The sequence below is a fragment of the Topomyia yanbarensis genome, chromosome 3 (assembly GCF_030247195.1).
Source record: "Topomyia yanbarensis strain Yona2022 chromosome 3, ASM3024719v1, whole genome shotgun sequence".
Lineage (NCBI taxonomy): Eukaryota > Metazoa > Arthropoda > Insecta > Diptera > Culicidae > Topomyia > Topomyia yanbarensis.
The window spans coordinates 354,057,418-354,201,596 of NC_080672.1; the positions used below are offsets into that span (position 1 = coordinate 354,057,418).

The 144,179-nt window shown below is 38.1% G+C and overlaps 2 protein-coding genes and 1 long non-coding RNA gene across 8 annotated transcripts; 1 reads left to right on the forward strand and 2 right to left on the reverse strand.

The window, feature by feature from the left end:
- Positions 1-41,882: 41,882 nt before the first annotated feature.
- Positions 41,883-114,986, reverse strand: LOC131688715 (ADP-ribosylation factor 6). Of its 6 annotated transcripts, none has more exons than XM_058973171.1 (5): positions 114,421-114,986; positions 53,733-53,855; positions 53,405-53,560; positions 53,155-53,301; positions 41,883-44,003 (listed from the first exon to the last, which is right to left on the reverse strand). In XM_058973171.1, exons 2-5 carry the CDS (start codon positions 53,812-53,814, stop codon positions 43,861-43,863), a joined length of 528 nt encoding a protein of 175 aa, XP_058829154.1. In that variant the 5' UTR covers positions 53,815-53,855; positions 114,421-114,986; the 3' UTR covers positions 41,883-43,860. The 6 variants fall into 6 exon arrangements, with proteins under 6 accessions (XP_058829154.1, XP_058829152.1, XP_058829151.1 ...); XM_058973169.1 differs by having other exon boundaries at positions 53,733-53,852; positions 114,406-114,986; XM_058973168.1 differs by having other exon boundaries at positions 114,406-114,986.
- Positions 114,987-121,695: 6,709 nt separating this feature from the next.
- On the forward strand, positions 121,696-124,515 carry LOC131691995 (elongator complex protein 2-like). The gene is made up of 5 exons (XM_058978813.1): positions 121,696-121,914; positions 121,986-123,315; positions 123,461-123,767; positions 123,826-124,299; positions 124,359-124,515. The coding sequence occupies exons 1-5, from the start codon at positions 121,792-121,794 to the stop codon at positions 124,471-124,473; spliced, it is 2,349 nt and encodes a 782-aa protein (XP_058834796.1). The 5' UTR covers positions 121,696-121,791; the 3' UTR covers positions 124,474-124,515.
- A 13,048-nt stretch (positions 124,516-137,563) lies between these two features.
- Positions 137,564-139,157, reverse strand: LOC131692122 (uncharacterized). The gene is made up of 3 exons (XR_009305920.1): positions 138,853-139,157; positions 138,616-138,795; positions 137,564-138,558 (listed from the first exon to the last, which is right to left on the reverse strand). It is a non-coding gene; the product is annotated as an uncharacterized LOC131692122 (long non-coding RNA).
- Between the last annotated feature and the right edge of the window lie 5,022 nt (positions 139,158-144,179).

Here is a 144,179-nt window from a genome sequence, read left to right on the forward strand (position 1 = left end):
TTATTTGAGACCAAGTTTGTAAAAATCGGCTCTGCCATGACCGAGAAAAAATTGAATTTAATTTTAAATGCGATCATTACCTTCAACACTTCCAGAAGCTTTGATGGTGACCAATGCACAGTGATGCCGCGATGGCAAAAACCCCCAAAAAGTTTTTATTTAATTCATATGCCATATTATTTTTTCCCAATTCTACGGCACTTCAGGCATCATACTTCCAATTTTCTTGATTATCGTATGACAAATAAGCTCTCCAGAGCATTTTGAACTAGGGGTGTTGAAAGATGTTTTTCATTCCTTTCATGGAAAACATATGGCGCTATAATGCAATAATACAACTAGGTTTTTAAATAGGAAGGAAAAGGCAGAAACGGATCACTCCAACTTTAATTTGTCGCAATTTTTGTGTACTTTAAGGAAATCTTAGTGCGATCTTGCGCAAATCTGCGACAAAAGAGTTATGATTAATTTGTTCACCGTTGACTGTAGAAACTACGCAAGGGCTAGGTATCAAGTGGTATGAAGTTGATAATAGCAAAAAAATTTTTTTTTTTGATTTCCAGAAAATAATCCAAGCTGATCTCAAATTTTGATGTCTTATTTTGATTATTAAGAACTATTGTGAAATAAACCGTCCAATGTTAAAAGTGATATTTTGATCATTTCGCACTTGGCCCATAACAGTACTTCTCACATTAACCAGGCCAACTAACGAATAAAATGGGTTTTTTGTATCGACAATGTTCAATTTATATTAAACCTTATTAATATGTTGGTTTCCACCCTAGAATCTTTTTTTTCGTTCAAATGTTTTTTTTCAGACATAGTTTTTAAAATGGCGTATCAAAACAATTTAAGAACATTGTGAATTATAAAAGAAAGTTTGATCGAAATGACGAATGAGTAAATATCATTGCATAGTAAGTGGTAATTATTGACAAAATACACCGAAAAAAACACCATTTATTGCACCTAGCAGTGAGAATGAATGAAGTGAATAAAATGAACAATAAAATGTAATGAATTACATGAATATAATGAACGAAATAAAAGAATAGAATAAAATAAATAAATTGTATTAAATGAATAAAATGAACAAATTCTGGTTGGGCGATCTCAAATTTTTTTTTGTTTTACATATTTGTAATCTATACCTATATAATATCTATAAATGTATGGAATATCTATCACCCTGGCAAAACCGAATAAATCGTAAGTTTCAATAATAATATTCTATTTAAGCTTTTATTTTATTATGCGTTTTCTATAAAGTCGTGTTTTCGTTTGTGTAGGCATGTTCCGTTCTAAAATTTTTAGTATATCGTGTGTTTACGAGTTTTGATTTAAAAAGTGTTACTATGGCCAGACACGAGCTATTTGGGATTCTAGGTAAAAGAAACAGTTAATTTTTTTGATCAGCGAAATAAAAAAAAACCGCAAAAAATACATCCTAGAAAACGATGCTCGAAATTCGACCTCACGGCTAGAAGACAGGGAAATGAATAGCATATAAATATAAGGAGTAGAACCAACCAAATGAATTTAGGGACGATCCATAAATGACGTAGCATTTTTTGAGTGATTTTAAAAACCCTCCTCCCCCATCGTAGCATTTCGTCACAAACCTCTAAATACCCCCCTTGGTAATTACGTAGCTTGACGGTAATTCTCCCCCCCCCCTTGTCACAGTAAAATTTAAAAAAAATAGAAAACGATGTTAGTTATTCCCCTTTAAAAAAGCTACGTAGCATGACATGACCCCCTACCCCCCTGTCGTCACACATCATCACAAAATACAATACTCCCCCTTCCCCCATATAATGCTACGTCATTTATGGATGATCCCTTATGAATAAAATTTATATAACAAATAAAATGAATTAATCGAATAAAATAATTAAAGTAAAAAGAACTAATGATATGAATTAAGCAAATAAAATTAGCAATATGAACAAAATGAATAATATGAGGAAATTTAATAAAATTTATTAAATAAAACAAGGAAATTACATCAAAATAAATTAAAAAGAATAACACAAATAAATAAAATGATGGAAAAAATTAAAGAACAATTTAAATAAACAATGAAAAAAATAAACAAAATGATTAAAATGAATTCATAAGTGATAGGAATAAAAATGATTACATGAATAAATTTCATAAAAACCAATAAATTTAAACATCATATAAAATTTCTGTTCTTGATCAAACGATTCAAATTAATAAAATAATAAAAAAATAACTTTTTCCTGGATTCGAGAACGTTTTTAGTAAAAAACGCTGTTTTAAGCTCTAAAAATTGTATTAAAAAATTCTTATCCATGAAACAAAAATTTATGAATGAAAAAAGAATCGTTAAGGTACGCGAAAAATTTATTACGATCAACTGAAAAAATAAGAAAATTCATTCAGTAGTTTTTCGACAATCGTGATCGCGAAAAAACCATTTTTAGTAAAACTACATTTCGAGATAATCGAGTTTAAAATTTCAAATTACCACTGCTCTTGGCAGACGAAGCGCGCTTGGAAGCACTGTAACTTTCGATCTATGTCTCGGATCTCTATAAAAATATGGGAAAACATTCTCAAGGAGTTGTACTTTCAGATAAAGTAATAAAAAAAATTCGATCTTATGAAAAATGAAAAAGTACTTAACCCCTGAATAAAAATATGCTTTGTTGCTAAATTAAACAACATCTTCTCACAAACCAAGTTTTATTGGAGTCTGAGATGATTATGGCTTTCATTGATTTAGTTTTAGATAAAAATATACTGAAGAAAAAAATCAGTTTGGTCAAGGAAAAGTTTTTTTATTAACTTTTTTCCTTAAAAGTGACAAACTTGAATTTTTGACGGTAAGTAGGGAATATAATTACCTATCTTGGAACAAAATTTCATCCAAATCAAAAATGGGTTTTTATTTGCAAACCGACTTTAAATTTTTAAAATCGATTTTTTCAGTGTAGGAGCCAATGAAGAATTTTTTCAATCTTTTTATTTCTTATTTGACTAATTTGGTGAAAATCACTTGTTTAACATTTTTTTGTAGGACTTGTCATTTTTAGACTATAGCCATTTGAAAAAAATGGTAAAAAAAGTTTTTTCAAAATACAGTCTAGATCATTTTTGGAAAAACAAAGTATGCAAAGTGGCTTTTTGTGACAAAGTCTTTATGTACAGAAAATTTAATTAAAATCTGAGAGGGTGCTGCCAACTCTGAATACGATTTAGCGCAAAATTCGTCTTTTTGAAAGTTTGTTTACAAGTTTTTGGAAAAGTGGTTACATAAAGTACCAAAAAGCCTGCCGGTACTTCCATTCCATTCTTTTCCACATTCTTATTTTTATTTTACTTTATAATTTCATAGTTTGTTTATAATTTAATCATTTAAACTTGTCATTTACAAAAATAGCTCAATTATGTGTTTAATCCTAAACTAGCATATTTCTATTTGTTATTCCTATACAATAATTGAATCCAGAGGGAAATATCAATCGCATGAATGGCAGTCACATTGTCCTTTCATTAAGTACATTTCGGCACTTTTTGGGTAACACTATTAGGAGTCTGTACAGAAATGGGATTAATACGAAATAATTTATCAAATTCATTATTTTTCTATTATTCAAAAGTGCTTGAAATGCTTGTGTGTACACGAATTTATCACAAAGAAAACGGTTAGTGATATAGGGATACTTTATTCAGAAACATTATGTTGTATTAAAATATTGTGCAAACTTATTTTTGGAGACTTTAATAAATATTGCGATAAATTTGGAAGTCTATTCAAGGTAGAGAATTAATGTCTTCAAAAAAGATTGTTTAGATTGTAACTTTGCTGAGAATGAAAATTTTCTATTAACATTTTTACAGTCGGTAGTTTTGTTGAGTTTTTTTATGATTACTGACCGCTGAGAATTACGATTAATGCAATCAAAATTCGACATTTATATGAGCCAAAACGCAGACTGTTGCATTACAGTCAGATGATCATTTCATCAAAAATTGCTCGATAAATACATACTTTTACTATTTTACCTTAAGGATTTATATATGTTGTGCTTGGCCAAAAACCGAAAATAAATTTCATATATTTGTGAGTATCATATCCTCAATAGCGTTTGGTGAACTTTTCATGGCGAACTGAGCACTCTGAAGTTCATGGGGTATACATGGGTGCAAGCTATATCACAGTGTATTTCCGGAGACCTGTTTCAAACTTTAAGTATTGTTGTGCCGTGTTTCAAATCAACGGGATCAAACAAATAATAGTCTTCTGTGCTCTACGTTCGGGTACGTTTTCATTGAAATGTGAATAAATTACACAACGTGATTATCTCGAGGCGACTTTTCGAAAAGTGACCGCGTGATGACTAGAATATTCTAAATACCGCTGAACCAATCGATCTGAAATTTTCAGAGACTGTTTATAATTACACAATTTCAATTTTAACCATTTACACTTGTCCAAATATGAAAGCTCCCAAAAACAGTTTTTTAAGAAAAGTCGTCATCATTCTCGAAAAAAAAAATATCTTCGCCAAATCCGTTTTTCGCCAAATCCCCATTTTTATGGTTGGTAACTGTGTGATAAGGTGTAGGTATCAAGAATATTACTATAATCTTTTATTAATTTTTAAAGCTTAGCCTAAGCTGATCTCGAATTTCAATAGTTTTTTTATTGCTTGGAACAGTTTTGAAATATGGCAAATGTTAAAAGTGATGGTTTCGATAATTTTGAATATGGTACACAATTATTCTTATTTCGCGTTTTAACTAGGGCAAATAGCCAAATAAAACTAATTTTTGTGACAATAATGTTCAATATATAATGAATTTCTTGAATATCTTGAATATCTTGATTTATACCCTGTAATATCTTTTCGTCAAAATATATTAATAGTTTAATTGCTTTGAAGTCTGTACGAGGTAAAGTACTTTCAAAAAAGTTTCTTATGAAAAAATATTTTTTGTGGGACAACAAGTTATCGCAGGGTTCTGCAAAATTAAAATATCTGCATTTATTGAAAATTGGGGTTCCTATTTTCTGCAACCAACCAGTTTGAAGTTATTCACTGATTGTTTGAAAAAAAAATCATATATATTTCGATTTTATTAATTTTTCCATTAGATTTACAAAGAAGTTACGGTTAGTTAATAATATCGGGTTTTACTGTACTGCATTAATATTTATGAAAGATTGATTCCTAATTATTCAAAAAAATTCCACAGCTATTTGTTTTGGTGAGTTTCGTGTCGTTATCGACTACCGGAATTAAAATTTCTGATTGCCACAGATAGCGATTATTGCATCGAAAATGCAACATCCATTTTCATAAAGAGACCATGCGTTTAATTGTTTGCTCATTCTCGAATAAGATTATGTTGGAAATCGATTCAGAGACCTGAAATCATGGAAAAAAGTTATCAAATAAATGTTTTTGTGCACCTTTTGGGTTATTGCCAACTTCTGTATGGAGTGGAATCACTGTGCAATGTGGCCAAATAGTATTTATTGCCAACCTAGGTCACCTACGCCTACAAACGCAAATTGGCTTTCCATTTGGTTATTACGCTGGTACGTTGAACTTTGATGTGACCGTACTCATCAACTCCAGAGGATTGAATCCGAAACAAATTCCATAGCAGCGGATTATACCGTTCATTTGTAACTAGTCTTCTCCTAGAAAATTATGTGCTATTACTGCATACATACCCGAATATTTTTGATTTAAACTGAATCGAAAATTTGAACGAAAGGCGAACGACAAAACAGTTTGCGGAACTTTCAAGTTTCCGGAAACCAATTTTCCGTGGTTAGGGCGTCGAACGTCAGCGTGATTACATAACCTTTCGATATTAGATTGGGCAAAAAGGTAAAATAGTTTTCATTCTTTGCTTTTATCACATTGGATTTGAAATTCTCTTCGGCGGAAAAACAAAACAAAATAAACCCACTAATACTCAAGCACAACGAAAGCTTAAGTTTCAAAATAAATAAGAAACCATTAAAATGTTCAACAGGAATGCCGGCTGATGTAACAACACATTCATAGAAATTTTAAATCCGCCACCATAGTTTCGTCGGAGTTTATTTATTCATGTACCTTGCGCCCGCGTTCTAGTTACAGTAACATCAGCTGGTATCTAGATGTGATGAGTGTACTTACTTCGTTGTTGGTCCTGAGGCGAGACACCATCCGGGGACGGAAATGGAATTCAAATACTCGCTTCCATCGGAAAATTTTTATTTCCAAGCGACCAGAAAAAAAAGGTAAATACATGGGGGTATATGCACCAGATGAGTCGAAGGGGTATTTTGTTCAGAGACGATATGATTGGAGTTGGAAATTTTTTAATATAAAATTAACTACTTCAGTGGGGTGGTAAGTCCTGTGGAACGAGATTAAACAGGATTAAAATGTGTGGCAAGACCATTTAACTGAGTCATATGAAGCTGGATGAACCAAAATCGACTGTCCAAATAGCCGGTGAGGCATTTCATATAACGTTAAATGAATTGAAGCAGAGTGATGCACGAAGGTGCGATACGAAAATCTGTGATGTGCATAGGAACAGAACTATCATCATGAGATCTCACACGCTTCTTGGCTTCGTGGACGACATCGACATTATTGGCGTTGATCGCAGAGCAGTGGAATACGCATTTGTGCCTTTTAAAATAGCTAGTATAAAGTGAGTTAAGTTAACAGGAAGAAATCGATCAGGTACAATCAGGGCCGTCGGGAGCCGCGCCGGGCCCTGGGGTTTGAAGTACTGACGGGCCCTACCATATATCGTCGCTGTTGTGCTATCTTATGACAAACGCCATTTTGGGGTAAACTGACTTAGATATGCCACATTACTTGTTTGAAAATTCTCTACAAAGTGGCGTTTTCAGAATTTTGAAATTCTACTTGGTTACTTAGATATAGCGAGAAACGTAAGAAATTGTAAGTTTTTTGCTTCAAATTACTGTATCTAGGGATTTGCTCAAGTTATATTGAAGTTTTATATGTTTTTATGTGTGAAAATGTCTGAGGAACGCAATAGCATAAACATTTTCAAAAGGAAATTACACGAGTTGTGAGAAAAACACAGTTTTAGTTTTAAACTGGAAATAAAGCATATTTGGCAACATTGCAATCAAAAATAACAATTTTTTCTAAATTCCCTGACTCATTTCCTTCAAAATACATTTCACCGATTGTTTATAGACCATATGAACGCAAAGCTATGAATAAAAGTTAAAAATTGATGATTTTTTTCTATGGAAAATTTTCCATGCACGATTATGACACGTCATACAAATTTTGTCATCAATACACGCTTACGACACGTGTGGGTGCGACTTTTGTTTACATTCATTGTGAAAACTCGCAACATAGTCAACTGATCTTCGTAATATTTTAGAGATTAATGCAGAATAGATAGAAGCATCAATTGTCTTCTTTGGATTGTTTATACCATTTATAAGTTTCAAGATATTCAATCTCAAACTTTAAAAATCGTTTTTCTCGAAATGTGCTAGATGGCGCTTGTCATAAGATAGCACAACAGCGACGATATGACTTCTTATTTCAATATTGATTAGAGAAACTATACGGACGCAACAGTTTCAGTTAAACTATTTTTTATGAAAATTGTTAATTTGACACGATTCAATGCGTTAGCTTAACAGAGTCGTCAGTATTTTAAACATGTAATAGACGGAAAAAATAAAAATTAATAAAGGAATATTTGTGGCTGGCCATTAGAATGATTTGCGTCCGACTTTCCATTGCAATTGAAAACCTTTTTTTGCGGCGGTGCCATACAGTCGCCATCGTTCATGCTCCCTTGACGCACGTTAATGCTACCATCGTTAATGCTGCCCAGAATCAGAGCTTAGAAAAATTGACATCCCTTCGTGAGCTTGAAAAAGAAACAAAATTCAATTCATGCCCGCCGCGATGAATCGAATGTTTGGTTTGTTTCCCCCGTCCTTCGCTTTTTAGGTACAACGCATTCATGTTCGCATATGTTCGGTTTCAGGAGTAAACTAAATCTTGTTTCTATGCTAGCTCTAAGAGGGATTATCAAGCAAAAGTGCACCAGATATAGATTAAGCAGTTCAGTTATGCTTGAAAATGTAAAAGAACTTCAAACTGTTCACATAGTAACAAATGAATGCTTTGGTTGGTGAATGAATTTATATTTCCTCTGCACTCAACCTTTCAATTCTGCATAAAAATTCCAGTCAGTTTGGAAGTGAATGAATGAGGGAATCGTTGAAACTGAATTTTGGTTTCATCAAATTAATCAGAAATAGACAACTGAATGTGAAATTTCGCACCACTGATGCTGCCTTGTTTCTTGTTGTTGGTACATGTTGTTGATTTTGAGGTACTGGATGCAGCTATTGCAGTTGTCATTATGACCTGAACGAATTTTCTTAATCGGTTTCTGAACATGGTAAAATCGGTTTTGGAATCAGTTGTTACATTTGCGTTGACATTCAGAGAGAAAACATTCCGAATGCGACGACTGGGATCCAACAGCGAAGTCTGCTGTTAAAAAGACTGAGACAGAAAGTTGTGAGAGAAAGAGTTTCAACTTTTGGTGGAAACTAATGGGTAGAATAAGTATCTAGTTAGTTATCTATTATCGATAACCCAAACAATATGGGTATTTCCGTAACGGGCTTGACAAGTACATGATGAAAATGGATATTTGGTACCTTTTTGAAATTGTAAGTAGGGGTTTGCCCACTACTCGGGTTCTTATTTGCCCGGCGTACCCTTCTTTTCAGGGCGGCCTAGGTGCTCCTACCGGAATTTCGGATTTTCGTATAATAACAAACAAAAAGAGAAAAAAACAAATAAATTCTAAATTTACCGACTTTTATTCTCCTCTCCTCTGTGCTGCACTCTGCCGGTGAAACTAATCAGCTTTCGGCGATGGCGGAAGGCGAAGGTTTATCCGACCGGCCGGGACTCCGACGGCCGTGTTCTCCCGCAGGTACCGTTGGCTGCTATTGCAGCGGTCCTTTACAATTAGCCAGGGAGGTGAGCAAGGCTCTTTTGTTAGAACCTCCCTAGCGACGGGGCGATTAATCGCCGGGTCCACTCACTCCCCGTGAATGGCCCAGGTAGATACCGCAGTAAACTACCTCAGGTGGATCCGTTGTCCTACCTGCTTCGCCCTCCTTTGCGATTAACTGTGGAGGAGAGCTATGCTCGTTCGGCTGATCCTCCACAGTGAGGGCGGCGTGGTGTCACTGGGTCCTTTGTAATTAGCCGGGGGAAGCGAGTGGCTCCTTTGCGATTAGCTTCCCGTTCCCGGCGACCCAACACCGCACTATACACTGTGCCCGAACCACGGGCCGACACTTTCCGACGGTCTTAGTTTGCCGTCGCACGCGCGCACTGAAACTTTTCTCTAGTGGCGGAAACTGTCCCACAAAAACTTATTACGGACGTCTGTTATTCGCCGTGGTTCGTCACTTTCTGGTTTTTTCACGATGGCCGCCTTTTCCACTCCACCAAAACAAACACCATCACCACAAAACCGCACCGCCGCATAACTGTCATCTCCTTTGCAGCATAAACAGCAACCAATATAACAGCAAGAGGAGCGCGGTAACCTACCTAAGCCCTATGTTAGTTATTGACAAATGTTTAACAAAATTTTCTACACCTATCTGTACGCACAAAACCGTTCACAAACGCGAAACTATACAAAAATTTACAAGAAAAAGTGAACGGTATCGAAACAGCGGTGAGCATAAATTTTCGTAAACAATACACTCTACGGAGAGAGTACGCACGAAAGGGTATATTTCCACCCAGTGCTAAATTGTTACCTTGACGGGTTACAATCTCGCCCACACCGGATGGAAAAAAAATTGACAACAATTTTTTTTCTAAACTAACACCTAACACCGATACAATAATTATGAACGAAATTAATAAATAAACAAAGAAAAACTAACTACACCTAATTATTTCTTCCGCAATTTATCAATAATTCATGTCAAAAAAAACTAATCGACCGGCGGTCCTCATTGGTGAAAAGTTTGCCTGTGTTTGGCCTGATAATACTGACAGCATACGCGAAGCGAGAGGCTATCAGCCATCGTCATTACTCGGCTATGGGTTGAACCCTAAATCCAACCTGAAAACAAGACTGGTAACAACTCGAAATTCCCAAAATTCTGCAAGTGGCATTGACAATTTTCAATGTTCCAACTTGCAGGGGAACGGTTGTCGGCATTACATTGTTCGTTTTATCATCGACTGTCCAGAAATGCCTCGTGTTCTTACGGTACCAGTACTACACGCTTGTGTTGGGGTTTCTATCCAAATACATTCATACAATTATCCCATTCATTCATCCTCAATCACTGGCCTACTCGATCATTCACATTCCGATGAGCACTTCGAATTAACCCCAAAACAATTTTATCTTATCATTCACACATGCATTCATTCCTTCAATATGATTCTGCACTCAAACATTCACACATACCATACCGCTTAACACGTCATCGTTTCTCCCACTCACAGACATTCCGGACAAAATGTTTGTATATTCGTCCCTTTTCGCCTCAAAACGCTTCGTACATGGCAAAAGAAACGTTTGAGAGGGACCAAAGAATGTCTTTCGCATAATTTAAACAGATCAAAATGATTCCCGCTGGAATCAAACGAACCACCCCAGGTTTAACCACAAACCCAAAATTATGCGAAATAAAATTTTATTATTTGATTCGAAATCGAAGACGCAAGGCGCTTTTTAACCCACATCTCCCCCTAACACCCATACCATCCTGATCCGAATCGGGCTACACCTGTATGATGCAGAGCATTGGTGCGAACATCAAGGAAAGTGTCAAAAATGATGATATCATCCACCTGAATGGATGAATGAATCATCATCAAAACAATACGCGAAATTGGCGTCGCAAATTGTTTTTATTCGCGATTTTTTTTTGTTTCCGCGCGATTTCGAGTATTATTTCGGTCGGGAATTAGCCGTGCTAATGTTTGTGTCCCTATTGGAAAAGGGAATAGTGATTTTGTGCTCCCAACAAGGAGATTTTTTTTACATTTTCTGCACCCGTAGGTGCTGGTGTCCCCCTAGTGAAAGGGGTTTTGAATAAATTTGTTTTGCCGGACACGGCGGAAAGTGATGTATTTGATGCGGCCGGATGCCACGGTGTGTTTATTGAAGTGGATAATTCTATCCTTCCGTGGCCAAGACGGGTCCCCGACCATACATTAAGTGAGATAATTTGATTACCTCACTGCGTGAGTGGGGCGCAAAAGAATTTTGCTTCTCTTTGCCGAACACGGCAGGTAGTGTATTTAGATGCGTCCGGTGCCCGGGAGAACGGCACGGTATAAGATCAGTGGTTTTAGTAGAGTATTCCACCATACCGTAGTCGTCACCGGGGCCGGAGCATATATTTCGTGCGATAATTTGATTACGCCGCTGCTCGAGCGGCGCGCCGAAAAAGGTATAGAAAGTGTGTTTTAAAAACCTTTCATACGGCAGTTTCGGTCTTCTAGAATGAAGATAGAGAAGACGGAGAAACTTATTTTGGTTTTATTCGGACCAAAGTCCGTGGTGTTGCCGTCGGGAACTGACGGCAGCTTTTGAAAAACTCCCAAGTGAGTAATCCATATAAAAGCATACCGTCAATCCACAGACGGCACGGAAAAGATTGTTTTTATTCTGGTTTAAGGAGATTTGCTGGCCAAACTCCGAGATTTTTACCTGCTAAATCTTCCAGCTCGTAGGAGGATACACCTTTTTTTGAGACAATTTTTGCCGGTAAGTATTGTGGTCCAATTTTTGCATTGTAAGACTCGAGTGCATTCGATAACTTCATGTTTCGACGGTATACCATTTGTCCCGTTTCAAAAGGTTTGGAGAACTTTCGATGACGCAAGTTGTACTGATGTCGAATGCCCTCGCTTGCCTTTGCCAAATTTTTGACCACAATCTCCCGGATTTTGTCTATCTGTTGGTGTCTTGTTTCTAGGTCACCCTCACCGGAAATCCTGCTGAAGTCATCGGCAGATGCCATTTCACACCCGTGTATAATGAAATGAGGACTAAACCCAGTGGAGGAATGAACGGTAGTATTTAGGATGCGCTCCACATCGGTGATGTGGACATCCCAGTTGCGCTGCTCGGTTCGAGCATATGCCCGGATTGCGGTGTTTATCGAGCGATTTGTTCGCTCCACTGGGTTAGCCTGCGAATGATAGCGGGAATTTAGCCAATGTTTGACGTTGGTTTCTTTTATGAATTGACTGAACTCCTTCGAGGTGAAAGTGGAGGCATTGTCGCTTAGCAGAATTTCCGGGCTACCATGGCGATTGAACCACTGTTCGCGTAGTATCGTACAGAGTGATGTACTAGCGATTTTTCGAACGGGGTTTAACATGACGTACTTGCTGAAGACGTCGAGGACGACAAGCAAGTGTTGATTGCCACGTTTGCTTTTTGGAAGAGGACCAATATAGTCCACAGAAACCATTCGCCATGGTGCATTAGTCGCACGCGACTGACCCATTTCGGGCTGGACTGGGACGAAAGGAGCTTTGATTTCCTTGCACGTCCCGCATTCTCGAATAAACTTTCGTACTTCCGATCCCATACGAGGCCAGTAATATCGCAACTGCACTTCGTGGATCGTTTTATCGTATCCCACGTGAAGCAAATTTTCGTGGGTACGTTGGATCAAATCTTGACGGAACTCGGGTGCTGGGACGAGTTTCCAACTGAACCGCGAGTCGCACGGAACAACTTTTGAGTTGACATACTTGAAAAGTTGATCATTTTCTACTTTGAAGTCGGCATAGTCGTCAGGATTTTGGATAACTTTTGACTTCATGGAACAGTACCAGTCTGAGGTGGACAAAGCTGAAACGGCTGCTACGGCCCGGGATAGCGCATCAGGAACGACATTGTCCTTGCCTTTCCGGTGCTCAATAGACATGTCGTAGAGTTGTAATTCTAAACTCCAACGACTCAAACGTGAACTGGTTTTCCATTTAGTCTTCAGTATCCATGTAATCGCTGACGAATCAGTGACCAGTCGAAAATGATAACCTTCCAAGTAACCTCGAAAGTGTTCAACCGCCATTATCACCGCCAGACCTTCCTTCTCAGTTGCATGGTAGTTCCTTTGGGGAGTGGTCAGTTTGTGCGAAAAGTAAGCAACTACTTTCTCGCCCTCGGGATACTCCTGCACCAGAACAGCAGCGACTGCTACGTCACTAGCGTCTGTCTGAAGGATGAACTCTTTGGAGAAGTCTGGTGGGACTAAAACTGGAGGAGTGACTAGAAGTTCCTTAATTTTAAGGAACGCGAGTTCTGCCTCGGAGTTCCAAACTAAGCTCTTGGTTTTTGTTTTGAGCAGATCGCTCAAGGGAGCAGTGACCTCACTGAACCGATCAATGAAGCGGCGGTAATAACCGCACATACCGAGGAAACGACGAAGTTTCGTCACGGTAACCGGTCTCTCGTAGTCGAGAATCGGCTGAATTTTGTCGGGATTGACCTTGAGTCCGTCCCGATTCAACAAATAACCAAGAAACTTTAGTTCGGGTACTCCAAAACGGGATTTTTCCAAATTGATGGTTAGGTTGGCTCTTGCTAGACAATCGGCCACTGCTTTGAGCAACTGTATGTGATGCTCAAACGTTTCGCTTACGACGATGATGTCATCTAGGTAGACGAAAACGTAAGGTTCCCATTTACCGCGTCCTAGAACCTGGTCCATCAGTCGCGCCAGAGTAGCGGGGCTGTTGACGAGACCAAATGGTAGACGAGTAAATTGGAACATACCCCTGCCGGGAACACTGAAAGCGGTATATTTGCGACTATCCTTAGCCAGGGGTACCTGGAGAAAGGCCTCCTTCAAGTCTATGGTAGACAGGTACTTCGCCTTGGGTAAGCCGCCCAATATTCGCCCAGGGTGGGGCAGAGGGTATGCATCCCGTACAGTACGCTCATTGAGAGGCCTAGCGTCTAGACAAAGGCGGATTGAGTCGTCTGGTTTCGTGACCGCCACAATATTAAGCGACCAATCCGAATCAGACTCCTCGATAATTCCCATAGACCGCCATCGGTCAACCTCTTCCCAGACCTTTGACAGTTTCTTTGGGCTCATGTGATAAGGATATCGGCAAACGGGTGCCGCACCTTGGAATTCATCTTTGATGACAATCCTGTGCTCTGTGAATGAGGTTGGGCTTAGCTTTCCGGGCTTTACTGCCTGGAAACACTTCTTTACTTCTTCTACGCGCGCTAACTGTTCCGAAGTGAGTATCGACTCACGCGGTACTTCATCTTCTTCATCGTCTTCTGATTCCTGACCTGAGTTCAACAGAGCACAGTTTTGTATCTCAGGAGAAATCCCAAAGGCGCGCCAAAAGTCCATACCTAGAATGGAGTTGACGGTCAGATGCTCTACTACAAGAGTGCATAGGACCTTTGTCAAATTTTGAAAAGTATACGGGAGATACGCTTGTCCAATGATTGGTAAGGATTGACCATTTGCAGAACGTAGTTCGAATGGTCGTTCCAACCTTTTCAAGGGACTTTTCGAAAACTTTCGGTATAGCTTTTTAGTTATAATTGTGGCGTTACTACCACTGTCGAGCAAGGCTTTGAAGGATTTGCCGTACACAGCGACTATTGCAAATGGACGGTTATCGAACGGGTCGTCAAGGACGATGGTTTCGACAGACAACGAATTATCATAGTCCTCATCACGAGCCGGTCGAAAACTGTCGTAAATCTGGGGATGGATTGTTAGTTGTTCTTTGGAGCGCTGCTTTACTGCCAACTGCGACTTCAGTTGGTTCTGATCCCGTTGTTTAGGCAGTAAGGGCAACGAGAAACATCAAATCCTTTAAAACCACACACGATGCAGAAGACCCGATTTGGTTTCCGGCATTCCTCAAATTCATGTCCTTTGTCTCCACAATTGTAGCAGACGCCGAGCACGGGAGGACGATGCTTTTCCACCAAATACTCCAGACACATTATAGGTTTCTGCGGTGGTTCGATCGGTTTTTGATTGTTTCCTTCGAGATTCTTGCCGTCCTGATTCCCTTGCTGTTTCTTTTTCTGGTTGTCAGGAGGCTTGCTTGAATCAAGACCTGCCGGTTTGGCATTCTTGTTCCAAAACGTTTTGGATTTTGCGTTGCCGTTATTCTGTCCACCTCCCTTTTGGTTTTGATTATTTTGTTTTTGTTTGTTTTGTGGTGGATTATCAGAATAAGCAGCAACTTCCCGAGAAGAACCGAAAACTTTCTGATAAATCGGCGTCTTGGAGGCGTCGATCGATTTACCAAGACTCATCAATTCTGAAAGCGTGTTCACTGGCCTGAGAATCAGCATTTGTTTATAATCGGCTTTCAGGTTCCGCTTGAGCACGTCGAGTTTTTCGCTCGGTGCCATTGGAACCGTCATAGCACGAAATATTTTTTCCATTTCCAGGAAGTATTCCTGGAAAGATTCGTTACGCATCTGCCGGCGCTGGAGAGCCTTCATCTTGAGCGTAGCATCAAGTTCAGGATGTACAAAATTTACCTTGAGCTCGCATACAAGATGGTTCCAGTTAAACAACCGGTTTTGCGCACGCATAGCCTGATACCAGGTCAAAGCATTGCCAGTGAACAAATGCATCGCAGAATTGAAAAGTTCGTCTTCGCACATTTGCTCACACGCAGCGTAACTCGCTACGGTGTCCAAGAATTCATTTAGTCCCGTTCCTTCATCAGTTCCAGCATACTTCCGAATTTTCCAATCAGCGACGCGCTGCGGGTTACGCGAGTAATTCCTGGGGGCCACCATCGATCCGTTTCCCGCATTGGTGGATATCGAAAAGTTCGGATATGATGGTCCCGCCAGCTGTTCGGTCAATTCAGGAACGTAAGGCTGGTTCTGAGTTTGGTACGGGGCTGTGAATCCAGTATTCTGTTTCGGTTTCTCGATAGGAAGTGATGGACATAGATTTTGTTGACCCGAGAATCCTCGCTTCAACACAAATTGATCGGGACTGGGCGCCAGTGTTGGGCGAGGAATCTCTGGTGTATCAATTGAATCGGGTACGTCCATCAAACGCAAATCTTCCAGATCGGTCTGCAGATCCTTCTCGGAAGCACTTTCCTTCTGATGTACTAGTGCCCGAAGTTCATTGACGGATTCACGAAGTGAGACAACTTCTTGAACCGTCTTTCTCAAAACTGACGAAATTGTTGTCAGTGAAGCAATCCCGCCCATTAGCGTTTCGGTAGCTTTTGAAAAAGCGTCAGACCCCTGAGACGCTAGGGCTCTATTATCGTCGGATTGCTGTCGCAATTGTCGAATCTCGTCCCTCATCTCGCACAAGACACGCAACAGATCGTCTCCTACGAGCTGTTTGGAAAGAGATCCTTCGTTATCGGAAGGATTGGATCCCTGTGGAATTGCAGGTACGTCTGTACTCAGCAAATCTCCCAAAATTTCTCCATCCTCCCCTTCTTGGTTGTCGGGAGGAAGTGCTGCCTGTTCGTCGCTGAAATGACTGGCATAAACTGCTAGAACTTCCTCCAGCAACCCCGAAATTTCCTGGTTGACCTCCCCTGCCGCATAATTTCGGATAACCTGGAGCCTAGACCCCAAATGAAGCAACCGTGTTCGGTAAATCTCCTTGTTTGGGCACCGGTACTGGAGATCTTCCTTGATTGTTAGTAATTTACCAAGGCAGATCTCCTTTTCTTCACCCACGTCACCCCGGAAATTGCGTACTAATTCCCTCCGAGACGACCGCTCATGCGACAAAATTCCCCGAAGACGCCGCTGCCGCTGGACACCCGAAAGATCCGAATCAGGAGAGATAAAAATGCTTCGAGATAGCAACTCAAAATCCAGCTCATCGAAATGTAAATGATCGACGCGCATGAACACACACGCTTGGTTGAATTTCTCCAACGCCATCATAACTTGCGCTATATTGGAAGAAATCACCAAGACACAAAGCATGTAAGTACTGACACGGTATTATTTCTGATTTTTCGCCCACTAACGATTCCCTTAAAATTTCAGGAAATCAAGCTGCTCCAAAAATGTCTCAAACCGGATTGAGAATACAAGGCGATTGGCCACCGCAACCGAATAAATGACAACAACCTTCAAACTACTCGTCCGGCAGACCAAACACAAACAACGCAATCCACAAATTCGGACAAAAAAAGAAAATGCAAAAATCAAAAAACAATACCAAAAATGTAAATAAATAAATAATACGACCGCGGAACAATATTGCGGAAGAAACCTCACCACTGTTCTACGAAAATCCTCTATTTAGTAGAAGCACCCCACACTCCGGAAGAAAAAAATATTTTCCAAAATTGGAAAATATTTTTTTCAGTGTGTTTTGCGCTGTGCGCCAAATGTAAGTAGGGGTTTGCCCACTACTCGGGTTCTTATTTGCCCGGCGTACCCTTCTTTTCAGGGCGGCCTAGGTGCTCCTACCGGAATTTCGGATTTTCGTATAATAACAAACAAAAAGAGAAAAAAACAAATAAATTCTAAATTTACCGACTTTTATTCTCCTCTCCTCTGTGCTGCACTCTGCCGGTGAAACTAATCAGCTTTCGGCGATGGCGGAAGGCGAAGGTTTATCCGACCGGCCGGGACTCCGACGGCCGTGTTCTCCCGCAGGTACCGTTGGCTGCTATTGCAGCGGTCCTTTACAATTAGCCAGGGAGGTGAGCAAGGCTCTTTTGTTAGAACCTCCCTAGCGACGGGGCGATTAATCGCCGGGTCCACTCACTCCCCGTGAATGGCCCAGGTAGATACCGCAGTAAACTACCTCAGGTGGATCCGTTGTCCTACCTGCTTCGCCCTCCTTTGCGATTAACTGTGGAGGAGAGCTATGCTCGTTCGGCTGATCCTCCACAGTGAGGGCGGCGTGGTGTCACTGGGTCCTTTGTAATTAGCCGGGGGAAGCGAGTGGCTCCTTTGCGATTAGCTTCCCGTTCCCGGCGACCCAACACCGCACTATACACTGTGCCCGAACCACGGGCCGACACTTTCCGACGGTCTTAGTTTGCCGTCGCACGCGCGCACTGAAACTTTTCTCTAGTGGCGGAAACTGTCCCACAAAAACTTATTACGGACGTCTGTTATTCGCCGTGGTTCGTCACTTTCTGGTTTTTTCACGATGGCCGCCTTTTCCACTCCACCAAAACAAACACCATCACCACAAAACCGCACCGCCGCATAACTGTCATCTCCTTTGCAGCATAAACAGCAACCAATATAACAGCAAGAGGAGCGCGGTAACCTACCTAAGCCCTATGTTAGTTATTGACAAATGTTTAACAAAATTTTCTACACCTATCTGTACGCACAAAACCGTTCACAAACGCGAAACTATACAAAAATTTACAAGAAAAAGTGACCGGTATCGAAACAGCGGTGAGCATAAATTTTCGTAAACAATACACTCTACGGAGAGAGTACGCACGAAAGGGTATATTTCCACCCAGTGCTAAATTGTTACCTTGACGGGTTACAAAATCCAGGATGGAGACTTCCGATTGAACAATAATCAGGGTAACCCCAACAATTTGGGAATGAAAGAAATGCCCTAATAAACATCTTATGATCCAAGAGCCTAACGACCTGTTCAGGATATCATCCAAACAATATGTGGAATCGTTGGACTGTATGGCTTAAAGTTCGTGTATAATTTTTTTCTATTAGGGCGGTAGCTTGGAGCTATTTCGAACAATATCTGTATAAACTATGAGGATATTTTTAAAAGGGGCTTGACGAGTAGATAAGCGATGCCCTTTTGAAAGCCAATATAGCGTCTTCAGGCTGCGAAAAGTTTTCTATAATGAAATCATTCGTATCACAAATCACTATACCTATATCTATTATATGATTATCTTATTTCTAAAACGTCAATATTTTAGGTTATAATGATGTCTTAACTGGAATTCACCATCTTGGTTTTCAAAATGGCTTCATACATTGATTTTCGTCATCTATTCGTCAACCCCATTCCGAAAATATCCAACTTTTATTAGTAACAGTTAGCTAAGAATATGATAAATTGTATACCACTTCATACTGCACACTTTGAAAAACACTTGCGATAAATGAAACCAGAATGGTTCAATTGCACTGTTAAATGAATCTAATTGGGTTACGTTCACGTACTTCAGGAAACCATTGGAACGATTGGAACTTAGTTGATTGTAATATATTTGCAGTGTCAACAGAAACAATAAACTTCAACAATTAAATTAAAATAAATTTAATGCAGTTAAAAATGCGGGCCCCCATAACAGACCCGGGCCCCAGGGTAGTTGCCCCCCCCCCCTGACCCCCCCCTCTCGTCGGGCCTGGGTACAATACGAGGTTGACGACGATTTCATATGAAATTACTTAAAGTGTCGACGAATTCATATATTTTGGACTAATTGGAATATTACAGCTGTAAATCGATCTTGCTATTGTTTGCGTAATCAGCTAAAGTCCCGTAGCCTGCAGATACTTGCTTTATACAAATCATTGAAATCCAAAGTGACTTTCCGGAAGTTTTAGGTGCTGTCAAAACTAATAAATATTTTAAATGACAACTGTTTATTGTATCTCCACTGAATACCCACCTGAACACCTGTCCGTGATACATTCTTGCACTAAAACAAATATGTAGAAAACGGATGAAACTTTGAATGGAAATATTTCATTCAAACCTGAATGTGAATGGCAAGAGAAGGCGACATAAAATACCGGCTGCTCGCTTCGTTCAGAATCCTTGGCCTAGGATAACGCCACCACGTTTCGCCCCCAACCAACCAACCAGCCACCTTCGCTTTCATTTATCGCCAAGAGTCCTGCAACAGACTACCAACGGAATCGGTACGCTTTCCTCAGTGAGTGGAAAATGTCAATTCGATGCATAAATGCACAGACGGCCGGATGGATCCAGACCAACGGGAAGAGATCGGAACCTACCGCACCGGGAGTGGCAGGTTTGCAAGTCTAGCTTAGAATACTGTTGGACTCTCCCACATCCGCCACCGTTCATCATAGTCGGCGCCATTTGTAACCAGAGGGGTATGTTTTGTTCTACCACCCGTTTGTCGCCGATAGCGTTTATCCTTTCACTCCGTCATCCGACTAGGCAGGAAGGGCTGGAAACGCGGGGAAGGAAGGAAAAGTATTTTTTAATTGGAATGCATTGTTGTCACATGGGCATGGGCAGCCCCTCTTGCTATGGAAGCTGCGATACTGGCTGTGGTCGTACGTTGTACGGTTGATGACTGACGAAACGAAATTTTGGTCAAAGACAGTTATTCGTAATTAGAGTTATGCCGCTATGAGCCCGGTACTGTTAGACGGAGGTCGGGCATTCTTCTGCTTTGACGGAACAACAGCTGTTGGTGTGGGGGGTTTGGGCATTTGAAGGATTTATTTTAGGTTGACTTTTCATTTGTAATAAAATTCCAGAGGACATAGAAAAATTTAATTGCGCGATGGACGAAACAAAGAGAAAAAAATAAAAAGAATGAAGGAGATACGAAGAAAGTGGGGAGCAAGAAAAAGAAAGAAGTACGACAGAAGAACAAAAAACAAGAAGAATATCAAATTAGCTCTTTTAGGCTTTAATAATTGCCGGCAGAGAGCAGAGAGGTGGAATTGAAGGTTCTACTACCCTATCATGCATGGTCTGAGTCGTTGGCTCTTCAGTAGGGTAAATACTCACAGTGAAGTGACTACAATTTGCACTTTAGCCTAGTAGCTTATGAGTTTTGCTGATGCGTGCATAACCATCCTTTTGATCTTCTAGGCTTAGGGCTTTCCTTTCTGCTCCTTATTGTGTGACTGCCGCCGCAGCGCGGATTCCGTTTTGCGGGCAGATTCAAATGTTGTTTTGGCGCGCAAAAGCTCTCTGGAATGTTGTGCATGGAATAAGGTAAATTGCTCGTTTTCCATGCTTAACCTTGGAATGTTTATGCAACTGCACATCGTGAGGATGCACTCGTCCTGCTAGCAACCGCGTTATTTTTCTGATTTGATTGTGGTGAGCTGTAATGTTGTTTAATTGGATGGTTGGAGCTTGTTGTGCTTCTAGCAAAAAATCACTAGAATTTACCTGACGGAACAAGCAAAGAACGTCAAAACCATACATGTATTAGAAATGAGCGATCGTGCTCTTGTCTATTATCATGATGGCTTTGGTTTAAGTTTGGAGGAACTTCATCGTGTATCATCCTTCCAGAAACCCACATTGCCTTTCGCCGACAAAGGATTTAGAGATTGTATTTCATAGGAGGTACTGAGAATCGTTATGCCTCCATAATTATTTCACTCTAGTTTTGGAACTTCTTATGAGATCGAGTATAAGGCTGTCCAATCAATCCTAAAGCACTTTTTCTTTCACTTAGATCATTCGGATCACGTAGTGGATAGCTTCTTACTGACTTTAAAAAGTTCTGTCAGAATTCAGTTCTTGTTAAGAAACTTTGGTGAACCCTCTAGTGCCTAATTTTTTTTGGCTTGCAAAAACTTTTGTAGGTGGGCTTCGTGGTGAGAAATACGAAAATAATGTTGATAATTCTTGTAAGTAATAGATTTTTCATTAAAGCCTTAAAATAAGTAGGCCGCCCAGAGGCGGTGTTGGGCACCTGAGCGAAAAAAAAATAAAAACTTTTATTCTTCAAGTTACTTCAACATAAGCGAATACAAATGGTTGCTAATATTTTGGACACCATCATACTGCAATTTACCTAAACTGTAAAGGCCCAAACGCAATGGCGACGGAAGCGGAACGGCAACGGTACGCGGAATTGTTGCGGTTTGTACTAAAAAAAACCGCGACCATTGCCGCGTATTCAAAACGCAATGAACATCAGCGGTTAGCGCTTGACATTTCTTTGTTGACAAATTTGGACCAAACCAAAGCGACTTTCTTTTTACAAAGCTCATCGCAGTGAATGTCTGCTTTATGAACCGTGGTCGGTCCACTCGATTCCTTGATTAACACAGCAATGATGTAGTAAATAATGGCACAGGAATACCGATACTATCCAGTCGAACTACAATGCGACAACCTTGTTCACGGATTCTAATACAAAAATTGGTTTAATCATTGCATGCTCGAATAATATAAACCTGGTTTAATCATGTGAAATATTTTTGTTAGACTGTCCTTGATGCTTTCACTGAAGGGGGAATAGATTAGATATCTGGTGATTGATTGCAATCGCTTCATCTGCTGCGGGGTCGCAATGTAGATTTGGATAAAAATATAAATTATGGATAGCGTAACGCCAAATATTCAGGTTATGACTAGAAATTAGTATAGCCATGTCGGAATTCGGTAGAAAAATTTGCATGACATCTATATTTTTTAAAGAAAAACGGTTGTCAATTCTACCAAGTGGGTGCTATCGAAGGACATAGACATTCACATCGCATTTTTCAAAATAGCTGGTCATACAACTTTTTTGTTGTGTTTAGGGAATTCGAACCTAAACTGATTAAAATAATGAAGAACGCCAATAAACAAACGAACAACCCAACAAACAATTTGGCTGGATAATGGCTTAAACAGCTCTTGTTCAGCTTATTCTTGCTGGTGAAAGGCTTGTTCAGCTTTCGTTGTTTGTTGGGAATGAAGAATGCCATCGATTCGAAAGCATCCAACGCACCGACTTCAGATCTTTTGACCAAACCTGTAACCGAATCTCGAGAACATTAGAATCGCAGGTTTGATTATATTCAAAACTTTCTACCAAAGACCCAACCATCAACCGGTATCTTTGATATGGGTCATTCCATGCGAAGTGATCAAGGTACGTGTAATCGACCTCCACGGATTTGAACAAAATTTAGAGGAATTGTTCATGTAGGGCCAATATATAAAAACCCAAATTTTTGTGACAATTGAACCACCCCTCGGGTCATGGGAGTACCCCCCGTTTTGGCATATTGCCAAAACCCTTGATTTTCTTTTGATCATATCTCCGGTTCTATTTACTCTAGAATCAAACCACAAGATGGCTTTTGAAGAAAATTGTTCAAGGAGTCTATAAAAATATTGTTTTTTTGCCGACAGTGTTGCCAACAGAGAATTATCGGAAATGGAAGCTATTGGGTTCAATTCCCGATTCTATCAAGTATCTTCCCGGAATGGAAATTTTCTTGATGGACCCTGGTTGTCGGCGGAATATTCGAAATGTATCTGGTTACGTTCTTTTGAAGAAAAGGCTATGTCTGCAAATTGAACCAGTCCGTTTCTTTTTGTTAACTGGTTTTGTTATGGATCAAAATATTAATTATCTTTTAGATAAATCGTTCAGCTCACACCTTTGTGGGGGTATGAGGTGGGACCATCATCATCATCATCAACAATGCAATTTTTTCAGTTAAATATTAAAAGTTAATTTTTCTCTCAATACGTATATTTTAATTTTGAAAATTTTAATGCCATCGCGTTTCTCAGACATTTTTACATAAAAAACACTTATCATCCCAATATAATATGAGCGCATCCTGAGATACACCGTTTTGAAGAGAGAAAAAACTGCAATTTCCCATCGCAAGCGCACAACACTAAAAAACCAACTTGAGTATTCTGAGTTCAAACATAATTTTCGTGAAGTAGACGAGAAATGATGAAAAACTACGTATTTGGTTTGCTTCTAGCAGATCAGGGTCGATTTTTATGACAGTTTGAAGATTTTCTCAATTTTGGCCTATAAAAATGGATTTTATATGAGAAAATCGGAGTTTTTCTCTTCAAAACGGTATATCTATGCGCTCATATTATATTGGGACGATAAGTGTTTTTTTTTGTAAAAATGTCTAAGGAACCCCAAAAAAGACGAATGACCCTAAGGTTAAAACCTCTAAAATCGAACGAAACAAAAAAGCAGCTATTAAGTTCACTCTCTGCCTAACCTAAATCTCCGCAATACAATACGTTAGATTCCACTGAATATGGAATCCGGTGAATTTGAATTAAAACAATCTGTTTACCGCGTTTTCGACTGCCGCTCTTTTTGAATTTTTTCAAAAAAACGCGGTTTTGTTCTTTTAGTACAACGCCGCGTTTACCGTTCCGCCATCATTGCGGACAACCGCATTAACTTGCATGTATTCAAAATTATAATTGACAGCCGCTTTCCGTTGCCGTTCCGCTTCCGTCGCCATTGCGTTTAGGCCTTAAAGTGTGCTTTGGTTGTTTAATTCTTAAGGCTCAAGTTACCTCAAGGCTTGGTAGTATGCGTAAGAAAAATTGTGTTCAGCTTTGCCACCAGATTATCCATTTAAACCTTTTCAAAACTCTAAAAGAAGAATATCAGTCGATTTATTAGATCATCACGATTCAATTCATGCAAAATACCTGCTGGAAAAACCATCGACTTAGCTGGATGGTGCTTTTGAAAAAGTGGCTGTGATTTTTTATCACACTACCACACCGAGCTGGGGTACGCAACACAACTGCGCAATGAAAAAACCACAGCCACTTTTTCAAAAGCACCATTTAGCTAAGCCGATGGTTTTTCCAGCAGGTATTTTGCATGAATTGAATCATGATGATCTAATAAATCGACTGATATTCTTATTTTAGAGTTTTAAAAAGGTTTAAATGGATAATCCGGTGGCAAAGCTGAACACAAATTTTCCTACGCACACTACCAAGCGTTCAATTCTAACACATGCTTAAAAAAGGTAACTTGAACCTTAACTTCTAATTTATAGTAGGGGAGTCTAGGGTCTGCTGGCGATGGTTTCACTTATCATGTTTTATCTTTTTAATTTAAGAACATCATGTAAAAGAGAATGCATTTTATAAAAAACAGAGTGTTGGCTGCATCTCACAATTTTAAATATGTGACGCGGAAATCTCGCCAACTTACGAGTATTCGCACAATGATGCCACCTGGCCACTTTTGATGAAAAAGTGTGGATCGCGTGAGATATCTTTTCAATAAAACTGCAAATCAAACGATACTTGTTATTTTTCAGCATTTTAAATCGGCGCACACTTCGTATTCAAAAGCAAATTTTCGAAATTCTTCAGGTGAAATTCCGAACAAAAAAAAATTTATTTGTGGTTACGTATATTCAGCCCATGGACAACTTGATAGGTAGTGCTTGTTTCGTATATGTACCACCGACTTGATGGTGGCGCTAGTATGCCTTCTCTGTACCTAGGATAGGATCCGCCAGCTGGCTTCTTCTTATATTTTACTAATCCCTGTTGAAAACGACATACCCCCACTCGACCAATGTTGCCAAAATGTTTGTTTTGTTTCGGTAGTATATTTGTTCTGATTAAAATATTCTATATTATGTACCAATTTCATGCTTCTGGAAAAATCAAAAATTTAGTCTTTATATCCACATTTAAACGATCATAACGTTTTTTTCCATCGGAATACAGCAAAACAAAATAATATATATTCGTTGTTGGACATTACGAAAAATATCTTCATGCCTCTTCATTTTTGGAAGTTGCTTTGGGACCGTTCATAAGCCACGTATACCGAAATTTGAGAATTTTTAACCCCCCTCCCCCCTAGTAGACCTTAGTAGACTTTTACCAACCCCCCTCCCCCCCGCCAAAAGTCTACGTAGACTTTTTTTTTATTCGCGGGAAATGTGTATTTAGCAAGAAGCACATTATAATGTTCAATTAAAAATAAGCGTTCAGATTTATTTCAAGCTTTTTAAATATTAGAAAGATTTTTCACATTGGTTTTTTGTCTATGATTGATCAAATCAATTAAAACCGATTCAAGGTGCTTTCCAACGTTTGTGTAGCGAAATACTTCTTTTCAAGGTTATTCTCTAAAATATAAAATGTAAAAAGATACATTGCTATAACTAGCTTAAAATTTGGTCGAAGTGCGACCTACACCAACAATGCAGAATTGCTAAAAACTTTTTGAGCCTTACTGGTGCATTCAAAATTGTTAAATTATAAGAAACAATTACAAATTAATACTGTCGATGTGTACTATCATCTAGACTAAAATAATAAACCAAACATGCACACAAATTTAACTTTTCGTGAACAAATTTCAATATTCCTAAGATAATAAGATAATCTAAATTGCCTTATTTGATCAAGGGAACGAAGCTATTTAAATCTCCCCAAAAATATTTATATTTCTTATGTAACTAATAGCCGTATCACCTTAGAGTATTATCGCAAAGTATCAAAGTTTAACTCCGAATATTTTCGAAGATAAATATAGTAGAGCCGGTATGCACGGAGTTGCATAGTGTCAAGACGTAAAATTTAACGGGTGTTTAAAGATTTTGAAATCAGTGCAAATGATTGCAAGAGAAACTGATTAACTCGAGTAAACACTTTGTTGTAGAAGTTTAACTACACTACTGCTTTAACCACCAAAATTATTAAATAAAAATAAAATTAATCTACTTATTGTTAAAAATCGGGTGTTTTGTTGTTACAATGCTTAACTTTGAACATTTTTTAACTTTTTATAGCTCATGCATTTAATGGTCCATGCATGTCTGCTAGCTAGTGGTGCTTCAGATGATTTCACAGTCAAAATCTTCCGACGAGAGGAATTTTTGGCGATCGTCTTTGGAACTGTCATTTTGTATTATTCCCAGATCAAAACTATATCAAAATATACGCAAGAAACAAAAACGTGTGAGGTTGTCCAAAAAAAAATCGTGGGTTCTGGATTGAGTGGTCGCTTAACGAGTAATTACCTCAATAGTGTACTAGTTCTGAAGTTTCTGCATAAATACTGAATAGACCGATATTTTGAATACAACTCTCTTTAAATCCCATTCATAATTAGTAATACGAGAATAACAAAAAATAAAAGTCTACGTAGACTTTTTCAAAGACCCCGCCTCCCCTCGTAGACAAACGTAGACTTTTGTCAGACCCCGCCGCCCCCCCTATGAGTCTACGTGGTTTATGAACGGCCCCTTTCTGAGTCAAGGAATAACTTTCTCCCTGTTTGCTCAGTACTTCCAATTTACTCGGTACTGGAACAAAGACAATTTTTACATGAAGTTCAAAATATTTTCATACTTACGCTACACAGCCTGTTGATTTCGAAAAGAGGCATTTCCCCATTATTCCTCACACAGAATCCACGATAACCGCGCTACCGGATCTCTCGGGAACTTCAGTTCTAGATAATATGTTTGATTTCGTCTGCCAAATAATGCCTGCACTTCATAATTACAGACGGATGTTATAGAAAGAAAGCGGTATCTCGAGAAAACAAAAAAATCAACACAGTTAACAATCGTCGTTTGATATCACAATATGACAACACTTCCAAGCAGCCCTTTAGTACTTTTAGTTTCCAAGTCGAAGGTTTGCCTATGTCACTTTCGTCCAATCACGAGCTGGTTCAGAATTGGTTCAAAAACAGGGGACAGAGCTGGCGGATCCTATCCTAGCTCTGTACGAGTATCACGAACAAGGAAACGAAAAAAAAAAATCAAGAGAAAAGCGTGTTTCGTTACGTGTGTTATGAACGCCGTCAATGTCGCTAGAACAACATTTAGAAAAAGCGTATTCTAAAATGTAGATAAAGAAAACTATTATTAGATAATAAATTTATCCCTAACTGGAAACCGTCAGCAAAGTTACATAAATCTTATTATAAATTTTGCTGGAAGTCGTTGTTTTTAGCAACCGGCTCTCTTCCTTCCTAAAACTGTTTTGGTTTTCTTGTTGTGTGAAGTTTGTAATCGGTTGATCGTTGGTGATTTTTTTCTCAAGAAATATAAATGAAAAACATTTTGGCCAAACCTACGACCTTGTTTCAAGTTCATTATGAACGTCAAGAATTCTAGTATTTTGATTGGAAAAATAAACAGTATATGTAGGATTTTCGACACATTTAGCAAAATTGGATTTGCATAGAATTTGTGTGCTTTTATCAGAATTCTGGCCAGCAAACCGGTAGTGCTAAGTTTCAGCAAGAATGCTGCCAGAAATGTACAATTTTGTTCGACTACTGACAGAGGGTTTTTTTTCGACTTTTACAATAATTCTGTCCGGAAGATATTGCGATTGTTTTGGTACGGATCGCTTCAGAATTATTCTGGCATTTTACTCGACCCAAGTTGGATAGAAACTTAACGGAACGGCAGCTACCGGACGAGTTAATGCCTGGGGAGATGTTGATTCGATCCAGAAGATTTTCGGAAATCTTAATATAAGTGGAAGTGCCATGATTTTGAAAGTCATCTTCTTGTATTTCCGAAAATCGAATTATTTTTTATTTTGGATTTTGAAGCAGAATACTTCTAACGTTTCAATATGGGGTCCCGTTTCAAAAATTTCAGTTGAGAAATTTTCCCAGGTTTGAAATGCGAATATCTTCCGTTCTACTGGACGAAATCGCAATATTTTTGCACTATCTGATCGGAAATTTGTGCCCGTATTTCGTATTAAATTTCGGAATTACTGCGACTACTATAAATAAACCAAAACAAGGATTTTCAGAAAATCCTTCGGAAACAGCGAGGAAAATGCGCAATTTGCCAGCATATCCCACGCAGAGCCGTCAAAAAGGAGCATGTAAGCGTTTCATTACATACGGGAATGTTATATATACAGGACACGCGAGCTTGTTTTGTATCAGTGGGTGCTCGCTTACCACACGAGCAACATGCTCGTCCGGACGGTACAATGAGCGGTATCATATTTGCGTTCCCGTACCAAGCGTCATCGCAAGGTTCTTCGTGATAAAATCCAGGGCATCACCAAATTCGGCGTCTGGCTCGTCGTGGTGGTGTAAAATGCATCTCCAATTTAATCTACGAATGCTGATGGTGTGCAGAAAAATGTCATCCGAGATGCCTTGACCTACACTGAACACGCCAAGCGCAAAACCGCAATGAATGTCGTCTATACTCTGAAGCGGCAGGGACGCACTTTGTATGGATTTGGAAGTTGAAAAGGTAAAACTCACTTGTATCATTTAAAAAAGGCCCTTTTCATGGCCACCAAAACCATTTCAAAGAATAAGTTTGTATTTTCTGTTTCATGGACTGTTTCTCCCTGGAGAGCAATTTGGGTTAAACCCTAAATTATGATTTATTTCAGTACGTAAATTGCAAATATGGTCAGAAACAAACTGGAGTGAAGTGGAAAACATTTTTACTAGGCGCATTCAAAAAAGGTTCCAATTCTCAAACATTTTACCAAGGTGCCGTATTACATTACTCTCTTTACCCTGAGTGTTCGATAATCTCCGTAGTGGAAACACAATTTCAATTTTGTTCTTTATCAAAAATATGTCGTCGACCAACAAAGGGGTGGAGCTACGACGAACACATATTGAGGACAACACAAAAAAGGACGAGCTTACATTGTGCTGTAGTCAGGTATAAAAACTCAGCATGCTGTTGCTCACGATCAGTTCGTTTCCAGCATCAGCATACAGCAGTTCGTTTGCAGCATCTCCCGCAAAATTCAAACCGCAGTCCGCGTGCTGCTGTCAGAAGAGTTGGCCAAGCACGCCGTCTTCGATGGCACCAAAACTGTTACCATATACACCAGCACCAAGTAAATTTCGAACACTGCCCAAAGAAAAGGCCCTTTTCAGGGCCATCAATTTATCGACAAAGAATGAAATTGAAGTTTTGTTATTACAAGCATCAGCTTGTCAAGAGCGTTGGATGGTAAGTGAGCCATTTGTGAACAATACCGTCGCTTTCACGAGAATGGCACAAAATCAAAAGTTATTTGTGATTTATAGACATTTTAGTGTAATGATTCAATTTACAAAAATCGAATGTTTTCTAACGTTTCGATATAGGTGCTCCGTTTCAAAATTTTCGGCCAGAATGCTGCCTGTTTTTTCAAACGTGAAAATCTGCTGTTGTATTGAATGAAAACCTTCGATTTTTGCGCTGATTGGAAATAGTTGTGACTAATTCTGTAGAATGTAGAATTACTGAAATAACGGATTTTGTGAAAGCAGTGGTTGGTCCGTACAATTCGATTCCAAGCGAGCCAGACTAGTTTTCGTTGGAAGGTCCACCTCTGACAATAGAAGTAAACTATTTTATATTGAATTCGACTACAACTTCCTTGAAAACAGCACAGCTAAAAAACTTTTGAGAAAAACGCGCAAACCTAAATTTTCTACTATAATGGAAACTGCCTGTGCCCAGCCGCACTGCATCATCAAGATTGATAGTAATTCAAGCCGGGAGGAAAGAGGTTGTAAGGCAATGGAAAACGAAAATTTCATTTATATCTTTCTGGAATATAATTGGCTGGTCCTGACAAGAACTTGTTGGTTTGTGGTGTATATTGGGTCACAATTTAGGCCTGCTCGATTGCTGATAGCTGTGAATTTCTCGCAGGGCGACAGTTTCTGTTCAGTAGTGATGAGGCTTCCTAACGCCAACCGTGACTGGGGCACTTTTACGCGGCCTTCGTTGCTTACTGCTTGCGGGGAGGCTTTCCTCCGGTGGACTTACGAGCGGTATGTTTGGTACGGGCCATTTATCAACAAAGAATCGAATTGAAATTTTGTTATTACAAGCATCCGAAAGTAGCTTGCCAAGAGCGTTCGATGGCAAGTGAGCTACTTGTGAACAATATCGTAGATTTCACGTAGAATGACACAAAATAAAAAGTTATCATTTGTTTGTTTGTTTACAGTTTCGTGTTTACTAGGCGCATTCAAAAACGGTTTCAATTCTCAAACATTTTACCAAAGTGCCGTATTACATTACTCTTTTTACCCTGAGTGTTCGATAACCTCCGTATTGGAAACACAATTTCAATTTTGTTCTTTATCAAAAATATGTGGTCGACCAACAAAGGGGTGGAGCTACGAAGAACACATATTGAGGACAACACAAAAAAGGACGAGCTTACATTGTGCTGTAGTCAGGTATAAAAACTCAGCATGCTGTTGTTCACGATCAGTTCGTTTGCAGCATCTCCCGCAAAATTCAAAGTCCGTTTGCTGCTGTCAGAAGAGTTGGCCAAGCACGCCGTCTTCGATGGCACCAAAACTGTTACCATATACACCAGCACCAAGTAAATTTCGAACACTGCCCAAAGAAAAGGCCCTTTTCAGGGCCATCAATTTATCGACAAAGAATCGAATTGAAATTTTATTACAAGCATCAGAAAGTGGCTTGCCAAGAGCGTTGGATGGTAAGTGAGCCACTTGTGAACAATATCGTCGCTTTCAAGTAGAATGGCACAAAATAAAAAAGTTATTTGTGTGATTTGTAGACAGGTTAGTGTAATGATTCAATTTACAAAAATGTAGAAAGTTCAATTACTGAAAATAACAGATTTTGTGAAAGCAGTGGTTGGTCCATACAATTCGATTCCAAGCGAGCCAGACTAGTTTTCGTTGGAAGGTCCATCTCTGACAATAGAAATAAACTATTTTATTTTGAATTCAACTACAACTTCTTTGAAAACAGCACAGCTAAAAAACTTTTGGGAAAAACGAGCAAACCTAAATTTTCCACCATAATAAAAACTAGTGCCCCCGCCGCACAGCATCATCAAGATTGATAGTTATTCAAACCGGGAGGAAAGGGAGAGGGACGTTGTAAGGCAATGGAAAATTTCATTTATAATAATAATACTTTATAATTGGCTGGTTCTGAAAACAACTTGTTGGTTTGTGGTTTATTTTGGGTCACAATTTAGGCCCGCTCGATTTCTGATAGCTGTGAATTTTTCGCAGGGCGACTGTTTCTGTTCGGTAGCGATGAGGCTCTTAACGCCAACGGTGACTGGGGCACTTTTACACGGCCTTCGTTGCCAACCAGCCCCCTGTCAAGGACGACGTCTCTGTACAGCCAGCATCACTGCCATGAAAGGCAAAACATTGATTTTGAACCGAATGATTAGAAGCTGTATTTAGTTACAAAATGTCGATTAAATTAAATTATTAAATCATCCCACAAGATGCAAAACGTCGTGTGGAATGCTTGAATATCGAGCATAGTGCCGAACATAATTCTTTGTTTGGGGCTTTATAGCTATAACGCCCCATATATGTCGGTCGCTGTCAAACTCCATATGATGGTATAGGGTTGCCAGGGGGTTGTTGCCAACTGCTTGCGAGGAGCCTTTCCTCTGGTGGACTTACGATAATTGATAATTCCAAAAATGCTCCAAATAAACTATGAATGTGCTAAAGTCGACAAAATCGCATAGAAATTGCTTATTCCAGAGCAGAATTTACCGGTCTAAAGTGTATTCTACTTCACTCCGGTTATGTCTCTGACATTACCCACCCATCTTTTTTTTAAATTCAAAAATGGAATTTATGTTTCTGTTTAGGTATGGTGGAATGAGGAGAGTTTCTAATTTGAACAGCGAAATAAATTTGATGATAGAAATGCTTGTTTATTTTTTGCAAATATGGAAAATAATAAATGGGATGCGTCTTTTTCAAATTTTGATCCATTTGAGCCGCCATGGTATCACCAAATCACCACAAAATTCAAATTGGTTCAAATGGCAAGGTGATTCTTGTTAGCATAATGGTTCATGAGAAGAAATCAATGATATTGGTGCCAATTCATACGCATTGCATTGTTCGAGTGATTAATGTAATGTTGAGGAACTTATATTATACTTGTTTTCAGCTAAATTTGCACATAATGCTAGTTTCGGTACGATAAGTAATCACTAGACTGAAAATTTTTTTTCGCTCAGGTGACCAACACAGCCCTTAGGCGGGCAAAGTATTTTACTAATGTGGTTTTCGTTTGAAGCGAAACTGAGTCAGTTCCTAACCCCAACTGCTGTCAAAATGCATGAACTGACAGCAGTTGGGGTTAGAACCTGACTCAGTTTCAGGTTCAAGCGAAATCGCCATAAAAAAGCTAAACTTCCGAATTATTCCACTGAACCAATTCACATCTACAGTGAAATGCTGGTAACAGGCTACTCAAAAATATTTTTTTAGTTGATGAAATTTACAAAAATAGTTAAAATTTGTTTAATGAAGATTACCACTAAACACAAAATAGTTTTTTTCCACGTTTTCCTCGAATTTACAACTTTGAGCTTCAATTGCTTTTGACAGAAAGCTACGCACATTCAAACAATGTATGTGTATGAAAGGTGTGAGCGTTGGGAAGAAATGCTAGTGCGGGTGACAACACACAATCGTGTTTAAGTAGTTTTATTTAGCTTTTTATAGAGACCACATAGAGGCGGTGGTGGGAACTACACGGTTAAGGGGGCTTTTGAGTCAGTTCCTATCAGCATTCTTTCTGACAAGGTAGCGTAGTGGTAGCGAAACATCAATTTTTTTGTCATTAACTATACAAATCACATTTTTTTCATTAAATGTTCTAATACCTCAACTTTCCCTATTTTAGCACGAATTAAACTTTTCTCATGTGGTTCCTAAGAGTATTTTACACTAAAAGTAGTGAATTAAATAAAAATTTATTGTTAAATGGGGTTATTATATGCGATTTAATGATTAAAATGTGAAATCGAGACTAAATGTCAGAAAATTTTATGTTTTCTGAATTTTTCCGGTAACGAATCTATTTTTATTGTGTTCCTGATGATTTTCGACATTCAACCAGGTACAGTTTATTAAAACTGAGTGAAGAATAATAGAGAAACATGCACGAGAAAATGATGATATTTTAAATTTAGGTCAAATGTATTATATTTTATATTTTATTCAACGGAGGAGAATGACCCTTAGGGTTAAATCCTCTATAATAAACAACATCATCATAATGATGATATTTAATATGAATGACAAAAAGCCCTATAACCCCAACTTCTTGTATTAGGACAAAAGTCAAAAAAGTTCCATTCGATTTGTGAGATTTTTTCACATTAGAAAAACTACAAAATATGTATGATTTGCATCACGGAGCAGATTTTTTTTTAAATACAGAATTTTAGGGACAAGATGACCCAGTACCCCACTTTCCCGTATTTTTCAAGAAACGGAAATATCTCCATTGAAATACTAAGGTTATTTCCTTTCAAAAGCGGTACACGCTCATTCAGGTACTACTCAAAATTTGAGTTCAGAGCACTCAATTTTAAAAGTAATAGCAATATGTCAAAAAATGAGTTTTAGTTTGAGTAGAACTAACTCCTCCCTGGAGTAATCATTAAATGTTCAAACTTCTGAGTGATAAAACTACTTACTCTCAAAAAAGTGTGTGAAATCAGGCGTCGACTTAAACTAGTTTCGCTAGTATTCAAATCTAACTTTCAGTTTTTGTTAGTTTCTGCAGTTTCCACAAGATGCCGATCGGCATGAAATAGATGCAGAAAAAGACCCTCAGATTAAATTTTCGGACATCGCAAACGCCGGGACAACGGACTGGAGGATCAGGTAAATTACATTTGAAATACCAGTTCATATTTTTGCAGCTTTATTAAAAATGTGGAATGATTATTTTCCGAATTTGCCTTTTGAATAAAATGTACTCAAATTTGACATTTATGTCCCAAACTCAAAACTGAATAAACTAGGAAAACTCAATTTTTGACTACGTGCACTTTTTATGAAATTGAGTGGCTGGCAACTCAAATTTGAGTTGTTATGAATGAGCGTGTATGAATTGAAATTTTGTGAGCGCTACTTCAAAATTTAAAGCATTTAATATGGAGGAAAAATCCTCCATATTTTCCCATAGTAACAAGCTCAAAAATTTCAATCTAAGTGGGCGGAGATCTAGAATTGTCCAAATGATATGAAATTTGGCATCTGAGCTTACTTTGATATTTGTCACGATATGAGAGGGGGGGCTGTGAGAATTCAAAAAAAATTGCAATGCCCTACTTTGCTAATCCAGCTTCTTACGTGCCATAATGGTGGTCTAAATTGTTCAGTTCGTAATACGTTTAATTGTCCCTTTTTTGACAATAATCATTTACACCAGCTTGACTGCAACGCCCAGTTGAAGATGTCGGGCGTTTATTGAATAAACATCCAACGCATTGGACTAACGTAGGATGACTTAATCTCGCTGGGCGGTTGACGTAAACGATTATTGTCAAAAAAGGGCCATTAAACGTATTACGAACTGAACAATTGAGACTGCCATTATGACACGTAAAAAGCTGGATACAAAGTGCTCTAAGTGCCATACACTAATTACCTAAGGGCAAATGGGGGGAGGGGGAGTTTCAAAATTGTAACTATGTACTTACTGGACCCGGTTTGGGGCAATTGACTCCGGAAAAATTGCGGCCTGTCTTCCCCAACTGCAGAACCAACCGAAAATATTTTGTGAAAAGGGCTCTGGCAGTAAAGATTTTAAACAAATATGTTCATTTTATTAATTTTATATTTTAATAAAAAAAAAATTAAGTATTTAGGAAGGAAAAGAATAAAAGGAAAAGATTTGCACGCGCTTCCGGTTTCTGTGCCATCACTTCCGGCATCAATGTTCCTCCAATGTCGGTGGAGTAGAAAACGGCGTCTCCATCTGTTTGTCACGACGATTGCTCGATTTGGCGCAACATTAATCCAAACTGCCGTCCAGCGGCAGCAGCTACAACAGCAGAAATCTTTCCTCGATGTTAGTCGCAGGATCGATTGTTTCGTCGTCGACGAAAGAAACCGGTCGGGATCGGTCCACACCCGGATTGGGCCAACTGCTCGACTATGTGCGCACAATCGGATTCTCCTAGTGCAGGGTTCTCGGTCGGTCGGCTTTTGATTTCACGTGTCACTTTTGTCACTGGAATATTGATTTAGTTTTAAATATGAACACTTAATAATGTTTAACTTTCGTTACGAAAATGAGGCCTTATCCATCGCTTCCATCCGTTTTTATCTTTATTGATGTCCTGAATGCAGAGATGCCAGGTACTTTTTTCAAATGTCTACAATAATAATTTTAAAAGTCTGGGAAGAAAAAAGAAATGTCAGGAAAGCTAGTGTAACCAAAAGCCTTTATATTCAAAAATCTGCAAATATCTTCCACCTAAACTAAAAAATCTGCAAATATCTGCAACCAAACGGAAAAATCTGCAAATATCTGCGTCATCGAAAAAATCTGCAGCTTAAATTAAAAGTCTGCGAATTTGCAGACATGTCTGCAAATCTGGCATCTCTGCCTGAATGTGAAAGTCGGTGCCGAATGACAGAAGAATATCCGTTGCGCAGTGGGACTCAGGGAAATGCCAAAGAGTTGGGATTATGGCGTCAAGGGGTGTGGGAACATTTTATAGCAAGTTCAAATTTGATTTTAAATTTTAATAATAGGGTATATTCATAGTCTTAAGTAATTTAATATAAATTTAATTCATTTGTTTTAATTCATTTACCTTTATTCAATGGGGTAAATTCTGACACCATGTTGGAATAGGAAATGTTAATTTCAGCTAGTTTAATACTATAGTAATGATAATTCGAAAAATTTTATGTTTAGCTAAGGAATTTGAAAAGTTCTAAAAAGCCCTACGTAATTAGTGTACGGCCCCCTGCGATGAATATGGAGTATTGCAAACTGTGCTGAATTGATACCCTAATCAGTTACAGAAGAAATGAAAGAGTGCATATTTGTCTCATTTTCTCTCAGTAGGTAATGAAAAACGATTAATGTGTTTTTAAATCGACGAGAACATTTCAAATGGGTCCATAAGCGAAACGTAAACAAATCCGGTTCATACTTACTTCAAATGGACACTAACAAAGCTTTATACACACCTTAATTAAGCCGATTCTGAAGCCTGGCTGTTAGCGAAATTATAAATTATCGAAAAGGCACATAAGTGAAATAACTTTTGTTTATGTTCCCTTTCACTTCCCCTCAAAAATTAACGGTTCATATACACCAAACAACAAAACGGAAAAAAATTGTTTATGGACCCTTTTCTTATTGAAAAAGACTATGCTTGAAAAGGGTACAAAAACATCCCAACATCGAGAAAGGGATCAAAATAAACGTCACATAATCATTTGCTGTAAACAAAAGGGTTCACCCGCATGCACTATAAGCTAACGTCTCGCCGGAAAGGGATTATGGGAGAGGGCACAAAATCAGTGCGATGTTTCAAAAGGGACCAAAACATTTATTTGGAAAAAGGGTTCATTTAACACGGCATTGAGTTGTTTAGTCCTTAAATCAAGCTCCTGTTCGTAAATGGGAATATAATGTACGAGGTAATTTTTCAGAAGCCATTTTCGCAACATGAGCTTATTGTATATAATGCCTTATGAAATGTTGACGTCGAAATGTCCAATTCGGTTCATTACTCACACAGCTAACGTCACTTTTATTGACAGTTCACTTGTACACGGAAACGAAAAACTACCTAAAATTGAGTTCCTTTGACTCAATCTCGTGGTATCGTGGGGGAACTTAAAATTAGGTAAACCGTGTTGAAGGTAGTTTCCATTTAACCACGGCAAAAATTACAACTCATTGATAGGTTTTTATACTCAAATTTAAGTTGAATTTACCTAATTTTGAGTATACCCCAAACAACTCAAAAGTACGTTCCTCCACGGAAGACCTCGACTGAGTCGAATCTCTCGTTTTGTTTTTGACAACACTAATAAGTGCGAAAGCGACGCACAACTCAAAAGTAAGTTAAAAGAACTTATTCTACAGGTTGTTTTATTTAACCGTGTACTGTTTACTATAGTTACTATAATAACTCTACTGTTTACATGGACAAAATTTTGTGAACGATTAGATTCGGTCGAAGCAAATCGCAAATAACTTTTCTAAGTGCATGTAAACATTACAAGCGAAGTGTCAAAAATGAACACTCGAGTTCATTTGTGACGTCAGCGAAAAGTATTTAATAACACTTTGATTCCATTTTTGTATTGTTTCAGTGTATGCTCATGTTCATTTGAAGCCTACTCCCAGGTAGGGTACCCAACCCAAGCTTGCCTACACACTTAATTTTTTCTGCCGAATCTCAGCTTTTTTCCATCTTTTGCCGAAATCTCAACAGCTGAGATTCAGCAAACATTATTTCAATGTTAATTCTTCAAAAGGGCTAATGAGATTTTTGTAAACAAACTAATTTCGCTCATTATTTCGCTGCCGAGTTGAATTTCGTGAAAAGTACACATGAATCAACATCTTTACCCTTGATAGAATCAATTTCAAATGATTTCTGTGTTGCATTTATAACAAATTAAGAGAAATCATTAAAACAAAAGTTTGTTTACAAATCTTATTGGCCCTATTCAAAAGTTGATATGGATTTTTTGCTGAGATCTCAGTAAAAGTGACGTTTGAGTGCTGAGACTCGGAAAATATTTCACCGAAAATCAGCAAGCTAATCTCACTTTACTGAGATACAGCGCAAATTCGTTAGTTGGGTCACGACTGCGCCCCAACTAGCGAATCGTATCCGTTAATTGGGGCAACTGACAGCTGACAATTACCCAAGGGAAACGCTGATTTTTTGTTTTCTTTCATAAAAACAAACAGAAATATTTTACAAATCACAAAAGTAGGCTGTTTCCTTCCAGTTTAAAGTTGTTTTTTTTGTGACAAAGTATGTCATTAGTGTTCTTTTTGCCATCAATTATTTTTTGATAAATCCCTTCACATAAAACAGGAAATGGATACACCGTCAGGAAAAAGCCGATAAAACACAAACATACTACGTTGCCATTAGCTAAAAAAGATTGGATAATGTGATTGAATACATCAGAGATGACCTTCAAAAGTTAGTAAACTAACCTCTCTGCGACACAAACTAATTGATGCTGAATGGAAGAAGCGAAATATTGTTTGTGGCACTAAAAACTGGATTCTAACCGCACTGCGCACTTACCACTCTTTCATTAAATTCTTCTCATAGACTGGTTAGTTCGACTGGTCTGTCTATGAAAGTACCATCTCTATCACTGGAAATACATGTGTTTTGACAGCTCGCAGTTTTGAGATCACTCGCACTTTGAAAGTGCGGAGTCCAGGTTGGTGGGAAGTGCGCAATATTTAACACATTTATTTCACTAAAATCATTCCGAAATATGAATTCAAAAAATAAAATTCCATTGAATTTCAAAGTATGCTTTTTTTTCTGGATCGCCACAGAAATCAACCAATGAACCCCTTGAAATCAATGACATTCAAACGTCAATCAGGTTTTGACTTTCAGTTTAGACATAAGAGTGTCTTTTAGTTGGGGCATGCCCCAACTAGCGAACACCCAACTAACGAATTTGCGCTGTATCAGTTTCCAAATTTGCTGGCTACACAGCTGTTGGGAAATTACCGAGCCGAATTGAGTGTGTATACATATATGTTCTTTAATGCAATACATGTACGAGTCTGCTCCAAAATTACTGTTCTTGACAGAAAACTGTCAATGGATGTTTTATACATTGACCAAAACTCGAAAGGAACATTTCTTTACAGCATGAGTTTTTCACATTTTGGTGGCAAAGTGTTATTGAATTGTCTCCCGACCAATAATTTTATTTATTGAATTTAATCCATATTTTTATTGAACCTATAAATCTTTTTTCTGCGTGTATGTCTACCGGATTATTCTGGCCACACACTACGGTACCTAGGAATCCACAGAAGTGGACGATTCCTTATACCAAGGATAGGAACAAATTAATCCTTGAGAGAATGTCGGGACAGTCAATATTGTTCGACAAAAATGAACCCACTTGTACAGCATGCTCCAAGGTGCTCCGGAGCAGTGCGCAGTATTAAGGACGATTCAGACGATACATCAGCTTCCGTCAACGTCAACTGAAAGTCACCGTTCCGTCAGGATAAGTTTGATACTTTTGTCTTGTGCCCGTTCAAACGTGCCGTACGTCAAAACGTTCCGTGCCGTTGATGTCGTGTGTGAATGCTTCCATTTAACTGCATGTAACTAATCTTCACGTTCCGTATCGGTGACGGAAGCCTGATGTATCGTGTGAATAGTACTTAAAGATTTCAGTGCGTATAAATCCACAAAATCGACTGCGTTCCATTTTATAAAACTCAATGTTGCAGAAGCCTTTGCTGTTGTTGCAGTGATGTAGTCGGCGAAACGAATTTTGTTATTGAATTTGCTCAAAACCGTGAAGCTGTCGGTTCCACCCAACAAATGGTTGAACCGGAACGTTCGTTTGACTGAATAGTCAATACGTCCCAATAGCCAAATTAATAGTCAAAACCATCATCCCTCGGAATTAGTAAAAAAAATCATTTGAAAATCTTCCTATTGTGTCGTAATATTTGAAAGAGAAAGTAAATAAAGGCTCGTATTTACAATTTTTCGCTGCTTGTGCTCTGGTACTCGAGTACTACTAGTACGACAGTCTCCCGTACATATAATCACTATTGACACAGCGCCATCTGTTTATATATAAGATGCATTGAGGTTTGTTTCTCAGCTCCAGAAGCTGCACGTTTGTTGAAGCGCTAAGGCAAAATAAGAGTAAGTTAATGATCTTGGTAGTAGATTTTGATCCTGTGTCGACCCTTGAGTGTTATTTTGCTTTGTATATATCACTCGTTCCAAAATATAATTTTATTAATTTCATCATTGGATAAAAATTGTTTGAAACAGATCTTCCGATTTTATATGTTTTTTACATAATCGTAATTTGATCTTGCGCTCATACAAGTCAAGTCGTGCGAACGATTGTAACAGTCTAGTCTATCCAAATTGATTTTTTCCTCTCGAAAACATTTTTTTTGTTTTTGATTTGAGGTTTTAATCTTATGGTCATTCGCCTTTTTTTCGGACTAGAAAAATCTCTAACCCTATTTGCAAGGTTAATAATCGAACCCAGATATGAACAATGCACTGCCGCTATAAGCATAACTGTCCCATGTGCTATGGGATTCCCTAATTCCTATACACATGGGACAATTATACGTAGAGCGGTAGTGCAGCTCTTATGTGTGCTTTTGAAAAACTTTAAGGTTCAAATAACTTTCGGTGAGCGTCTACACGAATTGAACGCTTGATAGTATGCGTTGGAAAAAATGCGTTCAACTTTGTCATCGATTTATCCATATAAAGCATTTATTAAACGCTAAAACAAGAATATCAGTCGATTTATTAGATTATCACGATTCAAATCATGCAAAATAGTTGGTGGAAAAACAATTGACCGGGTGGAATAGCGCTTTTGAAAAAGTGGCGGTGATTTTTCCTCACACCACCACACTGTCCCGGGGCACGCAACACAACTACGTAGTGAAAAAGCCAAAGCCACTTTTTCAAAAGCACCATCCCGCCCGATCAATTATTTTTCCACCAACTATTTTGCATGATTTGAATCGTGATAATCTAATAAATCGACTGATATTCTTCTTTTAGCGTTTAATAAATGCGTCAAAACTGAACACATGTTTTCCTACGCATACTGCCAAGCGTTCAATTCCAACACATGCTCAAAAAAGGTAACTTGAGCCTTAAGGTTGGACAGAGAATGGGCAAAAATCGAAAACGAGCAGTTTTTTCCACATCGTGTGTTAGATCTTCATAAAAATCAGTCAGCTTATGTAGAATGTTGTTACAGTACTGCTGATTGATTTTTATGAAGATCTAACACACGATGTGGAAAAAAACTTCTTTTTTCTTTTTCGATTTTTGCCCATTCTCTGTTCAATCTTAAATGTCAAATTTTGAAATCATTCAATAATTTTGTCCTTTCTTAGATCGACCTATTTTTACTGCGGTTGTCCAATTAAAATAACCTCTTCCTTAGAAACTGATTTCGTCGATACCGCTCCAGTGTGTAAAGCGTGTGATTCTCATATACTTTATACATACGCTTTCATACTCCAAAAATTATCACAGTAGAAGTACACGTGATTTTTCAAATATTTTTTTGGCGACAAAAATGCCGTATCTGGCTAGTAAAGTGTGACTATTGAAGAAAAACACCGGCTTGAGATGTAGATTTCAGGTTTTATTTAATCGGTTTTCACTTGTTTTCTCTGCTCGCTATAAATGCTAAAATACATTTCTAATAATATATTCTTTACTGTGTTTTCACGTTTTTGCATCCCGTTTGCTTTTTCTCTGCAACTTCCGAGTAGTACATAACGCATTTTTATTTGCATCCATTTGTTTCACCCTTCTTATGGTTAGTTTCTTCAACTAGTTCGGACGCGTCTTTTTTCAAATACAGTTTGTTACTTTTTCCCCCTCCCGGTCGGTCTATCATTCTTTTACGCGGTTAGAAATAATATAAACAACTAGTACACGACGGCGACAAGGAAATTAATGACTTACTCTTGCACGCACATAAAATAGCCAATAAAAACAAATCTGCATGATGACAAGCGTGCGGACGATCCAAACAGGAAAAAAAAACAAAATCTTAGTTTTTAAAAAAAATGAGGCAATCGATATAAACATAAATAAGGCGGTAAAAGATAGTTACTGTTTTCTATCAATGCTATTAAAAATAACGGGTATCCTAACGCAAACTCGGATCCAATCCCACTCGCAAATAATTCAGTCGTGCATGTACAAACACACTAAAAACATTCACACGCTTCTGTTTTGGCTCGCACTTTCATTTTGCTTGAATTTTACAACATATTTGCTTGTTAATAGTTAATTTCGCGATCTTCCCGTTTACTATATTCAAGTTCTCTTTTTTCGCAATTGCATTTGAATGCTTTGGGGAAGTGGGTGTGAGGCTTTCTGTCTATTGTTACTGTTATTACTGTGTGTTTTTTACAGGTCGTATTTATCTGTGAATGCTTGCTTTTTCATCTAATGAACAACTTTTCATTGATATTTTTTTCTATTTGTTTGCCGTTTTGTAGCTTTACTAATCAGTATATTGATTCAATTTGTATATTTTACCATTATATAATATTTACAAAGTGTCCTTGAATGTTTTTCGTTTTTGTAAGTTTTCTAGGATTTTCTGAATTACGAATCGATTAATTCACTATTTAATAAATGATTTCCCAAGCTTTTTTTTGTTTTAGATTTTGTAATCAGTTATGATAGTATTCCATTTTTATGTACAAATAAAAATTTCTCCTCAATTCGTCTTCCGAGTGTGTTTCAATTTATATTTTAGACGTACATACTTTGCCTTAGTATTATGAACAAGCACTGCCACCGTAGGTATGATGTTTACGTCGAAAATCAGTCCAAAATTGAGAATATCACTTTCTCATTTCAGCGCACCTGGAGTTACTCGCCATGATTTTTTCAGGATTACCTTTGATGTTTACATGCTCATTGCTGTTAATTTTAGTTTGATCGATGTGTTCTACTCGCGCTGCATCTTTATTTTTAACGATAAGCTAGATAATGATGTTACATCGGATAGGAATATTGGAATACGCACGAGGAATTCACGCTGTCACTCCTGACGTTCTTCGATCGAGTTGGTGTTAATTCGATTGGTGGAGTGCACATATCTACTAATATTCGTACTATCAAAACACTTCGGCACACTCTTGCATTATTCCTTGATGTTGAGAACTTTTTTCAGATTTTCAGATTCTTCAGAACCGTCACAGTTGAACCATACATACTAACGACTTTTGTTAGTTGGTTTGATCACATTAACATCACATTTCTTTGCTCTCTGGCTCTTCGAGAGAGTAGTAGAAATGTACTTTTCTTTTATTGTGTAGCTTGGTAAAACGATAAATCGAAACAGTAGATTACCCATATTAGCAGCAGTAGTATAGTTGAAGATCGAAAGGAGAGGAGCAAGGATATTTCTCATAGGAAAACAGGGATAGGATTGGCAACATAACACGTGCACTCGATCACGCCCCACGTTAGCCGCTACAGCATTCCTTGTGACGACCGCTGACTGACACGCACACACAGAATTCGCTATCTGACTTTTGTTCTCACGGATTGGTTGGTGGTTGTTCCGGCATCTACTCTCATAATTTGTGGTTGGATGTGAGCCACGTTAGACCCTCGTACAGGCCGTCGCCGGTTGTCGCACAGGACGGTTGCACGTACCAGTTGCGGTCGCGTATCCGCGTCAGGCCGAGCTTTTCTTGGATCTCGTGCGGTTTCATTGCTGGAAAGGAGAGAATAATTTTTTTTATTAGTTAATTGTATGATTTGAAAAAAGGACATGTGTTTAGACGGCATTATGTGGATTTAGAAACTGGGTAGTAATACAAAAAAGCAAAAAAGTTCAGTGGGGGAGGTGGCCCACAGCAAAAATTCTTCATTTGTCTGACACTCCAAATAGCATTTGCTGTTTAGGTTTTTTGTTCCATAACGAAGACCAACATGCCCCTGTTTGAATTTTTAACAAGTACTTTATGCTATACGCCTAGTAAGATGAATATTGGACGATAATTCAACGAACCTCCATCATTCCAAATGGATATTGTTTCAATATTACGAATAAGACAAAATTCCCTCCCCTAGGTTGACGGGTTTGACGGTATTGCAAACATCTTCAGCCTCAGTTTTAAAGAAGCTCTGGCAGACAACTGCTTGAAGATGGTTATTGCATTACGCCTCGATAGTGGTGCATCGAGGATACCGAGAGGGCTTATGGGTCTTTTTATGTTTTGTGTTTTTTCATATTCTGCACCAGCCCAAACTAACAGTCAACTAAGAGCCTGTGCACACTGGCGTGGTCGATTGGCGGGTTGCCGTGGATTGACTTTTTACTGTGGGCTGTGTTTGCAGACATTGTTCAACAGCTTAACGGCAGTCTTTGTGAACGCGGCTCGCAGTGGAAGTCATTGTTTGTCGATTTATCGGTCGACCTCGTCAACGTGCACAAGCGCAATAAAAAAAAATAACAGTAGAACCCTATTAGTTGTGTTGTGTTGTAATAACTGTAATTGTAGTTTTTGGTAGTAGTGTACAATTGTGTGCAAGTCGTGTGTCTATCTGTGTATGTGGGCGTCTGAGTATTTGTGACATATGGACCAGGGAATGGATGCAGAACTGGCTTATATGATGGGGTGATCCTTCTTGGGATTCGTTGGTCAATTTTTACCGGTGTTCAATTCGTACATTCGATTCAATTCATTCGGATTGGATAAATGAAGGTACGATTAAATTACCGACGCACGTCAATCATCCATTCCCGTCCAGCATAGCATGATAAACTTCTAACGGAATGCAATTGTCGTTAATGGTAAATATATATCATTTTCTGGCATTTAGACGATTCCAAGTAGTTTCATTGCATGGTACATGTGTGTTCAATTAATATTCAATAACAGTACTAATTCTACTCTTTATTTCATTTTATTTTATTTATTTTCGGTCTCATGCGTTATATTCCTCTGATGACTTCTCCGAGTTAATTTAACATAAAAGGGCAACATTGCTGTCAACAATGACTATTCGCTGCCATCAGACGTCGCCAGGTTTTAGAAAAATTGAGATGTACTTTCATACTCAATTGAATCAGATAAGTAGGAACGAACAACAAACTGCAAGTAGCATATTACACATGTCTTATTTTAACATCATGCATATTTGTATTAGCATATTATTTACAGGTAACACACATATCTCAACACACAATACTTCCCATTGAGTTCTACAAGATAACGACACGAATGAACTCATAATGAATGAAGTTCATGTTTGACAATTCTCAGTGGTTTGTTTACTTTGTCAGATGCGTGAGTGTGAGCGCAACGGTTGCTCATCTGTTACATTCGAACTCACGTAACTTCCATGTAAACAAACCACCGAGAATTGTCAAAAGAAGTTCATCCGGCTCGTTTTGCGGGGTTATGTCGGTTGGTGTAAAACCTAATACACACGTAAACATTCACACACGTAAATATACAAATGCTCGACAGGTGACTGGGCCAAGTGCATTCACTCGTAGGATCTATCATTTCGATGATCACCTCGATTCTACGAAACCAGTGCACAAGTAAGCTCATAAGCTAGTCTCATCTGGTGAATGCATGTAACCTGGAAACCCCAGACACGACAGGACGAGACGGACTACTGGACTCGACGAGGCCTAGTTCAGAGTTTTCGGGCATTCTGCAATGCACGGTTAGTGACCTAAAAAAAGAAACATTCGGCATGTTATTTTTCCTTTTATTACTATATCTTAAGTTAGGTTCATACTCATACTCACTAACACAATCAATTGCATATTCTCCCTTATACACTCACATCCAAAACGTACAAACGCCCCTAACTTTCGCGATAACACAAACCTGGTCAAAAACGCGAACTTACATTACGATTTAAATCATCCACACACTCCTACGCTCGCAATTTCGCCAACATTAAAACATTCCCTTACTTAAGTGAACTTTTCAGCACCTATAGCTTTACAACCGCGGTCTCAAGCATTAACCCACCACTCGCGCGATCATAGACCGGCTACGTTCGGAATTCTCTACTCTCGGCTCATGCCTTCAGTTGTACCAATCAAAAATGATGCTCATATTCACCAGACAACACGTTCCTCTACCATACACTAAAAATTAATTATCATATTCACGGTCCGCGCGCGATCGTTCAAGAATACACGTGGATATGCGAATGGCCACACGAATCTAAAATCGAATTTATGCAAGCAAAGTTAGAGACACGCTAGCATTCAAATGCTCGAGCCTTTGGCGATCACACTATTACACAATTAGTAAACGCTCACGCTAACCCAGACAGATATGCACCTTCCACGCATACACCACCCAGGACTGAACATAAGATTCATACATACAAAGCAACAAGTAATAATTACAGGTATTCGTCTGGCAACCGGGGGAAGTACATCTCAAACGAAGAACTTATCATTTCAATGATGGCCTTGGATCTGCGTTGCCTGTATTCAAGGCACCATAGCTTTGTCCATCAGGTCAAGGATGTATGAAACCCGCTAGCCACCACCCTCGGCCCCAGCTGCCCATACTGCGATAAAAAAAATATTACGAATAAGACAAAATTGATTGTCATTATGGCTAGCGGATAGTTGAATACCATCGACTCTAATAAAACCCTAGCAAATGTGGGATAATAATGTAGGCATGTTTTCCACTGACAAATTCGCGCAGGGCGACCGATCCTGATCCGTAACGATGCGACTTAACTCCTCAACCGTTGGTTGATGCTGCTGGCACGACGTCCGCACCTCACGACTACAAAACACGAAATGAAGCATTATACAGGCAATTTATTTACGAGTTATCAACGTTTATATACATAACCACTGGTCGAATACTACGGACCACGGTGCAAATATTTGTTATTGTTTATTTGTTATTTATCAGTGTGCTGTCTCAACAACCTATTTCTGCAACATATGTGCATTTACTGTACATCTACCGTCCCACCGTTGCACTTGTCAGTGTGTGCAGTGCTGTATGGTCACACCTATGACCGCGCACCCGGCTTCCCATGAGCGTTTTGGCGGCTCAGAGGCTGTCTTGCTATGTTGCATACATGATCCTATACAAATCCATACCAACATACCTACGGCGTCGATTCGACTACCGGTGGCCGCTGCCAACAAGCTGGCGGAGACCGGTAAGATAAAAGTCGGATGGTCGGTATGCTCGCTTAGAGTCACTCCGTAAGTTTCCAAGCAGTTGGAGCGATGCTTCACGTGCTTTGACCTCGGACGCCTGGCGAAGAACTGCAAGGGCCCGGACAGGTCTGCACTGTGTAGAAAATGCGGAGAAAAGGGACACGTTTCTAGACACTGCCGGAAGCAACCAAGGTGCATGATCTGCAAACCGGAGTATGGAAACGACCACACGACGGGAGGCTTCGAATGCCCTGCGTACATAAAAGCCAATCCTGATGGAGATAATCCAGCTTAATCTCAATCATTGTGACATTTCCCACCAACTGTTGTGGCTGTCGACAACAGAAACGAAAAGCGACGTTGCAATTATTGGAGAGCCGTATCATGTTCCTCCCGATAACGGTAACTGGGAGGTGGATAGTGCAGGGATGACTGCAATACAAATATGGGGCGGTTTCCCTGTCCAAGAGGTGGTGGATAACACACACGAAGGCTTAGTGATCCCAGGATCAACAGTGTATTCGTATTGCTTCCCCAAGATGGACACCATAGCAGTACAATCGGATGATGGACGCACTAACCGACTCGTTAGTCGGACAAACTCCGGTTGTTATAGAAGGAGACTTTAACGCTTGGTCCGTGGAGTGAGGTAGCATGCTGACCAACGTAAGAGGTTACAGCTTGTTGGAAGCCTTGGCGAAGCTGGATGTGAGACTGTGCAACAAAGGTTCCGCTACCACATTCCGTAAAGACGGTCGAGAATCCATCATCGACATAACATTCTGCAACCCTTCGCTGATGGATGATATGAATTGGCGAGTTAGTGAGCAGTACACCACCCAGCGATCCACTACACAGTTGGTCGGCGAAATTGTACGGTAACACCGAGAGGAGGACTGGCGAGAGGAAGAGGAACATAAAGGTCGTCGACAAGGACCTTCTTGTGGAAGCACTTCGTGCTGAATTCCGAGTGCCGATGTGCTGTCGAAAGCAGTAGCGAGGGCATGTGATGTAACAACTACCGGCATCCGGTGTACTGGTGGAGCGATAGGCTCAGTATCCTCGGCATCCGGACTGCCTGCCTAAAAGCCACAAGACGCGTTCAGAAAGCAAGATATGAGTCAGTCAGAGTGTAAGGTAACATTCCGGGCGGCCAGGGCCGCTTTTTAACGCGAGATAGTGCTAAGCAAGTCCATCTGCTACAAGGAGCTGTGCAGAGAAGTAGACGCCAACCCCTGGGACAGTGCTTACGTGTCGTTATGGCCAGGATCAAGGGTCCAACAATGCCAGTCAAAATGTGCGTCGACAAACTGAAAATTATCGTGGAGGGTCTTTTCCCGAAGCACGACCCAACCGTACACCGTACGTTGATGCAGATGGTCGAACGACGAGCTCCTTATTGTGGCAAAAGGGCTGACAGCGAAGAAAGCTCCCTGACAGGATGGTATCCCCAACGTGACACTGAAGACTACGATCCTAGCCTTTCTGGACATGTTCAGGATAGTCTTACAGAAATGCCTGGACGATGGCTATTTTCCGGATAGATGGAAGATCCAGAAGGTGATATTGCTGCTAAAACCAAGAAAACCACCAGGAAATCCAGCATCGTATCGGCCTATATGCCTGATGGATACTCTTGGTAAGCTCCTGGAAAGGGTCATCCTCAACAGGCAGACGACCTACGCTGAAAGTGAGAACGGACTATCGCTGAGGCAATTCGGATTCCGTAAAGGGATATCGACGGTGGACGCCATCTGCACAGTCATCGCGAGCGCGGAGAAACCATTGAAGCAAAAGAGAAGGGGTAATCGCTACTGCGCCGTGGTAACGATAGACTTGAATAACGCGTTCAACAGTGCTAGCTGGGAGGCTATCGCCGTAGCGCTGTACAAATTGCGGGTTCGGGACTATCTATGTAAGGTTCTGAAAAGTTACTTTCAGAACCGAGTACTGGTCTACGAAACGAACATGGGTCACGGCGGGAGCACCTCAGGGCTCCATACTTGGCCCAACGCTCTGGAATATTATGTACAACGGAGTGTTAGCACTTGAACTGCCCAGGGGAGTTGAGATCGTCGGTTTTGCAGATGACGTAGTCCTGACGATAACCGGCGACTCTTGAGGAGGATGAGGAGATATTGACGGCAGGAACAATAGAGATTCTGGAAACTTGGATGACTGACGCCAAGTTGCAGCTGGCTCACCACAAGACGGAGGTAGTGCTGGTCAGCAACCGTAAAAAGAATCCAGCGTGTCGTGGTCAGCGTCGGGGAACACTCAATTCCATTGATTCGTGCGCTGAATTACCTGGGCGTGCTGGTCGATGATTGGTTAAATTACTACAGCCACGTATACTATCCATGCGAGAAGGCTGTAAGGACAACTAACGCATTGACAAGGATCATACCGAATATTGGAGGAACAAGATGCAGCACGGGACGTCTCGTGGCAGGTGTCACATCCTGAATACTGAGATATGGCGTACTGGCATGGGCTGCTGCATTGAACTCAAAACGGAACCGGACTAAGTCGACAAGCACGTTTCGCCTAATGGCTGTTCGTGCCGCGAGTGCGCACAGAATGATATCATTGGAGGCGGTATGCGTAGTTGCCGGAATGATCCCCATCTGCATCACTCTGGCTGAGGGCGTGGAATGCTGCCAGCGAAGGAATGCACGAAATGCAAGAAGACTGGTCAGAGCGGACTCGTTGGTTAAGTGGCAGCAAGAGTGGGACAATGCGGAGAAAGAAAAATGGTAGCACCGACTCATCCCAAATGTGTCGGCTTGGGTGCATAGGAAGTATGGATAAGTGTATTTCTATTTGACACAGTTTTTGTCCGAGAACGGATGCTTCCAGAAGTACCTGCATAGATTTGGATATGCTACGTCACCCCTTTGCATGAGCTGTGTAAACGTGGGAGAGACAGCGGAACATGTGGTCTTCGAATGCCCTAGGTTTGAAGAAGTTTGTAGGGGTGGTATGCCTGGTGTGACGTCGGGGCACCAACGAACTGGACGTCAAGCTTCACTGGAATCGCCGGACCGACCTCAACACCCTAGCGAGTAGCTCGTGAGTAGGCTAGATCCACCATCGGGGATTAGAGCGAGTAGATCGCGTCACACAACTAGTAGTGGGTCATTGGGGCGCCAGTGAACCGGAAGCTACGCTCCATCCGGATCCGCTGGTCAGACCTCAGCACCTACGGCTGGCCCGTCGAGTAGGCCAAATCTACCGTCAGCGACTGAATCGAGTAAATCGGGACAAATCGGGGAGCTAAACGGCTCACGGAAACGAACATCGGTATAGGGAGAAATTTACCAGCGAGGAATTTTCAGTAGGGTATAGATTCACTGCCGTGGACAAAATTGGGAGCTAATTGGCTCACGAAAGAAACCGGTACCAATAAAAATTCCGCCACCAGGGATTTTGCAGTCGGAGTAGGGTGAGTTCACCGCCGGGGAGTATCCGAGTGGATAGGGACAACGCTTGGAGCTGAATGAATCACTGAAACAGGAGCTAAATGTCGACGTAATAGATGGAGATGGAAAGAAAGCGGAGAGTCGAGAGTTAAATGGCTGAAAGATCGAGCCATTGCATGGATCAAATGAGGCTCCGAGATAGCTGCGAAAAACTAACGAGCACAAGAAGGAGGTGCTCCTCCACGAAGTAAAGTAATGTTTTGAAATAGTTCCGTGGGGAAGAAGGATTAAAAAAAGGTAAGGAGTTTTTTTTAGTGGTTAGGTTCAAACGTGAGCCGTGAGTCCCACACAGTGCCAATACCTAGTATCTGTGTTGGCGAAGTAATCATCGATATGTTTGTCGATAATCACATCTGCTGCATCTAGATATTTTTCTGCTTATTCAGCAACGTTAAAAATTGTCATAAACTATGCGAAACACGACAAGCATGTGGATTCAAAATTCAAAAGAGGCTGCTTGCATCACGAACCAGCAGCCTCTTAGCTTATTGATCTTTGTATCTCATCCAATTCTGGTGATACATCTCCTTGATGTTTCCACTGAATCCAGCTCGTCGCTCCCAAAAACGAATAATCTTAGTTGCAGGCAGTTGTGTAGATTGGGGCGTGTTAGGTGGATGAATTTAATACGCCGGCATGCTCATGCGTCCCAAAGCTCATGCGTCCCACACTATCTGTTTCCTCCAGAGCATAACGACTCCGTAGAAGATCATGTAGCTCCTGGTTAGATGGATTATTCCAAGCATTAAAAATTTTGTTTGACTACCCATTACCCCATGTAGCATAGACTGTTCAGCCCGCAAAAATGTTCTGGTTTTCCAACCCAATAATTAATAGGGGTGTATACGTGAGGGTGGTGAAATCCTATCAGTCCTATCAGGCGCGTGATGCTGGTAGTCTGCGACTGGCAGTCCCTGAACATGTTCATATCTAGCAGCAACGTCGAGAAAGCGCAAATTCTGATATGGTAGTTGCAGCTTTTCGACTATAGGGGCATCTTAAAAATTCAAACTCTCGCTGGACGTTGTACCAGAAATCAGTAAGCGCAAATTCACCTACAGGTTATTTCAGCTGAACAAAAGGACCAAGCCATTATAGGTACCACCTACAGCTACGCCGACGATCACCAATTATTAAAAAACATTCAACGCGAAAACTGCTTCGGTTCGAGCCAAGTTGTGTTGGTAAGATAAAAAAGTAGCGGGTGGAATTCCCATGTCATAAAATATTTTCGGCATTTTGTAGGTAACAGACTATTTAGCTGCTTATGTTTTATTTGCACACACGTTTCATATTTCGGGTTCTGTTACTAGTCGATATTTCTAAAGTACGGGCACGCATGGCTACTGAGGGCCTACTGATATGCCTACTGAGGGATAATTCGAGATTTTAGCAGGAGCAACGCCGATTGGATAAAATCAGGGGATTTAGTATAGGGTAAGAAGGCGATTATTAGGATGCCGATGCTTCCACGGCCTGACTGCAGTGTTTAGTCTGTTCAACTCCGATTGGAAAAAATACTTCACACGGATTTTTTTTTCTTTACCAAACAAAAGAGCCCTTAAGAGCGCTAACAAATCAATCAGAAGAATATAAATTTGAAAATAATTTCATTCATCTACTCAACGAAAAAATCGATTTTAAAACATCTGACCAAAGCTCTTTCCTGAATCGTTCCCGCTAACTTCATGCATCGAGCCGAAAACTGAATAAATAGTGAAATCAGTCGAAGGCTGCTGTTCAAACCCGTTGTCGAATCCAAGTGCTCCAGCCTATAGATGGTGGTGTTGCAATTTTTCAATGGACCACTGCATCTACTATGGCTAGTATTCATGAAACTGAATAAAATATTCGAAGTTTTGTTTCAGGAGATTTTAAAAGACATTTAAAAGTAGTAAAAGATGAATATTTATTTCATCAATGAATTCCCAAAGCTTCGTATTTTCCCTGTTCCTTTACCAATTGTCGAAAATTAAATCCTATCTAATGCGCTTTCGAAAAAAAGGTAGGTTTTCTCGCATACTTTTTGTTCCTTTTTATAGTAACAGTTTAAATCAGACATTTGAAACGCTTTAGAGAAGTTGCCGCCTTAATTTTTGTATTCGAGATATGCGAAATGTCCACCTCCCCTAGAATGCTCATAACAGCATACCTCCTTACAGACGATCAAAGTTCGAACCACCATCGAGGCACGTATAAAAAAACCACAATCCACTTACCTTCTGGTAGATCTTGCTTATTGGCAAATATCAGTATGATGGCGTCCCGCATCTCCCGGTCGTTTATTATCCTATGCAGTTCTTGCCGCGCTTCGTCTATCCGGTCACGGTCTGCACAATCCACTACAAATATGAGTCCTTGTGTACCTAAAATAGTAAAAAATGGAAACCATTATAGCACTGTTCTCAACCCAGGACCGGTGTCACCCGGGGAGGAGACACCGCCAATCAATCGACGACGGGTACCAACCTGTGTAGTAGTGCCTCCACAATGGTCTAATTTTGTCCTGTCCGCCAACGTCCCATACGTTGAATTTGACATTCTTATACGTTACGGTTTCCACGTTGAAGCCGACTGTTGGAATTGTCGTTACCGATTGACCTAATTTTAACTTATATAGAATAGCTGGCGGGCGGCGCGGTTAGGATGAAGCAGTGTAACGAGAGCAAGAAAAAAAAAACGGATATCCATTGTTAGCTTTGTGCTGGAAAACGTTCAGCGCCCTCGAACCCCGACCGTACGGACTAGCAGGGATAGCTGACGTGACGGATGGGGCTGTGGACTGTTTTGTACTTACTAGTTTTCCCTGCGGCATCCAGCCCGAGCATCAGTATTCTCATCTCCTTATTTCCGAAGATTTTGGACAATAGTTTCCCCATGGTGAACCGGTTTGCAGTGTGTACCCCTTCAACAGGGGCTGCTGGAAGAAGAAGAGAAAAGGAAATGTTTAGTATGCTATATGCTAGGAAAATATTAGAAAAGTACAGTAGGTCCCAGGATAAAAAACAAAAATCTTTACATTAAATTGGATGTGATTTTTTTAGTTTCTACGGGAATGTTGAATCTGTGAAACCAAATAAATCTTATCGAATTTCATCATAAGATTTCGATTATATAGGGCCGCCCAAATACTTTTGTTGAGCAATATGTTTGAGATTAAAGAAGCTCAGTTTTGCAACGCGATTCAAACTAAGGTGTAATTTATTGTCAGTAGCTCTGGTGCTATATCATGTAGCTTCGCGTTTTGTTTAGGACTTCAAGATATAGGCTGAGAAATGCAGATTATTTTTCGGGGTGTTTATAGTTTATAGTAACATGGTGCTTGGATCTACGATAAGTAGCTACCAAATTGAGTGAATAGTGTTGTCAACTGTCATCACGTACAGTCTCTCACATAATACCGCATAGTCACTGTTATGTAAAAACGAAAATATTTATTTTGGAAATGATCACATTTGTTTCGTTGAAATGAAAGCTTCAATACAAATCTATGAATGGTATGACCCTTCACCACTTGCAACGTCCGACATATTCGGGCAAGCTTATCGCACCTGTAAACTTTTGGAATTTTTCGAGTTAGTTGCGAAAAGTTAGTATCTTTAATGCTACAATTGCCGGAAGTTTTGAATCGAATGATTTTACAAGATTTATATTAAATTGAAAATAATCAGCTTCTAAAATATGTCAGACAAACTGCGTGCACGACTAGTAAAAAATTAATGTTTTTTTTTCGTTTTTCGATTCCGGTTAAAATGACAAACCTAGAACAATAAAATAGACGATACCATCATTGCCTTTACTCTGTCGCAGGTCCGTTCGCAGAAAATTCTCAAGGGGTTGGGGTTTTGATCTGTTTACATTTCCTATAAAAGCAAGGTATAGAAACCCTCAAACTTACAAAAGATTTTTTCCATGATCTGGTGGGTTACGTCTTGTATACCAATCGACTCAGCTCAACAAATTGGGTCAAGGTCTGTTATCAAGAAGGAATCTTCAACAGACATCACTGCCTGCTGGCTCGTAGTAGTGTCGGATTCTTGCTGCAAAGATTTGTAGTAGTTAAGCTTACCAACTTAACCTGAACCTGTAGCTCTTGCTATTTTGTGTGAATAGTTCATGTTTTTGCCATTGCTGCATTTTCTCTACGGTGCTGACAGTTCCTCGGTGGCGGTATTTCTCCTGATAGCGACGGCCGCATTCGTGAGCAATTTACTGTCCATAATCGCAAGTCAGTCCCATGTGCTGCGGGATTCCCTATCTACATGGGACTGACTTGCGATTATAGGCAGTTTAGGTCTCAGCCACTTAGGCGGCGTGATCATTGGCGTTGCTAGCTCGCTGACCGAACTTTGCTGTGTAATTGGTCTACTAGCAACTGTTGCTAATATCGAAACTAATCAAAACGTGAACTGATCCGAAAATAACTTGACTTACAGTTGTGGATAAAACTGTAGTATCATTAAAGGCCTATTTTTTGGCGAATTCCTTGTAAGGTTATAGAGAAAAAGGACCAAAGTTATCAGGAGGGACCAAAAGGAAAAGATTTTGATAAAAGATCTCGCGAAAGAGGGAAAATCGAAGAAAAATAATGCTCTTCTCTACCAGAAAGACATCAAACCACTTTCCACTATGGATATATCCAAAGCAATATCGAAGAACAAAGATGATCTGAAATAATCAGTGTCACCTGGACCTCTGCAGAGGTGGCTTGTGGAGCATAAACTTCTTTATAGGAGCCCCAGGGAAGTTCTACAAGATCAGTAAACACTTGGAGACTCGACTGTAGTTCGCCAAACAACAATTAAAGTGGGTTGATCCCGAAAATTAAAAACGGACATCTTCTGGTCAGTCGAGACAGAACGATTGGTTCGCCATTCAGAAAATTCTGAATGCTAATCACAATACATTCAAACACGGGAAAGAGAATATTATGGTTGAGGACTGTTTATCTTGATACGGAGTTAGTACAATTTGCCCGACTAAGGTATTATTAACCAACAATTTATTTTGAGAATTTAGAAATTCCATACATCCATGTGATGTGAAATAAATGTGTTCGGAGTGTCAGTTCATGCATAATGCACCAAATCATTCCACTCATACCGTTAAAGAGTGGTTCGATAACCCTACGTAATGAAGTAGCTAGCGAATATGCAAATTGCCACACGGTTATAAATTCGAATTTACACACGCTAGTACACACGACACACAAAAGCCGACACGATCTAAGACGTTAACATACAAACGCTTGAGTCCCGCGCCATAATACACAGAGGTGTGCATGCAATAGCGATCATCCAAGCACTACTAAGCCCAAGATTTCAAAAATGTTGCGATGATTTAGTGATGTCTATTGCACTTATAATCTCATCAACGCGGTCTCCAGCGCGAACAAATATATGCTCATTCCCACGCGATCGTTACTACCGAACATATGTTATATACCTAGTCTAATAGAGTTTAAAATGTCAATTGGAAAATTATACATACTTATGGATCTAAGAGACGACAAATCTCTTCCCCAAATGTATCCAATGCACCAAAATCGAATAGATTGCTGAAGTCAAGTTCAACAATAACGACTCACATATTTTATTCTTAGGTGATTGGTAGACCGAAACAATCAAATTCTACCTGGGCTGGGTATAATGTAGTCGGTAAATCGATTGCCTTGTACGCAGCTCACCTGGGCTCGACTCCAAACCCCGCAGATTTTTCTAACACGAAAAAGAGATGAATGACCCAAAGGTTAAAACCTCTATAATCGAAATTTAAAAAATCCTGCCACCATTTAAATAACACTGAGTACCAGTTCTGTACCTCGAACCAACCAATTCATGTATGATTAAATAAGTCAATAAACAACCAGCGCCATACATCACCCTACCGAAGCATATCGACAAAATTTATCAGTGACCGAGAATAGAAATCGGAAGAACAGATCATCATGATCGCTAAAGTAGATACAGAACACTAGAACAGGATTGTCGCTAGTGGTACAGTTTACTCTATATCTTTCGCTCTCGTGGATTGTCCATTATTTTTACAATTATATACCGAATGTTTCGGACAGTGACGACAGCTATAATCCTTGTCAGGTGCACTGATAAACAACCCCCTACCTCCACACAACCCCGTTAGTCTAAAAATTGGCACAAATCCCAAAATAGGATCCCTCGGTGAAAGAACAACCAAACAAGTATTCTAAAAAATGCCACAATAAATCATCTGTGTAAAAACCGGTAAAAGGCCAATGATCCGTATAAAGTAACATTTAACAGTAAGGGTGAACAATAAACTTAAAAATAACAACCAACTACTAGTTTTTACACTCCAAGATCTACTCAATAGAATCCTACACTGTATGACCTCTACAGTCGAAGTCCAACCTTCATTGTTCCCCTTCTGAACTCAACCTTCGACAGCTCTGTGGTAAATATATATCAAGCTAACCAAATGAAGCAGGAACTGATCATGACAGTCGAAGGCCACCAGGCCAGCATAAACCCACACCATAAACGAGTTCGCGATCCTTTTTGGAGTTTTCATTTAGTCGATAGATCTCATTCTACATAACATTAGCTGGCCCGACAATCGCACAGTCTTCCCTTGTCAGCATTGCAATCTAGGTTCAGTTGAAGGGTTCTGCATTGAATCGCCGATTATTGAGCGTACAATTCTTCTCTCAGACAAATTGATCATTCAATGTTCTGTTTCCTTCAACCACCACGATTTATGGTCTTACAGGTCAGAACAGCTGGAGCTTGTGCGACCAGCCCTGGCTGCTACTCCGTTATCGATCTAGACTAGCTAAAGTTGCACAGGGAATCAATAGATAATTATGCATATGTTTTATTGATCAATACTGGCGCCGGCCAGGCCCGAAAGTAGATCGCGGAAGGAACGGGAAGGAATGTTAGTACGATACTTGCTTTTGCTAGAGGCCGTATATACTACTGCGCACTCCACAAGTATCACGGGAGGAGGATATTTGTTAGTAGGTACATAAGTTGGATTCTACTTCTTCAAGACCGACACAACACAGATTTTTTCACCTCAGAAAAAATCTCAACGACCTCGGTTGGGATTGAACCCAGACCAACTGGAATGAGTGGCGGTTACGCTTACCACTCAACCACCGGCACCATCTCGGATTGTGGTCGTACAGGACAGATTCGATTATCTGGGGATTCGATCGAAAAAAATTCAAATTTCATCAAGAATGTCTGATTATGGTGCTAATTCGATAATTGCAGTCAATAGAACTTTATTTTCGGGGAATTAGAGGTCTGGGATTAACCTACTCTCAAATTTTAGCCTAGTTGGTTATTCCAAGCGAAAGAAAATTGCTTTTCTTCTGATTATATCTCTGGTACCATTTCCACTAAAACCAATCAGCGAGATGCTTTTTGGAAGAAATTGTTCGAGGAATCTGAAAAGTATTAGTTTTTAACAGTGGTGTTGCCAAATATGAAACTATTTCAGTTTAAAATTAAAAGTGCATATTTCTTGCAATACACCCAAGTAGCAATTGCAACTTGTTGAAAGTTTTAAATGTTGCACGACTGCTACACAATATTTTTTATTGTTGTATATATTTGAAAAGAATTTCCACGGGTTTTTAAACTGATTGTGCAACTATGTAACTATAGATCTGACCAATAGTGTTAAGTATGCAAACATAAATAACAGTTGTGAAACTATTCAGAAACTTTGCTAACTTGCACAAACAGTTTAACAAGTTGTAAATGCCTCTTTGTTTGCCATTCCACCCTAAAACAGAACTGTCCAACTACCCAGTGCTCGACAAATGGCACAGTTATTGTTTTCACTATTTTGCTGCAATTAGAAACATGTTGCACAACATACAAACAAAGTGCGCTTTTTCCATAACATAGTTGTTACCAAGAGAGTTACAAATACTATACAGTAACAAAGCGTGCTACTTGGGCATATATGGGATACTGCAAGCCTTTTTGGCACATAAAATGTCATTATACCGACTTCGTTCGGACGGTTTCTGGCATTCTCTTGAGATATTTATGACTTACTTCTCAGTATTCCGTTTCGATCTTTGTCAGGATTCTTATCAAGGTCTTGTTAGCATTCCGATGGAATCCATCTCAGAATTTCGGTCTAGATTAATGTCCCGCTCAGAAATTATCTCTCTGAATTCTCTCACTCACTCTCTACTTTGAAATGCAAATAACGGCGCCGGCTACTTCTTTACAGTCATCGGGGAAGGAAACAAATGTCAGCACAACAAACGTTGTCATAGAAACCGTGTATGCCACGTTTGCCAAGGGAGTTTTTATTTAGTAGGCTAGTATAAAGAGTTACACAAATCCAGATTCACCTTGATAAGTGATACGATCTATGCAACTCTCAGAAGTGTTATGTGTTTCTTACTCTGGGCAGCCGGCTGCCGCGAATTTACGATAGATTTATCGTGTATGGAATTAACACGACATTCCAAGAACAATACAATATAATGAAAAGCAGTTACATTAACTGTCTCGAGACATTTGGCGAAATAAATATGCTAATGTCTATGCAATTGAATATTTCGTCATACAAGTTGTATCAGCTTTACTATTATTATTAACACTCGGAATACCAAGGGGGTAAAAAGTTACGCAGACTACCAAGGGGTTCTAAAAAAATGGGAAAGCTTACTTTGACCAGTCATATCTCAGCCGTTACATAATCGATTTTAAATCTGTCTTCACCACTAGAAAGATGTGTCTTTTGTGAATACGTCAAATTAAAAAAATAGAAGAATAGAGTGGTTTACCGTAAGTTACAGTAAAAAGAGTATAACAAAGTCAGTGAGAAAAAAAATGGGAACGCTTTTTTGACTTGCCATATCTTAGCTGTTTGCTCACCAATTTTAATTCTTTCTTCACCATTGGATAGGTAAATCTTTTATAAAAACAGTGAACAAAGAATTATGGAAATCAAATTTGTATGTCTGAAGTAATTGTAAAAACAGTAATTGAGAGTCAGTACAGAAGAAATGAGTTTTTCTGTTCAAACAATCGTATCACGACCGTTTGTCACACCAAACAATACGTATTTCTCCTACATATGCAACTCCATAGGTATCTTCCTCCACCAGATATCAATACTTAAGAAACAAATCAGTAAACTTGACCTTGTGGCCACGGCTGTATCATCGATGTGAAGTGAAATTCGCTACGGTTTGATGCTATAAGGAAGGCAATTCTATGAAAAGGAGCGTTGTCGCGTAATTTATGTGCTTTCGACATCAGGTGTCATATATCTTTCAAGAATATACATGTACTACATAATTCCATTATTTGACCTGAAATTTCCAACACACATGGTCCAATTTATAACACATTCAACTCTTGTTGAAAGCTAAAACAGATTGGTCGGCAACTTCCAATAGGTTCCTTCTGCTCTGCCACATAGATCGCAGCTTCAGTAATTCTTGCTTGTGACTAGCGCCACACCCTCTGAGTTGCCGCACCAAACACCGGTTGGTGCTGATTCCAAGATAATTGCAAGCAAATGTCTTTGAACTTTTACTTACGATATTTGCATATATATTGTTTACTAATTTTTAACACAGTAAGTCTTTGAATTTATATTCTGCTAGCATACGTTTTCGAAAAAGTGCCTAAGGGCGTAAGAAGTGCTCGTTTTTCTAAGATTTTATAATCTGTTTCCGGTAATCCTGACTACGTTATCATGACACTCTGTAAATACAGCATGGCATATTGGTATTATTGAACTTCCTACCATCTTTAGACTCAAAATACCTTGGCTGGAGCAGCAGGGCACCTGAGATAATACTATTGATTAGATTCCAATAGTACCGAAATTCAAGAACCGCGAAAAGCCTAGTAACTAGTCAAGTGCGCATGTAGTAATAGTGAAACTTGTAAAACATACAAAACATATATAATACACACACATAAAGGAGAGAGATTGATAACGATCTCAACGGATGTATAATTCATTATTCGCAAACATTTTTTACTTCAACTGAATCATGGTTCGACACACCAGAACTCACATGTTATCAACTCACGCTACCGAATATTGCTCGCACATTTATCCCGCACAATTTCACTTTGTGACCCACTCAAGGCCAACCACTGGGCATGATTCAGTGGAGACGCACGATAGATAGCAACAAGTTGCTACTCAACCATCCAACTGTGATAGCTAACTGCTGGGAGGATTCAATCGTTTCCTCACGTTAACCTAGGCCACGAATGCAATAAATCATTGATAGTGGCGATGACGATATTGATAAAGTTCACAACAATAAAATGTATATTGTTTTGAAAAGTTTAAAGCGATCGCTGCGGGACGGACAAGTTTGTACACTTTGCTACAGTTGTTAGCCCATCAATCGAACATCAGTCACTCATTCAGTCGAACCGGCTGCATCAGCAAACATATCCATATCTATCCCTTCATCGACGTACTGCTCTTATCGCAGTTCTATTTGCGCAAAGGTCGAATTTTCTATTCGATATGCGAGGACCAGTCACGTGAGACGACAATCAATGAAAATGCTGAGCTCATCGTTCTTCATCCGCATTGACAGATAGTATTCGGGGTGACTGCAACTGTCGTATTGTTTAATCCTTGGTAAACGTTCTTTTAATTCTAGGTCAATCGTTTTTGGAATGAATCTGACTGTCGCATGATATCTCACATAGACTGAAACCGTTTTCGGTAGCGCAAAGCTGTATCTAAAATAAAAGAAAAATCACAGCTATAGCTGTAAAGCGGTAGAACCACGAAATGAAAACAATGAGCTCAATAAAGTTATATAAATGAATGCAGCAATGTAGATAAGCGAAATATAGGATTTGTGTGATTGTAATCATAAGTCAGTAAGGTAATAAATGCTTTAAGCTTCTGGAATCATGCTTTAAAGCAGGTGGTGCATAACACTTAGCAAAATGAACACGCCACCAAGCAATCAGTACATGCCTGAAACCTAAACTGATGAAGCTACTAATAAGAAAAAAAATTGCAAAAAGAGCGCGACCTAATTCTCGTGTTTTCCTACCCCTGGGATGTGAGGTACCAACTAGAACAGTGGTTTTCAAACATTTTCATTCCATACACCCCTCTCTGAAAATTGATTACCACAAAGTACATCCTTCTGAAAATTGCATATCAACAATATCCTATCAAAAAAGACAAAATAATCTTTACACACTTTAACAAATACAAAGAGACATAAACATCGACGAAAATGTTAGAATAACAAGCTTAAATTGACACCGTATAATTAACCCCCTGCAATAGTCCAATTCAGCCCCGGTTGAAAACCACTGAACCAGAAAGACATGCGACCATCCAAAACAAGCAATGACTGTCGATTATCAGATGTGGGCAGCGTAGCAAAAGCGACCGAAATTCATTGGAACATTGCCAATGCAGAAAAAGCGACTTCAACTGCACCGTAAACTGTAAACACTCTCAGATTTTTGATGAACTCGAAAAAAAAACACTCATGAAAAATAGTTCCCAGGTCATTGATATGCTTTATGCACCATGTCATATCGTATATATCTATTATATGATGTGATGGCCGGAAGGATAGATAACTAAATTCCGATATGGAAATCCCATACAGTTTCATCATATAAGAAATGCGGTATAGATAGCGTGTACAAAAGCGATACAGAAAGCTTTATTTCCTGCAACAACTAGAAGCACGACGTTTATTATGCGGGTGATAAATTCTAGATTCACGTGTATGTAATAATATAAGCTTGCCACGTATCTGTTTTGTAAACAGACTGCACACCACAGTTCAAAAAGAATTGGATCAGATGAGCTGTCGTTTGGAGAAATCGACCCACGAACTCACGTCTACGCCACACGAAAAACAGAAAGAAAATGCGATCGACTAATGGTGCACAATATCGTTCCGTCAATCGCAATGATTTGAGCGTCAGTGTTATTTTGTACAAAATCAAAAATTAACTAACTTTTAATGTGCAATGTTGTTAAAACAGTGCGAAAAACATATCAAAATTATTGTAATATTAACGTAGTAAAACTATGAGACAATTTTCACAAATTTTAAAGAAAATTTATTTGTTTTTATATTTTGCCTACTTTGAGATCTGGCACTAGGATTAACAGCATGCCTTCTGGCAGTGTTGACGCATTTAAAAAAACCTGTTTTAATCCACCTAGCGGTGCAATTGTGCCTTTCTCATTTCTCTAAACTATGGCACGGAGGCTTTTTATGTTCAACATAATTGTGGAAATGTCCATTACATTCTTAGGACACTTTGCACTTATACACAATGGCATGCCAGCCACGAACTTGATGAGCTACGTGTCGACGGTGAAACACTTGAAACAAAAAAATATCATACTCCATTAGCCTAATCAGCATTAGATCAATGTTATCTGCTTGCTAACTCATTTTGTCATGCGGGGATGGGTATGTGAGGAGGGCGAAAGTCCCATTAACGAACGACTCCCCAGCTTAAATTGGTATGCTTTGTAATATAGTGGTGGTTTAAAGATGATGGGGTTGAAAGGGAGGGGTATGAGGTGGTGGTCTGAGGGGTGATTTAAGCAGATTTTTAAAGGAGGGGAGTGAACAGTAGAGGGGGGGGGGTGTAACCCCTCTCCGTAAACCATCAACTACGCCCCTGTTAAAATCCAGAAACCTTATGCGAGTCGAAAAAAAAATTAGGTTGACGTTTTTCAGAGTGATTGCATAACCTTTCTATATGAGAAAGGCAAAAAGTGATGGTTCCTGGCAAACACAACAGAGCAGAGCTGGAAAAATTGACATCCCTGCGTGAACTTGAAAGAAAACACAATTCAATTCATCCCCGCCGCGATGAATGAAATTTTTGGTTCGTTTCCTTCGTCATTCGTTCACCTAACACAGCGCATGCAGATTCGGACATATTCGGTTTCAGAAGCAAACTGGATTTTGTTTCTATTCTACCTATGAGAGGGATTATTGAGCAATAGTGCACCAGATATAGATTGCGCAGTTCATTTATGCTCGAAAATGTAGAAGATATCAACTTCTGCCTTCAAACTGTCTACATAATATTAAATAAATACTTTAGTTGGTGAAGGAATTTATATTTCCACCGCACTCAAGCGTTCGATTCTGCATGAAATTTCAGTCAGTTGGAAAGTTGATGAATGAGGGAGGTGGTGGTGGAATGAGGTGAATGTTGGTTTCGGTACATACAAGCAGAAATTTCGCTGCTCTGCTACAGATTTCTACGCCAATCCGTTATCACAAATCAAGGATGTAATTTCATTTCCAAATACACGAAAAAAATGTTCATAGTCATGAAAAGGTCACAATTTTGTAAACTAAACCTCAAGCTCCTAAAACCACTAAAAATAAAACACATATTCATGAAATTACTTGTGTTACAACAAAACTAAGTCACACCCAAAAATACATGACGATGCACTCAAATATTTGGTTGGGATCATGATTATGAATGTTTCTTCTGTATTACGAACTTAATTATAATTAATTATTATCTACTTAATTATAATTAATAATCCTTTGATATTTTATTGATTAGACGGAAGGAGTACATTGAGTTGGACAAAAGAGTAGAGAAGGCACAAACAGAACGAGAATTGGAGATGATGGACAAGCTGTGGATCTACCCACACTAGACGAAGGGCGATAGACTATCCGAGAACTGAAAAACGGTAAAGCCGTTAGAAAGTACGAAATTCAGGACCGTACTTCTAAAACTCGGAAGCGACCGGCAAGGTACTCTCTCGTGTTCTGTTTAGCAGACTGCACCCGTTGACTGAACACTTTATCAGCGAATACCAAAGCGGGTTTCGAGAAGGACGATCAGCGAGGAGCCAAATGTTTATCCCGCGACAAATTTTGGATAAATTCCAAGAATACAACTTACAGACTCATCCATTCGTTTGTGGTCTTTAAGGCGACGTACGATTCCGTGAAACGAAACAAACTGTGGCAGATAATGCTTGAACTTGATTTGCCAACAAAATCAAGCGTCAAGATAGTCGGAAACACATGCGATTCGTTTGTGACGTTAAGTGGATTCAAACAGGGCGATCCACTCTCTAAACATAATGCTCGAAGGTGCGATACGAAGATCGGATGTGTAAGGAACGAAACGTTCCATGCTTCTTGACTTCACCGACGACATCGACATCATTGGTGTTGATCGCAGAGCAGTGGAAGAGGCATTTTTGTCTTTTAAACCGAGGCTGCGAGAATCTGGTTGCCTATAAACTCTGACAAAATAAAGTACGTGGTAGCTGGCAGAGAGCAGTCCGAACGGTGTTGGTTTCGAGTTGGAAATCGATGGAGTACGGTACAAGGTTATCTACCAACTCATATATCTTGGAACTTGTGATAACGATGTTAGCCGCGAGGTAAAAAGGCATGTTGCGGCTGCAAATAGGAGTTTCTATAGTTTACGTAGTCAGTTAAAGTCCCGTAGCATACAAAATTTGTTATATATAAATCGCTGATACTCCCTGTTGCTCTGAACGGGCATGAAGCATGAGCGTTGAAGGTAACAGACTATTGTGTGCTCGGCGTGTTTGAGAAAAAAATTCTACGTTCAAATGGAGAATTGCGCAAGATAATGAACGACGAGCAGTACACAGTATGCAAACATGCTGACATTGAAAGACTGATAAAACACGGCAGAGTCGAACATGTAGTGCATATGCCATAAGAGAAACCAGCTAAAGTTATGTTCAACAGAGAACCTGGCAGAGGTTATCGATTTCTGGACAGACCCCGCTGGCTGTAAGCAACTAAGGACGACTCGCGTGCGGCGGGCGGATAAGTAAATTGGCGGATTGTTCGGCCACTATGATGATGATGATCATCGGATTTTTCTGACAGAGTAAAATGCTAATCATGGTTTCAGGAGCTTTATAGCCATTTTTGTAATTTCTATCTGCGTTGTCATGATATTGTACTTTTTGTTGTTACCCCTCATCAGCCAGCTTCCTTCTTTAGTCAAGTATTGGCTAGCTGATTACACCAAATCTTTATCCCACCAATGTCGCTGGTAACTGCAACCTTTGTTTTCAGTTTCCGCTTCATTATCATGACAGAAATTCCAAAGACAAAAATCTATTGAGAAGAACTGGGGACAATCTTTTGGGATGAACTGGCCGCCAATGTCGTTCTACCATTGTAGCACGTACTTGCTATAATGACAACTGGCTAGATCTGTTCAAAACGTAATTGGACCATCATGTCCGTTTTGTACATTTTCGAATTAATAGTCTTATTCATCACAAAATCGCTATTTTTATTGCCACAGAAACAGATTTCTCGCCAAATCATAAATTTTTTTCGCGAACCTATCCGCCAAAACAAAATTGAATCTGCCAGGAAGCTTGCCGCGAGAAGGAGCCTTGTAGTAATTGGGGGTGGGGGAGGCAATGGTTTGAAATCAGCTTCCGGATAGGTTTCATCGTACAGCAAGACACATTTCCAACTTACTGGCCCAGATTCTGGCCACTGACTGTTGTTTGAGGTTTCGGTTTGGTTGTTTACTTGCTAGGTAACATTTGTAACTATCTCGACTCCTAATCCAAATAACCAATAAGCATTATAACGTAGCCTTATATCTGATTTAGATCAGCTATAGAGCAATGTTCAAGAGCTGTTTAGTAATATATACAGATTTAATGCTGATATAATGCCAGAAAATGCAAGTGTACTATACCTGTGCACAGATTGACAGTCAGTTTTCTGCATTACTAACGCAATCTCATAGTAGCAGTATACTGCCGCTATACGCATAGCTGTCCCATGTGCTATATGATTCCGTACACACATGTGGCACTTTCTTATGTTTACTCTTCTGTATGATAAACAAAAAGAGAGGGGAATTAAAATAACATTTAGGTCTTATAAATGCGCGCTTCGACATACAAATTCTAATTTTAATTTATTTTAAGATGTTTCATCAACCAAGCCATTTGCTACCTAAACTATATACGCAAAAAATACTTTCTATGCACAGGAAGCAACAGTACCTAATTTAAAATTAGTTTTTAGCGTTTCGGATTTTCCTCATCAGTAACTAGCAACATCTTGGTGCCAGCTAGATGATAAATCTAAACCGTTAGGCGCTCAATCTTAAATCGTAAAACTAATACGTATTGCATGAACTAAGTAACTGGCAGGATCCGAGTAATGTCTCTGAAAACAAGCACAGAAGCTCTAGTTTGCTGAATAGACTGAGGAATCCGAAACAGTTTTCTCATCAGCAAACCAGAGCTTCTGTACCTGTCTTCCGAGACATCACTCGAAACCTGCCTAGTTCATATAAGACTTATGAGCAATTGGATTTAGGATTGAGCGTCCAACTAATGCTAATTTTGGTGTTGGTTTAGATCTCTCATCTAACTGGCACCAAGATGGTGCTTGTTACTGATGAGGAGAATCCTAAACGCTAAAAACTAATTTTAGACTATTTTAGAAAGCAATGTAACATGTAGAACGGAATACACAAGCCAAAATAACGTATAACGCCACTGCAATAAATCAACATTACAGCGGCTTTATATTTACTACATAAATAAACCTGGTATGCGTTATACCAGGTTTATTTATGTACGTAATACTACCACTAATGCTGCATTGTTCTGGAGCTTGTATGCATTGATAGTGCTAATGTAGAGCTCGATTGCATTGCAATTGCCGAAAAAGGGTTGTTTTTGCAATATTAGTGCTAGTTTATAACAAATATGTCGCAATGGGTTAGTGGTTACTAGGGAAGAGCGCGGCTATCGCAAAAATTTGAATGCCCCTTTTATAAATTATCTAGCCCTTAGTGTCAATATTCGTCATTTTTTGTGCGTTACCGTGGTATTTTTACATGTTTACTAGCAGATTTTTCCAGTGGAGGAATGTCATGATTTTTATGATATCAAGAGCATATCAACGGTACCACGATGACGCAAAGAGAATTTAGCGTTATCGTGATACGCGTGACTCAAGTTCAAAATTTCAAAAGCTTGGTCACGGCTTACGGTTTTTTTTATTTTTATTATAGAGGTTTTAACCTTAGCGTCATTCGCCTCTTTTCGGGATAGAGACATCTCCTTTGGATAAATCTTTAACCCTATGTGCGGGGTTGGGAATCGAACTCAGGTGAGCTGCATACAAGGTAATCGATTTACCAATTACGCTATGCCCGACTTACGTAATTTCTCTTTTTGTAGCCGTGATATTTTATTCGTTAAATTACCAGCGGATTTTTTTAGTAGTGTGAGTCATGTTCATGATTTTATAAGCAAAACCGATGTTTATGATATCAAGAGATTATCAATGATTGTTGTTAAGTTATCTTAGCGTTGCCATCGGATTTTCAATGCTGAGTAATGTAACTCATTTTCGCGACAACAAAAACTTTTTGTGACTTCTCTTTGTATAATTGTAATGTTTTCGCGGAGTAACGTGATAATGTGAATTGGAACATGACAATGTAATCGATTGGCGGAATCTGTTTTGTGAACAATTTCACGAACACTAATCTATAATGTATTGTTAGCATTTATTGCTGTTTTCTTTCCGGACATCACAATGAACCTCATAAAATAAATCTAGATAAATTTCAGGACAAACAGTCAATAAGGAATCAGAATATATTGGCTCTATTGGCACGCTCCCCATGTTATTCGGAGACTTGTCAGTCTATATTCACCCACCAGGGAACTAGGGTTCAACCACCAAAAAACTAGGAGTGGGTAATGTCCGGGACGTAACCGCGGTGTTGACGTAGGACTAAACTTGGGCATATCATATGACATTCATGGATAATTTGAGCCAATGCACTTTTTGAATGAATGTTTACTGGAAATTTCATGTCGAATGAGATTGCCACATTCACTGATTTTCTAGGACTTGCAAAAACCTTCGGGTTTGTAGATTAATTTGATAAACATTTGCTTATATGAATCACTGGTAAATGTATACAAGAATTGACAGGCGCAAACTTATTAAATGGAACTTTCTAATTCAATTCTTTCTCCATTATGTTTTCATCCTAAAAAGAACGGTTTGTAGATAACTATGTTTGGTGATACCAGACGAGAATCCTTGCTAACGATTCGAACCTTGCCCGAATTCGCTTCTGCTGCGTACATACACGAACATTCCCCTTTCGCAGCTCACATCGAATGAGCATTGTATATCGGAATGCGATCTCTTTTATAAACTTCTTAGTGCAGATGGTAGTCCATCCCTTTGTGCGACAAATGAAAATATTTTCATCATTCGTTTTGGCGTGGCATTCGCTTAGTAGCAGGGTTGCCACATTCACTAATGTTCTAGAAAGATTTGCATTGTAGATTCTTTCTAAATAAATTCTTTCTCCATTATATTTTCATCCTAATAAGAACGGTTTGCAGATAACTATTTTTGGTGATACCAGACGAGTACATACACCAGATGCGTACATACACGAACATTCCCCTTTCGCAGCTCACATCGAATGAGCATTGTATGTCGGAATGCGATCTCTTTTATAAACTTCTTAGTGCAGATGGTAGTCCATCCCTTTGTGCGACAAATGAAAATATTTTCATCATTCGTTTTGGCGTGGCATTCGCTTAGTAGCAGGGTTGCCACATTCACTAATGTTCTAGAAAGATTTGCATTGTAGATTCTTTCTAAATAAATTCTTTCTCCATTATATTTTCATCCTAATAAGAACGGTTTGCAGATAACTATTTTTGGTGATACCAGACGAGTACATACACCAGATGCGTACATACACGAACATTCCCCTTTCGCAGCTCACATCGAATGAGCATTGTATGTCGGAATGCGATCTCTTTTATAAACTTCTTAGTGCAGATGGTAGTCCATCCCTTTGTGCGACAAATGAAAATATTTTCATCATTCGTTTTGGCGTGGCATTCGCTTAGTAGCAGGGTTGCCACATTCACTAATGTTCTAGTAAGATTTGCATTGTAGATTAATTCGATAAACATTGGTTTATATGTGTCATTGATAAAGTACAGCAGACTTGACAGGCGCAAACTCAATCCAAGTTATTAAAAGGAGCTTTCTAAATAAATTCTTTCTCCATTATATTTTCATCCTAATAAGAACGGTTTGCAGATAACTATTTTTGGTGATACCAGACGATTACATACACCAGATGCGTACATACACGAACATTCCCCTTTCGCAGCTCACATCGAATGAGCATTGTATATCGGAATGCGATCTCTTTTATAAACTTCTTAGTGCAGATGGTAGTCCATCCCTTTGTGCGACAAATGAAAATATTTTCATCATTTTTTTTGGCGTGGCATTCGCTTACTAGCAGGGTTTCCACATTCACTAATGTTCTAGAAAGATTTGCAAAAACCTACGGGTTTGTACATTAATTCGATAAACATTGGTTTATGTGTCACTGCTAAAGTACAGCAGACTTGACAGGCGCACACTCAATGCAAGTTATTAAATGGAACTTTCTAATTCAATTCTTTCTCCATTATGTTTTCATCCTAAAAAGAACGGTTTGTAGATAACTATGTTTGGTGATACCAGACGAGAATCCTTGCTAACGATTCGAACCTTGCCCGAATTCGCATCTGCTGCGTACATACACGAACATTCCCCTTTCGCAGCTCACATCGAATGAGCATTGTATATCGGAATGCGATCTCTTTTATAAACTTCTTAGTGCAGATGGTAGTCCATCCCTTTGTGCGACAAATGAAAATATTTTCATCATTCGTTTTGGCGTGGCATTCGCTTAGTAGCAGGGTTGCCACATTCACTAATGTTCTAGAAAGATTTGCATTGTAGATTCTTTCTAAATAAATTCTTTCTCCATTATATTTTCATCCTAATAAGAACGGTTTGCAGATAACTATTTTTGGTGATACCAGACGAGTACATACACCAGATGCGTACATACACGAACATTCCCCTTTCGCAGCTCACATCGAATGAGCATTGTATATCGGAATGCGATCTCTTTTATAAACTTCTTAGTTCAGATGGTAGTCCATCCCTTTGTGCGACAAATGAAAATATTTTCATCATTCCACATTCACTAATGTTCTAGAAAGATTTGCAAAAACCACCATTCAAAGCACGGCTAATTAATGCTTTTACAAAATCATTTCTATCAAAATTTACGGTAAAATCTACGGAATCTACTGCACAATTGTTTTAATTATTTCCCAACAAATCGCGCAAAAATCTGTTCCGTACAGCACAGCGCAAATAATTGACGTTGGAAAACAAATCGGCAACTTCAGCTGCCAAACACTTAGAAACGATCGAAGCATTTTTCCGTTAATATCACTTTTCTGACTCAAATTGTTGTAGGTATTTTATTGCTTCCGTCCAATTGGTCAGTTTATTGGTTTTATCGCACATTTTTCGGATATTATTATAGAAAATAACTAACCCGATAAGAGGGAAGTTATTTTCCAAAGCACGAAATGGAAATTTCAATTGTAATTCTTCTGAGAACGATTTTGTGGTCCTAATAAGGACCGTTTGTTGTGAATATTATTTCGCCGTTTCCCGCTCGGCATGATGATTATTCGCTTGGCATGGATAGCGCACAGATTGGTATTTTCCAACAAACTAACCAGGTAGGCCTCGCTGGCTTCTTAAAGGGCCATTACGGCTGAGCTCCGGAAGAGTAGGTTTTGAAATTCTGTGCAATCTCACGGACCAGGCACTGGAAGAGCAGCTTGCGAATTAGTAACTCTGTCCACTTCTGAGAGCAATGAATTTCACGCAGGGCGACGACTGTTCTTGGTTGGCAGCGATAAGGCAGTAGCTATGATTTGGTTGGTGGTCAAAATGCAGCTTCTCGTTGAGCAGCACACGTACGTGTGTTCTGCTCTGTGGCTTACACACGTCTGGCTTTGAGAAAAACTGTGACACCCATATTTATAGGTTTTAGCATTAATGTTGATTCGCATTAAAAGTAGTTTTTGAACTTTTTAAACAAGTTTTACATAGCAAACAAGGTATCAATAGCAAGCGTTGAACGTTTTCCTTTCGATTTATGAAACAAAATTAGTAATTCCTTGAGTAGGAGAAAAGTTATTAGAGTTCAAAGTGTACGTAACGCATCCGTTTTGAAAATTTTGAAATGACACCCAGTATAGTAAAGAAAGACGTAAGTCCTACGTCAAAACCACCGCCATGGTACTCAGTGTGCCTTCAGCTTCTGCCCGAGCCAGCGCGAAGCGAACGACAATCACTACAATTTTATCTTGAGTGTCTGACGAACAAAAGGAAACAATTACTTTCATTGTTGTCATGTTAATCTATCAAGATGAATCAGTCGCATAAGCAAGACGTGGTGCTCCGATCAAACACCGTGGCTTTTCGCATCAGAAGATGGAGCGCTTAGGAGTTCGAAAGTAGCATTTATTTGGCCCAGACGAAAAATAGTTTTGCACAACTTAAAACACGTGATTGTGTGTGGGTCAACGTAATATCAAGATCCCCATGTATATCGACGATAGAAAAATGGAGGCACGGCTATATAATCTGGCACCACCTAAAAGCAATATGGCCAATACAATTTATATCGCAATTCGGAGCAATGGTATCTATTGTGGAGGACATACGGAGAAACTACTTTCCTAGTATTTCCAATCGTGTTTTTGTGGTGAGAATGCGGTTTGACCGTCTTATGGCTGCTGTTCAGGCAACAATGACAACTACAAAAGCTGCGTCAAGTACCCCAAAATCAACAACCACAACCATCAGCGAAGAAGCTACTAGCAAGGACGGAGGATTCATACTCATGACCAGTAAAGACAAGAAGCAAAAAAGAACATCTGATCGCAAACATCAAGTCAAAAACAACGACGATAACATGGACTTGTTAAATAGCGAGAGAAAAATGAGACACCCAAAATGCAGTTACTGAGCAAACAAATATTTCTCCGCCGCCTAGAAAGATCATATCTCGAATGAATATCACAATGTTGTGAACAATGTTCACAGAGTGAACAATGAATTAGTAATGTCATAGTTTAAACCATGCAAACTTGCAAGTAAATAAAAGCGATACGGAAGATAAAATTACACAATTACTAAACATAATATTTTTGTGAATGGTCTTTTTTGGAAACGCGATTCCCATATTTTTTCGTCTAGTTTTTAAATTCCTATCCTTTACCCGGACCCATCTTTTGCCCGGCTCGATCAATCTGTGGAGTAGGTTCTATTTCAGTCAGTCCGATACTTTTATTAGTGCTTTTGGTATTACCTATGGTAAACCACATTGGTATCGACAGAGACAGGAAAAATGAATGTCGGTAACGAAAGGCTGTATCAATTATGGAATAGCAATAATAATCTACTGATGTAAATGAAATGAATGATTAAAATGCGAGTAATCAGATAACAGTACTAAATAAGGCTGCCAGAAATGGCACGGTTGGTATTTCCTTCTCTAGGTCAACAGGTGCACCAGTCAAAATTATTTATAGAACCTTCAACCTGAAACCCACCACACAGGAGCTTCGAATTTGGTGGTTTCATTAATGTGTGTTATTTGCAGCCGTCGAAATTTTATATTCACTTTGGTTTATCAGTTTTCGATTAGTTTCCAGCGCCACATCCCCCGTGCAAAACGACACAAAAGTAAACAGCATTCCCGAACAAAGTCAAGCGTCAAAATCGTAGCATATTAAGATCTTGCTTTGATGTCAGTACTAAATTGAAATTCTAGATCATTTTCCGTGTATGATTGCGAGATATTATATCATATTTTGTTAATATTTTTCTCTTCTTCCAACTCTGGTTTTGCTGCAGCACTTTTTTTCTTTCTTTTTACATTTCTTATAAAAGAAATGTATAGAATTCGCTCAAACTTTCAAGATTTTTTCCGAGGCCCGGAGGGCCGAGTCTTATATACCAATCGACTCAGCTCGACGATTTGGGACAATGTCTGTGTGTGTGTGTGTCTGTGTGTGTGTGTATGTAACGGACAAATTCTCATTCGTGTTTCTCAGTAATGGCTGAACCGATCTTATCCAAACCAATTTTAAATGAAAGAACTAAAAAACAGTATGAACGCTATTAATTTGTTTTTGATTCTGATGTTTAGTTTTCAAGATATGAATATTTGAATGCGTAAAAATGGCGTTTTTTGCAGTTTTTTTAAATTATCTGCCGAAATTGACTATACAGATTAACAATTTATATGTTTTTCGACAGCTTTAACGAATACCTTTCGAACAAGCTATAGATTGTTGAAATCGGACTATTATCAAAAGAGATATTTATCATTAAATGCGGACGAAAGATTTTTATCATTTCCCATTGCCAGAAATATGACCAAAAACATGTAATCTATTATTAACGCCAAAACGGCTTATTTTAGGTCAATAGTATCTTCGGAGAATTTACTGGAGGTAATATGCCCTTTCTTTTGGTATTATACTTTTGCTGATTAATCCCCCTATGAGTGAGATATTTTCACAAATTTTCTTGGAAGTGATTATATCGAAATGATGCCTTCAGCAAATTTGTAGCTCTTACTTTTGCGAATAACTTTACTGAAGATTTCAAATATCTATTTTGAATACTTTAAAAGTTATGGCTTGTTGTTTGTTGATTACTCTTTGTCGCCTATATGTTGTTCAATATAGTAATAATCCATTGAAATAAGCTAAACATTATTTCGATAAAACGAATTTTGTATTTCATTTTACTATCTACAACCGCTAGAAATAATCACCGAACACTTCCAAGTTGTCTGGAAGGAACTTGATAACTTATCAGTGCAAAAATGTTCATTTGTGCGAACCTTCTGACTGCAATTTTTCTAACTTATAACCATCGGATCGATCTGAAACATATCGGAAAATGAAAAGCGAAATAAATAACTCCAAGCAACGGCGTAGCCAAGAGAAGGTTTTGGGGTTTAACACCATACAACCCCCCCCCCCCCCCCACAACACAAAAAAAAAATTATTGGATTGAAGTTGAAAATTTATTGATGCAGACTGATTTAATTCAATACTACAATAACAACTATCTGATCCGTAGATTGATAACCTGTTGTTGTAAACGTCATGAGGACTTTTGATAAATTGTCGGAATGGGGTCATGAAATGTAACTGATCTATTGGTCGTGATTTCACAGTTGTCTAATAGCATCAATATCAAATTCCTGCCTGAAAACATTCCAATAGAAAATTCCAGCGTTCTGTAATCAATCATAATCCTCAGATTTATTTTCAAATTGAGCTCGTTTTTGTAGAAATGTACTGTAATAAGGGTCTTTATTTAATAGGAAGCGAAGTTAAAATTGATTTAATGTCTAAGAAACATAGAACTGCTCACCAAAAAAATGCATAACTTTCAACATTTGCTAAAAATGTTTTTGCCTTCCTCATCCACTCTAAAATTCGTCAATCTAATCCTGACCCGGGGAGCCGAGTGTCATATGATCGACTGAGTTCGTCGAGATCGGGAAATATCTGTGTGTGTATGTATGTGTATGTGGAAAAAAATGTGACCTCTGTTTCTCAGAGATAGCTAGACCGATTTGCACAAAGCTAGTCTCAAATGAAAGGTACAACCTTCCCATCGGCTGCTATTGAATTTTTTATTGATTGGACTTCCGGTTCCGGAGTTACGAGTTGAAGAGTGCAATCACACAGCAAATTCCCATATAAACTGAAATGAAAAATTTTCAAAATCAAATTTGTATTTTTGATGCCAAATGACTTTAAAATGCATGAAACATTAAGATGTTTGACAAAAATTGACTTCTTTGGACTTTGGTACATTTCTGCCTTTCTCATATAGAAAGGTTATGCAATCACTCTAAAAATCGACAATCATACCGGCCCGGAGGGTGTATGCAGTGAGGGGTTGCTACTTTAAAATTAAAACTAGTTTAAAATTTCTTAACAAGTTCAAAATTTTCGGCAGGACCTGGACCTCCCGGATCTTTTTCCATGATCCGCCGCTGGTTTCAAGTGATGTTTCAGTATCACATAGTATTTCAAGATCGTGGCTGTCGATCCATTGTATGTATGTGCAAATCGTACTTAACATGTAATATTCATTTCCACCATTGTATTGAACATTGAACGCATCATTTGATAAAATAATTTTGACGGTATATCGTCCAAGAAGTATTTATGGTGAATTTTCTCAGGTTAATATTCATGACTACAATAAAGTCTCAACAAATTCGCTAAAGACACGAACTCTGTTACTATTTTCTGAAAAAATAATTCTGCATAATTTTAAAACTTCAAAAATTACGATTTCGGAATTATGCCGTTTGGACAGTAAGATCGATTTTCACCAAACCCCCACCAAACCGAATTTCTGGCTACGCCGCTGATTTCAAGTAAGTAGAAACAAAGTCGTTCTACACTCGTTCACAAGAAACTTTTTCCAATGCTGAATATCTATTATAATACATTGAAACCCCGATTTTATCAGCCAAATATGAACATATGTTTGATGGGCAGACAAACAAGACTGAATTCGAGTAAATCCTTTCTTGTTTTCCTTATCATGAAGATGGAAATATGCAAAAATAAAAAGTTCATCATAATCAGAAATAGTTATCAGACTACATCAAGGGACAGGAAGAATATTTTAACAGCTTCAGTTTATTAAAAAGAAAAAAAAATTGCCCGATTTAGTCAATGTCCCCATTTTGTCAGCCTAAAATACGCCATGAGACTGATAAAATTGGGTCTTTATTGTATGTATAATTCACTGTGTTTCACATTAATAGGTACATTTCATTTTTGGAGATTTTTTTATTGCATCGAACTACAACAATTTTTAGATAGTTTTCAAGGGGTTATTTTATAGACTTCTTCCAAAATTTCTCGAACCTATTCCAATTAATTGGTATACTTAAGGGTTTATATGTTGCAGATAGAGAAAATACTGAAATTTTCAGCTTTTTCCTACACAATATTACGAAAGCTTATTAAACAATTTTTCCTAATAAGTTTGTGAAAATTATAAACTATTTGAATTTTTTTTAATAGTTTAATTTTTTATTTAACCGTGATTTTTTAATAAATAGTGACCATCGCTTCACAACGTAGTCTATTTTTCATGACTTGCGGTGAGCACGATCTCTCGAATTGCTGAACTGAAAATTATGGAATAGAAATTAATTTTTAGTATTCTTTACAGATTTAACTCGCCGCGCAGATAGCTTTGAATTAGACCCGCTGGTGCCCTAAGACGATTTCGCTAGATTTTCAGAGCACTGTGCACCCAGTGCATTAACGCAAGTGACGGAAGGTTATCGAAAAGATTCGTGAAAATGAAAAATTCAGTAATGATTTTCCCAAACAATTCGTTTTCGAGAGGTTTTCATTTGTTCTTTGGCATTAGGATTAGCGATAATAATTCAAATCAAGGATACTACTGGGAAGTCGCCTTTAGAAAAAGTCGATGTCGAAGTAAAATTTGGAACTATGCACGCATGCACTTCAGAGTTAGCGTGATATCAGGAGCTGCAATTTCATTTCAACGCTTTTATGTGAAAAGGGCGATACGTACAAATGTAAACATAAGGCTTTTTCATACATGCGAATGAGGGTTTTGAAACGCAACAAATTAACCTAAAAATTTGGATTCTACGATATTGCTTTCTTAAACTACAGCAAAAAATACAACGGACGAAACTGTATTTTTGTTTGTTTATTTAAAGTTTTACCCTCCACGCTCCATGCAAACAAACAGGGCGAAACTGTTTTTTTTTCTTCGTATTTTTTAGGATTATCAAGCTGATACCAGCTGTAAATAGTAACAATGATCGCTATTGAAAAAACCCGGACGAAATCGGTGGTGTAAGACGGTAGTTATTGTAAAAAACGTAAGGGCGATACTTCAATGTTGATAGGTGGGCCAAAGGGGCGATACTATCATTTTGTCGATTTATATAGCAAAAATAAATTTTAATTTAATAATTTCAAATACTTTATGAAGTTTTGGGTTTCGATCACTGAATCATGCAATCTAGGATGCAAAAAACACAATAGTTCTTAAATAGGAAATAAAACCAAGTCTGGAAATATTCACTGTTGATTTTCTTTGAATGGTATTACTGCTAGTATCGCCCTTTTCAAGAAAAAGCGTTGATTTCTTAGTTCTCAGTCGCGTTGGAAATTTGAGTAAAGTATAAGCTTCAAATCGATTCAAAAAAAATTTCGATTTTTTTGGCTCAGTACAATATATAACCCCTTTAGGAAAATTCAGTTTTCCACCACAATTTAGATATTTTATTAACAGAGCAGTAACAATAATTCGTTTGTATGTCTATTTTATGGGTCATTTTTTCGCTTTCCCATTGATTTGGTTTGAGATTTCTAGCACTGATGTTGTCCTATGCTGATTTGAGCGATTCTCTGAGTCCTGCCACTATCCCATGTAGTATGTGTATTCAAAAACATCGCAAAGCATCAAGTTCTAAATGTTCTCAAACGATATAATATCCGAAGAGAGTGATGAAAGTTATAAGAAATGTCTCATCACACTGTTAGGTGGATTAAAAGCGTTTTTTTATTAAAGATCAAACTGAATAAATATTTTGTGATCCACAAGAAATGAGTTTTCAATTTCTGTTTGATGTCAGGACATTCTCTCTCAGATTTTTACCATGAAAACGACCAAAGCGATGGCAACCTAAATAATCAAAATCTTTTCTTGTTAAGTTTTCAATTTGATATCCGACTCTGCTCGCGTTACCAGACGAATGAAGTGACCGCCCGTAAATTTCCTGTTGAAACATCGCTGTATAAACAATCGGTATTTCTTATCAAAATACAAATATAAACACAACAGTTGCCTGCGTAAACGACAAATGAAACGGTAACATCTTTATTGATATGCGCCCACACCACCAACAACAACAACAACATGGTCGAGCTTCGGGGGCATGTGGAACTAAAGCATGTGCAAAATTATGGTGGAAAATGTACGATTACATCAGCCAACAGCCGCCCGTCTAAGCTTTTATGTACATATGTATCATACGCATCTAGAGTTCGAGCGGTGTTGCTACAGTTATAAAGACCTATCTCAAGTGTAGACGACGCTTCGCGTGCTCGTTACGTCATTAGATAACAAGTCGACACGTATGTGTCGATGCGCCAACTGAAGTATGCTTGAAAAGATTCACGAACAAGTTGAATTGCGTTGGTTGGCTTTTGATCACATAATTTGCAGATACTGCTTTGCTACGATATTTCTATTTCAAGTTGTCTGTTGAGATAATTGTCCTGAAAAAGAGATCTATCATCGAAATAATAAATCCTAAGAACAAGAATCTCTTATATTGAAATTTAAGAAACACGCCGCACAAATTAGCATGTACTAACAAAACAGAGAAGCCCCAGTTCACAATATCGGAAGCACATAGCAACCCACCATTCCCGACCAACTTACTCCGTTCCCATTTAGGTTCCAGCTTGTTGTTTCTCATCTTCGTAACAACAGTGAAAAACAAACGGACCTCAACCGAACACTAGCCGACTTGCCTGCACGCTTGCTGCTACTGAATGCTGTTTCGCTTCAATTCTTTCTGCTTTGTTATGTCAATCAAAGAAAATAATCAAATTTCCGCTGAGATATTGCGACCGCTTAAATAGCGACGATAAACGAATTAGTCTAATGTGCCTAAGTATGTAGTTATGCACATACATCCATACATTCACATACGGGAAGACCGATGACTTCGACTGCGACACGATAGTCGATTAGCGTGGATACGAGAAAAATGCTGTTACTGTATATCGAAATAGCTTACTATGGATGGTGTTTCCAAGCACGAAATTTGGGAACTTGAACTTTAGCAGCGAAAACGTTCAAAGTAGCGTATAGGTTTGTTTTATTTCTTTGTGTATCTTAAGATTGAACTTTTTTTAAATTTACGTAACTGAACCGTGGAGCTATGCTTTACAATTTGTAAAAATGAAAGGAAAAAAAATTAAAAATGCCATCGTCATTGATTCAATTTGATATTCTATTTTGATGACGAAGTTGCGTTGTTGACCACTGCTCTCAGGATCCCACTGTCTACCTTCTCCTATGGTATCGTTTACATCCATTTAATCATCGGCATAGTTGCATTTCACGGTCGAATGTTCTTGTTTGTTTCTTGTACCTATAAGTCGCTATTGTGTATCCGTCGCTCGTTTCATTGTTGGTGGTGCTGACTGTTGGCTTGGAGATACTGGTCGCGCTCGTCGTAGGTTGCATATTTGTTATTGCTAGATCCGGTGGTATTGATATTACCACCGTTTGTGGTTTAGCAAAAGATGATTGTCTATTGTTTGTGGTTGTAGTAGGCGAACTTTTCTAAGCTCATGGAAAAATTGGCACGTAGAAATCTACCCTGGGTACGTGACCAGCGTTGTCTGATTAAACGTACCTTGTTTGGTTGATTTGCAAAACATGGTTACACATTAGGGGATGAGTTTGATCGGACGAATTCTCATCACACAAGCACTGTTAGAAACACCCAGGAAGAAGTTCCTTTAAGAATCAGCTGTGACGGAATCCACCTATGCGCGGAGATAAATCATGTGAGCGTACTTTCATAGCGTCGTTTTCTAAATATACGGAAATGCTGATGGCAACATTCGACGGTGTGCTGCAAGTTGTTCCATGAAACGAATATGTCTATTAACCAAATAGTTCTTGAACATAATCAGCACGTTTTGTTTGACATGGTCCATTTGTAGGGTGTTAACCTTTGCCAGATAGAGCGTCATCTGAACTTTTAGTAATTGTTCCACTTCTCATTTTGCTGGTCTCACCTACAGACACTTTATACACAGACTCGTGAAGTGTCAAAAAGTGCAACCAAACGAGCATGAGGGTTTTGAGAGGGGAAGTACAAGAGGAAGCCCATGCAAAGCTTATGGGAGCTTCCGTGATGCCGGTTTACATTCATGGTTGCTAGTTTTACTGTTTTTCTCTCCGCTAGTCTGTTATATAAAGTGTCTGTAGTCTCACCGGAAATGTCGGAATATCAATAGCAACACAATTCGCCCGAAGTATGGCTACTTTTTGCTGTGTGTCGGCGCTCATCACAATTTCACACAGTATGTGGAGGTAACGCTATATTGTTATGAAGGGGGTCCCACATCAAATTGCATCACGGAAAAAACGCTGTAGAAAAGTACATAGTGGACCGATCCTTTTCAAACTTTCAGACAATAAAATACAACCCATTAGACAACTTTTGTCATATTTATTTCATTCAGCTTCAATACCATAACCGTACGCTCGCACCTTACGCTTAACTCCACTCATCAGTTGCTGTGCAACATCTTGCTGCAGCTTCTTATGTAAGGAAACCCACTTTTTCGTCATGTCTTCCTCAGATTTGACCTCCTTGGGATGCATCCATAGTGCCAGCTTCTCAATTGCCCAGTATTTTTCGACAGGCCTTAGTTTCTATTCGTTGGGATGGGGTTCATGTCCGTGTGTACGTGTAATGCCATTAACTTCATACCACTCAAGGACAACATTTAAATAGTGGCACGAAGCTAGATCCGGCCAGAAGATCGTAGGGCCCTCGGGTTGCTTCAACAGAGGAATCAGACACTTCTGGAGACACTTCTTGAGGTAGATCTCCCCGTTTACAGCCACGGTCGCTGCGAACGGCACACTCCGTTTGTCACATTAACAGGTCGCTTGCCAAATCATGTATTTATTGACAAACTTTGAATGTTTCTGCTTCCTTACTTCATCCGAAACATCAAACTTGTGCTGGGCGGTGAAGAACAGTAGCCCCGGAAGACCACCTTGACGTAAGTCTCATCATCCATGATGAGACAATGAGGCTTCGTCAGCATCTGGGTGTACAGTTTCCGGGCCTGTGACTTTCCCACCATATTTTGCTGTTCGTCGCGATTTGAAGCCTTCTGCACTCTGTACGAATGCAGTCCATCCCGGTTCTTGGCTCTCTGAACAAGACTTGGACAGATTCAAATTTTTAGTCATATCCCTGAACGAAGCATTGGGATTCCGCTTAAACGCTTACACTGCACGCTTGTGATCCTGATCACTAATAGATCCATTCTGACCGCATTTCTTCATCCTTTCGATGCTCAGATTTTGGAAGTAACGTTTAATCACACGACTCACCATTGACTGCACGATTCCGAGTTGTTTTTCGTTTTCCGGATTAGCAATATGGAAATTTTCTAGGTGCTTGCGCAAAATTAATTCGCGACGTTACTTTTCGGATGACGCCATTTTTAACCAATTTTTCGAAAAACTGACAGCGAAACATACAGTGCAAACAATACACTCTAGACTACTTCTACCCAAATTTTCAAGAGAAAATACCCAAAAGATTATTTTCTTCAACGCTTTTTCCGTGAAGCTTTGTTGAAAGGCCGAGTCGGTCGGTGTCTACTATAATGAAAAATCACCAATCCCATTCACTTCACCGTGTATTCCAAGCCGAAATCTTCACCATTCTGTGTCGCATACAATCGGCACATCAATAGAGAATTTGCAGTAAGATTTTTTATTCTCGGACAGTCAGGCTGCCTGCTAGTTCTGCAGATTCGAGATCGGAATTAGTAATAGCATGCCGAACTCAAATGTACCAAATGTTTTACCACTGTCGATTAGTTGGACAAAGCTCTTGGGCTGCACCCGGACAGATGCAGATCATTGGCGCAGCTTGTAAACTTGCGATCTAACAAAAACTTTTCTACCGGATATGAGTCTGAAAATGTCAAAGACTGTATTGCATTTTCCCAAGCACATTCTAGTCAGGGCACTGACTGGGTATTGCAAACTACATGGCTACTATTCGGTGTGCTGAGTATTACTCGTTTGATCTTTGTGAATCCGATTACGGAACCTTATACCATTTGAAATGTAACTGCCTTGTAGTAATGCAATTGTGAATCCGGAAAAAATCGGCTTACAAATCCATGGAACAAAACACGATTCCGGAGACAGAACGATTTACGAAAATCGTGAATAAGTTCCTAAACTTATGAATAATAAACCTCATATTCAAGATAATATTTATGTTTCCAAAAAACTACATGACGTTACATCCGAATGTTTTATTGAGTTAAAGGGCAAACACGAAATTATTGCGACACATTCAACAGGGCATAACTTTTTTACCATTGGGTAAAAATCAACCAAATTTTGCACACTTTCTCATTGATGTGTATTGTTTACATGCTGTCAAAATTGAAGTCATGTTTTTTGATTCAACGAAAATGGAGGTGAACCAACGCGAGTCGAGAGAACAAATTCTTTCCAAACACCTGGAATTTCCTCACCTGTCGCACCGGCAGTTGGGAAAAATGTTGAACATTCACCATTCAACCGTCTCCAGAGTGTTGAAGCGGTTCCAGGAGCGATTGACGTTGGACCACGGCAAAGGAGCTGGAAGAAAACCGGGACCGGAGAACAAAAAGACGGAGGGAAAGATGAAGCGGATGATTAAAGCAAATCCCAACGTCTCAAGCCGTGATTTGGCTAAAAAGATCGGCATGTCGCAGAGCTACGTCCAGAATGCAAAGAAGAGAGCTGGCCTATATACATACAAGGTACAGAACTTCCAAAACCGCGATGAGCGGCAACAATCGACGGCTAAAACTCGGGCACGGAAGCTCTACAAGAAGATGCTGACAAAATATGGCTGCTGTGTGATGGACGACGAAACGTATATAAAAGCCGATTTTAAGCAAATTCCGGGGTTGGAGTTTTTCACCGGCAAGAGCAAGTTCTATGTGGACGACAAATTTAAGAAGAAGAAAATGTCGAAGTTCGCCTCCAAATATCTCATTTGGCAGGCCATCTGCTCTTGCGGACTGAGGAGTGAGCCTTTCGTGACAAAGGGCACAGTAAATGGCGAGATCTACAAATCTGAGTGCCTCGAGAAGCGCCTTTTGCCGTTCTTGCAGCAGCACGACGAAGCTCCGTTATTTTGGCCAGATTTGGAATCATGCCACTATTCTAAAAGTGTCCTGGAGTGGTATGAGGCCAATTCTGCCCATTTTGTTCCAAAACACATGAATCCGCCAAACTGTCCGGAGCTACGCCCGGTGGAGCAGTACTGGGCAATGATGAAGCGGGAACTTAGGAAGAGCAAGAAGACAGTCAAAGACGAGAAGGACATGTTAAGTTAATGGAAGAAAATGGAAAGAAAAACTGAGAAACTGGTACCGGATGCCACTGTAAAGACTTTGATGGAGGGCATCAAGCGAAAATGCGTTCAATTTTACACTCAAGGCTCCATCGATTAACATTTCTTTTGATTTTTGAAGTAAATATATGTATAAAACTACCCTAAAATTTTGGTTTGATTTCAAACATTATAAGAAAATTGGCATGACATTTTCGGTGTTGCAATAATTTCGTGTTCGCCCTTTTCTGTGGTTGTTCCCTGAGGTTCAGTTTTTGTTATGATTCTTGTTCATGATTTGAGGATAAACTGATTTGTACCGTGATTTATGTTCATAACTACAGGACCTTAGTCACGATATTCGTAATATCTATTCACGTTAGCGTGATATTTTAGTTAAAAGTGTGGTATTAGATTTTTCTGGCAGTGTAGTGCAATTTATGTTCGTGATGTCAGGATCCTAGTGATAATTTTCGTAATTTATATGAATATTGTCGGGATATTCTCGTTTATCATAATATTCGTAATTTCACTTCTCCGTATCGAGATGTTGTATTTTTTGGATGTTTGACTCGAAGTAACGCGGCAATATGAACTGGATCATAAAAGTGTCACTGATTGGCAGTATTTTGGTATTGTGAACTATATATGAACACGATCTTGAGGCTCTATAATTTATTTTTATTGTGCAGCACAGTTTTCGTTTTCTGTCCACTGTCCACGCTGACCCTTATCAAATGAATAACGATGTTTTAAGTCATAATAGGTTTTCATGTTCCCAGCGTCAGGCGCTAGCAGCTGAACTCAACTATATATTTTATGAAAAAATGAATGGATAGAAACGATTCCATGAATTATAATTTTGTGAAACAGTTCTCGTGAAAATTATATGACCGTGCGCAGAGTTGCATGAAATTGAAAATAAATAGGGATATTTCTGAATATCATAAGCACGCAAGATAGATCATGAATAATGTACTAGGAATCGTGAACCAGTTCGCGAATACATTAATATTTTCTAATTTTGCAAACTATTTCATGAGCACGATTGGTAAGTTGTGACTAATATACTAGGAATCAGGAAACCTGTTCATGAATACTTGAACAATGTTTTATAAATTTGTGAACTTTTACACGAGCACGATTAAATCGTGACTAACATATTAGGAATCATAAATTAGATCACATAGAATGAAATGATTCGAAAATATTCTTAATTTCAATTAGCTTGAAAATATCCAGACTGTAATGATTTTGTGAATCACAACCACGAAAACAAAATCATGATCGATATGTAATAAATCATGAATCAGTTCACATCGTATAATCGGACACTGAATATTGTCACGAGTCAACCTTTAATTTATGTATAATGTCCATAAAGTTGTGAACTAGTTCAGGTACAAAAAAACGTTTCTTTATTGTTAAGCCGGACACCGTGACTGAAATTCTCAAACAAATATCTCCACTAAGAAAAGCGTTCTGCAGGTATTACTGAAGGTAAATTGAACATAATTATAAAACACATGATTTTTGTTCATGGTCCAGTTTTCGTAACGTAAAAACGTAATTAATACAGAATTCATAGCATTTGATGCACGATTTTGGAAATATTTTTTTCCGTGTACGCAGACGAACCTATATGGAAAGGGCTAAAACTCAAGGATATGTTATTTTTCTTAACCCCGTGTGGTGAAGGCTAGAGTCTGTATTAGTACGGTTGGTGTTACAACCTAGCTCAGTTTCGGGATCAAGCAAAAACGGCATTAGTAATCGTAAACGTGGACCAAGAAGGAACAAGCTTCCGAGAAGCAGTTCAAAATTTGATAATCTGCAAGAATCATGAACCTGACGTTTTATCTGTAAGATTGCTATATGGGTCATTCCATGCGAAGTGATCAAGGCACGTGTAATCGACCTCCACGGATTTGAACAAAATTTAGAGGAATTGTTCATCTAGGGCCAATGTATAAAAACCCAAATTTTTGTGACAATTGAACCACCCCTCGGGTCATGGAAGCACCCCCCGTTTTGGCAAATTGCCAAAACCCTTGATTTTCTTTTGATCATATCGCCGGTTCTATTAACTCTAGAATCAAACCACAAGATGGCTTTTGAAGAAAATTGTTCAAGGAGTCTATAAAAAATATTATTTTTTGCCGACAGTGTTGCCAACTATGCATTTTTTTCAGTTAAATATTAAAAGTTAATTTTTCTCTCAATACGTATATTTTAATTTTGAAAATTTTAATGCCATCGCGTTCCTCAGACATTTTTACATAAAAAACACTTATCATCCCAATATAATATGAGCGCATCCTGAGATACACCGTTTTGAAGAGAAAAAACCGCAATTTCCCATATAAAATCGCAAGCTCACAACGCTAAAAAACCAACTTGAGTATTCTGAGTTCAAACATAATTTTTCGTGAAGTAGACGAGAAATGATGAAAAACTATATATTTGGTTTGCTTCTAGCAGATCAGGGTCGATTTTTATGACAGTTTGAAGATTTTCTCAATTTTGGCCAATAAAAATGGATTTTTATATGAGAAAATCGTAGTTTTTCCCTTCAAAATGGTATATCCCAGGATGCGCTCATATTATATTGGGACGATAAATGTTTTTAACGTAAAAATGTCTGAGGAACTCGATGGCATTAAAATTTTCAAAATTAAAATATACGTATTGAGAGAAAAATTAACTTTTAATATTTAACTGAAAAAAATGCATAGTTGGCAACACTGTCGGCAAAAAATAATATTTTTTATAGACTCTTTGAACAATTTTCTTCAAAAGCCATCTTGTGGTTTGATTCTAGAGTAAATAGAACCGGAGATATGATCAAAAGAAAATCAAGGGTTTTGGCAATTTTCCAAAACGGGGGGTGCTCCCATGACACGAGGGGTGGTTCAATTGACACAAAAATTTGGGTTTTTATATATTGGCCCTAGATGAACAATTCCTCCAAATTTTGTTCAAATCCGTGAAGGTCGATTTCAAGTTTGCATCTTTTTTTGATCACTTCGCGTAGAATGACACATATGTATTTTGCGTATTTTTAATTTGAAATAATACATCTGAGATAAACCTAATGGGGGGTCATTAGACGTGGGCTCACAATAGCTTGTATAAAGAGATTCGGTACATCAAGGACAATTGAAAAAATACAAATCTGGAAAATAAAACTCTACCGGACCAGAAACCACGGAACAAAACACATCCCACTGCAATTGAACTGTGTTCGCAATCCTGAATTAATATCCATCTCCGTTGCCACCATTAGTGAAAGTACGAAAAGTAAAAGTAGAAATTCACCTAAATCGGTGAACAGCGAATTGAAAAAAAAAACCTACCGGCACATATGTTTAGATGCCATCTGAAATGAACTACCGAAAAATCCGTGTCAATACACCGGTTTTAGTTCGATTCGGTTGTTGCTGGTGACGTTAATTGCCAGCTTATCGGAGACAGCTCGTCACGAAAAAAAAACCATAACAAGAGCTGGCATCGTAGCGAACACTCGAATGACGTACGTGAATGTGCGCGTGTGTGCGATTAACATGCGCCCGGAATGTCGGCCAATGATCGTGAACTCGCGGTGAACCGGTTCTGATCTTTTCTCTCTCTTTCTTTTTTATTTTCATATGATCCAACTACGATGGCGTCTAAATCAGTAGTAGCTCTTGAGGAACTGTTCGCAAAACACTTGATTTGTTTTTGTTGATCCTCTTTCTCTCGGATTTCGAGATAGGCATCCTGCATATATGTTCAAGCCCGTTGTTGATGCGTGTCGAGTTCACAACATTTGGATTTCACCAAACGGTGAAACTTTTAGGGTGGTGATTTCAGCATAGGAGAGCTACTTGTTACATGTGCATGCAATTTTTAGTTATAAATAACAAAATCAATGAGTTGGTGTGTTCAAATTTGTTTCCCCTAAAACCAAAAACGAAGCGTTTAATCAACATATAAAATATGATGCCGCACAGAGTCATAATCTCATTAAATAATTAGTACACTTTAACGTTTAGTTACCAGTCTCTCGCAAGATATAGCACACGTCTGATCAATTAGTGCCTATCCGAGTACTCTCTCTAGAACGAAGAAAAAACAGCTAACTACGCATAGGGTAAGTGCGCCAATTTTGTCAATAGGTAAAATAAGTACCAGTTGTTTCAATCGATTATTTCGAGAGTAATAGTCAATGTTCCTCAAAAAATGTTACATGGATGTTAATTGTTACACTCGTCAAATAGTCAATTGCAAATGTCCCTAGCCAAAACTGCAACCATTACCATAACTGGCTCGCAAACCCTACATGAGCTTAGTTATTCGGCGCTACCAGCTTTTCCTTCCCGCCGAAAAAATGTGAGCCATCAGACAGCAGCGTACCAGCAGTAAATGGTAGCAGTGAGCAGAAAAACAAGTAGTTTGTACACATTTTCCCGCATCATTGCGTGACCGACTGACTGGTAGAGTGACGAGATATACGATATACCTTCAATGGATCTCGTTTCCATCGCCTTACTTTTTTCACACGTATCCATACCGAGTGGGCTGCGCTGTTCACATTCAGACACACCGAGCGTAAATGGTGCTGAATGATCGGGAAATCGTGTCTACATAGTTTGATGATGGAAATGCCCACAAACTAATCTGTCAAAGCTGTCGATGTTTCCAACCAGCGAAAACGACGACACTAATCGAATAAAACCTCTGATGTATGAGGTTCATCCTCCAGGCTAGCTTTCGGATGTGTAATGAATTTGTTGATGTTTGAAATGATGCCCAAAAATGATTGACGTCTCCTGTGTCCGGATGACGATGGTCATCATTAGGCATCGGCTCCGACGATATGGGTCATGTCAGTTTTAAACAGAGGAGGGAAATATCCAAAAAATAGCATATGTTTCATCTGGCGGAAGATCGCTTCTTCCGAGTAAACATTACCACAGCAAACCAAACACACCTAATCAAGAGATGAACGGAATCTGACCATCAAAAATTAAGTTTCTTCTGCAAAACATTTTTTTTAGAATTGTCCTACTGGAGCTGTAAAGCTAGGGTCTCGGCAGGACTCCCCGTCAGAATCACTCACTACAATTGCAGACGAGACGGGAAATGTAACCCACTAAACACTGCTTAAGGCCAATTGCATATTGAATGTGATATTCATTGTACGGTTCAGATATATGAGGGTGTTCGGACTTCACGATCGCGTGTATTAACGCGAAGCATTCGAGCGTTTGTACGTTAATGTGTTCCATCGCGTGTGCTAAGGTGTATGTAACTTTGCGTGTACAAATTCAATTCTGTAACCGTGTGGCCATTCGCATATTGGCGAGTGTTCTTAAAAGATCTGTAAAAATGATACGTAGTTTTCAGTTTAGTAGTTTCGCCATATTACTAGAGTTACAGGTCATTATTCGATTTATTCAACTAAAGCCTTGAACCCAGGCTGCTATGATCGAGGGTAGAGACTTCTAGACGTTACCGATCCATGATCGCGCGAAGACGAAAACGTTTGTAAGTGAAGGCGTGATACCACGTTTGATTTTAGACGTGCTGAAACGTTCACTTAATCACCAGGGGTTAGGTGTTCGTGAATGATCGCGAAGAGCTTGAGCGTTTGTATGTTAACGTGTTTGTTCGTGAAGGACATTTGTATGTCGCGTATGCTAGCGTGTATGTTATTACGCGAGTATGAATTCAATTTTATAACCGTGTGGTCCTGAATGATCGTACGGACCGCAAACTAATACTTAATTTTTAGTGAACGGTTCAGATACTAGAAAGGTGTGCGGTCCCCCATATCACTAGAGTTACCGATTATGTCACCATGGAACGCGTTGTCCAGTGGATATAAGCGACTTTTTTCTGTTTGATCCAACTAAATCCATGAATCTAGTAGGCTGCTTGAGCCGAGAGTAGAGACTTTCGGACGTAACCGATTCATAATTGCGCGAACACGGACGTTTGTAGGTTTATGCTTGAGTCCGCGTTTGTGCTAAAGTGTTCACTTAATATCCGGGATATTTAAATATTGGTTAAAATCACGGGCGTAAGCCTATGTGTCGATGATCGCAATAACATGTTCCTGTTTGTGTCCAGGTTTGTAATATCGCGAAGGCCACGAGCGTTTGCACATTTAAAATGAGATGGATTGTGAGTGTATATAAGAGTATATGAAACTGATTGTGTTAGTGAGTGTTGGTACGAATCTAATTTAAGATATAGAAAAATAATATGCCGATGATGCATAAAAGATGTAGTAGGAGCTTATAAATTGACCGAGATTATTTTTGGTATGTATTAGTAAAAAAAAAGTACACAAAAAACGACTGATGTGGAAGAAAACAACACAGGTAACATGCAACCAAACTACTTGAATTCGCCTAGGAGATTATTAGAGGAACACATTAGAATTTCAGCAAATGAATTTTGTTGGACTATGTTGACCAGGAATGGATGATTTACGTGCGTAGTTTATTAGAAACTTCGCGAATGAATTGAATCGAATGCTCTAATTGAACGCTGTAAAAAATTACCAACGAAACGTAAGAAAGATACAATTGCACACGGAAACTATAAATTACCCACTATTCCATCATATATGCCAGTTGTTGTGAGCCAGAATAAGCGCGTTCCTATTAGATTTCTCGCGGCACAGGAAACACAAGTGTTAATTAAATTAGGTACTATTTTATTGCGCTAGAGAAACACTTTATTAGCGACCTATTCGGTTGGTGGTTAACACTAGACTAACTTCAGTATATTTTAAAATCAGTTGTTCACATATACACATAAACTTTTGAAAAATGGAACAATATAAAACTAAACTTCCTGAATTAAAACTTATCGTTTTCCAGCCGTGCTAACATTACGTTGTGCGCTTCGCTGGCAGCCCTAGCTGCTACCAAGCAACTGTTCCGACCTGCAACACCAGTTCTATATCAATTTTCTTACTCAGCTGCTACAAAATAATCAGTCGAATCGACCATGGAGCATGGACCAAATCAAAATTACCGCCCCACACCAACTCCCATCTCAGTTTGGGCTAATGCAAAGTAGCAAAGTATAAAAAAAAACACAAAACATGAAAAAAGGCCCAATAAACTCTCTCAGTCTACTCCATCGAGATTCTATTGAGACGCAATGCAATAACCATCTTAAGGGCCTAGTGTTTTTGTGACAAAATCGCAAATATGCCTGATATAAATGCCAATGTTCATCGAGATCTTTGACACAATTCACTCTGTCAAGCTCGGATCCTGCAAGACAGTATTGGATTTAAATCGGAGTTTGTTGAGTTGAGTTTGATAGGATTAGTGGCATCAGCATTCCGAATTCTTTCGTATATCTTGATATAATCAGCGAATTGCAACCGTGGACCTTGTAAGCAAAAATCGACGTCGTTGAAATACAAGAGAAAAATCAAAGGATCGAGATGGCTGCCTTGCGGAATACCAGATGAGATCAAAAAAATTCTTCGGATACGCAGAAACCTATCTGCACAGCCAGATGACGATTACTGAGATACGATTGCATTCAATAAAGGTACCAAAGCCACTGCAATAGCCTGATTAATCTTGTTTAGTTTGAAAAAGTCAGTTTGAAGGCCGTAACACACGGTATCTGCCACATAGGTCGTGAAGATTCGTATATGTTGAACGATTCGACATAAATCCACGCTGAGTCTCGGTAATGTACAGTTTGCAGTGATTTAAAATGAGTTCTAACATAATCATTTCAAATAGCTTAGGAACTGTGCAAAGCGTTGTAATACCATGGTAGTTTCAAATTTCCTTCTGATATCCTTTTTTGTGAGCTGGCAACATGAAGGATGATTTCCAAGGATCGATAAATACTCAGGTTGTAAATGACAAATGATGCAGCTGAAAAATAGGTGCCATTATTCCGACAGAGCAATTTTTAAGAACAACAGCTGAAAACCATCTAGCGTTACAGAGGTTGGAGTCTTTATGTAACCAATCGCCAGTTGTACCACATTCTTACTAAAATTGATTGGGTTCGAAAACTGATATGAATACGGTATATTAAATGCCACACGGGAAAAGTTTAATCGTGCCAATTTCTCGTTGTAGAAAATACTACCAAACTTTTCAGAGAATAATTGGTAGATCTCCTATAAACTAGAGTTCGTACTCCCTCGAGTCCATAGTTGAAGGTTACCCAGACTACTTTCTATACTCGTTTACATGCTTCCTAAATTGACATGGCGCCGCTTACCTGTCTTGGTTAATAGGTACGTCAGTATTTTATATTATACCTTTTCTGTTACTTTTCTACGTAACAGTTTATGTTTATTTGTAGAAAATGCTTGATAAATATCTCAATAAATTGGAAATTATAGTTTACTACAGAACACGTAGAATATGCGAACGTATATCACTAATATTAGAAATAACTCAATAAAAAGATTAGGACGAGCACACATCCCTTTCTTTACTTTGTCGAATTCTTCGCTCATTTGTCAATAGAAATAGTCAATTCACAGCCAACGTACGTTCACCTTGAACGCGTCCCCCCGAGAGCCTAGATTCTTTTGCTTAGCAGTTGGCACACTTGCTCATAATATTTTCATATACATACATATGTAGGTATACCCAACCAATCACGGGCGCCCAGAAACACAATCAAGTTGGACCACTTTCGAGATGAATCATACGACGAGCGAGAGCCGGTCGGTCGGTGGTGATGCCTCTCGAGATTGCTGCTACATCAGCGATCATCTCGCGTCAGCTCGAGAGAGTTTGAGAGCTACTGGCTGGCACATGCAGTGCTAGGCAGATATTCTCACGAACGGCTTCCACTTGAACGCTTAATACCTATCCAGCTTCATTGGGGGGCCAGGTTGGTATATGCTAAAAATCCAACCCGCGCTGTTCGGTATGTTGGGAGGAAAATTGCCCGCTGTGGTGCAACGCAGCATGGGGTGACGGGAAAACTTCAATTGTTTGGTTATTGGATATTTTGTTCGCAAGCGGCTTAATTTGTTGGGAGTTTTTTCGGCTGATCGTTTTGGTGTAATGTTTTTATTTGGGAGAGTACCGTTAAAATCGCTGGTCGACGGTTTAGCAAGGTGCGAAATAGCCGTTTTCGTTGTTGATAATACCCATCTCAGTGGAAGATATAAAAATTTAAATGCAAAGCTGTCGAAAGTTACGTGCAACTAGCCTACCAATTCATGTTAATACTGGTTTTATATTGCAACCAGCAGCGATGAAGCACTTGGAAAACCACTTGACCCTTCCGAATAAAACTAGTTCCAGGAAAGAGCGTTTCTGAAGAAGTTCACGGATAGTCCGATTTTCTAATTGTGGAATAAAATTGGATATGGTCAGGGTTTCCTTTCCACTTGTCTGGTCTTTCAACCGACTATCGGACATGCGATAAGTACTGGGATACGAGTGCATGGAGACAGCTTCAACAACATTCTACTAGATTGCTTTTCGATGAAACTGACCGGAAAACCACAAACAGTGCATCAATTGTGTTTCATCGATAAAATTGAATCTTGGAGACATGCTCGATAATAAGTGGAACTGAATGAATTTCGAGATAGGTGGGCATCAGGGAAGACTGGCGGTATGGCGGCTCAAAACTGCGTTATCTAGAAATGTGCGATTCAGTTTTGGCTTGAAGCAATACCCGGATTGTTCTGCCACTAGTATCCGTTTATCACGTTAGAATTAAGTTGGATGTTTGTGTTTCAAATTCATCTCGACAGTAACTAGCACCAACTTGGGGCCAAATTAGACTATGTATCCAAATTAGCTTGCTCGGGACTTGCCAGTTGTTTTGGGAGTCTTAAAAAAGTGTGACTGTTTGGATATAGTGGCTAACTAGTGCCAATTTGAGTACTAGTTTAAATATATCGTCTAACTTGAGCCCAAGTTGGTGCCTGTTACTGACGAGATGAATTCAAAACACGACAATCCAACTTAATTTTAAGTTAAGTCTTGAGTTCTTAACGCACAAATTGGTGCAATCCAATTTTCCCTTTGTGAGAACGAATATTCCACACGTCAGAATGTTTTTAAAATCTATCACAAAAGTAATCACGAATGTTAAATGTTGAAAACGCACAAAAATATTACCCCAATTTCTTGTGAACAACATGGTTTAAGTTCTAGAAGTCAGATTTCTATGAAATTGAGCTGTTTTTTGGGGAAAAAATGCAAAGTATGTACTGAATAGATTAAGAATTTTCATATTTGATTTGTGTTGGGTTGATTTCAGTTTATATTTAAATTTTTATCAAGAAAAGGAACTAAGGCGAGATAGATCACCATACCGCTATATTTTCCCGTGCACGATTTGCAAAATTTTATTTTGTTTCATTTTTATAGCATATAATATGTCAAAAAATTGACAAATCGTTGCATAAATTTTACAATTGGCAAAATAAAAAAAACGCTAGGGGTGGGTAATGTCCGGGACATAACCGTGGTGTTGACGTAGGACTATTTTTGGCGTATCATATAAAAATTCTGTTTGTATTTCTTTCCAACGACTAAATTTACACATTAATTTTGATTAAACGGGTTATGTGAAATGTACCTGGGGGCTTAAGTAGTATTCGGAGATCAATTCAGTAGAACGCTTTATCGACATAAAATATACATGAACATCTGTCAATAAAAGTATATAATTTTCGGTAAATTTCTAGGGATAAAGGTGAAGGACTAGTTCAGTAATCCGAAAATTAAATTTGGCGAATGACCAGTAAAAATAGAATGTTTCAATTAGGGTTTTTCAACATTATGCAGAAAACTTTAACGTAAATAATTATTCTATGTCAACACACCGGTAATGTCCTAGACGTTACCTATACCTAGTTTTTCTCTAACTAAACTTAATTCATTTCGGTCCGCTTTGGCGAAATACTATGGATTTTAGGAAACACACCATCCTGGGCAATTGTCACGCTGAAGAGCAATATGTTCAGCTCTGCGTCATTTCGAATGGCCAGCTGCAGCTGACGGGAGATAATCCGGATCTTTTTGTTTCTTCGGGCTGCGTTTCCTGCCAGCTCCAAAATTTCGACGGCGAGATATTCCATGTGCTCCGGTGTAACAGCCCTTTCTCAGCAGACGGTGGATTCGACTGACAGGACACTGGAGACCGGCACGAAACGAGCGCGATGCTGGTTTTTCATTCACCTTTCCTCCTTTACCGCATTCAGGCATGTAACACACGAATAATGTCGCACTCGCTTTCGACCCCCGGAATTGTATTCGGTTCAGTTTACGTTCGAAGACAAAAGGGTTGACGATCGAATGAAATCAGATTACTTTCGTCGTCAAAGAACTGAAGCTTCGAACAAAATCTGTTCAAGATTTGCGGCTCGGTGCATGAAATTAGCGGAAACCAATCAGAAATGAGGTTCAGTCAGATGAATTAAAATCGATTTTTTTTTTAATTTTAACCCGTCGGAAATGAAAGTATTAGTTGATGAAGGGGAGGATGTTCAAATTTTATTCTTGGTTGATGGTTTGATAGCGCTAATAAGGGCTAATTTGTTTCCAAAGAAAATGTTCTTTGTTTGGGATGTTTTTGTTCCAATTGGCCCTCGTTACTACCACAGAGCTACAGAAATTAATCATTATAGTCAGTCTACGGAGCCGACTGAACCCTAATAGACACATTCCTCCCGGTTTTGAAATGAAGTCTTCGACCATCCAACAAGGTTGACTAAATAGAAAACTGAATAAAATCACAATCCTTTCGGTTCAAAATTTGTAGATCGATGCATGGAATTAGCGATAACCAGTTCATGAATTGGCTCCGGTCGGATGTTTTAAAATCCGGTTTTTCGTTGTGTATACTATTTTCAAACCATCAGAAATGAAAATAATTGAATAGCGGGTAGCGATACAAACACAAACTGATTCATTCACTAGCCGTGTACAGCTCAAATATTTTTTTCTACTGCTCCTAAATGCTTGGCAGCTGAAATCGCCGAGTTATTTTTCAACGTCAATTATTGCAGCTGTACTGAACTGAATAAAGGTTACGATGAAAATGATTTTGTAAAAGCTGCCATTAGCTGTGATTTGATTGGTATTCTACAGTTTAACGAGCATATATTTTGCAATCGAATGCAATTCAAATTTTCACTGTCGATAACTAAAAGTATTTGAAACTATTCTTTACATCATGGCAAAGGCCTGAAAAGGGCCGATATACACGAAATAACAAGTCGACCCGCCACGGCTAAACTTTCAGAATAGGTAAATTTGTTAGCTAACACGGCACAAGCAAATGATTCGGCAACGGAATTCGCTACTAACTCGCACGGAACGAATTATTCCGATGCAGCTTCTCAATGGACGGCACTACTACCAAGCTCGTGTTTTCTGCTCTCTGTCACACACCAATGGCTCTGAGAAAAGCTGGGGTATGCAACGCTTCCGTTTTGAAAATATTCAAATGGCACTCAGTATAGTAAAGAAAGGCGTAAATCCTAAAATCAAGGACGCTAGTGGTTTTTTTTCTGATCTTCAAAATTTAAATTAAAAAATTAAAACATGTGCCTTCAAAATAAAAAAAATCAGAATATATTCAGTAAATACTTTGCAATTTATTCCCCAAAAAACAGCTCAATTTCAGGCCTTGAAAGCAGAGGTCCCCTTATGATCTCAGTGTATGTTGAAGATAATAAGGCCGAGGTACAACTACACGAGCTATCTCCTAATACCCTGAGAGGTTCTCTCTGTTTCAAACGATAAATAGAAAAAAAAATGTTTGCAGATATTCTGAACTGGGTTCGAGTGGTAAAAATGCGATTGAAAAATTCTAAATAGATTACCTTTTTCGTGACCCTTCAATCTGACACACCCTATTCTCAGACGACTCTGTGTACTTATGACAATCAGTCTCCCACGTGTCACTACTTTAGTTTTGTAAACAATCTACACACTAGCTACGCGGCAGAACGCAAGCCCAAAACAGCTACAACAGCAAAAACAAATTCAGACTATTGTTGCGGCAACAGCCAAAACTAGCAACGAATAGAAAACATGGAAGATGGATTCACGATCGTGATTCGCAAATTAAAAAAAGGCTAATAAAGGTAATTAATAACCTTCAAGATACCAGCAGTGATGAAAGTATGGACGAAAACGACACTCAAGGAAGCGGACAATATGTACTTCAGGAGTAGAAATTTGATATGTCGGTCACATGACTTGACGAAAATTAAAATGTCATCGTCTTTAGATATGTCGCAACTTTAGCAATCTCACCATTTGTCAACCTAAAATGCACGAAGAGGTTTTTAAAAGCGGGTTATTTTTTCTTTATTTTTGTAAATATATAAAAGCCATGCGACTCCGTTGAGCCCACACATCGCGTCGTGTCATAGAAACAAATTGAAAAAAAAACCTTGCCTGCTTATGTCAACTACTCGACTCCAATATCTACTCTTAGATCCAAATCCGTGGTACACTAAGAAGGGTGATAGAATCGGTAGCCTTTCATTAAATAAGTGCCGCTTTAACATTTCCTATTTTAGTCGAAAAAATGATGAAGATGTTCGACTCTGCACAGTGGTCCAGAATGCAAATTTAGCAGGCATTTTAATTTTTCACAGAAACTAAACAACTTGTCCTTATTATGTCTTTTCGTAGTTTATGAGCCCTTATTTTTTGTTTAAACAACAGTTAGGGTAGACCTAATGTTACAGCAGGTTGATATCACTATTATCTTGATCTGGCCATACTTAGCCTAGGGGTTGCGTGGCAACAGAAGCGAAATATTGATCCACTGTGTTCCCAAGTCCCAAAAAGCGACAAAAACGAATTAACTAAATTTTACCCAGTTTCTCTTTAAAGTGTAGTTTACAGCTGCTTAGTTGTCAGTGAGATTCTGGTCACGATGGAAAAAAATCAGCATGCCGTTCGTGAACAATTTTGTTCACCCACACGCAAAATTGTGGATGGTCGCATCGCTCATAGGAACGGATCACAGTGGACCACAGGCCAGCTAAACCTCGCAACAACACGCAAAAAACGAGAAAACGCTGATTGCTCATTTCGAACGGAATCCAAACATTTCAACGCGGTACTTGATCAAAAACTTGATATTTTCTGAGGTTTCGTCCGAAGGATAAAGGAAACAGTTTGCTTCGAATGAGCGTTGCAAACAAAAGAAGTACATGATTTGGCAGGCCATATGCACTCGTGGCAATCCTAGTGATCCATTTTTGACCAAAGACATCAGTTCCGTGGATTTTGTGCCGAAAGACATGAACCCACCCAACTGTCCTAAGCTGCGCCCGATCGAAACATAGCGGGTATTAATGAAGCGCGAGTGTCAGAAGATCAAAGGAGAGACGAAGGTGGCAAGGAAAAAAGTACCGGAAACAACTATACAGGCTCTGAAAGAGGGCGACAATTGGCATTTGAAAATGGAAATTCACATCACTGATAGACGCTAAAGCGTGACAACATTTGCAGATGAAATGGGATGAAATGGGACATATCACCCACTAAAATACTGCTCGTCGCCAATTGCAGGACTCCGCGATCGCGTAGGAATATAGCGACTATAGCGTTCACTAAATCATCAGGGCGTTTTTGTGTTTGCTAAATCTTGGGCGTATTTGTGCGTGGATGATCGCGATTGCATGTTCACTTTTGTTTATAATCGCGAAGGACTCAAACGTTTGTATGTTAACGTGTTCGATCGCGTGGGCGTTTGTATATTGCGTTTATGTATCTTTGCGCGTACAAATTCAATTCCGGGTGAAACTCCTCGAAACTCTATCACCCTATGACCATGCCTTATTGAGGCCAAACTCCGCACTACCCCTTCCCCATTACCACACGGTCTTGATTCGCTGTTCTAACCTCCAGCCTTATCCAACTATCGGTGGAATTTCCCAAGTTTAAAGAATCCCAACACCAGAGCTCATCGTCACAAAGTAAAACTATTGAGGAATTCCATGAGAAACCGGCCGACAACAAAATGTGACTATCGTTGATTCGAGCGAAACTTTGAAGTTGTGTTCGGTTTATGAATCTCCATGATTTTCTCTGGCAATTGCAATATTTTGATATAAGAGCAATTTTTCAAAGGGGCGTAAACATTCCTACGTGCATTATTTTCAAGAAAAATTTGGTCGATTCCTCTATTTTATACAGCATAACTTTCTGAGAACAAGTTTCAGGGAATAAATATTTCTGTACGAAAAAAAATATGCACTGAAAAATATGTTGTGCCATTTTTCACAAAAACAAAAATTTGCGTTAAAAATCTAAATTGCAAAAAAAAAACATTTTTTCTAGATTTTTATATTTTGCCAACAAAACCCAAAGAAAAAAGAAACATTTTGAATGTGATTGTATAATGGAGAACTAATCGGTAAAAAAGTTTTACTAACAATAACTTTATACATGTTTTAAAATTGCATACTAATTGACATACAAAACTGTAATTTTATTACAGAATATAGCTCTAAGTATCAATTTAAATCGAAATGCATTTAGCCAAAATTGTCCGAAATGCGATAGTTTTTGAGATAGTTGGAATTTTATTCCAACAAAAACAGTTAATTCGTGTGATTATACCCTTTTTGAAAGTTATTCGCGTTACCCCATCATAAAATATCAAAAATCAAATGTTCATCGTTTTAAAGATGTAAAAGAAACTTTTTCAGTATATTTGGGTCATGGAGAAACTTTCAATAAAAAAGTTTTCTTAACAACAATTTTTGACATATTTTTATAATTCATACTATTTGCAGTCAAAAATACCATTTTCTTTTTGAATATTATTCTAAACGCTATTTTAAATCAAAATGTTCATAACAAGAATTTCCTGGAATGTAGTAGTTCACGAGATATTTTAAATTCTTTTGTTTTATTACGACCTTTTCAGAAGTTATTCGCATTTCTCCATCAACAACAAAAGGTTTTTCATAAGTCCCATAACATTTTCATAAAATTTAAAATATCTCAAGAACTACTACATTTCAGAAAATTTTTGTTATGAGCAAATTCAAACAGAAAATTGTATTTTTTACTGCATTAGTATGAATTATAAAAATATGTCAAAAGTTGTTGTTAAGAAAACTTTTTTATTAAAAACTTCTCCAAGATCCAAGTACACTGAAAAAGTTTCTTTTACGGCTTTAAAACGATCAACATTTGATTTTTGACATTTTATGATGGGGTAACGCGAATAACTTTTAAAAAGGGCGTAATCACACGAATTAACTGTTTTTGCTGGAACAAAATTCCAAAAATCTTGGAAACTATCGCATTTTGGAATATTTTTGTTAAATGCATTTCGATTCAAAATGATACTTAGAATTATATTATGTAACAAAATTACAATTTTGTATGTCAATTACTATGAAATTTAAGAACATGTATAAAGTTATTATTAGAAAAACTTTTTACCGATAAGGGATGATCCATAAATGACGTAGCATTTTTTGAGTGATTTTTAACACCCCCCTCCCCTATCGTAGCATTTCGTCACAAAATTCCATATACCCCCCTGATAATTACGTAGCTTGATGGTAACCCTCACCCCCTCGTTGTCCCCGTAAAAAATTTAAAAAAAATCAGAAACGACGTTAGATGAAACGGGTAAGATTGTCGTGACTTCAGGTCAACCCCTATTCCCCTTTAAAAAAGCTACGTAGCATGACATGACCCCCTACCCCCCTGTCGTCACACATCATCACAAAATACAAAACTCCCCCCTCCCCCATATAATGCTACGTCATTTATGGATGGTCCCTAAGTTCTCCACCATACAAATCACATTCAAAATGTTTCTTTTCTCTTTAGACTAAAATATAAAAAAATAGAAAAAATGGGTTTTTTTGCGGTTTAAATTTTTAACACAATGATTGGTGTTTCCAAGTAGAATCAAATCCCCTGACTTTACAAGTCTTTTTACAAGAATCAAATACCTGTTACTAATCTTCGTAGCTCACATTTAATCAACCATTAACTGAAAAATTCCCATTTTTTTTTGAAACACGCAATAAGGGAATTTTTCAGTCATCGTCGCACTCAACCCAAAACATGCGTATTTTTCCCACATATTCGACTCTCCAAATAACAACCCCTAGCAGTTCATATAAACACTAAAATGGTTGAATTTTACATGCATCATTTCAGTTTTTTTAAATAGTTGGAATATTTTTATTTGGATGCACATTGAAGAGGACACATTACTGAAAAAATTGGGTTTGATTGTTATTCTAGAGCAACTCCCAACGACGAAATCATGGACCCCACTTACCTTTTCACGGAGCCCTTGTTGACTTTGCGCGTTAATATCTCCCATATCAACGGATATATATTAACGAAAAAAAAAATACATTTTTCTAATAAAATCTTTAAAATAAAAAAAAAAACTAAGCTTCTAACATGGAAACTTTTATTTTACCCACGCGCAAAGATAAGTTATGATTTCAACTTTTTTAAATGATAGTCTCTCTTAAAAAAATGACAAAAACACGAACGTATTTGCTCCGTGTAATAACCAGTTACAGAAATCCACACCTTATCGGTACTGTTTCACCACCTTCCGGTGCGATCAGATGCAGATCATACTTCAAAAGAGTGCTAAAACGCTTCCCAACTGCCCGACTGCGGACGAATTGATTTCCGTTTCAAATTAGGCCCTATCTCGATCCGTACCCACTGCGTGTCGTGGAGGGGGGTTTTCTCCGCTTGAAACTGATACCAACTAGTAGAACCCGAAAATGGGGAAACGACGAATAATTAAATCAAAACTAGCGGTACCGACTCGGTCTTCCCCTGTGCTGGGTTGACGTTCGTCGGCTATTTCGGATGGCTGGTATCGGCAAACTACCACCATCATCGTGGCTTGGAGGACTATCGGCTCGGTATGTGTGTGACCTCTTTTCCGTACCTCTCATTGGGTCTGTAGCAGTACTTCATTTCTCGTTTCAAGACTCTTGTGGTGTTACCATTTTTACTGCGGCTTACCCCGGCCATTCGTATCGTATCAGGTTCCTCTTTGCTTCTTAACATTGTTCCCTTCATCGTGAAAAATTCCAACCTTAAGCAGACACTTTTGTATTGTTGTTGCGGTGGAACCCACGCTGAATGAATATGCCTCTATTGTTTTCCGGAATTTATTGTTTATGCACGGAAACGGTATCCAGCAGTCAGTCACCTAAGGCTTAGCCCATCTTTTGCGTCGTCGTCGTCGTCGGCCCACCCCGGGGGGATTTTAAATCTATTTCGCCTAAAGGTTTGTCCATTTGCGAAAGTTTTTTTTGTGTATGTTTACGACGGTTGCACTTCTGAAGCAATTTACAACCACGAAATGTTGGAATTTCGAAATGGAAAGTTATAGTGAACAACCACGGCAACGAAAATAATCATCGTCCCCGTTTCGCACTCGACATTCGTGTGATGCGGGCTCCTCAGACTATCAGCCAGCGCAAGAGAGCAGCGTGCCACCGAGACTCTACAGATCCATCGTCAATTCGCGCCGAGCTTGTCGGTGGAAGAGAGAGAAACACAAAAATGCGTGGCTACCATATTCATAATTTCGCTTGAATGGTAATTATCGTCGGCTTGCCTGCCGCGTGTGGCGCGGATGGACTACTACACTACCGAGGACCTGACGTGCTACGTGCTGATGGAGAAAGGTCTTCCTACGAGATCATTACACGAAAGTGAACTCTTCAGCTGCTCCATCTCAGCATCCCCGGAGACTCTCGCTTTGGCACGCGGCGGCTGCACTGTCAGCGAGGATTTAACTTTTGTTGTCCGTTTGTTTCTCCACTCAATGTAGATATTTACGCACCGTGTGTGTGTGTCTGTCCGCTGCTGACGGCATTCCGGGGTGAATGAAACTGATCATAGTTTTGGGTAATTCAATCAAATAGCGGTAATATGCTGTTCGGGTTCGAGGCGTGATGAGAATATTGTTCATGGTCACGTTTGAACGGTTTAGTGGTGAATTTTGAAATGTTTCATATAAGCGCCTAATAACAGCCGCATCAAATATGGACTGATCAATTAGTTCGGGTCGGGTAGACCCTTTTTTTCTTTATCGTGATCAGACTAAACAACAGTGTTTAATTGAATGTCATCAGGTCAAATTTTTCCGAACAGCAATCGTCCATATGTTATAAATTTGTTTATTCTTATAAACTAATGTTTCTAGTGAATTGGAAAGTTATTTGTGATCAGAACAATTTACTAAAATTATGCGTTGTCGAATTGCATTGCTATATTAAAATGTACATCTAAAGTCTTCGAGCATCCAGCAAATTGCGCATCTCTTTCATATCTAAATAATAGTGAACAACCTGCTCTTATTGATTAATGCCGAGGGTTACTACGGAAGACGACAAAATATAATCGCGCCAAATCCGCACGAGATTTTGCGCGGTTCTCAAAACATATAATCATAACTTATACATCTTCAAAACTTGCAACAGTTTTTAATTTAAAAATTTAAGAAACTTCTCGTGTAGGTATGGGCAGTACACCTGAATATTTTATTGATAGGCTAAAAAAAAATCGCGCCTTGTTACTTGTTAATATTCGAAGCTTTCAGAGTTATTTTGCAATATCACAAGCTAAAATATTTTCGCCCCATTTTGTATTGTTGTATAAACGAATGTAATCTTAATCGAATCTGATACCCGTTTGATTTTGATTTGTCGATACTGAGAATAAAATCACATTTATTCTAAAAAGCGATCTGTCATAATGCTTATTAACAAAAATAATATGCGCAAACATATTGGGAAGACCAGAACTCTGATTGCATTCTCCTCACCACACCATCTTACCGTGCATCTACATGCTTCTCATTCGACTAGCGAACGATGAATGAAGCACATAACATAAAGCTGCATACGGGACTCATATAACTTCCAATATTATATTAGGTCTCTTAGGTGCATCATACGTTCCCAAAATCGTGAAGTTCGATGAATTCTGGAACACTCATGTTTTTACGTTACGAAAACAGGACCGTGAACAAAAATCATGTATTTTACAATTATGATCCGTATCCCTTTAGTAACGCCTGCATAACGCTTTTACTAGTGGAGATTTTCGTTTTTGTTTTGTGAACTTCAGTTACGGTTTCCGTCACACCATTACCAAACCGATTTTCTGTACGTGAACTAGTTCACAACTTTATGAACATTATTCATAAAACCAATGCTTGAACCGCGATTTTATTCATGGCTTTTGAAATATTACTCAGAGTCCGACTATGCGACGTGAACGGATTCGCAATTTGTTACATCTTGAACATGATCTGGTTTTCGTGGTTATGAATTAATTCACAAAATCAAAACATATTTTCTCGTGAACTATTCCACGAAACCCGGAATATTATTCATGAATCCTTTCAATAATAGTTCATGATACCAAATATATTAGTCACGATTCAATATCCGTGCTCGTCAAATAGTTCAAAAATTATAAAATGTTTTTCATGTTATTGTCAACTGATTTGTGATTTCTAGCAAATTAGTCACAACTCACCATTCATGCTGGTGAAAGTGTTCACAAAACCATGAAATAATATCCATGTATTCGTGAACTAGTATATGCTTCCTACTATGCTACCCATGATCGCATAGTTGTCCCGTTTTCTATGGGATTTCCTATCTTTATGGGACTGATATGCGATCATGGGCAGTATGATAGCCATGACTTACCATTCGAGATCGTGAAATAGTTCACAAGATCGAAAAATATTATTCATGTAAACGTGAACTGATTCGTGATTCCTAGAGACTGATCATTCGTGCTCATGAAATAATTCACAAAATCATGAAATCTTATTCATGGAAACGCGAAGTGATTCATGATTTCTAGTATGTTAGTTCGAGCCCGTGAAATAGTTCACAAAATCATGAAATATCGTTCATATGTTCGTTAGCCAGTTCATGATTCCTAATACAATTTTCACAACTGGCCATCCGTGCTCGTCAAATAGTTAAAATCATAAAATATTATGGATTCGTGAACTGGTTCATGATTCGTAGTGCTTGATTCATGATCACGTGATCATGTTGAGTGCTTGTGATAATCAGAGACATCCGTAATCATTTTCAATTTCATGCAATTCTGCAGATGGTCTTCAAATTTTCATGTGAACTATTTCACAAAATTTGGGTTTTTTCATGAAGGTTCGAGCAGAAGATATAAGAAAACTATTAAAACCTAGAACATCATGATTCACTTGATAAGGTTAAATATGATGTCTGGACAGAAAACGAAAACAGCGCTGAGTAATAAAAAATATTATGGAGCCATAAATCTTTTTCGTTATGTAGTTCAAAAAACCAAATACCGCGAATCAGTCACGCCTTTATGATCCAATACATTTTGTCACATTATTCTGCGTAAACAATCAGATAGTAATTAAATATCAACACGAGTCACATTACTCCACGTGTCAAATTCGGAAGCGAGCTCAAGGATAAAATATCACAATAACGTGCATATAAACTATGAAAATCGTGACTGAGATCCAGAAATCATGAACATATTTTCCAATACTCGTGACTAAAATATCAAAAATCGTGACTATGTTCCTGACATCACAAACACAAATCACTCTACTTATGACTTATGTCACGATAACATGAACAGAAATTACATAAATCGTGACCAAGATCTAGAAATCATGAACATAAGTCACACTACTCAGCCAGAAAAATCCAACACGCGCATGTAAATTACGAATGTCGCGAGTAAGGCCTTGAAATCATGAACATAAATCGTGCTACTCTAACAGAAAAATCCAATAGTAATCTCATGAATAAAATATCACGATAACGTGATGAGAAATTACGAAAAACGCGAGAAAGCTCCTGAAATCATGAATATCGTTTTAATGGTTTAATTGGTATACTTTATACAAACCAGTGTATCCCATGAATCATGAACAAGAATCTAGTCTAGTCTAGTCTACACATATACAGTCAATACCCACATTTTTTTTTGTCACTATTATTGTTTGTGGCAAATATGGTATGTAACGCATTAAAGCGGCCAGACTAATTATGCAGCGTACAAAATGAAGATGATTCAAAATTATACGGCAATCAAATTATTTATATAATGAAGAATTACATCAACGAATTATTTTGAACCATGACCGTAGGTTTTACTTCAGGAAATCAGTATATTGAGATACAGTTGATCTAAAAATGGTATTCACATTGGTGTCTCCTACTGCCAGAATTCCGAACTATTTGACTAGGCAAATTCTTTGCCAAAGACAAAACTTTTAAAAATCAGAAGCTTGTAGGTTGAAAAAATTACATGCGCACTAGCGCCGTCTAGCGGCAGAACTTATAATCGCCTATACCACCTTGTTGGTATTGATCTTCTGGAACTTGAGATCCAAAATAATTTGGAACTTCTGAATAACTTTAATGAAGCCACAAATATGCTAAAAAATAGAAACATAAAGCACATAAAAAGGATGCCTACTAGCACCGCCTGGCGGCAGAATTCCGGCATAATTATTCACTCATACATAAGATCACAATCTACTACCCAAATTTATGAATGTTGGTAATAAGTAAATATCTGTACCATAAAAGTAGTCTATTAAATATCGGTTAAATTAGAGAGCTCACAAAACAGTGGAAATTTCCAGCAATAAGGTAACTACTTCAGGCGGACCAGTTAACAGGGAGCACAAAAGTGGTTCAATCAAATGCTGGGAAATTTCATAAATCATTCGTTCGTTTGTCCGTTTTATATCATTCGTTGCTTGTATGCCAAACGAGCAACATCTTGACTATAACGTCCGGATGGTACCATAAGCGATAGATGCTATGGATTTGTGGCAATGTTGGCATTTATCTACACACAGTTAAACGGAGTGCAAATTTTTCGGTTACCAATAATTTACAATATATTTGAGTGAAAAATCTGTATTCAAAAATTAACTAGAAGCTTCCCAACAAAAAACATATTTGACAATGAAAAATTAATTGTGATAATCGATCACAAATATAATAATCAGATTGATTTTATTCTTTACGTGGAGAATAAATGATTTCTAAATTTGGCGTTTTTCTTCCACGCCTTAGTGGTTGCTTAAGGTCTGAACTGCATAGGATGCTTTTTAAGTGTTATTCAAAAGTCTGATAGCCTGGGTACCACAAACCTACACTGAAAATCTGTATTTTAGCACAAAATCTGCAATCTGCATATACATAATCTTGATAGCAAATTATCTTGAAAAATCTGGAAAATACAGAATAATTTAAATATCGCGTGACCCTGTTGCGATCAGTTCTCGACAAATGTATGATGCGAGCGCATAAGTAAACTGTCAAAATGCATTTTGCATTCTCTTTCGTTAACTGTCTTGAACTGTGTTGTTTGAATAACGGTTTGTCCGGAATTTCCGCCAAAATGAATTTGTACACCTGACTTAAACGCCCCAATCATATATTTGTCTAGAGTTGATTTATGTTTATGCTTAAGTGTGCGTTGGGTTGACGAGACGGGTGAAATTCTCATTTTTTCCGTGGCTTGTACGTACGTAGTGTAATGAGCCTATGTAGTTATTTATGTTGTATTGGCAATGCAATTCAATATTTCGGATGCCCGCGATGCGTTTTTTATCATTAAAGTATCTGACTACATTTTTCTGTAGGTATTACCAAAGCACGGCCAGACTCAACTCTGTTTGCGCCTACTAAAATGTGAGGGTGGTTGGATATTTAAGTAGATGAAAAGAAGGTATATTACAGCATTTTCAGTTTTGACTTGTTTCCAAAAAGTCGAACAGCAAAAATTTTTTAGAGAAATACAATTCGCGAATGAATTTTAATCTAACACAACTACCGGCTCACATTCTAGCTAACTCACCTGCTCCTATATATGACAATTTGCTATACATCATGTGATCGTTCCCATTCCAATTCCATTTTGAAACATCCACATAAAGTACTGCGCCACTGAACATGCCATTAGAAATTCAATCGATGTAAAATAACGCAAACCTATGATAAAAACCAATCTGTCAGATGGCATTACTTTGGAGTTGACTACCCAGAATCACAGAAGTAAAACTGATCTAATACAAAACTGTCCCTTCAGCTAACAGAACCTACAACTAACCCCAGCCTTTCTGTAGACGCAAATCCAGTTGAGTTTGCTTGTAATTTAGAAATAACTACCGAAACATGTTATCAGATACCTTAGCAATAAAAAACGTATCACATTAATCCGAAATAGGAAACGTGTGTGCCAAAAGGCTCATCACCCTACATACCCACAAACTGCCGAAAACAACGTCAATCCAACGCTAACACAAGCACAAAAATAATTTTTTTTCAAACGCCAAATCTCAAGCAGCACACACACGTCGCATTCTGCAGTATTGAACTCAATCCAAAACCACTCCACCAACCCACTTTGCAAATCATTCTGTGACACCGTGCTGGTACACGAAAAATTCGTACGTGGTTTAATCGTGTGCGATGCCAAGCTGCCGAAAATTAATCTACAGCTTATTGTAACCATAATGCTAATCGTTTGGCATAAGAGAAAAAACTGATTCAAACAGACACGCGGCACCTCTATTTATAACTTTTCGTGCTTGCTTTAGCCACTTAGGTGCTTTCTATTGACGGCTTTTTTCGTAAACTTTTCAATTTTACCAATTTTCAATAGACTTCTTTTATTGTAGATATTCAATTATTAGCAATATTTAAGTTAGACATTTTTGGATCGGCCGGTGCATAAATGATTAGAATCCAATTAGTAAATGCGAAGTCAGAGGCGTGCAAATCTTACAGTTATGTTACAAAGGAGATATTTAGCTTCAGATAGTGGAGTAAGACATTTTCAATGTCAATAAATTGGCGGAAATTTGAGGTTAAGAAACTTTTGAATAAGCTTCACAGTTTAAAACCAAAATTTGTCTGGAGAACTAGGATGATTCCATAGGAAATATTTTTTTAGCTAATCTCAATGTAACGTCATAAAGGGCATGCAGCGTGTCTTTAACTCTTTTTACATCATCATCATCGTGGTCGAATAATACGGGTGCTCGAAATCATAACTATGTATTTTCGATTTCTAGTTTACTTGATCTTGAACCGTTATTTTCTAGTCTTCTTGGAGGCCCACCGTATTCACGTCTTTTTTAGTCGCACAAAGCAAACGAGTGCGGACTCTGCCCCGAAGCTGAAGACCTTTTTCAGGTTCTCTGCTGTACATGCCATTTGCTGATATTCTTCCGGCTTTCGTGCTACATGCCCAGCAAACTGTAATCGTAAACGTGTTTAGCAGCACTCTGATGCCAGGGTGTGCCTAGTCTTGTCAGGATTTATAGTCAGTCCGATTATAGCAGCGGTCTTTTAAAAAGGAGCAAATGCGTCTTCCACTGCTCTGTGATCAACGGCAATGATGCCGAGGTCATCCGTGAAACCAAGAAGCCTGTGGGATTTTGTGATGATGATTCAGGTCTTTGTATGCTGTGCACCTTCGAGCCCTATGTTGAACAGTAAGTTGGAGAGTGCATCGCCCTGCTTCATTCCATCCAACGTCACAAACAAGTCGAATGTTTCTTAGACTATTTAGATGCTTGATTGCGGCACGCCCAGCGTTATACGAGTCAGCTTAATCAGTTTTGTCGGATATTCATGTTCAGAATCGTCGACTAGTTTGTTTCGGTTCATTTAATCGCACGCTGTTTTGAAATCGACAAGCAGATGGTGAGCCCGCAAGTTGTCTTCCCGAAATTTATCGCAGGGTAAACGTATGGTTCGCAGTTGATCGTCGTAGTATTCTCCGATGAGATTCTACCAATGCCATTCAGTCCCGACGTCATCGTACGCGATGGTTGTTTTGTTTGATAGATCTAAATTCTGGCAGCCTGATCTGTTTGCCAACTTTCGTTTGTTTTTGTCCACAGCCTTAGGAATATGTAACTTAAATAACGTCGGAAGGCGTAAAAATGTCTTCACAGTTTTGACTCCTAAATCGTTCGACCAAATGCTAAAACTCTGTGATGGCGCTTGTTGTTATTCGTGTATCCTTGATCTTTCCACGTGCCTAAACAGATCGTCGCTGTTGTGCTATCTTATGTCAAGCGCCATTTTGCACATTTCGAGAAAAACGATTTTCAAAGTTTGAGATTGAGTATCTTCAATCTTATAAATTATATAAACAATTCAAAGAAGACAATTGATGCTTTTATCTATTCTGTATTAATATCTCAAATATTTCGAAGATCGGTTGACTATGTTGTGAGTTTTTACTATAAATGTAAGCAAAAGTCGCACTCACACGTGTCATAGGTGTGTATTGATGACAAAATTTGTATGGCGTATCATATTCGTGCATGGAAAATTTTCCATAGAAAAAAATCATCAATTATTAACTTTTATTCATATCTTTGGCTTCTTTTGGTCTATAAACAAACGGTAAGATGCATTTTGAAGGAAATGAGTCAGGGAATCTAGAAAAAACAGTTATTTTTGGTTACAGTGTTGCCAAATATGCTATATTTCCAGTTTAAACCTAAAATTGCATTTTTCTCACAATTCGAGCATTTTTGTTTTGAAAATGATTATGCCATTATGTTTCTCAGATAGTTTTACATATAAAAACAGCTTATACATCAATATAATTTGAGCCAATCCCCAGACACAGTCATTTGAAGCAAAAAATTAAAAATTTCTCAGCACATTTCTCGCTATATCTCAGTAACCAAGCAGAATGTCAAAATTCTGTAAACGCCACTTTGTAGAAATTTTTTAGACAAGTAATGTGGCATATCTAACTCAATTTACCCCAAAATGGCGTTTGTCATAAGATAGCACAACAGCGACGAGATCCAGTTGAACATTTTAGTTCGTCATCACTCCTCCTGGCACATCAACCATTGAAGCAGGTTTATATATAAACGACACGCTAAAGTTACACGTAACTGACTGATTGATTTTTTATGTGAGCTGCTGATTGATATTCAATTAGACTTTTCGAGATTTATTGGCTTCTACTTCGTGCGAAAATACGCAACTAGCGGTATTTTCGCACAATCGGGATACATTTTAACACAATCACATGTTCTATCAGCATTGAGCTCTTCGGTAAAATGCGTTCTACTTATTTTTAGATTAAGATTGCGCTATTGTGCTATATACTAACTGTTGGAATGCTTAGAGAAAAAAACATAATGCTTTCAAAACTCAAGTTTTTTTTTGCGAAACCCGGTTATGTATGATATGCAAAGACATAATTGCATTTATGACATAGGCAACATTTGATTGAAATTCTTTTTAAAATAACTAAAATAAGTCATTATTCAAATACTAAATAATGTTTCTAAATATGACATCAATTTTACAATTTCTAAGATCTCTTCCTGGTGTCAGTCTGGTGATGCGGGCATTCAAAATTGGAAAAATCCTTTTTGTTAAAATTTGAACCAGTTCAGTATGTTAAATCCTTCCTGAAAAATTGGTTCCTAACACAATTGTTGATTCCCTGGTCACGTCTTGCATCGAAAGGGAAGTAATACCGGTTCATCCCGGCCCATATGTTGACTGGTCGATGTCTACGTTCCAGATGGTGAAGTCGGCACAAAATACGTAGAGACCGACGTAAAATAATTACAGTAATGACGCGACTGTCAGCTTCTGGACTTGATTTTGTCAACCTCACATAAAATCCGTTTGATGGTCTCTAGCAAACCACGTCAAACTGGAGTAAATCTATGCGTGTCCTTATTTTTCTTATCTTAAACATGCAAAGGGAAGAGAAATTTATATTGAATGAAAAGAAAGCGTTATGCGGCTATGTCTAGAGACAGAAGAATATTTCAACAGCTTCCGTTTATTAAAAAGAAAGAAAAAAAATATATCCCTATTTTATCAGCCTAAAAGCACCAAATTCATTTTTTAATTTTACATTCAATAGTCAAATTTAAATCATATAGGAATGAAGTGTATTTTCGGTGGTATTCGGCAAAATTGAAGCTTCGAGTTTTCTTCTCAAGACATCACAATGTAGGAGATGGAACGAGTCACATTCATGGTGTTCAATCATGAGACCTAAAAGATCTGATATCTTTCGTGATTATCATTCTATTTTAACGTTCTAATTAAATTGAATACTCACGTTCTTTCCTTGCAATGACTTGTTTTTGCAGAATTTTGAAGATACACCTCGTCGACAGTGCGAAATTCTCTTTTCCCCCAATGAATTAACAATACTCATAAAAAGAGGATAGTTGGTTTGCTTTACGATGTTCTTACAATATCAATCAACAAACAAAAACTTTTCGCTCCCACACAGCGTCGTCCGCAGCAATCGTCGATTCGCCAACAAATATTTAACTAACGCACTCCTGTTTCCATCGCTTTTCCTGCCAAAACGTCACCGCGGATAAATACATCAATCGACAGTGCCACTAGCAACCACAACAAAACAATGGATTTCACTACACATTCAAAGGACTATTATGCAAATCGAATGAAACTACCGCCGCAGGTTCGATTCCGTATATCCAATCAATTGAACCAACAACAATACCAGCAATAGTTGGATGATGTCAATCAATGAAACGTTCTGCGCTCCAATACATACACCGCAGCCCAGCACCGATGGTGACGGCACAACTACCAACAGGCCGCGATGATCGAAACTCTGACTACTGGTCGACGAATGTCGGCGCACTTTGATCGATTCTCACTCGTCTGCCGTGGCCGTGGTGCACGTACACATTCGCAGCCGTCCGTCAGGCACCACGTCTGATGCAAAAATAACGAACTTCACCATTCAATGTGGCTGTACAGCATTTCCCTATACGTGCACGTGTGTTGGTGCATCTTCGAAAAGCGATTAATTCCACGAATCACTGCAAATTCACTATCAAATATTCATTGTTTGCTTTCCATGAAGAACTTTTTCATCGTTCACACTTGTGGTTACACTGTACACATGGTAACAAATTGGAACTAAGGTTACAAATCGTACACAAGAAGCAGGTTCCTGCGAAAAAGAAAATCAGCAACTTTAGGCAGAAAGAGGCGTTGCTGTACGGTATGTACCGCTGCTATGCGCTCGTGTTACTTGGTTCGTTCTCTGCCACATTCAACGTTCGACTGAAAACCTATCCCTTGCCAGTCCTCTTCACTTCGCTGGGTTTGTCTTGTTTCGTCGAGGGTCGTTCATATATGCTGATCTTATTGGAGCCATATAGGTTGAAAAAGTATACGGTAATCTTTAGATAATGCATCATTAGTGACGAATGAGACCATATTCAGATATATGAGATTCTTCAAAACAAATATGATAAAGAATCGAACCATTCAAAATATTTTTATTTGAGTGTTACTCACGATCAAGTTAATTTAAAAAAAATCTTACTTAGCATGATAGGAAAGAAGAGCCTTTATTATATATGGGGGTGGGGATAGCGTAGTTGGGAAATTGATTGTCGTCTACGCAACTAAGCTGGGTATAGGGTTAAAGATTGTTCTAACCCGAAAAGAGGCAAATGTCCATAAGGTTAAAAACTCTATAATCGAAATAAAAAGAGCCTTTATTCATCTTAAGCTTCAAATTTATTTTGAGGCTTTTATTTGCAGATAGGACCATTTGTAATGCTCGTCCAACATTGCAAAGAAAGACCGGGCGAATCAATGGCCTGGTTAAATTTTCCATTCTAACAAACTTATTGAAAAGGTCCTATGGCGAAGCCTAATAATCGAAATAGTAAGTATACAAAGAGAGGTCCTCATTTGCAAATAGAAGAATTCCAATAGATATACGAGTATGTATAGACGTCCTTATTCGACACAACCGGATTTACTAAGCAATAGTTTTAGCCACATGGACTTGCATTTTTGAGTTAGCACAGCAAAAGGATGACAGCCGAGTTGGTACAAGCTGTCCTATCTATTCAAAATTGTAAACTAATTTCTTATTATCATTTTACGTACAAAAAGTGAAAAAATAGTTAAATCGATTACATATCTTTATTGTCAACAAAAACGCAACACTGGCAACCCTGAACAATTTCGCTCTGACATACGCCCTTTCAAATAAAAAAGGAGAGTAAAAGCGACAGTACAAAGTTAAGAATGCATGCTCCTCCAAAATCCCGTAGGTATAGGAACAAATTTCTGACGCCTCAGTCATACCTTTTAATAATTCAGCTATGCCCATGCCAGGTAGCTGTTAATTGCGCAACCATCTACTAATTTCAGACAAAATACCAAACAGATCTCGTTAAAATTCTTACAAGATGATAATACAAAAATCTTACCACTTCAACACATACACAGAAAAAACTGCAAAAATCTAGTGAAGCACCGTATCCACTGAAGGACGGTCACGGGAGCAGGTTCAAATCCAATTTGTTCGCTGCTGCAATTTACCGAGGCTTCGTTACAATCCGGAAAACGACAACTCCATACGATGTTGCACAATTTTTTTTGTTAAAACAAATTTTTCCCACACCTAGCAGCATAGACAGCACTTTCTCCCGTTTTTTCGCTCTTCTTCACATTTGAACTAATGGTATCTCGCTCTAGCATGTACGCATCGAACTACACTATCTGTTTTGCTTGCACACTTCCATCCGACTGGCAGCGACAAAAGGACGACGAAGACGGAACTGAGCAAAAAAAAATATTAGTAATGAGGAAAATACGAGACCGTCCGCGATCACCGTCCGCCGTTCAGAACAAGCTCGAAAATGGAACAAAACACTGTTCGATATTGAATCTTTTATCTAGTCTCCTATAGTCCCAACCGGGAAAAACAGTTATTAATCAATGAGCCAACGGCGACGACGAGACGAGACGAGCAACACTACCGCACAACCAGCACTTCGCATTTCGATTCTCCGACGATGACTGACCTCACTGGCGCTGATGGCTTGTCGAAAAGTCTGGGAGAAAAGCAACATCATCGCAGCATAAATTGAGAGAGGAAAATAAATTTTGACAACTGCACGTAGCAGGGTTGGGAGGTTTTAGAAATGCTTCGAAATTTTTCCTTGACTAACTTGGGATTAGGGCGTAAAATCCAATTGACAGGAACTTCGTTTCTCGGTTATCGACCAGCCCGAACAGAAAACAATATCGAAATTGATCGCAGAAACGTTGAATTTACAACAGTTTTATTTGTTATCAACAACTTTTCTTGTAACATCGATGTACTTATCATTCAGTCTTTCATGCCTCTAAGATCCACAACGGAACAACAATGTAAATCGATGTTTTTGATTTCAGAATGTATGGGAAAAGATCAAGTTTTTCATTGTTACATCCCTTAACGACCCCCCTTTTTCCATGTAAAAATCGGGTTTACAATGAAATTGAATGTAGAAACCACAAATGTGATTCTATTTCCATTGTAACTTTAACAGAATAACATTGTTTTTCGTTGTAATGTGACAATAAAAAAAGATGTAATACTGTTGTACACTTCTATTCGGGAAGAAGTCAACAAAAAAGGAAATGTTTACGAATAAATAAGAATAAAAGTAAACATTCAAAAGTCTTCGATTCAAATAGATGTTACCTAAAATAATCAGAAATATAAATGTAATACAACATAACGACTGTACTATTAATAATATTACAGCGCAAATTCATTACACTGAAACCAAATCAACTTTGAATAATATATGCCACCCGCACATAAAACTGCTAGACATTGGTTGAACTTTATTTTATAAGCTACACATAAATTCTATTTTCTCGCATCATACACTAAAAATACTTGTACATGAATAATATTTTTGTTCTTATATAACCTATATGAGAAATTCGTATTTTATATTGGAATTACCCATACATTTTACACGCCTAGGGGACCATCCATAAATGACGTAGCATGTTTTGAGTGATTTTTAACACCCCCCTCCCCCATCGTAGCATTTCGTCACAAACCTCTAAATACCCCCTTGGTAGCTTGACGTAGCTTGACGGTAACTCTGCCCCCCTTGTCACCGTATTTTTTTTTTAAAAAGCTACGTAGCATGACATGACCTCCTACCCCCCTGTCGTCACACATTATCACAAAATATAAAACTCCCCCCTCCCCCATATAATGCTACGAAATTTATGGATGATCCCTAATGAAATGACAAAAAAATCAACAATGAGACATAGAACACCATAGAACAGAAAAATGGCAGCTATGAACAAACTTCAACAAGAAAAGTGAAAAACCTGCTTTAATCCACCTGCAATTAAGCCTTTCTCATTTATCTAAACTATGATTTAATGCCTGGTTATGTTCTATATAATAATGTGGAGAAGTCTATTACATTCTTGTCACACTTGATAAACATATGTAAGTGTACGACAACACATCGACACTGACACAGTTGAAACAAACAAAAATATAATATTTTTATAGCTTAATCAGCGTGAGGTCAATGCTGTCTTCATGTTAACTTCATGGTGGAGAAGAGAAGGAATATAATTAGTGGGAGAGGGAGGATGCGTCGGGAATCATCTAACTTATTTTAGTATACGGGGTGGATGAAAGGAATGCAGGTGGGAGGTTGGTCTGAGGGGGTGGTGAGAGCAGAGGAAGAGTGGTTGAGATGTAAGAGGTGGAGGAGTAGATGGAGGGTTCAACTTCAAATTATACCATCCATTTGGGACTAGGTTAGTGAAAATTGCTTCAGTCATCACTGAAGTGGCTTTCGTTCTGAAATATGCCCGGAACCCGGGACTTCCGTAATTATGATAGTGGACAATATATTCCCATAATCTTTGATTCGCCATCAGTGATCTAGGCCTGCGAATCGAAGTAATTTGATGTTCATTTCAATAGATTTTAAACCTATAAGGTATTACGATTGTACCGGTTCATATGAGAAATTACTATGTGACCGCAATAACCAATCTGTAACTCCTGAGCCAAAAGTCAGAACTGAATGAAATTCAATAGCAGTCATTGGGAGTATTTTATATTTCGTTTGGTGTGACATTAGCTCGGGAACTTGGCGAGTTCTCAGGGAGCATCAAGATCCGTCATAGGTGAACAATGTGGTCAAAACTACTTTGATGGGCTAAGTGATCTAGACCCGCAAATCCAGGTAATGCTGAACGTATTTGAATATGTATTACATCATTCGGACATCATAGGGTTACCAGTTTATATGGAAATTTGCTGTGTGACAATAGCGTTTTATTGGAGCGTTATACCGTTATACCTCATTTGAAACTAAGTTTGTGCAAATCGGTTCAGCCATCTCTGAGAAAATTGAGTGACATTATTTGACACACACATACATTTTGCGATCTCGACGAACTGAATCGAATGGGATATGACACTCGGCCCTCCGGGCCTCGGTTAGGAAATAGATTTTTGAGGTGATTGCATAGCCTTTCTTTATATGTGAAAGGCAAAAATAATGGCGGACAACAAATTTGCAGATGTTGTGCTTCGGACGCTTGTGCTCTCCGTAGATTTCCCAAATATTTTTTCAAAGGTAAGGTAACAAAATAAACTATCGCATCCTAAAATAAAAATATATTACTTTCAGAGAAGAACTACAACATAAGGAAATTGGAGTTAATCACCAAGGGCGAGCTAACATCGGATCTTTAGGAATCAAAAATTATCTACGACACAGATATCGTGTTCCAGAGGATGTTATTCAGGAGGACAATGAGCGTAAATGCTTTTTTGTAGCGTTTAGACAAACTGAACTTAGAGAGAGTCGACTTTCGCGAAGAGTGGCTTTGTAGTTCGGAGCAAGACTGCGCTTCAGAAATTCTACGAAGGCAGGAGACAATAGTCGGTCCTCTTGCAGCTGAAGTGCTGGGAGATGAGCACATATCAGTACATTTATTCGACATAAATCAGGCCACAACCGATACAAACAATCGTCCGGGAGCATTCTATCAAACTGACGCAGGCAGCAGTGTCGGATGATGAAAGTTTCTCCGGAGTCTCTAACGCAGATTCAGTATGTAGTTTGTCAAATGCAGCAGACCATTCAACGAACAAAAGTATAAGTATCGGTCCGGACGATTTAAAGGCATTGCTTGAATGCTCGGTGACTGGAAAATTACTTCTGGAAATAGCAAAAATGAGACAGCTATTAAATTGAAGCCAGGAGGAGCTTATCTCTTTGATAGCTGAGTTTCACATATCGCTTAACGTTAAACTAATAAGGACGTGTTGAACAATTATGCAATCAATCATTCTGTTGTTTCAGAACGAGAAAAAGTTGTTTAACTAATGATCTATATAACTTGCTTGATTTTTTACAGGAAACCTATTTCATTCCCGAAGTGGCGGGAAGAGGAATCCTGGAGGTAAATTATATAACCGGATCAACAACACAAAACAGAAACTTATTCACCGAGAGAAATAAGAAATTGAGCAATACACCAAAGCGAGAAAGCTTTCTTCTGGCTTTGCTGAGGTTAACAAACATTGGCTTGGTTCACTTTCAATTTATTGCCCAGGGAGTTGACTCTTGAGAAGTTGGTATATTGTTTCACTGAAAGGAAAAAAACAGCTACAAAACGCTCTGAGCATCGACAAAGTTTTGCAGAACTTGCGGCATTACAAAGAAACAAAAAACGGTTATCCATTGGTGAGTAGTATAACAGATAGTTCCGAACATTTGCCTCTTTGTTACATTTCTACATGCTTGTTGAAATTATGCAAACTTGAACTACCAGCGAATTTCGTTGTACTGCTTTTTGTGGCATAAATACCTGTAATAAATAATACTCTGAAGTACACCAGACTGAGGGAGAAACATTTTGGGATGATTTCTTCACCCTCGATTAACGCTTATTTCAGGTTTAATCACACCGGTAAACCTGTTTTAAAAATTAAGCGAGGTTGAAGAAATCCTCCCTTAGTCGGAATACATGAAATTCATTTGCCGCATCGATTTTAAAATTGTAAAAGTAAACTAAATATATGTGTGATAAAACAAATTAAAATTTTACTTCAATAAAACCTAAGAATAAAACAATCTTTTTCTTTGCATTGCTCCTAGAAGGAATACTAAAGGCAAGGTAGTTCAATCCAGGCTAAAATCTAAAACAAATACTTATAAATATTATTGTTTGTAGTCATATATAAAATAAAATGCAGAACATTAAAACTTCTATCAATTACATTAAAAATGTATATGCAATACACATGAATTTTCTTTGCTAAACTTTTTATGTGCGAGACTTGTAGATTTTAAGTGTAGAGACTAATTGCAAAAATCTATCTATTGCTACTAGCTAAAAAATCATTGGATAATGTAATTAAATACATCAGAGACCAGGCGCAGATCACTTGTGATGCATTTTTAAAAATCAGCTAAATTAAATGCATTTCTTTCCTTAAAAATAGAAATTCGTAATGCATTTTGCGTTGCGTGCAATGTATTTTGCGTTGCGTGTAAGGCGTCAAAACCCTACAAAAAACAGCGCTACATTCAACAAAACATCGAACAAAGTGGATCAGCGTAGGACGATTGTTAAGTAATCTTTTCTGCGAGGGAATGCAAAGTTGATGCAAAACATTGCATTTTTTCTAAGTTGATGCAAATTTGTTATACATTCCTAGAATGATCTGCCCCTAGATCAGAGATGACCTTCAAAAGTTAGTAAAATAACCTCTTTGCGACACAAACTAATTAATGCTGAATGGAAGAAGCGCCACATTGAACACATTTATTTCACTAAAAACATTCTGGAATATGAATTCAAAGAAAATAAATTGCATTGAATTTCAAAGTACTTTTTTTTCAAAATCGCCACAGAAATCAACCAATAGGCAAGCCCTTTGAAATTGAAGACTTCCAAACGTCAATGAGAGAAAGAGCGAGAAATTCTCTCTTTAAATTATATTGAAACTATCGACACTTGCAGTGAACAGTTGGAATTTTACAATCAGGGTGGCCAGACCTTCCGATTTATCGGTAGTCTTTCCTACTGATTCACAGACGACCAAGGCAAAACTACCGATATTTTGTTATTCCTACCGAAAACCACAGAGAACAGACATATAAGCTAGAACAAACTTTCCCGAAAAACCGGTGTAAACATTTAAATGAAAATACGTTGAAAATCACCATCGCATACAGGGTCGCATGCGTGAGTCACCATTGTATCCAAGTTTGCATACAAGCCCCATATAGCGATTGATGGCCGATCGCAACGCCGACCAGTGGCAAATTGCTACTTGGTGTTGTCATTTCAAAGCGACAGTTTAATTTCTTACACAAGTTGCAAACTTTACTTTTATGTCAGTTCTCAGTGCGAAAACTACCGATTTTTATTGATTTTGGACACATTCTACTCAACATTCATTTTTTTGGTTAGATTTGGTCTGAGATCTGTGTTGTCAGTATTTACAATTCTATGTCAATACTACGTTTTTGGGACAACAACCTGGCCTACCGATAAACTTTTAGTGACCCTACCGATATCTGGCCACCCTGTTTACAATCCGCAATGGAACGGCGGGAGCTCAAGAGGAAATCCAACAAAATCGATTACTGGTCACGGCAATGGCACAGGGAACGCTCCAATAAGGTAAATTGAACAAAGTGAAAATATTTTAAAGCAAAAAAGTGATGTGCTAAAGGTAAGAAAATCTAAGGAATTTATTTGAAAAAAAACTGGTAACCATAACTAGTTTTAAAAAGAACGATTAAAAATTCTAGATTGCAAATTTAACGTGGATAATTTTAGGACTATAGCAACTGATTTTTGATTCGCCCTTGGTCCTAATCGAAAACAAATGTTTGTCAGATACTGACGTGTATACAGCTTGCCTACTTTGCTGTTGTTGTTTGTTCATCGTTTTATCAACAAAGCCTTCGTACAAAATCTCGAAATCTAAATCTTCACATCGTTGGTTAAGGCTAATGTCCCATGTTGTATACCCTTCTTCTGAATCTAAGCATTTCCCGTGTGAATAAGGCCATATAACTCCTTGTCGTAAGATAATCTGATCATTTTCATTAGCCGCAACGTAGTTGTACAATGCGATTTCGTATTCGTAATACACTAACGCGTTTGTCCATGTATATTTAGGAGTGCTGTATATTCCTCCACTGCAGCTACTTCCAGCGACGTGGCCTACGATGAGATTATATTTTATAATATAGAGTACTTGACAATCTGTAACTGTATTAGTGTGTTAAACGGTTTGTTTTCCTCCACCTGTCATAGATGTAGGAAAACAAATCGAAAATAACTTTTCGGTCGGATTATTTTCATGATGGAATATGACCAACCGGAATTGTGCGTCCCTCGAATAAGTTTTACAGCGACATAGAGCATTTCAACACTATTATAAATACTTTACGAGAGCTAATTCAAATGTTTAAATTGGCTGACAGTTTTATATATGACAGCTGGAGGAAAACAAACCCCCAAGTAGTGTGGGTGAAATCGTTTGCATAGAACTCTTTAAAATATAAAAATCAGAAACAAAAGCAGCAATTTTCTTAACACAGCTAATACAGCCCTGATGCAGAATCAATTCTAACCATACCTGACAGCAACATAATTATGCTTCTTGTGCTTTTCTAACCAATGATATAAACAATAAACATTACCGAACACGCACATGTCTTTATCAGCATAAAATTGCTACTTTCAGGAAATAAGATTAATTTACTATACTCTGTTCTGTACGACTAGTTAGCAAAGCATAAATTATGAAAATTCAAAACCGATACACTTCAATAGCGTGCAATCGAACACCGGAATCTCTGGACTGGGGTGATGATGAACTCATTTATTACGCCGCATGCCACGCGATTGCAGTTTTTGATCCCAATGTAAGTAAAATGATTCATCTCATCTCCACATCAAATCATAGGCTATATAAAGTACAATACTTTTTTTTCAGTTCCATGGATCGTCTAAGATTGTCCGTACATTCTGTGGTCACAAAGCCCGCGTAAATACGGTGAAAAAATTACCGACAAATGCACAACAGCAAGTCGATCTCATCTCCGGATCGGATGACGGTACGTGTATTCTATGGAACACGCAAGACTTGTCGCAACCCGTACAACATGTGCTGGCAGGTCACACGAAAGGAGTAACGCAGGTAGACGCTCTCTACCACAGTGAACGCTTGACCGTTGCCACCGGGTCGGCAGATAGCAGCATTAGGCTGTGGCGCATTGATGAAGGAGGAAAATTTGATTGCGTTCAAACCATTACCCTCGGAACGGGGTACTGCTTTGCGTTGAAGTTTTTCCTACTACCAGGCTCGGGCAGTATGATGTTGGCCTGTGCTATGGATAACGACCTGATCCATTTGTACGCTTCCACCGGAAATCAGTTTGTTTTAGTGGATAAATTGAAAGGACATGCGGATTGGGTTCGTGGGCTTGATTGCGTAAAAGATGTAGAAAAAGACGACTTGTTGCTGGCCAGTGCATCGCAGGATGGTTTCATTCGACTGTGGAGAATATCCCAGAGGGATCAGATTCAGATTCAAAAGTCGTTTGAAGAATTCTCTCTTGAAGAAGATATTGTTCTGGAAGAAAAAGTTTTCAGCATCAATCATGAAGAAAGCACTTACTACTACGCTGTATCGCTGGAATCAGTTCTGCAAGGTCACGAAGGCTGGGTTTATGGAGTACATTTCAGCAAGCAAGGTTCCCAGCTTCATCTGTTGTCTAGTTCGATAGATAAAACGCTCACAATTTGGACACCGCATGACTCTGGAATCTGGTTTGAAAGCGTTCGCGTAGGTGAGGTTGGTGGCGCTTCTCTCGGTTTCTATGGAGGGAAGTTTTCACCGACTGGACGATCAATAATTGGACACGGATTCCAGGGAAGCCTCCATCTGTGGCATCAAGATCAGGCAGTTTCCAGTGTTTGGACTCCTGGCATCACCGTCGGAGGGCATTTTGAAGCAGTGCGAGATTTGGCATGGGATCCGGAAAATGGCCATTTTCTAGTTACAGTATCTGCAGACCAAACCACGAGGGTACACGCTTGTTGGAAGCGGTCGGACTCGGACGAAGTGACTTGGCACGAGATCGCTAGGCCGCAAGTCCATGGCTACGACATGCAGTGCTTGTGTTTGCTTTACAGGTATAGATTTGCAAGTGGAGCAGAGGAAAAAATTGTTCGAATTTTTCAGGCGCCGGGAAATTTTGTTGAAAATTTTCGGCAGCTGTGTGCTGTGAAAGAGGATCATGAAGGTGAAAACATTCTGAAAAGTAAGTTTAGTGGTACTTACACTTTAAGTTTACGAGTTATATATTTGAAGTTTTTCGTCAACTTTTACACTTATTGAATTATAAACATTTTACGAAGCATTTGAGCATAAGCTGCAATTTCATTTTCGACTTTTTTTTTGTTTAGACACTCCAAAAGGTGCGTCTGTTCCTTCACTTGGACTTTCGAACAAGGCGGTTTACGGCGATAACGTAGAAAAACCACCGGAATCGAAGCACGTTAAGGACATGTATCCCGAGCATTATTTCACGCCTACAACCATGCTAAACCCACCGACTGAGGAAACATTGATGCAGAACACGCTGTGGCCAGAAATGCAAAAGCTTTACGGGCATGGATATGAGATGTATGCTCTTGCTGCAACAGCAGATGGTCGGTTGATAGCTTCTGCTAGTCGTGCTACTTCAACAGAACATGCAAAAATTCTTATCTGGTATTGTTACTCAATTATCTTTAATTTTTTGTTAAACTAATATCCGCATGTTCCAAAGGGACGCTTCTACGTGGAAAATTGTGCAGCACTTGCAGGTCCATCAGCTGACGGTGACACAATTGGCATTCGCACCAAGCAACACGCTATTGTTAGCCGTTTCCCGGGATCGAACTCTGTCCGTATTTGAAAACAAAGACCCCGAAGCGACTTGCAACTTCCAGTTAGTCACTCACACGAACAAGCAAACGAGCATCCACACACGAATTATCTGGTGTTGTGATTGGTCACACGATTCGATGCACTTTGCGACTGGTTCTCGCGATGGAAAGGTGGTATTCTGGGAACGTAAAGATGAACAGTACTGTGCCAAAGCTGTACTCGAACTTAAAGGAGAATCGGTGACCGCTGTGGCATTCGCTAGGCGAAAACTGCATCAGGACCAGTACTTAGTAGCGATTGGGCAGGAAACGGGGATCATAAAATTGTACACAATCGAACAGGATTGGAAATTGCTAGCGAGTGTGGATCACACGTAAGAAGTTGTTTCGAATATATCTTTGGAATGTCTCACTATTTTTTCCTTATCCACAGATGCGGTCACCATTTAACAGTGAAACGGCTTGCTTTCAGACCCATTGATGAACTAATACAATTGGCTAGCTGCGGTGAAGATAATATGGTTAGGATCTATGATGTCTCTTGTTAATAAAAATGCTATGCAATGTCGACAATTTTTATTTCGATGAATTTCAATCTACAAGGATGCTTGCAATTGCTTTCAATACACTAGAGGAATATTATAAATCGGCCAATAACCCGACGAAGCGGTGCTATGCAGTAGTCAATCATTCTCAATGTTTTAGCTTCGCTATTTTAAAGGAAACGTCTCATGGGTAAAAATTTGTATAAGACCGCAAAAACTCGGTTGAAACTGAATTGTAGTAATACAGATAGCACGTTCAACATATCACTGATTTATATTCCTATACAAAACCCTACTCTTACTGATGTTCAATACTGTCACTATGGAGGAGGTGAACGTCAGATTTTCCCCGGTAACGATAGGAAAAATCGCCGGGTCTACTGGCTCCATGTAGTTGGCCCCGGAAGTACAGCCTACCTACGAGGAAGAGCCTGTTCGACTTGCTTCGCTCTGATTGGCGATTAGTTGTGGTGACCTACTCTCGCTGTTGAGCAGTAACAGATTACTCCTCAACAGCGAGAGTGTTTTGGTAACATTGAAGCCTCACACCATTTTCAATTTGTAAATGGGAGCTATTAAAGTGCAATGTTTAAGGGTAGAAGTCAGTAATGTGAAATTTCAAGAGTTATCGCATCCAATAGTCAAATTCAAAGCTTCCCTGAATGATTTGTTTCCAAGATTTCATTATGCTTAGTTTTTTTTCCCAAAATGACAATTTGAAATAATTCGATTTATGTATTTATGCACGATACCTAACTCAAATTTTTGTGTGTCAACTTCGTTTCATCAGTAACGTAACAGACCCTCATTGACATTAGCTAGGTCAGGGCCGCCGAGAGGGGGGTGGGGACGGGGTGTTTCCCCCCGGGCCCGGAGTTTTTTAAAGAAAATTTTCTAACTTGAATGAAGAAGTGAATGGCCCTAAGATTAAAATTTCTATAATCGAAACTAAAAATTAGATCAGACTTGCTAGGGGTAAAAATTAATGATTTAATAAGAAGTCATGAGGTTGTCTTCAAATTTCGTCAATATGAAATCGATTTTTTTGATTTATTGTCATGTCTTCGCAACTGCTGGGTAATTATCAAAAGTAATTAGGAAGAAAAAGAAAACTTCTCAACCTTCTATTTAGGGTTGCCACACCGATTTTTTGAGGCAAATTCCGGGTCTTTGTTCATGTAATTCGGATTTCGCCCGGATAAATCCAGTGGATTATTTTGTAATTTTTTCTTCATCAGGAACTCTCAGCATCATTTTATAAATCGTCTAGCACACAGTCATCATAAACATCATTCTCGCGTTGCAGACCCTAATCGATAAATAGGGCCCCTCTCAATGTTGGCTAATATATTTAAAAAGTGCTCACCACCATTTGGGTTCAGATTCACTTTACCCCACAGGACCTTCACTTCAATGGATTAACGGATTATGTGCTCCTCACAAAGATTCTTGAAAGACATTGAAGTGTGATTTTACGCCCCGCGTTTGTTTACTGTAGAGCAGAGCACAGTTATCCTTCACAGCGAGAGTGGCTGGTGCTTTTTGATTTTTTGCAAATATTCAAGGATGTGAAGTACTGCCCCCACTAAATCAACAAAACTCTTCACAAATGCGAAAAAATACACCTAAATGCTCTACCACAACATTACATTCTGCGGTGAATTTGAAGAATATATGATATATTTTGTGCTACGAACTACATAAGAAATAAACTTTAACTTTTATGAATGTTTTCGAAACCAGCATAGCGTATAATCCAACCACAACCCTTATTTGTAATTTGATCCATGTTTCGCTATTTTGCTCATTTTTACATGGATTTTTAAAAATTTTGTTAAAATTTCGTTGATTAATTTTTTTCAGCATTTTAAATAGCCCTGTTTTTGGGCGACTTAGTGGAATGTTATATTAAACCCTTTTCTTTTTTGATTTCTTTTGCATATTGATACAAACACTGATGAAGGCTGCAAGTCGTGGTATATCTGCAATTTCAACATTCTGCTTTTTTATCTATTCCCATTGTTACCATATTTTTATTTTATCCTGCTTTTCACGCTGTTTATTTTTGCTTTTTTATCCATACCACTTACCTTATGTTATAGTCATTGCTGAGTTTTTCCATTTAATTTACAATTTTTGCATTCTATTTTATTTTTTCTGTTGTTTCGTATTTTAATACCTTGCTTTTTCGTTTGTTTGTTTTGTCATTCCATCAAACTTTTAACATTAGTCTATTAGTTCCATTCATTCTTATCATTCCCTTTTTCTATTTTCTTTTTGCTCTATATATTTTTGCATTTTTCCTTTTTTAAATTCATTCCAAAATGTCTCATTGTCCCTTTATCTACGTTTCTCGTATTTTGGTACATGTTTTCTAGTTTTTAGCTTTCCGTTTTCCGTAGTTTTATTTTTTCTCATTGCTAATTTATTATATTTTTTTTTATTTTTTGCACATGTTCCTTAATCTTTCATTTTGTTCATTTTTGTTATTCTTCATTTTTCCATATAACCTATTTTGAAAGTTATTTATTTTTTTGCCATTATGCGCATTTTTTCTTCGTTTTACATTTAGGCTGTTGTTTGAATTTCTGTCGTTTGTTTTCTAATGTTATTTTACATTCTTTAATTAATCTAATCTATTTTTTCAATTTCTTCTCGTTATTTTTTCAATTTTGTGTGTTTCTATGGTATACCATTTTAGTTTTATACTATTTTTTGTTTTCCATTTTGTCCGTTTTTGTTCAATACATTTTTTTTAATATCTTCATGTTTATTTTATTTTTGTCTTTTATATCTATTCCTCTACTTTTCTACATTCTTAACGCTTTATTCACTTTTTCTATTGCTTTAAATATTTCTTGTTTTTAATGTTAACTATACTCTATAATTTCGAGCTTTTCAGTTTTATGCCATTTTATTTTATATCAATGTTCGTATTTTTTTTAGTTGTTTTTTTTTCATTTTCATTGATTCTAAAAAAATTTCAACATCTGCCGACTTTTTTTATAATTTTCACCATTTGTTCAACAATGTTCGACTTCTTTAATTTTTGCAATTTGATTGTTTAGTTTCCTGTTTTCTTGTATCGATTCTTACAGGTTTTGTTGTGGATTTTGTTTTCGATCATACATTTTTTGACAATTGACTTTAATTTGTTTATGTGGTTGATTTTGCGATTTTTAGTTTTTCTGTACACACTTTCAATATAAAGTTTTCCCTTTGTTTTGTTTTTTGTACAATTGCACTAAGGGAATTTTTGATTTTTTTTTGTTTAGATGATGTTTATAATTTTTGCAATTATGTACTACATTTTTAATCTTTCCATTTCTTTACTTTTACTAATACTTTTGACGAAAAATTCCTCTGCAAAGTCACCAAAACGTACGAAGACGTATTCAAAATACTATATAGTATTAACAGCTCTCCGTTTTTACCGTCATTGGCACTACAAACAACTGGAGCAAAAAACTGGTACATAACTATATAATTTCAGTGTAATATAGGAACATAATATCAGTAAGTACAATGGATTTCAAACTTTAACTTTGTGATGCACGGGCAATATACAGTGGTGAAGGCCCGTACGTTGAACCCCCCGGGCCCGTATTTTCTATCTATGGCCCTGAGTTAGGTAGACACCTAGTCACTGAAGCGCATTCTTTTTCATGACGACGTCAAGGACAGTGAGTTTTACCAAAGACAAATAATAAAGATATAAATCGTACTATGAAAGTTTAAAAAAATTGTTCTTATGAAAATTTTAGAATGAGTTACACCGCTTGATGGCGCTTCTGTTTGAAGTTTCTTTTGAGAGTGTTCTGAGAAAACGAAAATCATCAACGCGGGCCTAGATACATGCAAATAAATATAAACAATGTTTCGAAAAAAGAATGGCAAGTTTCTTCGACATAAAGTTTTACATCGATGCGGAAACCAACAACGCTCTGGCTTCGACGATTTTCCCAATGCAGCCGTTTCCAACAAAACTGTATACTAACGGGTGTTCAATAAAAAATGAGAATTTTTTCAGTCATGTAGTAAAAAAACAAAACAAAAATTTTCTGCAAATTCAGTATTTATTATTAAAAATATATAATGTTTATTGTTCAAAACACGTCAATGAATATTGGAGAAAAGGTCCTGGTCAGCCGTACGACGCGTCTTAGTCGAGATACTCTCACAAGAGCGCTGAACGGCACTGGACCTCCATCTTCATGATACAATTCCGAAACTGATGGTCAATTGCTTCGTTTCCTTGGCCCACCAATTATTTTTGTACACTAGGGCACTGAGGTAGCCGAAAAATTCTCGATGGGATGGTACTGGGGCAAGTTGGTTGGGTTCCTTTCTTTCGGCACGTATGGTAGGGTGACCATATCAAGCGAGTAAAAAACCAAGACAGTTCAAAGGGAACTACCTCCATCTATCACACAGATTTATGCAACAAGATTAGTAATTTGTTTAGTAGGAGGAAAGTTATTAAGGTTCAAAGTGTACGTAACGCTTCCGTTTTGAAAGTATTGAAATGACACCCAGTATAGTAAAGAAAGTCGTAAGTCCTACGTCAAAACTGTTCAAAATCTGCAGGATGTAATTAGCGGGAACCAACCAGGAATGAGTTTCAGCCAGATGATTGAAAATCGGTTTTCCCGCATGTGTACGCAAATTTCGAACCGTCGCACAGTGGCGTAACTACTACCAAATCCTGGCCAAAATAGCAAAACATAGTTTTTGGTGTTCTTCCCAATTTTTACATTTCTTACAAAAGAAATGTATAGGATTCGCTCGAACATTGAAAACTTTTTCCGAGGCCCGGAGGGCCGAGTCTCATATACCAATCGACTCAGCTCGACAAATTGAGACAATGTCTGTATGTGTGTGTATGTGTGTATGTATGTATGTACAAAATGTCATGTAATTATCTCAGCAATGGCTGAATCCGACCGATCTTAATGAAATTAGTTTCAAATGAAAGGCCTAACGTTGCCATTTGACACTATTATTTTTGATTTTCGATATGTTGTTTACTTTCTGAGATATGGGCGATTTTGTCAAAACACAGCACGTTTTTTGCAAATAACTTTTGAACAACACAATATCCCACAAACATAAATAGAAAGCTTGTAAAAATAGCTTTCTAACAAGCTATAGATTGTCAAAATCCGTGCATGAGCGGCGGAGATATTAAACATTTTGTATTTTTAGTCCTCGCTTACCAGTTTCCACTAACTAAAAATGAGATTGTTTCATACAGAGTATTGTTTTACTGGTGTTTTAGGGGCAAAACTAAACCGATTTGAAATATCGGGGTATGAAAACACATCTACGTGATTCAAGGAATTCGATGTTGAGAACATTTTGTGAATTACCTTTATAATAAATTACCTATTTCTCAAAAATCAATATATAAGTTCACTTCAAAGACAAAATAATGTGTTGATTAAGAAACAGTGAGTTTTAGTATGTATCCTTTAGATTAGGCATTGCGTTCAATCATGAGGTAAATTAGGGTGACCATACGTCCTGGTTTCCCAGGACATGCCCTGGTTTTTCAATGACTGTCCTGGTGTCCTGGGAAGTCGGGGAAAACGCTTGATTTGTCCTGGTTTTTGCCCTGTAAGCCTAAAATATTTTTCCTAACTAAGTCTTCGCGTTATTTCCTCTGGTTCAGATCGCAGTCTTTTTTAATCTCTCAACTTTCTTCTCTTACGTGAAAATTGAAAAGGAAAAAAGCAGTTATGCGCAGTTCGTCTGCGCATAACATATTAATCACCTGCAGTCCGTTTACACGGAAACTTGACAGCCGAAACAAACCGAACTGGTTCCAGTTGTGGACCAAACTCTAGCCGCTATCAATGGCGATGAAACAATGATTACCATAGCTTTTTCCTGGCCTAAGTCGTCTTTCTATCCGGAACCCGAAGAATTCCTTTTGATGCTTCTGAGAAGACAAAGCGAAATTTGACTTTGCTTCTGCTTGAGTTCTCTTTCCAGTGGCATTTTTTCGTCTTACTGAAAATAAGCGAATACTTTTCTAATCCATGAAATAGGAAATGACGGAACATCATTAACTATCGTGGAATAACTTCATTAAGGTCCGATTTCTTCACCCTCGTTTTATGCTTAAGCCAGGTTTAAACGCACTGGTGAACCTGGTTTAAAAGTTAAGTGAGGGTGAAGAAATCGGTCCTAAGTGCTCTCTCTCTAGCTGGTGATTGAGGAACTATTTCAGGGTCAATGGAAACAGTACCTAATCCACGATTAACATGGCTTCACGCTTGGACGCTGAACGGCGATAACCTGCCGAGTTTAGCATCCTACATAACAGGGATTATGGAAGGTCGTGCTCAAACTGATATTATTTACACCAACCGATCCGCTGTTTTTCATATAACAAGTGATAAAATGGAGAAAATTGTAATCAACGGTAGTTTTTGCAGCTGTATCGATCCTAAATTTCAGATCGAGATATAATGATTGTCATTGGAGATTGCCAGGTACTTATTTTTAAATCAGGAATAGCGTATGGAGGTACTTGGGACCGTCCTGCACAGATGATTTCGTTTTATCCGCTAAATTCATGATTTGCCGATTTTCCCAACAACATCATGTAGCCTGCGCTGATGGCTATGAAGTAAAAACTGTGTGTGTGCAAATCCGAAGAAAAGAGCTCGGTGATCGAATTTTCATGAAAGATTTTTTGGCTGAGATATGTCTGCCTGACCCCAGAAATGTTTTACTGCTGTAGCTGTGCCTGCCAGAACCTAGTATAACCTAAATCTTGCAAAAGAGCTAAATTTTCGCTAGATTTTTGGGCTTCAAACATACAGTTGTTTTCGGTAACGCGACGAGTATAATTATATTAGAAATATTTTATCTCATTACTAGGTGAACTACTTGTTGATCTGTGTATTGATGTACCATCCAACATTTACCTTGGGTGACCATATTGGTCTTGTAAAAACCAGGACAAGACCCGTACCACCCCGTTAGCTCTCACTCTGTCTGACAAAAAAAAAATTCCTAAGTTTTCGGCAGTTATAAAAAAAATTGGGTATCGCGCAGGATAAAGCTCTGTCTTTTATGAGAGTTCGATCGCGGTATTTACTGCACCACAAATAGCGAAGATTTCTAGCTGTTGTTGGAGAGATCTGCAATTCTCAATTGAGCAGATTAGATGAAATATTTTGAAATCGTCTGCGAAGAACCAGCAAAGAGTCTTCAGCGCAAATACACGCCATTGAAGGAAAGTAGAAAGATCAACGGTCCTGCGTAGCTTCCCTGAGCTATTGATGGCGAACTACATTTATATGACTCTACTCAGTCGGTGGCCGTTACCCAGAGAAATGGGTAGACCAATCAACGTATTCGTGGTAATACCTGCACAATGTCGAGTAACGGTGAGTCAAATATTGAAAGAATGTCAACCAGACTTTTCTCATGAGTTTTATCCATTTTTTTAGTAGAGTATGTATCACTAAAATGTACTCAAAATTGAAAAATATCAACCCAAACTCGTAAAAAGAACAACTATCCAAAAATTAGATAACGCCCATGAGAAAAACCTCGTTGACATTCTCCCAATACTTGTTTCAACTTTTGTTTCTCTTTGTTTGAATTTCACCACGAATACCTCCGGAAAGCTACTCATTTTAGTCATTTTCTTCTTTACTTTAATGACTATACCGTTAAAAATGTGCTTTAGATAGCATAACATAAAATTTAGATAGCATAATTATAAACTAAGAATCAATCGTTCGCGGAGAAAGAAGCCAATACATAATTGTCATTAATAATAATAATACCATAACTTATGCACGATAAATAATTCGTGTATTACGAAACCTTTAATTACATAGATATCGAGAGACACTAAAAGTAATTGCTTTTCATTATATTGTATTGTTTCGCCGCAACGAAGCAAGGGATAATAAAATCGTTCACCTACCGTTTGCCTCAATTACACATATGCAACAATCCCGACTGTCGGCTATCCGGAGCTGAAGTTGCTTTTTTACAAACCGAGAGCATTTCAAAATTAATTCAATAAACGATAAATCTATCATAAATTCTCGGCAGCCGGCTGCCCAGAGCAATACACACATGACAACACTATTGAGAGCGGCATAGATCGTATCAAGGTGAATCCAGATTTGTGTAACTCTTTACCCCATCCTACTAACAAAAACTCCTTCCCGTAGCAAACGTGGAGATGCAGAGGTATACACGGTCTCCATAACAACATTTGCTGCACTAACATTTCGTTATTGGCATTTCAAAGTATAAAACTCTTGAAACGTTGTAACCCGTCAGGGTAACGATTTAGCACTGGGTGGAAATATACCCTCTTTAGTGTATACACTCCATAGAGTGTATTTGTTTACGTAAAATTATGTTCACCGCTGTTCGGTACCGTTTACATTTAATTGAAAATTTTTGTTCATTTTCGCATTTGTGAACGGTTTTATTCGTGCAGGTTGGATAATTTTTGTTTTATGTTTGTATGTGCTAGTACGTCGCTGTTGTGCTATCTTATGACAAGCGCCATTTAGCTCATTTCGAGAAAAACGATTTTTAAAGTTTGAGATTGAATATCTTGAAAATTATAAATGGTATAAACAATTCAATAAAGACAATTGATGCTTCAATCTATTCTTTATAAATCTCTCAAATATTATGAAGATCGGTTGACTATGTTGCGAGTTTTGACTATAAATGTAAACAAAAGTCGCTCTCACACGTGTCACCGGTGTGTATGGATGACAAAATTTGTATGGCGTGTCATAACCGTGCATGGAAAATTTTCTATAGAAAAAAATTAACTTTATTAACTTTATTATGAGTTGCATCAGCTGCTGGGGGAGCCGCCCATCTGTCATACCGCGAAAATCGGACGACTACGGTGGGCCGGGTACGTAGCCAGAATGTCGGACAATAGCCCGGTGAAAACGGTTCTCAATTGCAATCCGACCGGTACAAGAAGACGTGGCGCGCAGCGAGCACGATGGATCGACCAGGTGGAAGACGATTTGCGGACTCTTCGCAGACTGCGTGGCTGGCGACGCGCGACCATGGACCGAGTGGAATGGAGGAATCTTTTGTATACGGCACAGGCCACTTCGGCCTTAATCTGTTAATAAACAAATATGCCATTGTGTTCTTTAGAGAGTTTTACACATAAAAACATCTTATATATCAAGATACCTTGAGTTAATCCCCAGACACAGTCATTTGAAGCAAAAAATTCAAAATTTCTCATTATGTTTTTTGCTATATCTCAGTAACTAAGCAGAATATCAAAATTCTGAAAACGCCACTTTGTAGAGATTTTTTAGACACGTGATGTGGCACATCTAACTCAATTTACCCCAAAATGGCGTTTGTCATAAGATAGAACAACAGCGACGAGTAGCATAGTGATTAGATAGGCCACCGCTCTCCTCATGCTGCAAAAGTGTTGTGATTATGCTGTACTATAACAATGACAGCTATGCGGCGGTGCGGTTTTTTAGTGTTGAACGATTTGTTTTGGTCGTGAGAAAGGTGGCCAAGGATCCGCCGGGAAAATAAGGACTCGAGTGGCGGGTAAACCACTACTTACAAGTGCACATTGAGGATGGATAGCCCCATGCGTTGAACAGACTAGTTTACAGTATTTCTGAACTAAATAAGCCAGTGATCATTTTTCGTGTAAAATCGTGTGCTGAATCCCAAAATGATGTCTAAAAAATTTACAGTAGAATAGTTTTCGAGTTACATTGAAAAAATGAATTTTACCTTTAAAATTAAAAGTACGTTCAGTAAAATACAACTATTTTCGGTTGTAGTGCATCGATATGAAATATTATTATGTTGAATTAAAGGTTATTGAATGCACTTTCGATCGTTCGAACATTTTGTTTTAGTTCGACTACTGGTTCAAACATTGTTTACGAATCTACTGAACTTTTTCCTAATTTTTCGTCATTTTTTGAAGAAAAATGAGCGTGTGGTCAATATTTTCGGCAAGATAAAGCAATCCTAAAAATTATATTTTCATGGGAAATTAAAGCCTACTAATAACCAATGAAAATAGGCACTTGTTAGTTTGAATCCGATGAAAATTGCGAAAGTTATTCAATTTTTTGTAAAATGGCAATTTTTGTGTTTCTCTGGGTCAACTTATTGAACCGTATCGGTTCCAATTTTTTCTAGAGCTTGTTTTTTCATAATATATGAGGGACTCTCTGTCAGAATTCTGTTAAACAAGTAAATGGAAGAATTTTAAAAGAATTTAATGTGGGGTAATATTTGAACTCGTTTATCAAAATGAGTAAGACTTCTGATAACAATAATTTCAGGCTCAAAGTCATCGAATGATTGGTATACAATACTGCGTGTAATATTTACAAGTGTATTACATAAACTTAACATTCTTATGATACAAAATTCGTTATAAACTAAACCCGCACACGTTATAAAATTCGTATTTTGAAACGCTAGCTGTTCAACTGGGTTTTGTACAATGTTAATACAAACTATGCGAATCCGTAGAAATATGTGATACTACATGCGTCAAGTATTATAAAATTAATAATTTATAAAGCTTTTATTTTGCGTTCTTTCATAGAACATCTAGCAGTTCGTGTTTTCAAATTATGTAGGACATCGAATAAGACTTATTTTAGGTTTAAAATCGCAAAATCTGAACGTAAGAATGATTTGAAGAACGTAGAATATTTTGTAATTGCACTTGGATGTTTTACGTAATATATTGTAGTATGTGGAAGTTTTGTGAACCAGTACAATAAAATCGGTACATCGTAGAAGCCAATGTGAATCCAATATAATTCCAAATTATAAACTTCTAGACGTTTTAATAACGTAAAATAAATTGTTAGTAGAGCAAAACGTGACGAAATAGGTGGATAAGTCATCATTCGTGAAGCTAGTGCCCGAATTAATCATTTTGCACTGTCATAAGCTTCCAATGTGTATAAAGGCATTGTGAAGCATGCAGTTTACAACGTATTTTGTACATATACGATTCTGTATGACACATGTAAATATTATACGCATTTTAATGCCAAATTTTTGATGACATTACTCCACTGAGCCTGAAATTATTGTTTTAAGAAGTCTTTAATCATTTGGATAAACGAAAAAAAAATTCTTCCATTTGCTTATTTAACAGAATTCTGACAGAGAGTCCCTCATATATTAAAAATTGGAATCGAGACGGTTCAATAAGTTGACCCAGAGATACACAAAAATTGCCATTTTACAAAAAATTGAAACCCTTTCGCAATTTTCATCGGATTCAAAATAACAAGTGCTTATTTTCATTGGTTATTAGTAGGCTTTAATTTCCCATGAAAATATAATTATTAGGATTGCTTTATCTTGCCGAAAATATTGACCCCACGTTCATTTTTCTTTAAAAAATGACGAAAAATTAAGAAAAAGTTCAATAGATTCGTAAATTACGTCAGAACTGGTAGTCGCACTAGAACAAAATGTTTTAACGATCGAAAGTGCATTCAAATACCTTTAATTCAACATAATAATATTTCATATCGATGCACTACAACAACAAGATATTTGTATTTTACTGAACGTTCTTTTAATGTTAAAGGTAAAATTCATTTTTTCACTGTAACTCGAAAACTGTTCTACTGTAAATTTTTTGGACCTCATGTTCGGACTCAGCACACAATTTTGCATCAGAAATGGTGTTCAAATATTGAAGTTCAGGTTTTTATTTTTATTTTGTAAACTAGTGTTTTCTGTGCAATTTCGCTTGCTCTGATCAGTCACGGAGTACGGTAGTAGGTCAATCACAAATTGTACGGTCATTATGCTCATACTCAGCAAAGTTGTTGGCAAACGCCTGCTCTACAAACATATAGAGGAGACGTGGTAGGAGAGGGTAGATGAAGAAATTTGGATTATGAATGGTCCCTTATTAGTACCCTAATGGGTTGTACCACGGTCACTATAGATCACTGCCACTATCACTAGCACCTTCTGGCAAAAATATTCCATACAGGAATCAGTCATCAATGTGGAATTGAGTCCAAAGTGCGGTGCGAATTATAAGGCATGCTTTAAGGATCCCCCAACATTTCTCCATGCAGCGTCCGATGGACCGAAGTAGTTCATCTTCATGGATGTAAAAGATCGAGCAAAGACAACAAAAAGAGCGAGTGTGTGGATCAGCCATGGTACGTGGCCTTCAGACGGGGACTATGGAATCGTTAGCGAAGCTCGTCTCTAGGTTTTAGTAGTTAAATTGCATGTGAGCATCTGCATGCATGGAATTTCGTTGCTATGCGATTATATGGTGTGGGGCGAGTAGTACAGTTAGCAAACAAGAATCTAAAACCCACATAATTATCAGCCGCAGATTTCGAGGCATGCAAAACGACATAGCTTATGGGTAATAGGTACTTCTCAGAAATTGAATGGTGCTGGTTTCATCCAATGAATTATGGTAACTTCCGAATTCAATTAGTTCTATTTGTTAGACAGAACAAGCAACTAAATGATTTTTTGATGATAAGAATGCAGTTTACTAAGTAGAGAACACTACTCAAAACCGACAACTTCGCAACCGAGCCAGCACCCTTTAACTTCACACGAACCGTTAATGATTATGAAAACCGTATGCATATGATATTTTCAGATGATGCACAGATTCATACTCCTTAAAAACTAATGGCATTTTCGTTTTTGATAGTCCACTACACCGATGTAATCGGAGATACACTCATTAAAACTTGGATATCATCAGTCTATCTCTTTTTTGCACCTCTCCGGTGTAGCACCAAGCGAAACCGAAAATGCTATAATAAAGCCTAAATATGCTTCTAAACACCGTTATGTGCACCCACGGTCCACAGCATTCCAGTGCCCCGATTGCAACAACTGAGCGGTGCACGTGTGCAACCTACGATTATAAACAACACACCAAAACCAGTTAAGTGTTGTCCAACCGGCCCGGTATCTAACCGTTGAGATCTAGTCAAAATAGCCATAATAAAAGAACTACCACTTCAACATTCTTGTAGAGCAGAGACGGATGCTACTAGCATTGTAGGCTGTAATCCTCTCTTATGATCGTCTGGGAAATCAGTTTCCAAATTAGATCAATTCAGTTTTGTGTAGGAACGAATCGGAAGTCGGAAAATGGTCTAACTGGGCAGCCATCATTCCGGAATTAAATTTTGGCGTAGGTTCATACCAACAGGTGACACCTCCGTGCATACCTGTTTCAGTAGGAATAACCCGACGGAACGATTTCAATCTTGATTGGAATAAGAATCACTTGGCTGCCGGAAAATTAAACGAGTACCGCATATAAATTTTATCGCATTATCTAATCGATAGGTATAGTACTAAAAGAAACGAAAGAACGAAGAGCCGAATACAACAACTTTCTCTCAGCTTGATTGGGAGTAGGTTTTTATTCATAATTAGATTTTTCCAACATAAGTTTGTTGTTGTTGTTCATATATTCTGCTTTAACCCGGAGGGTCATTCGCCTACTTAAGTTTTTGTGAACATCATTGATTCGAATAAACTGATTCACATTAATTGGGATTCAAAGATTTTAGGTATAATTTCAACATCAACCAAAGCCCCTTTATCAGTCCCCATACTAGCGTGCTCACAAAAATCCTATCGTCGAAGAGTATCAATCACTTCACGAAAATAACTCGCGTAGTGTCATGTTACAATGTGACTTGAATCGACGACCTTCAGATAAACATTTACTGTTCCTCTTTGATTAGCTTTCTTAAATCAATGATTATCGTTGACGCAGCTCATGAATTCATTTGGAGTTAGCCTTGTAGCATTCATCTTACAAATAAATACCTAGGATCAGCTGTTTCTAATCGAATGAAGTCGAGAACCGAGCTACTCGGTTGAACCGTCCCATTCCACACTCAGCCACATGATTCATTCGCACATACATAATATGATGAATGGGTTTTTATATAAATCCAACTCATACACAGCCAAAAAGATGGTGTTCTTCTCCTATAAAATCGATGCGGATCGAACCAGTTCTTGCTTACATGCTTCTTTGAACCAACTGGTAAGTAACTAGAAGTAAAAGAAACAACGTGAGATATACGACAGGCTAAAAATAGCTATACATACCGAAATATAAAGCAAAACAAAAACTTGAAACATGCTGATGGGAAAAGTATCATTTGTTTTCGTGCTTCGCACCGCTGCTTTCCATTGCGTTCCTGATACCTCCCAGAGCACTGCAGCAAGCCTTATGTTTCCGAAATTAATCGATTTCACAGCATTTTCTTTTATCACAAATCGACTGACCTAGAACTTCTTTTTTTTGCACATCCTGATTAGATTACAAGGGTAAAGCCGGATTACCTGTATTCGAGTGTTGAAATTTCACACACATCGCAACAACGATAACAACTTTTATTTCGTCTACAAAATTTTACTTTTTCGGTGATTTTAGAAACCTGCTGTGAGTCGCTCTCAACCAAAAGTTTCACGTGGAGATATGGCTAATAAAAGAGTGATAGTTGACAATCATAGAAACATTAACCGTAGGTAAATAAAAATACACGTATTGCATGCCTTCAAGTCATCAGTGTTAGACAATTACTATCAAACTCCATGCAGCAATGAAACGCCTCGAAGAACAGCGTGAACACTACTGTCTCCATATTGCTTCATAGCGGAACTGCCGATTTGTTGGCAAATTGAAAGAAACTTAAAGGCTGAATTGCTCTAGTAGACCTCGAGCATATGAGATCTCAGTCAGTCAGTAAATTATCATCAAGACTTTTCGACGGTTTACTGTAAGGTGCTTAGAGTTTTAAGTTAATTCGTCTTTTTGACCTTTGTCCGAATACGAGAAGTTGGGGTTATAAGGCCTTTTGTTATTCATATTAAATTTTATCATTTTATCGTGCATATATCTCTATTATTCTTCAATCAATTTTCATAAAAATTTACTTGTTGGACGTGGAAAATTTCTTAGGAATAAAACAAAAATAGATTCGTTACCGGTAAAACTCAGAAACATCAAATTTTTTGTCATTAACTATACGAATCATATTTATACATTTCTTACAAAAGAAATGTATAGGATTCGCTCAAACTTTTTCCGAGGCCCGGAGGGCAGAGTTTCATATACCAGTCGACTCAGCTGTCGAGCTGGGACAATGTCTGTATGTGTTTGTGTGGGTATGTATGTATGTGCACTAATGTCATGTAATTATCTCAGCAACTGCTAAACCGATCTTAACGAAATTAGTTTAAAATGAATTCGATTCCGAAAACATTTTATAAATTTACTCAATAATTAATTAACTATTTCTCAAAAATTAATACACAAGTTTACTTCAAAGGCAAAACAATATGTAAATTTACTTGAAAGTGAAAATTTGTCCAGAGTTAATGTATTTATCCGTTGGATTAAACATTGCGTCCAGTCGTGAGATAGACGTTGGATGGTATATGAATGCACAGATCACCAAGTAATCCACCTAGTAGTGAGAGAATAACATGTTTCATATTCATATTACACCCGTAGCTTCACTGAGAGCAACTGTTTTTTTGAATAACAAAATTCTAGTAAAAGTTTATCTTCTTTTGCAAGATTTATGTTATACTGATTATGGCGTAAAAATTATCAATTGAATTATGTATAATAAAGATGCAAGGAATCATAATTTATCCCTATATACAACAATAATGTCACAGCACTAACCATCATTTACCATTCCTCACTAGTAATCCCTCCCCACCCCCATTCTCTCGCCAACCATGTTCGTGGCAACTGTCTCGACTCAGATTTATCCTGATATTTCCAAATCCATTTCTAAGATGTGTCAATAATTCAACTAATCTGAATTATTTGTTAGTATCCAAGCTAGATTAACCCTTAAAGGCGCAAAGTAATTTTTTTCAAATTTTCTGAAAATTGTCTAACAGTTTTGGTACGTTACTATGATAATTTTGAGATGGTTTTCGCAATGTTGTTTTAAAACAACATTGCGCATTTAAGGGTTAAATTGCGATGTATTTGATCAGGTTAAAGAAAACAAACCTATTTTTTTCTTCTGCTTCTTTATAAATAATTTTCCATTTTAGTTTTAGTTTTTTAGTTCAGTTTTTGTTCTGTTCTCTTGCGGAAACAAACTAAATATTACAATCTACTTGAAAAAAAAAATATTTGTGGTCCTGGCAAAATTTGCAATACATTTCTATTATGAGAAAACTATATCAAAACATATAACCCTGTTTTCCTCTGCAGATGAGGGGCTATTTCTTCGAAACGTTGCACTAAGGAGAGTCATATAACCAAAAACCGAAAACTACATCAACTCCAATTTAATTTAATTCTATACTGAGCGCTTGTGTATACTAAAATTACGGAAATCCTTGGGTATTGCAAATTGGGTAATATGGTTGTTTGAATACAAAAATGTGCTCTTTTTTAAACTTTTCGTATCTCTACTGAATTTTGAATGAAACATATGCTCAAATGTGTCATTTGAAAATTGAGAACACCTGTTTTGGGTTTATACTATTGAAAATGCAGATTCATTGCATTGAAATGCACTTTTATAAAAAAATAACGGATCAAATTCCAAAAATATCCACGATTAGATCCGGGAAAATTGGCGCCAAAAGGCCACTGAACTATCGAACTATACTTGCATCCCAGTAAAAGAATGCTTTTAACTTATAGCGATGGATTCAATTGCCCAAATTTGCCTTATGCTGAGAACGCTTCAATTGAAGTATCAACGCCAGAATTAGTACAGGCGTTGGACAATTCAATAGACGTTTCGTTTGAGTGCTCAGTATTCTACACGTAAATTAGCGATGATTACAATCACAGTTGATGCATTGAACAGATAGTTGACCTCACTGAATTTATGTCATACATATTACTGTATAACTACAACTAATACTGAGTTGTACTGAAAACTCCAATATGCATTTTTCGTGGTCAATGTGACTAAAAGCATACTTATTAGCGAAAAAATACGACTAGTAATTTCAAGAATGTTCGTGTCTCAACAGCAGTCCAGGGACACTTTCAATGGCTTTTCGATGAATTTAAATACTTATTCTGGTAGTTTGAATCATTTCTTTGTCATGGTATTGTTTTGTGTAGGACACATAAACCCATATCTCCAGAATGAGAATTCCGAACGAAACAATCCTCAAGTGATAAGAATGGGTGACTGCATTGTAATCGACTGAATGTACGGCTTTTGTGCAATCGATAATAATAACCAACATAACCTAGACACTTGACACTCTTTTCTTTATACTTCAATGCAAATGAGTACTATTTACATGTGGCCTTATCTCAGTGCACTATTTCTAATTACGCGTTAAAATACTGGAATTGAAAATTTTATTCTGTGCAAAAATCATTTTTCAGATATTTGTGGCCAAAAAGAGTCTTTTAATTCCAAGCAAATTCCTGATTTCCTGATGACTAATTAAGGCTCAACAATAAAGTAGAAACACCAGATAATCTTAAAACGCTGTCAAAAAAAGAATAACGAAAACGTGCTCTTTGCAATGGGATTTTCACAAACGCTTCAGAATATTCTGAAACAATGGTTTTGGAATTCGTTTTATTCAATTCAACTAACTTTTTAAAATTTTATTCCATATACTCATTTTTTCCAGATCATTCATTTCTTGGATTCAATTCATTTTGTTTAGTTTTTTCATTTTAAATATTTGACTTATTTTAAATATATGATCATTTCATTTTAATGGTTTTTTTTTTCATTTGGCATTCTTTTGATTCATTTTGTTTATTTGACCTAATTTAATCTATTGTATTCATTTCATTCTTTGTATGCGTTCCGATCAGTTTATTATCTCATGCATCTTATTCGTATCATTCATTTTATTTATTTTATTCACTTTCGTGTTATGCAATTTTATATTATTTATCGGGTTCTCACATTCTATTCATTTCAATAATCTAACTAATTTTGTTCGGTCAATCATTTTATTCATTTCATCTAGAACATTAATTCGACACAATTTAATTTACTCTCTTATTTCTATTACTTTCTAATATCGCTGATTTTTTTCATTTCGATCATTTTATTATTTAAAAGCAAACAAAATAAATAAATGATAAAATATATACAAAGAAATTTTTTTATTCATTTTATCACTTTCTTCAATTTATTTATTTTATTTATTCTACTTATTTTATTGATTTTATTAACCCTCTGCATACCCTGTTATTTAAGAACAACCACGTTTTCAAACTGTTCTAACTTTGGGGTTAGAGAAGATTTCCTCAAAAAAAAGTAAAGCTAATAATTGTGACTATCCCCGTTTATTTGAGCGCTAATATCCGTATAACTGAAGTTATTGCAATTGTTCTGATTTGATTTCACTGGAGCAGCATTTTCAGTTATCTGTAAAAATATATTTTGATATATCTTCGTTGTCTTCAAATATTGTTGAAAACTGATAAATTTCATCAATGTAGACTGCTTTCAGCTATCTTTCCTGCCCAATCGAACTATTGAAAAACTTGCATGCGTATTAAGGAATGGTATGTAAAAAATTAGCAGCTTCTCACACTGCTAGATAAGCATCTATCTTGATCAAAATATATTTTTCGTGTTTCTTTACTCTATCACTTAAAAAACGGTTTTGGAAACATATATGTTCTTGAAAAATATTAGTTATGAAAGGGTTAATTTTAACCATATTATTCATATTATTTATCTTATCAATTCTATAATTTTTTATGGTCTTTTTCACATTATTTATTTCATTTATCTTAATCATTTTACTAAATTTATAATTTTTCCCAGTTCATATGTTTTATTACGTTTCTTCATTTTATTAAATCGGTTTAGTCAGTTCTTTCCATTATTGGATGACAGTTTGTTAGCTTGAAACAGTTTTATTTGCTCTCATAATTTCATAACTTTGTTAATATTGTCTAATTTTCATTTGAGCTAATTTGATTTATTTTATTAATTTGAATTATTAATTCTATCCATTTTATGAAAAACTTTTTTTGATTCAAATTTATTTCAAATTTGTATTTATTTTATTATTTTTCTTTAATTTATTTAGTATATTCGAAGGGCTATTCGTGCAGGACTCGAAACTGTTGTTATCTCACATCCAGTTGCTTGCCAACTTCGCATGTGATCGGCAAACTAATAAATAATTCAACAGTGATATGTGTAAGAAATGTCTCATCTCACTGATAGGTGGATTAAATCGGTTTTTTCATTAAATGTCCTAATACCTCAACTTCCCCTTTTTTCCAGTAATGAAACTTTTTTCATGTGATCCCTAAGAGTATTTTATACTAAAAGTGGTAAATTAAATAAGAATTGATTGTTAAATGAAGTTATTATGTGAGATTTAATGATAAAAATGTGAAATCGAGGCTAAACGTCAGAAAATTTGATGCTCATGAATTTTTTTATTTTTATTGTGTGCCTGAGAATTTTCTACGTTCAACAAGGCACAGTTTTTAAAAATTGAGTGAAGAATAATAGAGAAATATGAACGAGAAAATTACAAAATTTAATATGAATGACAAGCCCAATAACTCCAACTACTCGTATTCGGACAAAAGTCAAAATGATTCCGTTCGATTTCTGAGATTTTTTCACGCTAGAAAAACTGCAAAATATGTATGATTTGCATCACGGAGCAGAAAAATTATTAAA

Bases quoted from the DNA above. Each gene is read 5' to 3' on its own strand.
- LOC131688715 (XM_058973171.1), bottom strand. From the start codon at position 53,814: ATGGGGAAACTATTGTCCAAAATCTTCGGAAATAAGGAGATGAGAATA. The intron at 53,561-53,732 runs GTAAGTACAAAA...GCCGCCCGCCAG, and splicing joins GGATGCCGCAGGGAAAACTA to CTATTCTATATAAGTTAAAA. The intron at 44,004-53,154 runs GTAAGTGGATTG...TCTCCTTTCCAG, and splicing joins TAAGCAAGATCTACCAGAAG to CAATGAAACCGCACGAGATC.
- LOC131691995 (XM_058978813.1), top strand. From the start codon at position 121,792: ATGAAAATTCAAAACCGATACACTTCAATAGCGTGCAATCGAACACCG. The intron at 121,915-121,985 runs GTAAGTAAAATG...CTTTTTTTTCAG, and splicing joins TTGCAGTTTTTGATCCCAAT to TTCCATGGATCGTCTAAGAT. The intron at 123,768-123,825 runs GTATTGTTACTC...CATGTTCCAAAG, and splicing joins CATGCAAAAATTCTTATCTG to GGACGCTTCTACGTGGAAAA.